The 144,179-nt window shown below is 38.1% G+C and overlaps 6 protein-coding genes and 1 long non-coding RNA gene across 13 annotated transcripts in view; 4 read left to right on the top strand and 3 right to left on the bottom strand.

Moving 5' to 3' along the window:
- Positions 1-7,081, top strand: part of mtnr1al (melatonin receptor type 1A like) — a 13,678-nt gene extending 6,597 nt beyond the window's left edge. The window contains exon 2 of the mRNA XM_057349573.1: positions 6,130-7,081. Within this exon, the coding sequence (XP_057205556.1) occupies positions 6,130-6,899 (770 nt within the window). The 3' untranslated portion in view covers positions 6,900-7,081. The remainder of the gene's footprint in view (positions 1-6,129) is intronic.
- Positions 7,082-11,192: 4,111 nt separating this feature from the next.
- slc36a1 (solute carrier family 36 member 1) lies at positions 11,193-54,441 on the bottom strand. Its single transcript, XM_057349572.1, has 12 exons — positions 54,274-54,441; positions 51,262-51,370; positions 50,947-51,061; positions 50,770-50,860; positions 47,033-47,121; positions 46,829-46,918; positions 46,653-46,737; positions 43,346-43,564; positions 42,024-42,122; positions 41,775-41,941; positions 41,032-41,201; positions 11,193-12,676 (listed from the first exon to the last, which is right to left on the bottom strand). The coding sequence occupies exons 2-12, from the start codon at positions 51,287-51,289 to the stop codon at positions 12,408-12,410; spliced, it is 1,422 nt and encodes a 473-aa protein (XP_057205555.1). The 5' UTR covers positions 51,290-51,370; positions 54,274-54,441; the 3' UTR covers positions 11,193-12,407.
- A 556-nt stretch (positions 54,442-54,997) lies between these two features.
- Positions 54,998-56,995, top strand: atox1 (antioxidant 1 copper chaperone). The gene is made up of 4 exons (XM_057349748.1): positions 54,998-55,102; positions 55,283-55,355; positions 55,644-55,782; positions 56,280-56,995. Exons 1-3 carry the CDS (start codon positions 55,097-55,099, stop codon positions 55,766-55,768), a joined length of 204 nt encoding a protein of 67 aa, XP_057205731.1. The 5' UTR covers positions 54,998-55,096; the 3' UTR covers positions 55,769-55,782; positions 56,280-56,995.
- Positions 56,996-64,815: 7,820 nt separating this feature from the next.
- Positions 64,816-74,523, top strand: sparc (secreted protein, acidic, cysteine-rich (osteonectin)). 2 transcript variants are annotated; one of them, XM_057349891.1, is made up of 10 exons: positions 64,816-64,940; positions 69,663-69,732; positions 70,145-70,225; positions 70,626-70,713; positions 71,104-71,225; positions 71,396-71,516; positions 72,082-72,215; positions 73,437-73,585; positions 73,863-74,011; positions 74,106-74,523. In XM_057349891.1, exons 2-10 carry the CDS (start codon positions 69,676-69,678, stop codon positions 74,132-74,134), a joined length of 930 nt encoding a protein of 309 aa, XP_057205874.1. In that variant the 5' UTR covers positions 64,816-64,940; positions 69,663-69,675; the 3' UTR covers positions 74,135-74,523. The 2 variants fall into 2 exon arrangements, with proteins under 2 accessions (XP_057205874.1, XP_057205875.1); XM_057349892.1 differs by having other exon boundaries at positions 64,828-64,945.
- Positions 74,524-76,742: 2,219 nt separating this feature from the next.
- g3bp1 (GTPase activating protein (SH3 domain) binding protein 1) lies at positions 76,743-83,222 on the top strand. Of its 4 annotated transcripts, none has more exons than XM_057350085.1 (13): positions 76,743-76,863; positions 77,779-77,895; positions 78,018-78,099; positions 78,182-78,355; positions 78,837-78,905; positions 79,289-79,379; positions 79,479-79,569; positions 80,547-80,760; positions 81,390-81,491; positions 81,681-81,798; positions 82,132-82,257; positions 82,337-82,446; positions 82,531-83,222. In XM_057350085.1, the coding sequence occupies exons 2-13, from the start codon at positions 77,801-77,803 to the stop codon at positions 82,759-82,761; spliced, it is 1,503 nt and encodes a 500-aa protein (XP_057206068.1). In that variant the 5' UTR covers positions 76,743-76,863; positions 77,779-77,800; the 3' UTR covers positions 82,762-83,222. The 4 variants fall into 4 exon arrangements, with proteins under 4 accessions (XP_057206068.1, XP_057206067.1, XP_057206070.1 ...); XM_057350084.1 differs by having other exon boundaries at positions 82,129-82,257; XM_057350087.1 differs by lacking the exon at positions 78,837-78,905.
- Positions 83,223-85,682: 2,460 nt separating this feature from the next.
- glra1 (glycine receptor, alpha 1) lies at positions 85,683-140,750 on the bottom strand. Of its 3 annotated transcripts, XM_057349713.1 has the most exons (10): positions 139,953-140,750; positions 134,670-134,794; positions 129,205-129,243; positions 120,014-120,081; positions 111,797-112,020; positions 109,758-109,840; positions 108,138-108,275; positions 102,633-102,847; positions 98,939-99,085; positions 85,683-89,556 (listed from the first exon to the last, which is right to left on the bottom strand). In XM_057349713.1, exons 1-10 carry the CDS (start codon positions 139,997-139,999, stop codon positions 89,269-89,271), a joined length of 1,374 nt encoding a protein of 457 aa, XP_057205696.1. In that variant the 5' UTR covers positions 140,000-140,750; the 3' UTR covers positions 85,683-89,268. The 3 variants fall into 3 exon arrangements, with proteins under 3 accessions (XP_057205696.1, XP_057205697.1, XP_057205698.1); XM_057349714.1 differs by lacking the exon at positions 129,205-129,243; XM_057349715.1 differs by lacking the exons at positions 120,014-120,081; positions 129,205-129,243; positions 134,670-134,794; positions 139,953-140,750 and adding an exon at positions 118,179-118,220.
- LOC130563912 (uncharacterized) lies at positions 104,814-107,555 on the bottom strand. Its single transcript, XR_008964176.1, has 3 exons — positions 107,331-107,555; positions 106,931-106,962; positions 104,814-105,194 (listed from the first exon to the last, which is right to left on the bottom strand). It is a non-coding gene; the product is annotated as an uncharacterized LOC130563912 (long non-coding RNA).
- Positions 140,751-144,179: the final 3,429 nt, after the last annotated feature.

Here is a 144,179-nt window from a genome sequence, read left to right as displayed (position 1 = left end):
AACTTTTATTGTTAGTTACCAAAGTTACCAAAATAAACACTGCAGTCATAAAACTATGTTGATCACAATGCTGGGAGATGAGTAGAGCCCATAGGTATTATTATCTGTCACCTGTGCGACACTAAGATCTGTGAATTAACAGTGCCACCTGTGCAACGAATATAAAAATACATGAACAACATCAGAGAACAATCATTCCTCATTGTTTCGACATTGCGGGTCCTGTCTGCAGCATGGACAACATTTGTTTGAGCATTTTGTTCCTCAAAACACTTTTCCACATCATTAGATCTATATAGCTGTTCATTCAAAGTAAATCAGGCCAACCACCTGCTCATTTTTACACCATGATGACTGTGAAGAGAAGCTCCATTAAAATGTTCCTTAACTCGCTCTGTGAACATCTGATAGGGCTCTAACAAAAAAAAAACATTTTGATTCAGAGTTGATCAACTTTAGCAGTACTGTCTCTTACATTTACCCCATGAGACGAATAGAGTAACATCTACATTTCTTTCATTTGTCTTGTGAGTCCACATCTGTTGATTCATTGCTAATGGTTTGATTTAAATAGGTAGAATTGTGACCGGTACCATGCAGGAGCCTCATAAAATCAATTGTTCATGTACCCAACAGACCAGTAAAGGGATAAACACGCTTGGATGTGAAGCATGTGCTTAGAAATTTAAAGAATTCATTACCTCCACAGAGGTCAGTACAGCACTTGTTCTAATGAAGCTTCTGGAATGATAGCTGGAGTGTTGAGGAGTGCATTTAAATTGAGGAAATTTAAAACAGACATTTTAAAACAATGAAACGTGTATACTCAACATGCCACTCAAAGTTGTGTGTTATAGTGATTTACTTAGTGGTCAAACAATATGTTTTTTTTAATGGTCGATAAAAAAGTACTGTGGCCAATTGGCGAAAAGCAGCCAATATAAAACAAATACACTTACAGTAAATAAGACACACAGAAAATGGATGAAACTAAATGAAAAATTGTTGTGTATTGCATGGCTAGTTGCTAGCATGTAGCTTAGCATTCAAACAGACTTGAAACCATGAAAAGGTCACACATGACATTATGTTAATCTCGGGCAGGTAAATGCGTCTAAAATGAATAAAATATATAAGAATTTAAAAGTATTATAAGTACTTGCCATACAATATTTCTATCACATCCACCACATGACACATTTTACGATCATTTAACTATGTGTCATATTCTAGATTTACATTTACTCATTTGGCAGACGCTTTTATCCAAAGTATGTAAATATAAACATTTTGTCAACACGCTAAACAGTACCATTAGTTTACAAGGCCATGCAACTAGGAGGATTAAAGCTGGAGTAAGAAAAGGAGAGAATGAACAACAAGAACTTTTTTTTTGACAGACAGACATTAAGAGTTATTGATAGTCAAATAAATGCGGAACAGGTATGTTTCGAGCTGTTTTTTGAAAGTTGTGAAGGATGCTGCAGTTCGGATGGAGGCTGGCAGTTCATTCCACCACAGGGGGACCGAATGAGTAAAGGTTTTTGCAAGCGATTTGGTGCCTCGCTGTGATGGAACAACCAGGCGTTGCTCATTTTCAGAACAAAGATGACCTTGGGAGGGTATGTAGACCTGGAGCAGTGAGTTAAGGTAAATGGCCGAATTTGCCGTTATCGTTCTGTCAGAGATATAAACATGATGCGGGCGGCAACTGGCAACCAGTGAAGTGAAATCAGGAGGGGTGTTACATGGGTTCTTTTAGGCTGATTGAAAACTAGACGTGCAGCTGCATTCTGGATCATTTGCAAGGGCTTGACTGCATTGGTTGGAAGGCTGGCCAGTAGAGAATTGCAGTAGTCCAGTCTTGATATGACCAGAGCTTGGACTAGCAACTGAGAGGCATGCTCCAACAGGAACGGCCTGATTTTCCTGATGCTGTAGTGCACATACCTGCAAGTTCGAGAGGTTGCTGCGATGTGGGAGGTGAATTTCAGCTGGTCGACGAACATCACCCCCAGGTTCCTCGCAGACTTGGTGGGTGTTGTAGTTGAGGATCCGAGCTGAATGGTAAGGTGGTGTTCAATTGATGGCTGGGCCGGTATAACCAGGAGAGGTTGAGTTTACATCTGAATGGCCTTTATTAAAGCAACACTTTGTAGTTTTTCGACCTTAAAATAATGTCTCTAAAATTATTTCAGTGGTAGAACAACTCTTAACTGGACGAATTCTACTCCCGCTGCTACCTGAGCAGCCTCATAGCGGCTACAACCACACTCTGTAAGTTCTGTGTTCGGGTCGGTACACACATCCCCGCCCATCCCCTGCATGCAGAAGAGTGCCACATGGTTTCTAAACTACGTTTCTGCATTCGGCGGTTCCATCAGCTTAGTAAACAAATTCACATGTATTACGCTGCCCACGGGGAAGCTTTTACAGGGAAGCGACATTATTTACCGCACTTGTAACAGACAATTGCGCTTATCAACCACATGGGGAGCCATGAACAAAAGTTGTATAGTGCTGCTTTAAAGGTTCAGTGTGTAATTTTTCAGATGATCTATTGATAGAAATGCAATATAATATACATAGCTGTCTTCAGAGGTGTATTAAGAGCTTAGACAATGAACGTTGTTTTTATTACCTTAGAATGAGCTATTTCTATCTACATACACCGTAGGTCCCCTTGCATGTAATTCGCCATGTTCTGTCAGCCATCGTAGTGTTTCGAAAGGGAGGGGTGGAGTGAGCGGTTGGTTGCAATTCGCAACCTTGCTGCTAGATTTCACTGACTGGACCTTTAAGAAAACTATATACAATAGTGGCCGGACGGAACAAAATATCGGCCACTGTGATATATCGGTCTGTCACTAAATAGAAAAATATCTGAATGCACTGTATTAAGTGACTTACCGCTTAAATCAAAGGTAGCAACACACAATATTATAAAAGTTCAATAACTAATGTTCAATAAACATTTCTTTTGCTGATTTATTGTCTTGCAGTTTGGCATATTGATGTAGAATGTGAAGTCACATTGTGTGTTGGTAGTCATCAGACAACCTTCAGAATTTTTAAATGAAAATGATGTTATTGTTTACTCACCCTCATGTCATTTCAAACCTGTATGAGTTTATTTCTTTTGCAGAACAAAAAAGAAGATATTTAAAAAACATTGGTAACATAACAACATTGGTCCCCATTGACTTCCACTGTATGGATACAAAACCACTGAGACATTTCTCATAATATCTTCTTTTGTGTTCCACAGAAGAAAGAGTCATATACAGGTTGTAAACAACATGAGGTTGAATAAATGATGACAAATGACAATGATTATTTGATATCACACAAGCAGTAAACGCAACCGTAGAAAAGTTCTCCATAGGGGTGATTTACAGTAATAGTTTTGTCACAACTCTTTAAGCTCATCAATCTACTCACGTAGTAAATCCTTTCTTTGGGATTTTCTGAAAGGTAAATTATTGGTCTTAATATGTGTACCATCTTACTAATTCAATAAGCTATATTAGCTACATGAATAATATACATGTAATAATTAATAATAACATGGTAATGGAGTATGAAGGCATTGCTCAAACATTACAAGATCCAATTATACCGTGTAGGTCATTGCTCTGAACTCCTGGGATTTGTGTACACATAATTTGGAATTCATATTTACAGCCCATGAGAGTCGTTTGTGAGTCATATCAAGCATGTTTTTTTGTTTTGGGCTTATCAGGCACAGATTGAGTTTGTCTGGCATTTATGTGAAAGTAGACAATGTTTATCTGCAATAATCATTATCTGCAATAATCTGGTAACACGGATATTAATTTAAAAAACATCACAGAGGGCAATAAGTGATGCCAATCGAAAACCTTCAACTGCTAATGGAGGTGATATGTGTCATAATAAGCTGTTATCAGATGTTTCAGTCATTCAGTCTTTATTGCATTACACTGAATTAAAGGGACAGTTTACCCCCAAAATGAAAATGTTGTCTATATTTATTCATTTATTCAAAACCTGTATTACTCTTTGATCTGTGGAACACAAAAAAGATATTTTGAGAAATGTCTCAATGGTTTTGTGTCAATACAATGGAAGTGAAAGTGGTCCAATGTTTTTGGGGCACCAACATTTTTTTCAAAATATCTTCTTTTGTGTTCTGCAGAAGAAAGAAAGTCATACAGGTTTGAAATGACATGAGGGTGAATAAACGATGACAGAACTTTCATTTTTGGGTGATCCCCGAAATATATTCTATGAAAGTATGTAAATGCAAACGCTTTAAACCATGCAATCTGAATTTGATATGTTGTTGGGTTTTTAAATGTATCAGAGTGCAATTCATGACATAACGACACAATGTAAATGTTTCGCAGGATTGTTATAAGGGTGTTGGCATAACTTTTAAAGAGAAAGTCAGCAAAAGTTAGTTAACCCGTCAACACTTTCATAATGTTAATGGAACAGGCATTTAAAGATAATGTTCAGCCCCTTTAGTACTGAAGTTTGTTAAGCATATTAACTGTGTATAGCGCTCCGCTGGCCATTAGCTTTTGCATTTACATACTTGCTTGTGAAGTATTACTGGTCCAAGTTGAAACCCTTACAAAATAAGTTTATTCAAGTGTACTATTAGTATACTTGTTTTAAAATAAAATAAGAAAGTATACTTTCAGTGAAGTTTTTATGTACTTCTCAGAAATATAATGGTTGCACTTAATTTTACAGTACACGTACCTATAGTGTACTTACAGTGTACTTACCTAAAAAAGTACTATTTAAAGTAACTACATGGGATAAGGTTAGGTTTAGGGGTAGGTTCAGGTTTAGTACCTCTTATTACCCAGTTATAATATTTACTATATTATACGTACACAGTATGTACATGGGAAACAGGACTGCAAAATAAAGTGCTACCAAATGTAAAATTACACTTAAGTACACTCTGATAGAAAAGTGTAAGTATATCTGGCCCACTTATACTTAATTAGACTTTAAATTTCAATATGTAAATCAAAAGATTAAGTATTCTAAGTACAGTTTACTCATACAGTAGTTGTGTTTACACTTTTGAGTGAGTAGCCTGCGCTTGTAGCTGTGCTACAAGTATTGAACTTGTAAATATCAATATACCTAAAAGTACTTTGTTCTTTAAAAAACAAAAGCTGTAAACCAGTTGTGCACTAAAATGTACAGTATACGTCTGTGAAGCATAAAGTATACCTACACTGTAAAAAGCTGTTGACTTAGTAACCACACTTGATTGTATGTGTAATTGCAATTTATTTAAAATTGGAAATTGCAGGCTACTTATACAATTCTTAAAATTACAAAATTGTTCAAAACAGACTGCACAAAAAATTCTATGAAGAATTGTCAAATCAAGTCAACTCGCCCCTATTTATATAGCACATTATACAATACAAATTGTGTCAAAGGAGCTTTACACTGTTGAACAGGAAAATACATTTACATTTAGTCATTTAGCAGACGCTTTTATCCAAGGCAACTTACAGATTAGGTAAACAATTATAGTGTGTCGATAATGCAAACAAAATTCAGTTATGCTGTAAAGCAGCTCTAAAAAGAGGACAGTCAAAGTAAACAGTCAATATTTCACTTAAAGGGATAGTTCACCCAAATATCAACTTTGTGTGATTTTTTTACTCACCCACATGATGTTAAACATGTTTAGAGAACTTCCGGCGTCTTCGGAGCACAAATAAAGATATATAGGTGACATCCGAGAGCTTCCCAGGCCTCCTCAATTGAAACCATGGTGTCAGTTTTTGCCAAGGTCCAGAAAAGTACTAAAGGTCCATCCGTGCATAGTGGCTCAGTTGAATTTTTTTGAAGCGACGAGAATGCTTTATGTGCGAAAAACAAACCAAAATACCGACTTGAATTGATATATTCTCCTCTGTCTTGTCAGTGTATGGCGCGCATTCACGAGAGCACTTCTTCTTCGTCTTCTTCTTGGACTGGAGACAAAATGTGTTGTACCAGAAATAACAGAGAGATGTGTTCAGTTTAGGACAACACATTTTGTGTGTTTTGCTTAACTGAACACAAAATGCGTTGTTTTTAACACAATTGATAATCTTCCTTTGCTTACAGGCAATGCCTTTGTGGTGAGTTTGGCGATAGCAGATCTGGTAGTGGCCATCTACCCGTACCCACTGGTCTTAACTGCAATCTTCCATGACCGCTGGATCGCCGGTGATATTCACTGTCAAATCAGTGGCTTCCTAATGGGTCTCAGTGTCATCGGCTCCATTTTCAACATCACAGGTATTGCCATCAACCGCTACTGTTACATCTGCCACAGCCTTAAATACGACAAGCTCTTCTCCAACAAAAACACAGTATTTTACGTCATCTTGGTCTGGATGCTGACCATCCTGGCAATCGTCCCGAACTGGTTCGTGGAGTCCCTGCAGTACGACCCACGGGTCTATTCTTGCACCTTCGCCCAATCTGTGAGCTCGCTCTACACCATCACAGTGGTGGTGGTCCACTTTATTCTGCCCATCAGTATCGTCACATACTGCTACCTGCGCATCTGGATCCTTGTCATACAGGTGCGCAAACGGGTCAAGCCAGACAGCCGGACCAAGATCAAGCCTCATGATGTCCGAAACTTTCTCACCATGTTTGTGGTGTTTGTGCTGTTTGCCGTCTGCTGGGCTCCTCTGAACTTCATAGGCTTGGCGGTGGCAATCCACCCCAGACTGGGCCAGTCGATACCAGAGTGGCTCTTTACAGCCAGTTATTTCATGGCGTACTTCAACAGCTGCCTAAATGGTGTTGTATATGGAGTGTTAAACAATAACTTTCGAAAAGAGTATAAACGGATTGTACTTGCTATTTTCAAGTTTCATTGTTAGAAGTTTTTACGAAGAGACAACCACTGTGTCTTTCATAAATTCTTTGTTTCATTATCATTGAGTTATGGCGTGAGGTGTAACAGTGCATGTATTGTCATGTTGTTCTTTTTATTGTTTGAATTTTGTAATACCAAAAATAGTACATACATGTATGTACTGTATTTTAAGTCACTGTCGCTGTATGTACTGTACATGGCTAAATTTGCACAGAACTGTATGAATCTACATTTCTTGTTTAAAATTTTTTTTTTTAAATAATTAAATATAATCTTTAAATGAAAAATTTTAATTGGTGTCAAAATGTATAAAACAGTTTTCCGAAACAAAACATACTTTAAGACTCAGTTTTTATTAAATCAGGGTTTGCATTAGATTTTCTGCTTATTCAAATGACAAAAAATGTAATGTGAAAATAATGAAGAAACTTTTTGCAAAGTTGTTTTAAAAGGTCATTGTCAATGTGATTGTCATTTTCAATTGTATTTTTATATCCACTGCAGTGTTTCGTTAATTCAAATATTTCAATATCTGATTCTATTACTGAAAGATCTGTCACAATAATTACTGAATATTTGAAGCATTCAACTTTTAATGGAGCACATCAGATCTGTTTCTGGGAGGCACTTGAGAGGATATTCATGATTATAATTAACATTATAATTAAACGTGCATATCATTAAATCCAAATCCAGCACATACTTTTAAATCAATTTTATCAGAGTGACAGATGTCATATTACTTACTGTATATAATTAAAGGTCCAGTGTGTAATTTTTTGGAGGATCTATTGACAGAAATGCAATATAATATACATCACAATGTCTTCAAAGGTGTATAAAGACCTTACATAATGAAATGTTATGTTTTTATTATCTTAGAATGAGCTATTTCTGTCTACATACACCACGGGTCCCCTTACATGGAATTCGCCATGTTGTTTCTACAGTAGCCCTAAACAGACAAACTCTACAGGGCGCATTTCGTAAATATGTTATTTCCTTCGGCAAAGAAGTGAAAACGTGATGACATCTTAGTTCTGTATCAGCCACTGTAGTGCTCTGAAAAGGAGGCGGAGGGGTGGAGTGAGTCCATGGTTGCAGTTTGCAACCTCACCACTAGATGCTGCTAAATTTCATACACTGGACCTTTAATTCATATTTATTCCTGAGTAAGAAAATATGTTATGAATTACAATTAGAAAATATTATTGAGAATATATGATGATTTAAAAATATTTCTTTGTTAGCCTAATTTTGCTAAATGTATTAACTGTATTATCTGATACCTCAAGTCCATAAAAGAATGTAGAAATTACTTTAAAAAATATTTTTAAACATTTTCATACATTGCTACTGTACAAAACAACTGATGAAAATTCATGCCTGTTTTTTTATCAAAGTGGGTTTATAATGATTTATCCATATAACTTGAATGTTACAAAATGCACAAGAAATATTGTGTTTTCCTGTATATTTTGTATGTGCGCTCTACTTCCATGCCTCATGCATATGTTTGTGAGTTTTTATGTGTACTGCACTTTTCTCCCCCAAATGATGAAATATTTATGAAACAATCATATTTTTTCAATATAGACATCAATACCGCACTGGCAATATGACTGCTGCCTTCATTCTCAATATCATGTTTATAGTAAAATTTGATCACTGTGTTTAACTTTTAACTGTGCAACATGTCAGAAAAAATATTCACTGTGGGAGAAAGAAATAAAGACATTTTTGACATGGGCTTGTTTGACAAACACCAGAAGTACATGTTTGACGAGACCCGTGTTGTTTTCCGAACCTCAAATGTTTAAAAAATACACAATAAATACAAGTCAACACACATTACCGAGAAACTTTGCTCGGGCCAGTTTTCTTCATGGTCTGCTGGCCATCATTATCCATTCAGAGCAGGTTCAGCAGGAGAAAATGCAGATCTCTGACAGAAAGCTTTGTGGGTCACTGAGGACAAATAGCTTGTAGATGGTAGATTTATGCCTCGGGGTTTGAGAGTAAAATAAAGATACACCACACAGATGCTGAGGATCGCAGTAAGTCCAATTCACAGTAAAAAGATTTATTCCTAGAAAAACATCTATAGAAGATATGTTTCATCTTTTCTCAGAAGCAGAGAAGATAGGCTTATAGGAATGTTCCGGGTTTGATACAAGCTAAGCTTTGTTGACAACATCAGGGCATGCTGTTGATTATCGCACAAAACACGTTCTACTTATCCCTGAAAGAAAATCAGATTTTCTGTAAACCACATCTCAGAAGAGTCTGAGAAAAGTATTGTATGCAATAATTCACACTATGTAAAACAGACAAAAGATTAAAAGAACTAGTTCAACAAAAATGAAAAATCATAATTTATTCAGCTTCATGTCGTTGAAAACATGTACTGTATATGACTTTTTCTTCTGTGGAACACAAAAGAAGATACTTTGAGAAATGTCTGAGTGGTTTTGTGTCCATACAATGAAAGTCAATGGGGACCAATGTTGTTTGGTTACTTTTATGTTCTGCAGAAGAAATAAAGTCATACAGGTTTGAAATGACATTAGAATGAGTAAATCATGAAAGGATTTTCATCTTTGGGTGAACGATCCCTTTAAACATATAAAAAAATCTTTAAGTCATTAAAAGATATGCACTTTTGTCCATCAGGTAAATCTGGTAAGCCCTTGACTATTTGCATTGTTGCATAACATGTTTAAGAATACAAGAAAATTTCGGTAATACAGAGAAAATTTCAAAACAAGAATGAGATTTATACGAAATAACTAGAAAACTAAACCCAACTATATATGATATAGATAATGTTACAGTCTAAATAATACACATTTATTTATAAAAGTTGTTTAATAAAATTACAAACTGCTCATTTTTCGTCTTTACTTCGAAACACCTGCCTTTCACACTTTCATTGCAGATATTTATTGTTTGTTTTGAAAGTCACTGTCGTCATACAAGTCAGTTATTACTGAACTTGCTCACATTGTCAAACAGGAACACTGGGGAGTTTTTGTTGTGGTTGTTTAAAAACGTGAAATTGAATTAAAGTTAAGATCCTTTGAGAGCCACTTGATAGAATGCGGTAATAAAAAACGTTTCTTGACTTCACACCATATTTTTACTTAAACATAATGACAGTGTGCCACAGCAATTTCCTTTTGAGTTGTTCCAGTACAAAACACTGTTATTACAGTTTCTCACAATATTCTGCAGCTGTCAACCCTGGAACGTGTCAGCTCAAAGGCCAATCAAAGGCATACAACTAAAAAAACCCACACATTCGACTTCACAGCTCATTCACCTGTGTGAAAATCTTATGAGAAGAAAGCTAATTCCAAAAACAATAAAACACAATCGGAACTAAAATTCACACAAACCATGAATATGTACATACTGTAACCATGGCTGCGGTAAGCAAAGCCATTAAAAGTCCCCATGAACCAGAAGTTGCGATCGTTTTTACTTCCGTATTCTAACACATTTTCCGAGTGAAAAATAATTTCAAAGAAGAAAATGAGTGGGTGTGGCTTGCATTTTTCACGGTGTATTGATTGGACGTGTAAAAACAGCTGTTACATTGATTTTGAAATGAAACTGGCAGCAGACGGACAGTTGAAAGGGAGGAGTTAACAGATGCTCCGCCAAGCCGTCTGATTTACGTCATTGGCGATGGATAGTCGTTTCAGGGTGGACGTGCATTTTCAGATTTGAACTGAAGATTATGAGGGTACATGAATTTTAATAAGAAAATGACCCACATTGATAAGCTATTTACCATAAACGCTGCAATATTTCATGAAAAAATAAGAATTGTCATTTTTGATTTCACTGGGACTTTAACATGAGGTTATGATCCTGTTTAAAGTTAAATCAAAATGTGCCTTTTATTTCTCTTGTTAATAAGAATAAATACTAAAGTAATTTTCGTTTTCATAACAAGCTTTGTTACGATTTCTTTTGTGACTTACATAACACAGACACACACGTCTATTCAAAGCACCGATAGAAGCCTAAGTCTATGTATGCAATTCATCCGAGCTCGACACACCTGCTCTGTGTGACTTTCTAACCTGCAGAAACTGACAGCCAAGCACCATTACAAATTCACCTCCTGAATTGTTGCCCTCAACTCTTAAAAACGAACACAACTAGAGCCAAATTTACCATCCAGACTGCACGACAGCAACACTGTTACTGTGTAAAGCGTCATAAAGCAAAACCTCAGCAATGAAATGCCCTTCATGAGAAAAAAAATATGCATGAATAACTTTATAACACAGTGACAAGATACTTTCAAACATCATGGCAGGATATCCACTCTTTAATTCTTCCAAAGAGCACATATTGTACTAAATTAGAAAGACATAATACAGGACATGTCAACTGATAAACAACATTCTTTAAAATATATTCTTTTGTGTTCTGCGGAAAAAAGAAAGTCATAAAGGTTTGAAACGAGGCTGGATTTTCATTTTTGGGTGAACTATCCCTTAGAGAAATACATCAATTCGGAACAATGTAAGCATGGACAAACTACGTCCAGTACATACATAAAATCCATTAAACCGCAATGACAAAAAATAACACTGTAGTTACAATCTGAAAATACAGTAAATTAACAAAAAATATTCAAAAACACTTCAACAAATGTGGCACCGCTATCAATATATACAACAGATTTATACAAATTAAATGAAAAAGAAATTCAAGTAGCCCAGCAATAAGTGTGTTTAACAACAGCATCGGTGTTGAATTCAAAGTCTACTTAAAATACATACAGCTTGAAACATTCACACTGTTGTTTCTGTCATGTTAAAGTGTCTGTTTTGTGTGCTAAAGATCATGACATCTGGAGTCTTCCTAAGAGGTGACAATTTTATACTGCACATTTGAAATGAGATCCAATCAAATATAGAGTTTTATTTGGGACTACTGCCCCTTTCTGCATGAATAACTACTCTTTTCATTTCTTAAGATGGAGAACTATTGTACAATTGCACAACCATAAAACATTCTGTATTTTAAATGCATTTGCACTTAATAAAACAAAATTAATAGAAGTTACGTCTGTGTGTAATAGGCAGAGGTCAAGAACATCTTTTTCGCTCTGCAAACTACAACCCTAACACTATTAAACAATTACAAGCAAAGTTTACCGTCCACGTACTGTAGCTTTTCTTTTTAACTTAAGAAAATGAATGAGTACTAAAAACATATCAACAAGAACCAGCTGAGACTATGTAAACAATAAACAAACAATAAGGGGACTGTTCTGTTAACATCTTAAAATTAGCATAAAAGCAAGGATTTCATATAAATGAGACGTACTGTTAAAACCAAAGTGTAAAACCTGAACTGCTAAACTCATTACAACGAGATGCAGTGCTGTAAAAAGGACAAAATCACGTAAAAAATCCATCTACAGACGTTAAGTAAAAATAAACCACACAAAAATAACCATCTAAAGAGTAAATAGCCCTTAATCTGTCATTCACATGAGCTGAATGTGTGTGCTGTTGTGTCTGGCACTGTTGCGTGCGATAATCTCCTGGATGGAGATGTAGGTCCCCGCCACGAAGCCCACCAGACCGACGAGACTGATTGCGACGTCCTTGATCATCACCCACCGCTTCATGCCTTCATTATGGAAGGTGATGATCTGAAGCAGAGGTGGAAAGATGAGGGCCAGAGCGCTGCTGCTTACAGAACCCACCAGCGAGATCACCAGGTCAAGCTCTGGAATCAATACGGCGAGGGCACCTGAGGAGAAAACAGCAAAAGGACATCACGTTTGACCACGGCATCGCTTCCTACTGGTCATGACAAGAGACTGAGGAGGTTAAAAATGTAAAAACTAAAAGCGTTTTATGTGACGTGGCCATGTCAGGCTGTTGATCTATTGCTAAGGGGGGACTACTTCCCCCAAACAAGTCACTTCTGATGAATATCGCTCCCCACCAAATGTTCCTCTGTTTGGAAAACACAGGAGCTTTTAAACGTTCTTGAATTCCTGTCCGTCACACATCCGTGCTCCCGCTCACTTCTTGTCACTTATTATCGCCATTGTAGGGGTTGTAAAACACGTTGGCTGTTCATTCTATTCTCATCTGACACATAAGACTCTTTGAAGCGTAATCTGTCGCCAGGGTATCCGGCAAATGAACGTCCAAGGAGAAAGGAAGGTTGATCTTTTGGACAAACTATGCTCCTGCGAGAGAACGATCCGTGTTACAAGATGCTGTTTTGAAAGGCCTTGCTTCCAAATTTTAAGTCCAAAGGAGACAGTCCGAGGGGACTGTGATGTAGGTCACTTTGAAGATTTGAGCGGCGCACGCCAAACAGATTACAAAGCAGGCACGGGAGACACATTCCCCTTGGGAACAGGAAGAGGGACGAGGGTTTAAAAGGTATCGCAGATCAATTGATGGAACCACTAAGCTAAGGCACCTCCGGAAATTATAAAGGTGTCCATTTGTCCGTGTGACACATTTGTTCCACACCGTGATGGCCGGGGACACAAGTTTGCACAGTAGCTACACATGTACTTTTAGGGACTTATTACTAGCATAAAGACAATGCATTTGAAGAGCTTTGAAATCCAACAGTGAGCATTTTGCCACCCGGTCTAGCAGCTTTTCCTACTTTTAACAATGGAATATCATTCAGTCACCAAGATTTCACATGCCGTGTGTTAGACAACAGCTGGAGTTCTGCTACCACATCCTCACGTCCCTTCTCAGGGATTATGTAATTTGTGTCCTTTTCCAGATTTTAAAGATCAAGGCCAGCGCTGTATCAGGGACAGCTGCCATCTGGGTTTTCCCTATTCAGCTTGCCAAACATAACTGGTTATATTCCTACTGCTGTGCCATTGGCTCCACATCCTTCGCTAGACTAACTAAACCAGTTTTTTATCAAAACCAACTAAATGAATTCAGAGAATGTTGGTATTTGATTATTATTTGGATATCAAGCACGTCCGGTCAAAGTGTCTCTTATCCATTTAGTAGCTCACCTCTGGCTCACCTTGTCACGGCACTGAAAGAACGTTCGGAGTCAGCGCATTTCTGTACTTGGAAAGGGAATGGACTATACCCTGCCAATTGTGGAGCTTCTAGATTGATGAGGTCTGCCACTCTGTTTAAGCTGTTTTTATAAGGTGGTTGTAGAAAGGCAAGCATTTGATCCACACGCATGGCAACTTTGACAGCTGTGCTTTAAGGCAAATTGATTTACGCAGGAAAGAACCCCATCTCCAGACCTACAGAGGAACTCCAGGGGTGTCAAGCAAGAAAGGTGTCGAGCAACAGAGCATATAAAAGCTCCAGTCCATTAAGTTTAACCCCGGAGCACAAATGTATAGTCTGGACATAAGTATTAAATTCATCAGATAAAGTGAATTACTACACTATATAGTGCATAAATATAATATTTTTTTACATTTAATGAATGCTGCATGCATGTGCAAAACTTTCACACTTGCTAGGGTTTGTGAATAGTTGTTAATGTGTTGCAAGTAAACTTGTGCCAGTATTGAATAATACAGTTTATCATGATAATGTGCACAATATTGTTATCGCTGGAAATTCAAAATACTGTGAATAATACTAGAAAACATATTCATTGTTTCAGTCATTTTGAATAATAACTCACATTCTGTGCCACAAGTAACTAAGAAAAACCTACGATGAGCAGCATGTACAGTGCTTAACAAATTTATTAGACCACCTATCATAAAAAAGAGAAAACACAAATATTATAGGAATCTTGTCAAAAACCTGTATAGATAACAAACTGAAAACAACTAAATAGTCTTTATTCACACATAGTAACTAAAAAAAACATAATATCTTGTATTGCCTCCTTTGACCTTGACAACTTGCATTCTTGCTGCTATTGTTGTTGTCATTGTTGTCTCTGTTGTTACTGAGTGTAATTGGGAATCTGAATAACAATAATAAAGTGCTTTCCTATTTTTTCTGCCTTTCTTGTAAAATAATCAATTTTAAAATTCATGGATAACAACAATACTTATATTTTTGAATTAGAAATACTGCTGTGACTAAAGAGATTTCACATATTGTTAGTTTATGCAGGCACAAACACTTCAAATTGTTCTCCCAACAAAGGTAATAAAGTAACTTGAACAAAGATTTTTTTGTAAAAGTAGAAAAAATTTATTATTTTATGTATACTGAACAAAATGTGGTTCTAACAAAGATTCTTTTGTTGACTTTTGTTTGCGGGCTATAGTTTTGTTGTGCATTTGTAGGAGTTTCCTCTTCAGACGCAAACTTTATGGGAGGAGAGTATTTAAACGAACCACACAATGTGATTTACTAAGGTTTGCGCTTGTCATTGTAGTGCTATTTGCGTCTTTATTTAACGGCCGAAAAAAGCATGTCATCTCGCGCTATTTTGCCCTGTTTAGTAAATCTGGCCCTTGGTCTTTCTTAAGTAGAGTGTGTATATAATAAAAGAACAATTATACATTAAAGTTACATAAAAATTTTATCTTTTGAGTTGGGTCAACCAAGTCCGTAGTTCAGTGAACTCAGAAATTTGATTGTTGCTTATATATTGTACAGTAAGTTGGTTCAACATTTTTTTTCAGTTGCGAGTCATCTGACCTTACTCAGTTAATTGAGTTAGGTTAACTACTTGACCCAAATCTGAGTAAAGTCAAAAAAGCCGTGCAGCAAGTTGCCTTGAAATTTTACGTCAACTTTTCTTTTTTTTTACAGTGAACCTTACATTGGGTGTAGGCATGGGCCGGTATGAGATGTTGATGCTATGATAGCCATAAGCAAAATACCACAGTTGTACAGTATCACAGTATTGAGATTACAGCTCTGAAATATGTATTTTTTAAATGTCTGGATAAAAAACTATATATTTTATTTTTAAAGCAACAACAAGCAGTTTTGGTGTATGGTTACCCCGTGTGGTTGATAAGCGCAATTGTCTGATACGTGTGTCGTAAATACTGTCGCAAAGTTTCCCCGTTGTCAGCTCAATACATGTGAATTTGTTTACAAAGCTGATGTAACCGGCGTACCCAGATACGGTGGTTTGGTAGTCGTCGTTTACATGCATTACACAAATTCGTGACGAGAAACAACATGCTAGCTATCCACACCGGGGCAACAAAATATTATCTCTCAGCTACCTTAAAATTTAGTGGTTTTGAAACTGTGACTTTTTCAAACCACGGTAAACTTTGAAACTGGTAACTGGCCTTTGCCTAATTGGGTAGTGGTCTAATAAATTTGTTAAGCACTGTATATATCTTTTTAAGCATGCTGGTATATTTTTCAATCCAGGGACAAATTAAACATACCGTGTTAAAAGCATTGGCAGTAATTGTGATACGAAATTTTAATTTAGTCACATTAGTTGTATGTGGATGGTAATATATTGGTAGGGGGGTTCTAGGCATTCTAGGACCTTCTCTGTGGTTGCTCACTGACCTGAGTCAAAAGAGGTCACTCCCAAGAGGTTAAGATAATTTGGTCCCAAGACATGGCCCTCCTTCCTTAAATACAGGATGTGGGATTCAAGGCCAAACGCTTATATAACTAATAGCAGACATCCCCTCAACAAACTGCCTAGCATTTTAGGCAACTACATTTAAACACATATTTATTTGAAGCCATTAATTATTCTGATGACCACGTTTAGAAGAGATAATGAACAACCAGCAGTCTTCATGGGCAATTATTAAGTATAATTATGAGATCCGTGGGACCAAAAATGTGCTAAAAGCAGTCTCAAAGCCAATAGAGTCAGGGTAAACAGGCTAAACAGGCATAACACAGAAGACGTATGGGCATATCTGCACAACCCAGCACTCAACAGCAAGTCAGGAGCAATGTCAGCTTTGGGTCAGAGCCCGACTGTGTCCACATTACGTGTGAAATTTCTTCTCTTTAAAACGTTCACATTTCTGATTTCTAGAAAATGTGTCGGCTGGAGCATGGCTGGTCTAATTTGTGTGTCTGAGGCTTTGAAGGTTTCGGTGGAAGTCGGGCCACACTGGTGAGATAATTCAATAACACTTCACAGCTGTGCCATGTGAAGATTTGTACGGGCGGACTGTAAGGTTTGAGATAAATTACCCATTATAATGCGCTAAACCGTTGTTGACTAGACAAGGGCTGTTTGAATGAAAACAGAGGACGTGTTTACTGTCAGAAGACAGATGCAGTGGTCTGTATTTTTGAAAAGCCAAATGAACATATAATGAATCTGCATCTGTGGAAATTCTCAAATTAACCCTTAAGCGTCCCTCTAAAGGAGATTTGCTCCACACAAAGTATGACAAAAGCACACAGTGAGCACAACACAGGCCTGCATCTCTTTAATGAAAGGTGGATTGCGCTCAATGCCGGCAATGTGATCGATACGGCCATGTGACTCACTGGCCATATCAGAAGACTGATGTTATGATCATGCTGATGCACTTCGAAAACGTGAGCAGTTGTTTATATAAATTATGCCGTTTCCCTGACATGCGACATTCTCGACGGTGTATTACGCATCAACAGCAAAGAGAACGTTCCCTAATAAGTCACTTACTGTATCAGCCGTAGCCTATTTGCGCAGAGAGAACATCCTAGTGTGGAGTAACTGTATGTCAAGGCCTAAATAAGTAGAGAAAGAAATAAAATCATACGTATTGTAAGTAACAAGTCCATTGAGACATTCTCAATGGATCCTTCCAAGCCCATTACGAAGGCCTGTTGTGGCCAAAATATTAACAATGAGCTCATCTTAGCCGTATCAATCATGCAAAAGCCATTCATTTCCCAGCAGCCTTCAAAATGAGCAACTATTAAAACGTCAGAGGGAGGAAAAAAGAAAAGCTTTCAAAAGACGCTCAGAAAATGCGACATTACGCATCATTACGATGTCTAGTTTGTGTCGTAGTTTTAAAAACAGCGTGTTTCTGTCTCGCTCGGGGCGAAGAAGAGAGCATTGTGGTAAAAAATGAAGTAATGAAGCAGATTATTAATGTCATGAATTGAATTGTGAGTCAGACCACCAAAATGATGGTTCCTGGAAAATACCAGCGATACTGGCAGGCCTGGCTGCAACATCTCATCACCGTAGATGAGAAACAGATCGAGAAAAGGGCCTCTTATAATTAAGAAAGCACATGTTTATTGATTCAATTACGTACTGACCATCATTGTCAATGGTAGCTTGATACACTAAACAGCCTCTTTCATGCTGATGCTCGTGAACGTCGCTCAGTTCGATCGCATCAAAACAGAATTATCACGACTCTCTATATTGAAATGCAAGATCATTTTCGAGTCCTTTTTCTTGCTGCAAAATGCCTAACAGCACTGTGGAGTCAATTGCTTAAATCACTTAGCTGGAGAACATCAAGGCTCCTTTTCACTAATCATTGGACAGAGTTTCACAACCTTTCCTAGCTTTTAATATTTTAACTTTTTGGGCCTTTTCGACCCTTAATAATGAGAGAGAACTACAAAAGAGGAGAGAATTGAGAGAAAGAGGATCAGGCAATGAAGCATGCCAGACATCTGCAATGATGTCACAGCTCAACGTGGAGCATGTGGAAGAATGTCAGAGAGAAATGTAATCAACAACTGAAATACTTTTACATGTCTGCAAAACTCAAAAATACATAGAATAAACAGCCAACCCAAACCACCTAGTATCATGAGCACCTTAGCAACCACATAGCAATGCCCTAGCAACCACCTGCAACACTCAAGCATCGTGTTGGCGAGTTCTGCGCAGAGCTCCACTCATATCTTATTCCAAAGACGTATAATAAATCTTATGTAATGCCACTCTGGCTGTGCTACAGCTCCATTCATGATGTAAGGTAACTACCTCTCTCACAAAATGTAATCTCAGTTACTGCTGCTTCATTGCACAGTTCAAAGCCTTGACTCAAGAGACTGTGTGGACTCACAGTTCACACTTCGAATAAGAGCGATGCAGAGAAAACCTCAGAGCAACAAAATCAAGCTAGAAATGCTAATCCGAGAGCACCGAGACCAAGGCAGGTCTTAAACTGATTGATTGGCTCTGATGTTCCCTTACCTACAGTCCCAAACCAGGAAATTGCTCAGAACCAAATGAAATTACCTGAGATTAAAATATTCATCTCTGGGGCATTGGCTCAAGTGATCTTCCAGAGTCCATTAACATCTGCAAAGACCAAATCTAGCACGTGCAGAGTACAATTCACTTATTGCTGGTGGCTTAATGGATTCGCAGTGGAGAATGAGGTATTTGAGAATATTTGAATAAAAAATACATTTTACAGCTTGTGGAGTTAAGTATTCCCATTATTACACCGTTCTCTGGATTACTACATTCTGATTGGACAATCGCAGACATGTACAAGCACATTATTTTACAACAAAACTACTGGTTTTCCATAACAAATTCTAACGTGCAATTTCAAAAAGATTATAGAAAAGATAAACAAACATTATTACTTGGTGGTTTTTTTCTGATGATTATTAATAATTATTCATAATTAGGGCTGCCTAACAATTAACAATAGTTAATATGTTTAAATATTAAATATAATTAAAGTTTAAATAAATTACAATGTAATTTAATTTAAATGATTATAATAAATACATTGAACTAAAACATATATATATATATACACATTAAATTATTAATTAATAACTTATTATTAATAAATTATTATTAATTATTAACAGATAAATTATTAATGCATACATTTAAATATATAATATAAAAATAATGAATTAAATTAATTGACATCAAAATAAATTAGATCAAATATGTTGTGCACTGCCACAGCCTACTAAAAACTTCTAAACATACATTCAACATATTTAGGAATTACATTCAACATATCTGACTGAACATGACACAGCTTTGCAGAAAGTTTGTTTGGGGTGCACTGTGGATTTATAATACAAGGATAAATTATACAATCCTTGTGAAGTGAAAAGTGTGGCACAATAATAATTTTTCCTCAATAATTTTGTTTTCGTAATTGTTATAAAATAAAAAATTGAAAATCACTTACGATTAATTGCACAGCCCTATTAGTAATAATAGTTTCCATAATAAAAAAAATCATTACATCATAAAGCTGTTGTTTACGTTAATATGAGACAATAAGCATTACAGTGATTTTACCAAAGTTATTGATGTTTTAGGTGTGACAAAAACAGCTCAACCAAGATAAAAACATGTGGTTTTAGTATACAGCATACAGTGAAGGTAAAAATTATGGAACTGTAGGAAGGTCTCTTAAACGGGTAAAAGGTCAAAACGCCACGTGAACAGCGAGTGGCATCACACGACGCATAAAAGCGGGTTTCCAACCCTTCACTATTTGATGCGTGGCATTTTCAGAGACCTTTGGAGCCGCGCGATTCAAGCTTCTTCTTTTGTCTTGGGCAGAACAGAAAGAAACAGGTTTGCAGCTTCCCTGGGGCTAAGGGAGGTCAGTATCTGCAGCTCCAAAGGTAAAGCAGATGAGCGCGGCGCAGTCAGAATGCCCCAGTGCTCGTGTGTCAGCGTGCTGTCGGTGATAGCAGCGCACTCAAAGAAAAAGTAAAGGACCAGAGGGGGCTTACGCACTGTCCATTCCACTTTCCATTAAGAGTGCACAAGCTTACGCCGCTGGAAACTAGTCATGCTGCCCTCTTCTCTTCCCAGCTTTGATGCACTCGTCTGTGAAGCTGATTTCAAGTAGGTACTCCACTGTGAGAATGTAGCCTTTATAGAAGCCGAAATGCTTTGATTTTGAGTGTTAACTTCTAGGTTTTACTCATCACATGCCCCCCCACACACACACGAATTCATACGGCTTTCTTCAGGGATAACTGATTTCTGATTCCTAAATGAAGCTTACAGATGGAGGGAAGCTTTTGTATTTGTGAATCATCCAAACATGAACCAGCTGTAGGGGATTGGTTGCAAAGTCTTGAACAAAGGAAAGACAGACAGTAACAAAAACACACAATATAAATTAAAGGGGTCATATGGCACGAATACGTGTTTTTAAGTGTCTTTGGTGTGTTGCCCATGCATGTATTATGGCCTCTTTACACAGCAAAGGCGGCACAGAAAACGAATCTGAAGCGGCATAAATGTGTATTTACACAGACCGTTAATGCGGCTCTAAAGCGACATAAATGCATTTACACACGAATTCAAATTATGCGAAATAATGCTGAACATAACCACAAAAGCACTGTTCTAACAATATGCTATAAAATAATGCCTTAAATTAAACGATATAAACTAAAAAAAAGACTGACACTAATAATAGCAATGCATACTTTAGGATAAAACAATATAAAGCTATAAATGCAACATTTTAAATGAATTTCCTAGCTAACAAACACTCCATAGAAATTTGTTATTATCGGGCACCTCACCGCATATTGAAAGATGCCAAAATTTGTTTTAAAGAGCCAGAAAGTCACTGTCGACCAGGTAAATGAACAGTTCCGGTGTTACAGTAAATGTTAGATCGTTGTCGTGTATGAAATATTGTCCTCAATGAGATGCTTTTGGATATATAACGACAAAATCATTTGTTGTTATATTTGTCGTATTGCATTTCAATCCTAGCCCGATGAGACCCAAATAATTTACGCTCCTAGGGCCGGGCATCTGTGCACAAGCGCTACTGTCCCCACTCATACTGTCCTCACTTTACGATCTGGACTGAAGTACACTTACATTATTATGATGCGACTGTTTTGAGGTAAACGGTAAGAGAAGCACACACTCTCTCATCACAATATAGAGTAATGTTAAGTTTGTGATTTATTATGTGTTCGATGCACGTGTTGCATCCGCTTAAGTAACACGAGAGCTATTTGAATAACTCCTGCGGTGTGCAGCACTGCATAATGTCCGACAAACCTAATATTTGAAGCCGTTTGAGACGCGGTAACACAGGTCTGCATGTGATCATGTCCCACGTATCAGAAGGTTTTTTCCTTAAGAAGAAGAGGAGCTAAAGGAGGAATTTAAATAATATCATGTAGTTTAAATAATCATGAGTTGTCAAACATTTTTCTAAATTAACTTTGAAAAGAAACAAAACGAAATAAATGTAATTTGCCATTAAAAACTAATCTAAACTATTTTAATGGCTAAAAACAGTCTCAAAATTTACATCATGCATTCAAACTGTGCCACAGCCTGTCTGAGTAAACAGCCACAGCACAAACAAAAATACTCCAAACATTTAAATCATTTAAATCAAGAAATGAAACGAAAAATTTATATTAGAATTATTTAAAATATGTCGCTGTGTGTTTTTGGCTTCATCTTCACTCTCTCGCTTTCTGCTGACATGACAATGACGTAGTTTAGAGCGGCTTTAAAGGTGCCATGAATTAAAATCACAATTTTAACCCGAGCTTTTGTTATATAAGAGGGAATCGTATTCACGCGAACATCATGTAAGTGTCAGAACTGAAAACGCCCTTGTTACTGAGATTACATCTATTATTGACACCAGGCCCAGCAAACGGCAGGTTCTGGAATGCACCTATCTATGACGACACTGATAGGTTGAACACCGCCTCCACAGAAAGAATATCAAGACTACTTCTCCAGCCCCGCCCACTGGTTTGCGCATGACAGAACCAGTGGCGCGGAACCAGATAGAGCCAGCAAGCAATAAACAAACATGTCGTTAAAGATAGCTAAATATTGTGCCATCCCAGGTTGTGGAAGAATACAGTCGCTGCATAACCTTCCTTCGGATTCTGATATTACGAATGCGGGGTCAAAGTATTTTTAAAGACGTTCCAGCTCATGTGGGAAAAACATGGAGCGTTTGTTCGTTTCATTTCTCCGAGGATTCCTTCGTGAACAAGGCACTGGATTTGTGGAGAGACTAAAATTAAAAAGCAGTGCTGTGCTGTCCATATTGGATCCGATAGGAATCACCATATGATCTGCATATGGTATCAAACATCTCATTTTAGGAAGAGCATTACTGGAAACAGTGAATCTCTGGCCACTGTCTGAGTCACAAATCTTATTTATACAAAACCAGATATCTGTTTATTTTTTCAGATCATGACATTTTGATTTGATGTGCTCTAACAGTTAAATATGTACATTCTTAATGCCAGTATTCTTATGTGAGCAGCAATCTTATGTGAGTAAAACATATTTGTACTATGCGTCACTATTGCTTTGTTATTGATCGCTTGATCTATGCAGAGGTTGTCTGTGATCTTAAGCCCGTGCGAATCGGGATCTCTGTGATTTGGCGAGCTCATATATCATTTTTCAAGGTTTTATCCACCGTTTGCGAATAATGGAGGCTGTTTGAAGTGTTTTGGTATTATTTCGGGTGCTGGGTCATATCCATAAGTTACCGGGAGTCTCCCGTTTGTTTATTTATTATGGAAACTCGTAACATTTGAGACCCGCGATCGCAGTGATCTTTTGTCCAGTTCGCGATCACGGGTGTTCAAACTATACGCAAGTTAATGTAAACAGATAAGGCTGAAATTCATTCAGAATAATTTATCAACTTGACTATACGCAAAGCCTTGCCATCACATCCGCGAATGCGTCACATGAAATACTGATGTGGGGAGGTAATTTATAAATCACAGGAGGTCTCCAGATAATACTAATGCCCTGCGAAAACTGTGAATGGTGCTAATGTGTAACCTAACGTTACGTCTCGAACCAAATTCACAGAAGGCTCCAACTACGCAAACTGCTATCCAATCAAAGCGGTGGGTGTTTACTTATAAAGTCTTCAATGCGGCACGCCCATTAAAACCGAGCGATTCCAGAGCTGGCCTCAAAACCTGGGTAGAAAATAGCCCATTACTTTTTGATTTTGAATGTAAAAACCACACGAACATCATAATTAGACCTCGTACAACAGTATAAAACAATAAACAACACCACGTCATCGCACCTTTAATGCACCTTCATTTACACTAATCCTGAGCCGCATCAGAGTCGCCTTTGATACTAGGCTCTGAGGAGGGTCAGAGCCGGCATATTTTAGATCGGCTTTCATGCGGCATTGCGTCTTTACACAGAAATTTAATCCACCACAGAGACGCCTTAACTCGCCTGTGTAAAGACCCCATTAGACACGTAAAAATGCAAAACTGAAAGTGTGGGAACAAAATATGCATTCTATCTAAAAGCGAATGCTCATCCAGACCTGCCTGAAACACCTCGTATAACCACACCCCCACATATCTACATCATTTCGTGGTATGACTTTACTAAGACCGCCCAAATGTATACGCAAGTAAGGTGGGCGTACTTGTAAATCTCATTGTATAGTCGCCACCGCAGCCATGTCGTGTGTTTGGCTGTGTGTTTCGTTGCGAAAAGAAAGCCTCTTTGTTTGCCCTTCCAAAAGATGAGACAACTAAAAACGAATGGTTACATTTGCTTTACAATACTGTTCCAGAACAGTACAATCCGAATATTCAAGTGTGTGCAGCGCATTTCACAGATGATTGCTTCATGAACCTGAGAGAGATCAAGGCCGGCTGTGCATGAAAGCTTTTGTTAAAAAGTGGGGCAATTCCAACCATTACAACTTCGCAAGGACAGTCTGGTGCTTCAGATTCGCAGCCTGTAAGTATATTTTCATTGTAAAAGACTTACGAACTAACGCGAGTTGAGTTTGTCATGTGTTTGTAGCGCATGTTATTTCTTTGTGTGATCTGCAAATGCAGACAAACGCAACGTGAAAAAAGACAAGCTAAGTCCTAATAATCAGTAAATAAGTTCCAACTAGAGGCAACAAATGTCGTGCTTATGATGGGGTTTATTGTCTTTGTTGAGTAGCGACGTGACATGGCATAACACTGGTTGAACACTTTGAACACTAACGGCAAATCTTTATAACGTAGTATATAAAAGGTAAAACAGTTAGTTATAGTTTTTAACTATTTAACATAATATATTTTTAAAAACCTTACCAATCCTCTACATCCTGCTCAAGTCGCGCTGGCAAAGTTGATGTATCGGCTTGATCATCTTCATTTTCCGGATCAGATTCGGTCTCGAATTGATAAGGAAAGTACCGATGACATTTTATCACCTGTCAGTACAATTGCTTTGGAACCTGATGTTCCGAATATGGTAAGAGGCGTTACATTTCTGTCACACGCTTGCAGTATTCGACCAACCACTACGCACTGGTTAACTGGCCAATCATAGCACACCTCGCTTTTCAGAGAGAAGAGCTTTGTAAAAAAACTGCACGTTTCAGAGAGGCGGGGCAAAGAGGAGATACAAACATGCACGGTATGTGAAAAAGACAGCGTTTTTGAACCTTAAATCATGTATACACATTACAATACATCTAAAACAAACGATAATATTAGTATTAGCCCTGTCATTTGACCCCTTTAAAGCAAGATGGCGGATGGCTGCCTCGGTGTGGAGCTCACCAGTTGTTTTACTTCTTTTGTTAGCTTGTCCTGTTCTATGCTTGTCAAATACAATCAGTTTCACCAGGGATGAACTGGTGAACATTCGGCAGTACACACCACACAATCTTCTACTGGTTTTTGAATATTCAGATGTTTTGCTGGACATTATTTTCGGCAGAGCAGCAGTGGCGCTATTCAAACGCTCTAAGACCAAAAACGTGGGAAGCGAGCCCGCACGCTCGTCAAGCTCTGACAGCGCAGTTTTAGAACTGCACTGCCAAGCATCAATCTAGCGAACCTACGCTCTCTACTTAACAAAATGGACGAACTCCTCCTGCCCTCTCGGAAAAATAAGGACTTTTCAAACTCTGCTGCTCTTTGTTTCACAGAAACCTGGCTGAATTAAGCCATCCCGGACAACACGTTACATCTGCCGGACTTCCAGTTGTTTAGAGCGGATCGTGATACTAAGTCTACAGGAAAATCGCGTGGTGGTGGGACTTGCTTATACATCAACAAAAGGTGGTGTACAGATATAACATCGTTAAAGAAGATGTGCTGTCTTGATGTAGAAGTCCTCTTCATTAACTGTAAGCCGTAAGGAGTTTTCCTCGTTAATTTCGTAAGTGTTTACTGTCCTCCGCAAGCGCACATGAGCACGGCGCTACAACAGCTGGCTGATCAGATCGCAGACACAGAACGACAACACCCAGACTCTGTTATAATCATTCCCGGAGACTTTAATAAAGCAAAACTCACACGTGAACTGCCAAAATTCGAACAACATATTACATGCCCTACCAGAGACAATAACATTCTAGACACTGCTACACTGCAATAAAATATGCATATCGCTCCATCCCCATAGTAGCTCTAGGACTCTCTGACCACTGCCTGGTTCATCTTCTCACAACATACAGGCAAAAACTTAAAGCTGCTAAGCCAGTAGTAAGGACTGTAAAGCGATTGACCAACGAAACAAAGTGGGCCCTTAAAAGCCTGTTTCGAGTGCCCTGATTGGAGTATATTTGATACAACTGCCACCATACATCAGTTTCTGTGAGGACATGTGCATCCCTACCAGGACTTATTTAACATACAACAATGACAAACCATGGTTCACACCAAAACTCAGACAGCTTCGCCAGGCCAAAGAGGATGCCTACAGGAGTGGGGATAGAATCTTGTACAATCATGCCAAGAACACACTGACAAAGGAGATTAGAGTGGCTAAGAAGAGCTACGCTAAAAAGCTGGAAAGCCAGTTCTCTGCCAACGACCCTGCTTCAGTGTGGAAAGGCTTGAAAGACAACACAAACTACAAGACACCAACCCCCAGCACAGAGGCAAATCAACAGCTTGTTGATGACCTGAATGAGTTTTACTGTAGATTTGAGACCCCCGATCTTACACCCCACACCCCACACCTGCACTGACCATCTCTCTACACAGCGATCAACACCTCCAGGAATCCCCCTATCCTCCCCCCCTGCACTTCAGATCAGTGAAGCAAATGTGCGTAAGGTCTTTAGGAAACAAAAGAGAAAGAAAGCACCAGGCCCAGACGGTGTTTTACCAGCCTGTCTGAAACCCTGTGCTGACCAGCTGGCTTCCATTTTTTTCACAGATCTTCAACAGATCACTGGAGCACTGCAAAGTCCCTTCCTGCTTTGAACGCACCACCATCATCCCCATCCCAAAGAAACCCAAAATTACAGGACTTAATGATTACAGACCTGTTGCCCTAACATCTGTGGCCATGAAGTCATTTGAAAGACTGGTGTTGGCTTATTTGAAGGACATAACTGGACCCTTACTGGACCCCCTACGGTTTGCCTACAGAGCAAACTGGTCTGTGGATGATGCAGTCAACATGGGACTGCATTATACCCTACAACATCTGGACAGACCAGGGACTTATGAGAGGATCCTGTTTGTGAACTTCAGTTCAGCCTTAAACACAATCGTCCCAACACTCCTCCAGACCAAACTAACTCAGCTCTCTGTTCCTAGCTCTATCTGTCATTGGATCACCAGCTTTCTGACAGACAGACAACAGCTAGTTAGAATTGGTCAAATTACATCCAACAGCCGTACCATCAGCACTGGTGCCCCCCAGGGATGTGTGCTCTCCCCACTGCTCTTCTCCCTGTACACCAACGACTGCACCTCTACTGACTCCTCTGTCAAGTTCCTGAAGTTTGCAGACGACACTACTGTTATCGGCCTCATCCGGGATGGTGACGAGTCTGCGTACAGACAGGAGGTTGAGCAGCTGGCTGTCTGGTGCAGTCATAACAACCTGGAACTGAACACGCTCAAAACAGTGGAGATGATAGTGGACTTTAGGAGAAACCCCCCAGCACTCCCCCCACTCACCATCATGAACAGCACTGTTATACACAAACACACACATATATATAAATATATATATATATATATATAAACCACATAACCATATAGATAACCATATAAATGGCCTCAAGGTTACCAACAGACAACATGATTTGTACAGAATTAAGGGCGATTTATGGTTCTGTGTCAGACCTACGCCATAGCCTATGCAGAGCCGCATACCTTACGCCGTATACGTGTCAACTTGACGCAGACCCTACACGGAACCACAAGCACTGTGATTGGTCTGCTCAAACCACTACCTCAGGTCAAAAAACTGCAATAGCGTCACGTTTTACTCATATGCATTTCGGAAAGAATGCTCTAAATAAAGGATTTGTTCTATATTTAACAATTCAAGCTGCAACGAAAGGCACCGTCTATTCACTGCTAAATGATTATTCAAGAGCGTATGCAACAAGCAGCGTTTTCTTTGGCGCTTGCCTTGATACTGCCAGCAACATGCCCGTGGACACTGCCTACTAGTGGTCAGCATGTGTAATTGCACATTGGCGTGGACAACAACACTTACATTTACATTTATTCATTATGCAGACACTTTTATCAAAGCGACTCACAGAGAGTTCAGGAAGCAATAAGCGATATGTCATACAGGAGCAACAATACAATAGGTGCTAATAGAAAATTATTAGTTTCAACAAAAGCCAATACCTGTTGAGAGAATGAGAGAATGTTTTTTTTTATTTGTCCGTCAGGTATTCACAGAAGTGATGAGTTTTAAGTTGTTTTTTGAATGTTGTGAGAGATGTGGTTGACCGGACTGAGTTAGGAAGAATGTTCCACCAGGAAGGAGTTGCGCATTAAATCGCGATTTAATGCCCTATTGAGAAGGCAGTACAAGACGCCGCTCGTTTGCTGAACGCAGTGTTCTTGATGGGGTGTAGGAGGGTGTGAAAGTATGCCGGTGCAGATCCAGTGATAGTCCTGTAGGCAAGCATTAGTGACTTGAATCTGATACGGGCTTCAACCGGTAGCCAGTGGAGAGAGATGAAAAGGGGTGTCACATGAGCTCTTTTGGGCTGTAGGAAGACGAGGCGTGCTGCTGCGTTCTGAAGAGGCTGGAGTGGTTTGATAGCCTTTGCAGGAAGACCAGCAAGGAGAGCATTGCAGTAGTCCAACCTTGAGATTACCAGGGCCTGGATAAGGAGTTGTGCCGCATGCTCAGTGAGATAGGGTCTAACCTTTCTAATGTTGAATAAGGCATATCTGCATAACCGCGTTGTCTTTGCAATGTGATCATTGAAGGACAGCTGTTCATCAAATATGACTACGAGGTTCCTGGCTGTTTTGGAAGGAGTGATTGTGGTATTGCCAAGTTGGATGGCGAGATCGTGTTGCACCGTGGGGTGTGCCGGAAATACGAGTAGTTCTGTCTTGGTGGGGTTCAGCTGGAGGTGATGCTCTTTCATCCTAGCTGAGATGTCTTCTAGGCAGGCTGTAATGCGAGCTGCTACAGTGGTATCGTCTGGGTGAAATGAGATGTAAATCTGGGTGACTTCAGCATAACAGGGATAGGAGAAGCCGTGTGCCCATATGATGGGTTCCAAGAATGTCGTGTAGATGGAAAAGAGCAGCGGTCCAAGCACTGATCCCTGAGGGACCCCAGTGATCATATGGTGAGCAGTGGACAGCGAACCCCTCCATGACACCCTGAAGGATCTGCCAGAGCGGTAGGATTTGAACCAGCGGAGAGGAGTGCCTGAGATTCCTAGAGATGACAGGGTTGCTAGCAGTATCTGGTGATTGACAGTGTTGAACGCTGCAGATAAGTCTAGCAGAATCAGGACCGAGGATTTAGATTTCACCTTGCTAGCCGCAGTGCTTCTGTGACCGATAGCAGTGCAGTCTCAGTGGAGTGGTTTGTTTTGAAGCCAGACTGCTTGTCATCCAGTAGTTTATTCTGGGATAGGTAGGAAGACACCTGGTTGAAAACTGCCGTTTCAAGTGTTTTTGCAATAAATGGGAGGAGAGAGACAGGTCTGTAACTGTTGGTCGTAGAGGGGTCCAATGTGGGTTTCTTAAGTGGGGGCGTGACCTGGGCCTGTTTGAATGTGGAAGGAAACGTGCCGGTGAGCAGGGAGTTCATGATGTGTGTGAGTGTGCTGGATATGGACTGGAGGAGATGGGAGGGGATTGGGTCAAGGGGACAGGTGGTGGGGTGGCTGGAGAGAAGTCTGCTGACTTCAGTGTCAGTCAGTGGGGTGAAAGAGGATAGTTCAGTGTTTGAAGTGAGGGTAGTGTGTACCGAGGTCTGAGGTGCTGAGAATTGTTTGCTGATGGATGTTTTTTCAGTGAAAAATACAGCGAAGTCCTCCGCAGTCAAAGATGAAGTGGGTGGGAGAGGAGGGGGGCAAATAAAAATCCAAGCGTTGCCTGTCTGACGCAGAACCATAAATCGCCCTTTACAGGTACAGGATGCTTTTGTTCTGAGATTTACAGCTGTCATATGAATGATGTGTTCTAATCTCTTGCTAGCAGGAAAAGTTGTTTAAAGTAATTGTTATAATAACAGTCATTCATCAACAGAGCACATATTTTACACTATATAACTTGTGTATGCCTGCCACAGGCTTTTAAAGACTATAAGAGAATGATAGATTTACGTAAGTTTGCATGTGCATGCATGGACATACACACACCCCAACATCTAAACAGCGACATAACAAAGACCTCTACTACATAAAGATCATACCTTAAACCAATACCACAAGATTTTTACATTAACTTAATTTTCAATTATTTTAGATCAAATGTCTTTGTTTTACTCCAATGTAACAAATGGTGGTTTTAGATTTAGTGTCCTTTTGCAACAATTTTGTCCTCATTTGTGGTTCATCTAGATTACATTGCTTTTGACAGTATCACAACAGTGTGTTAAAAACAGAAAGATGTACAGTAGTCTAGTCTTCAGTCATGTTCAGCTATGCGTATCCATGATTCATCGTTTAGTTTTCATCTCTGTTTTTTACAGTCCATTTCACTGACACACTTGGCATCCATAGGACAACACCTTACATTTCTTGGAGATTTAAAGTTTCCGATATTAAGCTTCATGTGAGACAGGTTTTATGGTTTAGCTTTCTGTTGTGCCTTTGGATATCTTTGGATATCTAAAACACTGCCTGTTCCAACAAAACCAATCATAAGATATTTATTATGACAATACCATACATCACCTTAGCTTATATTTATAGAGCTAAGGTGAGATAAGATATATTTCCAAGACCTGCAACTGTGCTTCACAAAGGCAGATTTTACAACATCATGGCAGCGCTTGGAGGTAGGCATCATGGCAGGGTGCACAGTCTCACCCTTGGCTTTCACGATGGCCATGGAAGTCATCATTAGGGCCACAAAATGGGTGGTGGGCGGTGAACGAACCACGACTGGGCTACGTCTTCCACCTATTAGGGCATATATGGACGACATGACAACACTGACCACCACTGCAGCATGCACAAAGCGGCTACTTGAAAAGCTGCAGAAAAACATCAAGTGGGCCTGAATGAAAATCAAACCAAGTAAATCTCGAAGCATATCCTTAGTTAAGGGGTTGCTGAGTGACACAAGGTTCTTCATCGACAACGACCCAATTCCAACAGTGTCGAGTTCTTACACGTACAAAAAAGTATGAACATATTAGCCCGGTTCTGTCAACCTTGCACTGGTTACCTATAAAGCATCGCATTAACTTTACAATTTTGCTTATTACCTATAAAGTCTTACATGGTTTAGCTCATCAGTACTTGAGTGAACTCCTCTTGTATTACAGTCCTTCACATGCATTACGCTCTCAGATGTCCTGTCAGTTGGTAATACCTAGAATTTCAAAATCAAGTGCAGGTGGTAGATCCTTTTCCTATCTAGCGCCTAAACTTTGGAATAGTCTTCCCTGCACTGTCCGGGAGGCAGACACACTCTGTCAGTTTAAATCTAGACTAAAGAAGCATATTTTTAATCTTGCATACACTACACTTCCATAATATAAATCTTCTGAGGGTTTAGGCTGCATTAGTTAGATCAACCAGAACCAGGAACACAACTGATGTACTTGTTGCATCAAAGAGTGCAGAACAGTACTCTACTCTCAGCCAGTCTTGTCTCATTGTTCCAAGGTTACCACAGCGAGCAGGATGCAGTTCATGGCCTGACCTGATGGTAGAGCGGAGAATGGGAATCGGCAACCTGACAAGAGCGGCGATGATATAGCTGGATAAAGAAGGATGCGGCGACTTGACACGTCTTCACTACAAAAGATATTAAATTATTAATGATAATCTTAAATCTATAATTTACCTTATAATTTATTTTTATTTAGCCTTCTTGTGCAAGCACTGCTGAGCTTGTGCAGAGGGAAACTGGAATCCCCTGGTTGGGCCTGGGTTCTCCTGAGGTTTTTTTTCTGGATTAGAGTTTTGGGTTCCTCGCCACCATTTGCATACTGTTTTGTGATATTTGCAACAGTGGAGAAGATGGAACGAACCATCACTTCATACGCTAAAAGATGGCTTGGCGTCCCACGATGCCTTAGTAACATCGGCCTCTATGGCAAGGGAGTCCTGGAGTTACCTCTTACTAGCCTAATTGAGGAATACAAGTGCTCTAAAGTCAGACTCCAGATGACACTGAAGGATACTCTAGAGATAAGATCATCAGTTCTGCTGCACTGCCCCTAGTAACTGAGCGGAAGTGGACACCATCCTACATCAGCCCTGAAGCACAGAGATATTGTGGGGTAAATCCAGCAGGGAAGAGGAGGCTTTGGCCTGAAAGCATGTGAACCAACCTGGCGAAGGGCTACAACATCAGAGCAGAGGAAGCTAGTGGTTGAGGAGGTACGTCGTCAAGAAGAGGTTTTCAGAAGTGCAAAGGCTGTTTTTGCTAAACAGGGGCAATGGAAAGGTGTGGAGATAAGAAAGATCAGCTGGAGGGAACTATGGGAGATGTAAGCAAGCAAGATCAGTTTTATCATTAGAGTGACATATGACATACTCCCATCACCAAAGAATATCCATCAATGGTATGGCGAGGATCCAACATGTGCCCTCTGCCCAACTCCAGCAACCCTCAAACACATCATGACAGGCTGCAATACCTGCCTGAAGCAAGGGAGATATACCTGGCAACACAACCAGGTCCTCAAGAGCTTGGCAGCAGCTCTGGAAAGCAAGCGGAGCGAGACCAACTCCTTGCCGCCAAGTTGTCTCTGACAACGTTTGTCAGAGAAGGACAGAAAATACCAACACATCCTACCACCAGGTTGGGAACAGGACACCTAAGCACGGCCCGGGACTGGAAGACGCTGGCAGACATCGGCCAGAGGCTAATTTTCCCACCTGAGATCGCCTCCACCAACCTCAGGCCAGACTTGGTACTCTGGTCCCCTTCAATAAAGGCTACTTACCTTATAGAGCTCACAGTTCCATGGGAGAACTCAATTGAAGAGGCCTATGAGCGTAAGAAGCTGCGTTATGCAGAGCTAGTGGCAGAGGCGAAGCAGCGTGGCTGGAACATTAAGGTCTATCCAGTTGAGTTGGTTGCAGAGGATTTGTGGCATCATCTACCATCAGAATGATGAAAGACTTCAGAAGCCACGGTCAGGCCTTGCGGAAAACCATCAGAGCCATGTCAGAGATGGCTGAAAGAAGCAGCCAGTGGATTTGGCTCAAGCGGAACGACCCATGCTGGGCCCCAAGTACCTCTTGAGGGTGAAACTCGAAGGTGGTTGAGCAAAGGACATAAGCGGAGGGCTGATCATCCTGCAGTGGGCCACCCCTGCGGAGGGTGTATAGTGTTTAAAAGGCTGAAATACCCAGTGATGCAAGGGCACACTACTGAAGAAGTGTCCTCTGCCCAACTGCCCTGGAGTGTTAACTTGGCCAAGATTCACCTCCCTCCACCCCCACCCCTGCATCACTTTGATTTACCACTCACAACAAGTCTAATCGAGCAAGTGCTCACCAACTATTGGCACAAGGGACAGTGTAACATCTTGTCCTGTCGTATGATTCTGATTTATAAATTATAGACAATAGACAGAGTTTGGGACCAAGTTTTTATTCAGGTTTTTAGTGATCTCAGAGGACAACATTTCTCGTACACCCTTCCAAAATCTTACAGGGGTCATATGACACTGCTAAAACAAATATTATCATTTGTTTTATATGTAATGCAATGTGTACACACAATTTAAGGTTCAAAAACGCTGTATTTTCCACATACCGTGCATGTTTGTATCTCCTCTTTGCCCGCACGGATTTTTTACAAAGCTTATCTCTCTGAAAAGCGAGGTGTGCTATGATTGGCCAGTTAACCAGTGCGTAGTGATTGGACGAATACTGCAAGTGTGTGCCGGAAATGTAACGCCTCTTACCATATTTGTAACATCAGGTTCCAAAGCAATTGTACTGACAGGTACGCCCACCTTACTTGTGTATACATTTGGGCGGTCTTGTTCAAATCAAACCACGAACTGATGTAGATTTGTGGGGGTGTGGTTACACAAGGCATTTCAGGCAGGTCTGGGTGAGCATTCGCTTTAAGATAGAATGCATCTTTTGTTCCGACTAAGTTTTTGCAATTTTACGTGTCTAATACATGCATGGGCAACTAATAACACACCAAAGACACAGAAAAACACGTATTCGCGCCATATGACCCCTTTAGAATTAGACAGTTTAAAGCAAAAGTGCATGCATCTTTTGTAGAGACAGCAATCCCAGAATGCATTGCAATAAGATGCTTGAAATAATCTTGATTTTGAATCTTGATCATTTTTAGAGGGCTGCTAAACTATTGGACAAAGTTATTTTTGTGGTCATGTTCACATTATAATAATGTGTGTAAATATTGCAATACCTTAGTTTGAAATAATATCATCAATGTTTTCAAAATAGCTGGAAAGTTATTTTTGTCAAGTCACAAGTAGGGCTGTCACGATATCAAAGTTTCCCAAAATGATTATCATGACCAAAAGAGTTCACAATAGTGGTAGTATCGCGATATATGTCACAATATCTTTCTTTAAATGATGCTATCAGTAAAGTTCATCTTTAATTTTGTGTTTTGTCATTTATTTGGGCAATGAATCATACTCGAAACACAAATGTACAAAGGCAGAGAAAGAGTTTGAAATCATTGTGACAAATTTTTAAATAAGGCAAATTTTAAAATGGATGCTGAACAGTTTACGATATAACGATATATGTGGAATTATCATGATATTAATTAGAGGTGGGTGAAAAAATCGATTCACATATGAATCGCGATTCAGTCCTCTAGCGATTCTTATCGATTCACAGATTTTCACAGAAATCTAAATTTCATAAGTCAAAGTTGGTCAAGTTTGGTCTTGATACATCAAATTTTGATGTGTCTGAGTTTTTTAGCTGCAATATTGCAAAAATCCACTAGGGGGCCATATTCTTTCCATTGGTTTTAACACTTGATCTGAAATTTGACCACAACAGACATTGAGATGCTTTTTTTTACTTTTCCAATTAACAGACACAATGAAAAAACACAAGCACTAGGGCTGCACGATAATTAATACAAAAATGTAAAAATCGAAAAACCGTGAATCGATTTTTAATCGTAATTTATGACAGACAACTACTGCAACACATCATAAATTAATAAGAACTCAGAAAGCAATATTAAATTAGCTTTACCAGTGTTTGACAGATGATTTTTGTTGTGTTTTGGGATTAGTCTACATATGATACGCCTAATAGAGAGAATATTTAAACTGTTTGTTTAAAAGCAATGTGCAATCTTACTAATTGGTGCTATGCTAAAACAAGTCAGGACAAACAGATTCTCCATACTTTGCAATGCATACAAAATATTTAAGCAAATATTTTAGAAAAGTCATTTTTTGTAAAAGTACTTCCATAAACAAATTCTATAATGTCAGCTATATGTCAGTGTGCCGCTAAACCGCAAAAAAGCGCAAAGGATCCCTTCTCCAGCCAAACGGAGCATTTTTCTTTTATGACGTTATTCACAGCGACACGTGCTTATTGCATCCACAGTATCAGCGCAGCCCAGCCACTGTTGGCCTTTGATGGATTCTGCATACTCTCGTGATCATAAGAGGTGCAAGGAGAATCTCAGCTCTGTGTGCTACAGATGAAGTCCTCTATAGCTTCTCTCTGGAGATCTAACAATCATTCTCTCTTCATCTCTGAGACAAAGGCATTCTCAATATCGTCTGTTCTGCCTTCAGTGACCCCATGCAGAATCTTCAGTGTCTGATTTAACACTGAAAATGAATCAACAGAAGCATGAACTTGTGATGGTAAAGATACACAGTGAATATTAATGCACGTTGCTTTACTCGGTGTTCTACTGCAATACGTCAAGACCATCCCAACGGGCCAAAAATTCTCAGAGACGTTGCAAATGAGAACGAAAGTAGGAAATGCATGACACTCGCTGTTTTGATGGGTTTCACAGCAAAAGGATATCGTTTTCAATAAGAATCCATAAAATAAAATTAGGGCTGACAAACGAATAATCGTTGACAGGCCTACATACAATGTATATATACTAATATACTGTATAAATACTAATTTAATATGAGTTTTATTGTAATCCATTTACACTGGTGTACTCCTAAATGTTGACAATTTTCACTTTAGAAAATATATTAAAATAATAGAGTAAAATATCCTAAAACAGACTTAAAACAAACTCTGATGTAAATTGATTTGAATCATAATGAAGTTTAGAAGTTTTTGTATTTTCATCGTAAAACAAACAAAACTACTGATGAAGACAATACTACAAGATTTTGGCATTGATAAAAAACAGACAGCAAAACATATTATGAGAACTATGTGACAGCACTATACTTTAAGTGAATTAAGTTAACTGCACAATGCTGACCTGAAATCAGTGACATTCAAATATCGGGTGTGATGAATGACTGGGAAGTGAATACCGCCTGGACTAAATGGTTAGTGGAGCGTCCAGTAGGCTGTCAAAAGTATCATTCTGAGGAAATGACAACAGATTGCGGTCGGCACAAGCTTTGATGAGGTACTTCTGGACATACCCATCTGTAACTGCCCAGCTCAAAGCCTGATAAACTGTGAAGGTGCTTTGACACAATCTTCACCTCGGAGACTCAATATTCAAACAGCTGACTGACAAATAATGACAGGCCTTACACCCAGCAATTCATCCTCTGCTATAGAATATAATTTCCTTGGCTGCTATAGAAATTGATTGGTTGGTTTGATCCATATTCGGAAAAAACCTCAAGACAACTTGAGACATTAACAAAGCTAGATAACTTCCTAAAATGTCATTTTTTAATGTGTTTAACAGCCCAATAATAATCTAATACAAAGCTTTTTTTTTAAAGATATTTTATGCTTGTTTTGCAGTGCAATGTGTTCGAGAAAAATATTTCATATGCCTTGGATTGTTATTTACTCTCAGTTTTGAGCTATAGGCAATGGATGATAGAAAAATTTTCTGCATTCACAATTTCATTTACGACAATGCAAGCATCTAGAGTAACTCAACTTTTTCTGCGTTTAGCTCTATTAATCAAATATTTTTACAAAGACAAAAATCGACGTGTCTTTTCATAAAACTGAATATTACTTTTGTTTCGTTTACACAACTCTACAATAGGCACAGGTGAGAAGTCACTTTTTTTTCTGATGAATATAATTCAACTGACCCAAGGTAGCTGATGTTATTTACACATATAACATGTATGGCGTGTTCTGGGTCAGGGTTGAAAAACATGCAGGCGAGGAGATAAACAATCACAACGTCACGACTAATGCGTCATATGACTTTTTCATTCACTTCTACGTACAAAAAACCATAATGAATTATCAAGCACAATGCCCCAGTCGATTTAAACTAGAAAGGCTCATCACTCACGAGCCCCTGATGCCCATGTCGCCGATGACATTATCAAACAGTGTTTGCAAAAAAGACAATGTTTCCAATGCTCAGTTTAACTAATAACCAAATATAATTCCGCAGCTGCACATCCGACTCCTTGCCAACACCACAGTGCTGACAATGTTTCCTCTACACATGAGAGCCATTAACATGACCACTGAAATGGTCCCTGTCAATACTGCTTTAATGTTTCTGCTTTAAACCAGTTCAAAGTAAATAGGTCACACACACCCCACCCCCCAAAAATCCAGGGGGAACATTGATTTGTGCAATTCTTTATATGTTATTATTCAGACCTTTTCATTATTAACATTTTCCTATGCATCCTAGACGTTATGACATACAGTACTTATATGTAACACATCTACAGATATACAGTATTAAGCCAAAAACTGCCATTTAGCATTAACCATGTTACTCCCAACCAATATGGCTGTTATTCTTTCTACTGAACACAAAACTACACATTTAAAAAATGTTCATAGAGTGACCACCACAGCTGTCAACTTAAAGGACCCATTGTATGAAAGTCAATTTTTTCTGTGCTTAAGTGCTATAATCGGGTCCCCGTACATCTAGCAACCCAGAAAACGTGAAAAATAAGATCCCAGTAACTTTGTTTTGGTAAGCCTTTCTCTGCAAGCATGTGAGAAATCAAGCCGTTCATATTTCGCTCCTGATGCGACGTAGACGCAGGCTCTTATTATAATATTACCACCCCTTAATGTACACAATTCCACCCACGGCGCTGCCGCCATTGTTGTTTTCACAAAGCGACAGCGGTGTACGTGACGCCATGGCTAAAGTTCGTGGACAACATGCAACATAGACGCTGCACTGAGTCCAAACCTTGGAAGAGACAGGAGTGGATTTATTTTATTTTTAGTGGAAATCCCTCAGAAACCAAGTAAAGTAAAAACCTGCTTGTTTGCGCAAATCACTTCAAGCCGGAGTGCTTTATCAACCTGGGACAGTACAAGCAGGATTAGCTTCAAAGTTGTTCCTCAAGAGGGATCGAAACCGACTGAACGAGACAAAGCTGCCGATGTAAGTAATATTTATCAACAGTCTGAATTGACGTAAATGTACCGTATATATAGGAGGAAAACATTAGCATACGATAGCGAAAGGAGCTAAGTCAGTCACGGGCTAAATAGAACATTCAAAGCCAGTGTTAAACTAACTGTATATAAGTGCAGATGGACACTTGGAGTTTAGCTGTATGAATGTTAATACATTATGTGCGTTAATATGTTTAGCTGCGGCAAGCTGTTTGTTTTGCTAATGAACAGGGGAGAACACTGGGGTTAGTTTCGTTTTAAACGTCTCAAATCATTCGTGTTTAGGCTGAAAAATCTGTCACAGCAAACTAGCTAAAATCTATGTAATTCCGCTGAGATCTGCAGTGGATGCGGTGGATTTTAGGTAAGCATACATGCACAACGTAAGCGCATTAGCTGTTTGCTGTGACTTATTTTTTTTGTCTCCGGACGAATGATTTGAGACGTTTAAGACGAAACTAACCGCAGAGGAGTTCAGGAAACATAATTTAGCTAAACCATTGCAATGGCAGCACTACACGTGTGTTGTGTTGACAAGCCGGACAGAAAGGGGGTGGGGTTTGCTGTAACTCATTATCAGTTAAAGAGACATGCACCAAAACAGGTTGCTGTGAGCATAGAGCTGTTTTTGACGAGGCAAGAAGGGTTTTGTTTACACAGCCATTGAGGGTTTTAAAGCAAAATATGTTCCAGACATTTCATGAAGACCCTAATAAATCATACCAACTTGTTGAAAGTGCTCGTCTGAGGAGACCTTTAACAATCTCAGCTCTGAAGGAAAATCAAAATCAAATATAACCGCTTAAAGAAAACACCTCAGATGCTTCAAAAAATATTTTGCTCTTGTGGTTTGGGATGTGGGTGTTGTGCAGAAAGCACATAGGGCAGGGGTCGGCAAGTAAGTTTGGCACCGGGCCAAAAAAAACAAATTCGCCGCTAGATGGCAGGCCAGAACATAGTCAAAGGATAATTTAACAAATTAATTGACGAAAAATGCAACTACATAAGCCTACTTTTAAAAATATAGTTATTATATAATTATATAGTTATATAATTATTTAACGTGGCCTATTTTTACACTCCTCGTGTACTAAACTGCATTTTTTTTTTGCCTGCTGGGGTACAATATTATGTCGTGTGCAGAGTGATGTCAAAATTTAAGCTAGCTAGATGAGAGAAAATGGCACTATCAAAGAGTCTAAAGAGGAAAGTTGACAGAGAAAATAGGGCATACAAAGAGGAATGGAACCACAACTATGCATTCATCCTACATAGTTTTGTGAACGCAAAGCCGGTGTGTCTTATCTGCAACAAAGTTGTCACTGTTTACAAAGAATATAATATTAGACGGCACCACGAGACGAAGCGTGGCACCTTCAAAAAAAAAAAAGGAAAGCTGAATTTGCTTTGTTATTGTTCACATGTTGGTGCTGAGGCCCCACGTTATAAGCAAACGTTTCAATGCTTCACTGTTAGTTTTTTCATACCCCATATTTCATGACGGCTATTTTAGAAGTGTGTCTAGCGATCGACAGACTCCTTAGAATATCTTTCAGAACATTTCAAATTAAAAGCTCTCAATTCATTTCAAAATAAAACATTGCTGCACAAACGTTCTCATACTTTTATTTTGAAGGCAAATTCATTAAAGACGTTATTGTGACAGATCTATTTCAGAACCACCTGCGGGCGAAATAATCAAAATAATGCTGCTGGCGCAGACCAGATATTATTGCTGGCGGGCCAGTCTTGGGCCACGGGCCGCCTGTTGCCGACCACTGACATAGGGAGCTTTTAAGTGCACGTGGATTTTAATTTACATGTCCAAACAACATGACCTCCATCTACAGCAAAAGAGGAACACGTTTATCATAATTCCACGACCTGACCACCTTCTGCTGCGGCCACCCTCTCGGGTCAACCGAAATATGGAACGCGTTTCATTTCAACGCCCCATCCAAACTGAGTCATGAGCTGAAAATGTTTTGATATGTTCAAGGTCCAGCCTATTTCAGAAAACAGGGTTACAAAAGATAAAAATAGCCTTCATCTAACAATGACAAATGCTTCAAGAATTGTGATTGAGAGCAACCTTGCTGTTTTAAAAGGGGAAGCGGTTTGACACTCTCGCAAACGAGTGCCCAGGCAAATGAACCATTGAGAACACTTCTGACGTGAAAGCAGCCGTGGCGCTCTAGTGCTGATGGATTTTGCTGAAAGACAAAGTTTAGTTTGGGAAAAGGGTGTGATGCTTGTCAAGGTGTTGTTTTTTGTTGTTGTGGCAACTTACAAGTAAGGCCAACGAGAGCCACACGGATGCTGAGGTCCACCACCAGAGCCCACCTGGGGCTGCACCGCGCCTGAGCCGGCGGGATCAGGATTTCTGCTGAGACGTAAAACTGTAAAGCGTAGGTGATGTAGATTCCAAAAGAGTAAAGCAGCTTCACGGCCTGATATGACCTGATGAAAGATCCAGAGATGAAATTGAGAAGCACGTTGTATACATCAATTAAAACCACACACAAAAACGTCATCATTAAACGTTATCTCATTCAAATATGAGAAGTCGAACATGTTAAACCGATCACGAATGCTCCTGAAAGAGGATTTGTCTCATACTGACACATCAATCACTGAAGTGTCTCTAATAGCATCGACTGACATCATTATTCCCTGCAGATTCATCCTGTTGACAGATTCAGGTGCGTTGGATGTTTTTGGGTCTGTGCCCGGTTTCTAAGTAGCTTGACTATCAGCCTTTTTCCACTTGGGCCCGATGACCAATTCAAACTGCGTCCTCCATATTCACACGTCATGTGAATGTGTCTCAAACACTAGTTTCCTTTTTGAAATACCCATTTGAATATACGAATGTAGCAATTGAAAAGCACCGTACCTTCTGGAAAAATGTATGTACAAACTAATGTACAGTAAGAAAATAGACCACAGATGATGCTGATATAGCTTATCGTGCATTTACCCAAAATAACTCTTTATTTCTCATTGTAAATATGGGGAATGACGAATACTCACCAACACAACGGCAAGTTCAAGGTGATGCTGCCCCGAATATGCTCCCCGAAGCCGATGTAACCGATGGTGCCCATGGAGATGTAGAGGGCTGTGACGATACCCATGCCAAGATACAGAACCATGGTGAAATCTTTAGGATTCTGCATCTTGTTCTCAAGTGGTAACACCTGACAATGACACAATATTTTTAGTGAATTTAGATCATTGGAATATTTTTATGGTGTATTTAAACATAATAAGAAAACTTACAACTCCAATCCCCTCAAAAGCAAATATGGCCGTCCCAAAGAAGAGGGGATAATCAACTCCTCTGCCAGCCAATGGAAGGTTAACAGGGTACGGAATATTCTGGCAATGCAAACAATGACACAAGAAATGTTTGACAATAAAAAAAATAAAGTATAAAACACATCAAACACAGAAAAACACCAACTTTCCAAATTTTAACAGATTTTAATTAAAGGAGAGGGAGTTTTAAATCATTATATATAAAGTTTTCAAAGCAGTAAGCAGCACTGGCAGTCTGCCCGCACATACTCTGTTGGGTTGAGAGGCATTTCAGGAAAAACATCTTTGTGTCCTTTGGCAGCTTTGAAAACATTCTTGAAACCCTTGACTCTTCGCAAAAAAATGTCTTGCGAACAACAAACCAATCTACCAACTGCAGCCAACTTCCTGTTTCTATTCCACCATGACAACTTTTCTTGCCTCTCTGAAAAATTGCATTACCCACTTGCTCATTTCTGCCTGCCTGCAGTAGTTGCTTGCTGATTACAGGCAGAGAGTCTGATTTAAAGGATTTTTAAAGCTGTTCAATGAGAAACGGGCTATGAAAACAACTTGGAAACCTGTCATTTACACTTAACCTTTCATCCATAACGTTTGAGACTCAATCAGGAGGCTGGGGGAGAGATAAGAGTCTGACGGATTGCTTTGAACGTGGATGAGAATGATAAATTCTTCGTATTTTTTGAAGAATTGTATGGTGGCTCCAAAAAGTATCTGAATGGTAATGTTGTATGATTTTCATTAAATAAATAAATAAAAAAGTTCTCATATCTAACTTTTCTGCGACTTTAATATGATGGCAATCCAGGTTATTGGATGAATGAAGTCTCACAGGTTCAAACAGGTGTAGATTATTATATTAATTATGGACATCTTTTGACTGCACCCAAAATTGTTATTGTTCAACTTTGGGCCACACCTTAAAATCCATCAAAATATTGCTTACTGTGCTTGTTAGATATAATGATTCATAATAATGGTGACCAAGAACTGTTTTGGGTGAACTATCCCATTAATTCTGGGGCCCTAAACTCTATATTGCTCAGAGCCAGGGGCGGACTCAGAAGCAAAACGGCCCTGGAGTTTTCGGCCCACATCAGCCCTCCTCCATTTCTGTCCGGCCCCATACATTAGCGGCTCACCGGGAAAAGTTCTGATACACCAGATGGCCGGACCACCCCTGGTCATGGCCATTCTGGACTTTGACAGAATGTCCTACTGGTCAGTCCGCCCCTGCTCAGAGCGTTTGGATGAGTGTGTAGTATAAGTTAATGCTTTCTTACCGTTAGACAGTAGTAGTATATGAAGACCAGGCTGACACACATGGTAATGTTTGCAAAAAAGGACAGAGGAGCCAGGTACTTGAGGTTGCGGATGAACACCAACACGATGATAAAAGGCAGGAAGAAAAGCATGTAGAAACGAGAGTTATAGCTAGGGACAATCACTCCGGTCTCATTTGTGTGACAGTTCACGGTCGTACCATTTGCAGTCTCAACCACCTACAATGTACAAAAAATGAATTAAATAATTCACGGCAATAAGAATGATTCTTTCACAATACAACAGTTGTATAGACAGATGTTTCTCGTAATTAAAAAAATCGTTGAACCTGAAAGTGTATGCTTAAATGTTTTGGGGGGGTTTTTTGCAGAGAAAAATGTATGAAAATATTAATTTAGAAAACTAAAATTTAATTTAAAATGTTTTTGCTAAAATATAACAGTTATTTTGAATTTACTTTAGTCACAAGATTTACAACATAATTGCCATTTTAAATGTTTGTTATTTTTAGTTGTATTTGACTATTTTGTCTAAAACAAAAAAAATAATGATTAAAGAGTTAATTGACCATAAACTTTTAAACCTGGGCCCGTATTCATGAAAAATCTTAGCGCAAAGAGTTGCTCCTAGTGACAAAATTCTAAGAAAATTCTTAGAAATGTGGGCGTTTCCCCTTAAAATGACAGAAAAGATCCTAGAAAAGAAAAAAGTAATTCATAAAGCATCTTAACCCTTAAAAGAGCTCTTAAGGTCCACAATTTTAGGAGTTGCGAGGAGGACTTTTATGAGACTTAAGAGTTTCTTTAGCAGCAGAGAAAATGGACGAAACACAAAAAGTAAGAAGATATGTGTTGCAATGCATGACAATTTCCATATTACTTTTAAGGTTTATCAGAATTTTTTTATTGTTTTTGTGTGTGTTCAACTTTTGTTTATCTTGGTTTTGGTTTCCTTGTATAGCCGCTTTGATGCAATGCAAATTGTAAAAGCACTATAAAATTAAATTAAATTGAATGACAGTGAGTTAATAAGACACAACACATTAGATCGTGCAGGGTTCATGTTTGTGACCGATCCTAGTAGAGACACGCTAACATCTCCAAGACAGCGCAGAAAATACCATAGCTCCAGAAATAGAAGAAATAACCACATTAACATATTTAGCAACTGGAGAAATGCAACTATGTAGCAGAGATGATTTGGTTCAGTCACAACGGTCACAATCTAATCACACAAACAGCCCTTACAGAAACTTATTGTGTCACTGCTAATTTTCTATTAAATACGTTGACATTAACAGCATGGTAAATGAAAAAAAAAATATATATGAAGAGTTTGGTTCCAAAATGAGATACTCTGTTTTTAAAACAATTCAATAAAAAATGTTTTTTATTATGTTATCGTGTTTTATTGTCTTTTATTGTGTTAGTTAGCTGTATTTTTTAGTTATAATCGCATGTTTATTATCAAAACAAACCAACTGCAGTTTGAATGATATTAACTGGAATGCACAATAAAAAAACATGATTTTTGATTTTTTTTAAAACAGAGTTATCTCATTTTGGAACCAAACTCTTCACAATATATATATATATATATATATATATATATATGTGTGTGTGTGTGTGTGCGTGTGTGCCTGCGTGTGTGTGAGTACGGTAAAACAGTAAAAAATGTGCAATTTCAAACTAATGACCCTATACTTAAAAGTGCTCTTTTTTCCTTCTTGGCCAACAAACCAATCACAGTCTTCAATAGACATAGCAACGGGGTCAGCCCCGCCTCCTCACTAAGATAAAAGTTTTTGTCTTTTCCTTGCTCAGAGTTGCTCTCAGATTGGTCCTGAATCACTTTTAAACTACGACTACTACGTAGAAGTTTTTAAGCTAAATTAAGAGTTTTCTTAGAGGATTCTTGGAAGCTTTAAGAATACGGGCCCTGTAGTTTAATTCAAAGTTTAGAAATTGGGTAGTTTGTAACTAAAAGGCAATACTGCCCTCTAGCGGTGAGACAAATAAATGTACTCATCACAATATGACTGCGTTACATTGTTAAAATTTTATGAATTTAGCGGATATTTTTGTACCATGGGACTTCACATTTCATGCATTCCTTGGGATTCAACCCAATGACCTTAAAGTGATAGTTCACCCAAAATGAAAATTCTGTCATCATTTACCCGCTTTCTTGTTATTTCAAACTTTAATGACTTTCTTTCTTCCGCAGAACACAAAAGAAGATATTTTGAAGAAAGTTGGTAAGCAAACAGCACTGGCCCCCATTCACTTCTATTGTATGGACACAAAACCAATGCAAGTGAATGGGGGCCAGTTAACAACATTCTTCAAAATATCTTCTTGATATACATCTAAAAACTCTGAATAATAAAACAAACAGAAAACTTCTCGCAAGGGGGACAAAACAAACAAAGTCAAAAATCCAAAGAATAAATCCAAAACACGGATAAGGGAAAGTCCAAACAGGAATACGTTATTGACAAGCAACATGAACAAGAAGGTAACCAGGTAAACACACGCACGCACGCACACACGCACGCACGCACGCACGCACGCACGCACGCACGCACGCACGCACACACACACACACACACACACACACACACAGGAGGTACAGGGAACAATGCAAAGACAAGGGACAAAGGGAACTGAGACATTAAATAAGGAAACATAACGAGGGGGGATTGCACAGGGACGGAGAAGGGCAGGTGACAAGACTTAACATTAACGGGAACTGGCGGGAAGAAGATTGGGACAGGTGAGGGAGATGAAACACTAACGGAGAAACAAGGGGGCGGAGCTAAACGGAAGACAGGAGGACACGCGGTGAAATGTCAAAACAAACCGCCACGTGTCTCCACACAAGACGAAACACACACACAAGACATGGTACTGTCACGACCCTGTCCACAAGGCATGAAAACTCAGGACAGGAAGGACAGGATCCTGACAAAGAGGGTGAGTAAATGATGACAGAATTATAATTTTTGGGTGAACTATCGCTTAAACATTGCTATCAAGCCATACACTTTCCGAAAAACGGCACAAAAGATATCACTGGTCTGGGAGTGTACCATTTAAAAACGTCCTCATACATAGCATTTAGGTACCAATATGTATGCAAGAGTACTTCCCCAGTGACAGCTTTTTAAACCTTTTTAAACCTTTTTTTACTGAGATTGTACTAGCTACTAGGAAAGCAAATGGAATACTATTGCCCAGCTTCTTATATGGACAGAATAAATTGTGCTCTTCTATTAGATGAATGTAGCATTTAAAGGTCTCTTACCTGTTTGACATTATCACTGAGGAATACAAAGTACACACAGCAGAATCCCAGCTGGGTTATGTTGAGGAACAGATTCACCACACGTCTGAAAGATAAAACAAACAAATTCCATAAATGTGTGGTTCTAAAAAAAAGCACTGGTGAAACATTGAATAATCGTCAATCCGTTTAGTTACCTTCCCCACAAAGAATGTCTATTCAACCACGATACATTCTCCATCCCATGCTCTACTGCATCTCCGTAAGACAGAAAGGGTTTTCCCAGCCTGGAAAAAAATAATTGCATGATTGCAATACATTTAATGAGTTAATCAATAAACTTAAAGAAATTGACTGAGCAATAGAACTGCTAGGTGCTGTATCATATAAGCATAACTTACTTTGCACTTAGATGATGTACACATTTCACAAGTAGGTTCATACAATGTACTGCCACTATGCCCATGGCCAGAAGACTGAATGGTCCCAACTGAAGCACAGAAAGAGACCATTAAAGCATTAAAACATTGATAAAACATTGCTTATTACCCCAGACACGTGTTATATGCATTTAATATAGCATTCTATAGCAGTGCTTCTCATATTTGACTCACCCCATTGATGCTAGTTAATGAGCCGATAGAGCAAATGTATTTTATTTTGTTTGAAATGCTCACAAACAATATGTCCGCAATATGTATGACAGACTCAAATACAGTATATCCTTTCAACCTGCTGCGAGGAAAAATACTGAGTAGATTTCCCTTACATCATACTGAAAGGTGGCGCACAAGGCCATTAAAGGAACAACCTTCCCTCATACTGAAGGTCAACTGTGTAAATTTAATTAAAGGGCAAGCTGCCACTGTCTCATGAGTTACACACAGTTCTTTACAACACGGAATACAGTGTTGCTTGAGTAGGCAAGTGTACTAAAATCTAATTTCAAGATCATCTTCAAGCCTGAAAAGAGTTCCTGTCAATAATGTGTGTATATATATATATATATATATACTGTATATATAGAACTCTGAAAAAATAACAAATGTCAAAGTTCAAAAGTAAAGCATATTGCATGCCTTTACAAGTCTGTGGCATCTTTGAACAGATTAAATAGCTTCAGATTTCTTCTTGTGGTTTCTGTGTCCACAGTTGAAGCTGCATGTGTTCAGTACTTTACTTATCACTCCTTTGAATTACAACAGAGAGTCGAGCATGTTGTGGTGTGCCATACACACAGAGAAATGCTTTGAGTGAAAAAAAGATCTTTGGAAATTATTATTCACATGTACCTATTCAATTTATACAGATTTTATCACTTGATAAGATTGCATTTGTCCCATACACAGTTATATACATATATTCTTTATAAAATAATCCCTATAGACTGTGTAAAACAAGACTTTTTTGTAAATAAATTTTTTGTTTGAAAATCCATATATAATACACATTTAAATAAACTAAAACTAAAATATATAATTAAACCTACTATTAAAAATCTAAAACTGAAAGATGTGCAGGTAACAAAACAAAATAATACAACAACCTATTTTTTTGTAATTCCTGAAACAAACGAACAGGCCAATAGCTGCATTTTTATACCGCCTTTTTGTACTTGTACTTGGCATGCATTTAAAGGCCTTGACTGTAGTTCTCACGTGATTTACAAATGCATGTACTGTATGTTGTACCCTGACTCATATGAACAGACAACATGTGAAACTAAAGCACATCCCCTGAACAATCAAGCTGATCTCTACACACTACACTGTTGCTGTTTGTGTTTTGGGTAACACTTTAAATTAAGGTACCCTTTATAAAGCAATTGTAAATGTGTTCATTAAAGTCCGGGTAAAGAGAATTCTGAGTTTCTATTTTGTTACTAAATGCATTATAGATGTTAGAAATGTATTGCTGAAACACATTACAAGACTCAGAAGTATGTAGTACTGAACTGTGGAGTTAAACCGTTAAACAGTTTTTCACCGATACTGTTCAGGATTTTTTGGGCGGGGCTAAAACAGGGGATCGATGATGCAATGGATTGTCCGAGCATGCATGGCCCCTCCCTCATAACTAGAGCGCCTAGCATCAGGTGTCTGCTCAATCAGGAGCTCAGGGTTGTAAGCTTTTCGCAAATGGTTTCAGGCTCTCACTCTGCCCAACTAAACAAATCTCACGCCAAATAACAAGCAAATGGTAACGCAGACGCGAACAGAAGGAGGATCACAGCGCGTTATCGCGACGTACTTCAGTGAATGATGTTTAATTAACAAATTTCGAGATGAGCACGAGCAGATAATCCACCCGGCTGGTTCGCTATCAGTAATCCCAGCATCTACCTTATCAGCTCAAGAGAGAACCACTACAAATAGACAAAGCTGTCTGTGTTCACACTTGACTTCTTTTTTGAAGCTGCTAGCGTCTGTTTTAAATTATAATCCTATGGAGTAAACCGTGTTTTCAAAAAAGTCATGATCGCTTTTTAAAACGCAAGCGCCAGCGTCTTTTTCTGCAGCTCAAAGCGTCCTTTGAGGTTGAAAAAAGTTTAACTTTTCTGAAAAAACGTCCTGTCAAGCAACTTTTCACAGCTAACCAGTGACGGAGACCTGTCGTTTCCAACATGCGAGGAACGTGATTGGTCGAGAAGGCTCAAGCTCGAAAAAATAAAATGTTGGCCGAAACGCCCGTTGGAGCATAGTTTTGTATAAATGTAATTTTAATGTTCACTTTCAATAACTTTTGATTGCATTTCTAGCAAGAAATTAGTATTGTAGTTTTTAAATATGTGAGTGGTTATAGCAAAGACGCTCTCTGTTTATAATTCAAATAGACTTCCGTTACGCTGCCTATAAGCCTGTCTCTCTAAGCTGCCTCCGCGCACAAATGCTATCTTTGAACATTGCCGGCTGCTATTTGTAACCACAACGCGCTCTGGGTTCGGGCTAATACCGGGCCTGGAGCCTTCTCCCCGGACATGGGGAGAGTACTCCGAGTTTGGAAGAAATTGCCGGTCTCGGAGCCCTCTCCCCGGACAGCACGGCAAATACGCATACCTTTTAACCTGCTCGTGAATTATCTATTGATGAATATCGCGCGTGTTTGAATTCAAACCCTCCCATAAAACGTATTCACATAATTCACATATAGCCTACTGGGCTGGGGACTCAGGTTGAGCGATTCGAGTGGGCGTGGCTTCAGCGCCAACAGCGGACACGCCCCCATCGTTTGAGAGCAGAGAGTACTGCTTATTTTTCCAAGATTTTGATGACTTATTTTATTTACTTGGATGGTTTTTTTCTCCATTCAAATTTGGCTGGGTGGTTAATAACACACTTTTCTGTTGTGTGACAAACTCAGAACACATATTTCAATGTCACTTTACTCTGAGTTTAATGATTAATAAGTCATTTACAAATGCATTATGAAGCAGCTATAACTGCATGAATAAAAAGAGGGATTCTAACGAAATACCTGCCAAATAGTGAGCCATTTTTAACTCACATGTTATAAATGCTTAATAAATGTATTTATTCATTATTTATTTGACTCGAAAGCAGATTCATTATTATCTTGATGTTGTTTGCAATAGGCTGTCAGACTGGACACTGTAGGGTGTTATGTTGTTTTTCTTATACCTGCTCACTATTTGGAAGGTATTTCGTTAGAATTTCTTTTTTATTAATGCAGTTATAAAGGCTTTATAATGCATTTGTTAATTACCTATTAATCATTAATGAAAACACATTTATAAAAGCTTCATTAAAGGTACCTTAATGTAAAGTGTTACAGTGTTTTGTTGCTGTTTGTGTTTAGTGTGTAGTGTTCTCTACACACTACACTGTTGCTGTTTTGTATTTTGTGTTTAAGTGCGGTTAGGTCAAATGAGTAATTCAATATCTCAACACTCATAAAGAGCATAATAATGTAGACCCAAAATGATGCTGACATACTGCAAGTTCATAATAATGACAAATCCTGCCACAATAAAACAAACCCACTACATCACTCACAGACAAGTGCACATAAAACTATACATCTTTTAGATTTAAAGCAGGAAAACAACAATTCAAAAAAGGCAACAACATGACCATCTATCCCCAAATGCAATTAAACTAAATGAATTTTGGGGTCGTACCAGAAGTCCTGCATTCTTGACAGCCAAAGGCAAGCCGAGCAGTCCAGTGCCAATATTTCCTTTCAGTAAATGAATTAGTGTCTGAAAAAAACTGTCAAGCAAAAATGAATATTGTAACAAAACATATGATATATAGAAGTTTATAAACAGTAAGTATGAATAGATTATATCACATACGAGGATCCTGTTCTTCCTCCTCCGATTCGTTCGTATTCTGTCTGTCGAGCAGAACCAGGTGAAAGAATAGGCTCATCCTCAGCAGGGCACTCATCTCTTCTAGAAAAATCTGGGCCTGTGATCAACACACAATAGAGCTTTAGCATTGTACCAAAGAATAAAAACGGACTTGCTTAGAGACATTAAAACCAGAGACAGAGACATCTTCATTTTTATTTCACTTATACATCGCTTATTACATTTCTCATGTTAAGCTTAGCCCAAAAGAGTCAGAGGAGATAAGATTGTTCCTGAATGCAAAGGAAATTGGTTTACCATCCTGATAGGTGATATCAGAGGCCATGGTTGCTTTGGTGGGTGTAATTTACCACTGATAGATTCACTGATCAAAAGCTTCCCTGCGGAGACGCTGCATCTACAGGTCCTGTGATTGCAGACAAATGAACAGAGTTATTAACCCTCCCAGGACACATGTGTGACGCACAATGTGCCCTTTCTGTGCCATAATATTTTTTATTATCTCTCAAGGCTAAAAAGCAAGACCGAATGAGCTGACACGAGAGTATGCAAATACACATTAGTTCTGACAGTTTCATACAGCAGCAACAATTTCATAGATTAACTACTGTAGCACATAATGTACAGCCGTCATTTGCATTATTATGTATGTAGGCAAAAACAATAATTTGAATAAGAAGGAACAAGGGAATATGAATGCTACATCATTTAGTACCATATTATACATATTTCAAATTGTATGAGAAATGAAGAGAGAAAATTAAAGGGAATTACCTTGCAATAACATGACTTTAACATAATATAGCCATTATGGTTATACGGGTCAGGACCAATAACATTGTTCATTCATTTACATTTACAGTACTTAGCTGTTGTTGTAGGCTCAGCTGTACTAGACATTATAGACACACAAATAGCAGCAGATTAATTCAGCTTACACAAATGTAACTGTATCATCACACAATATGATGAACCCAATCTACATGTTTACAATCAAAATTGTAATCTCCAATCCATGAAGTCACTTTTAAAATCAATGTTTGACTTTGGAGTGGCCATTGTTTTGCCATGACCGCAATTCCCATTGACTCCCTGTCTTGGTATGTAAAAATCAATATAACAACAGATCAATGAACCTCACAATAAAATGACAGAAGAACAGAAAGTGTGGATGGCCATGGACTTTACATATATAATAGAGCCTACATAGCCAGACATGCAAACCATCAAGAATATAAAACTGAGAGAAAGCAATTTCCCCATTTTAAAGCAATGCAGCAAGAAACCCAACACGAGTACACATATCCCCTAATGCTGTCAGTACAATTATTTTATTTCCAACTAGGCCTACTTAGTAAGCACATTTAAGTTAATGTGCTACACCAGACTGTATTCTACATGTGAGGTAACGTTAACGTCCCCATAAAATCTGTGAAGTACTCTCTTTACTGTCGATTTGGAAGGGCAAACTAATGCAATGACCCTTGGCAACATGTCTAAGGGCCTGATCCGACAGAACGAGTCTTTTGCTGTGAGACGCGCCTCTTTTGAATTGTTTTCAGTTGGCAGGGAGCGTTTTGAGAGCTGCTTATGCACGCCTCGCGTTAGGCCCGATTCACATTTCGTGTCTAAAACCGCACGGAAAACTTGAGCTGCACTGCGCTTTCTTTTTTTTCCAAAGCACCTGGACTTTGTGCTCTCCTGGTGTCTGTCGTCGCTAAGCAACCATGAGCCACGATAGCCGTTGAGACGAGGAGGTATTAACAAAGGATATATGGACTATATGCACTGAAAATACCTTGCAATAACTCTGCTACTAGATTTAGTTATGCTGTGATCATCTGTATCTCCATCTTCATTGTGCTTGTCTATATAGAGGGTATGCATTGACGTCACTTTCCCACGTGAACACGCCGGGACACGCTCCCTTGAGTGGCAAAAGCAAAACTAAGGCAAAGTGGCTACATTCAATAGGAGGAACAAATAAACGGGACTAAAACGCAATTATTTGCTGAAACTACAAGCAGCTGGACTCGACGGTGATCCTTACGATTACCTTATGAATTACAAAGGAATCGTGTGTTCTTAGACACTGAAATGTTGCGCGGAATTGAGTTTCCTGATATTGTAACCATTCATTTTGCCCAGTGTTTTACCACTCAAGCAGGCGCGTTCCGGTGTTCTGTCAATTTATGCTACCCATAGAATTTTGCTACCCTCGTGTTGTGATTGGGTTGGGGGACGGGTAACTTAGGTGTAAGGGTTGGGGTTAGTCCTGTTTTGAATGGCGGTAGCAACATTTGACAGGGTAGCATACACCGGCGTGCTCATTGGCTGGTTGGTTCTTGTCACATGACCTGCGGCTTTCTGAAAAGTTAGATTTTTTCATCTAGATGCGGCGCCGACGCGCTCGCACAACATGCCGCACGTCTACATTTAAAATAACGAATATGAGCACGGAAAAGACGCGAAATGTGAATCGGGCCATAACAGAAACTAGAGCGCTCGCGCTATAATCCTTGACTGACAGGACAGCTGTTTCGGTGGTTACCTAGCAACATGGTTACTAGGGATGTAACGATTCACCGTGAGCCGGTTGAAAATCGGTTATAATGAGCGACGATTCAAATCGGTTGAGGCTTGAACTGAATCGCAATACATTTTGTGGACAGCAGGGGCCGCTATTTTCACTGCAAACCTAAACGTGGATGCTGATATTTCTTAAATGCAAAAAAATCCAAGAAAAGCACAGACAGTATTAGTTTGTTTATATTAAAGAGACTTTTTCTATTATTAATTTGTTATAAAATTGCAGTTTAGTTTTGTTATTTGAAATAAAACATTATTTTATCATACAAAGAAACGTGAAGCATTTAAGAAATAATGCAAGGGACGTTGTTCATTTCTAATTGGTTTCAACTCATTTTTTCAAAATAAATCGTGAGTAAATCGTGAATAAATCGCATCGTGAGATCAGAATCGTGAATCGCATCGTGAGCTGAGTGAATCGTTACATCCCTAATGGTTACCTAGCAACATAAAAAAACCGCTGCGGGCTGCTCTTTTCGGAGTCAACCAAAAGAACAGAGCGGCGTGCCTCGCGTTTTCGAACATGAAAAGCGTGTTCTGTCTGATCGAGCCCTAATGCTTGCTATCTAACGTTAGAATAACACAGAATATAATTTTAGTTACCCACAGACTTTGTTGCAGTTAATGCTACGTCATAACTGTCGATACGCAAGATCCTGTATGCACCATGTAAGTTAGCCATCAGCTATCATGCTGCAATTCACAGATGACACGACTTACCGTAAACACGACAACAGCCGCTGAAAGGCCGACACGAACTATATAACGATCATAAATCCCATATCCGAAACTGGACATGAATGAGTCCAGCTATGACAGAACAGCAGATTTCATGTGGAATGACAGCTCTGATGTGAAACTGCACCGTTCGTGTGACTGTCCCTGAACTCCTCCTCATGTCACATGATCTGTGCCGGTCAGCTGATTTCACTTCTGCCGCTGCAGTTGCCTGCACAACAAAACTGTTTGTGTTTTCAAAACCAAAAGTTATTTTTTTAGCAACACAACATTTTTTTGCTATTAAGTTTTGCGATTAAAATGAGCTTTTAATTAAGTGAGAACCCTGTTGCTATAATACAAATCTGTAACGCTAGGTGAAATAAAAAAGAATGTTTTTTTTATAAAATGTTTATTTCTTTAATATCCTAAAATATAAAAAATATTTAAAAAAATCTAAAACATATAAACATTTTTGTTTAAGGACAGGGGGAGCCCTAAACAAATAACTGAGATCGAAGGGACCATGTAAAAATATACCTCATCTTGGTAAAACGTGTGTTGCAAATCCTTTTAAAAGAAACCCGTTAACACATAACACACACAAAATAACAACAAACATTGTATACAACTTTACAAAAGTAGACATTTAAATTACATTTGCGAACTATTCAGTCAGTTGTCAAATTGACCGGTGTCAGAAAATAGTGGTAATTTAGTAATGAGCCCTAAACCCAACAGCGTCATTTGACTGTAGAAAATAGTGCGGCTACAGTCTGTGGATCGAGTCTGTAGAGTCTAATTTGTGGGAACTTTCTGACACATCATGACGGTAATTTCACATTTAATCTACACATTTATTAACAAATATATGTATATATTTAATCACCAGCTTTTTGTAGAGCATCGCTTTTTATTTATCAGGACTATCCAGCTGTTTAGCTTTGCAGCTAACGTTAGCGTTTATGATATTTCACAGTTAAATAAAAGAGATGTTTTGTTTTTCTGACAGACTCACGAGTTTTTTGTTGACATGACATGTGAGGGATGCTCTGGTGCTGTAACCCGAGTCCTTAAAAAACTGGGTAAATTTTTATTTTTTATTCTGAAGAGTCTCCTACTGAAAGACCTTTGAACTGTGTATATGAACTTAATAAAACTAGTGGAATTTATGAAAGTGAATAGACATAAGCTTTTTACTTAAATAACTTTACATTAATCCATTAATTTAGTTTGACTCTTCATTTCTGTCTAAATTTATATTAGATTTTTACCAAGCAAAAGGAATATGGGATTATTCCTTTTGCTTGGTACTAGGAAGGAGCAGAGTTCAGTTTTGACCTAGTGTTTGCTTTAAATGTGTTTCTCAACAGATGTCAAATTTGACATTGATCTTCCCAACAAGAAGGTTTTTATCGACTCCGACAAAGACACAGATGTTCTTCTAGAAACACTGAAAAAGACTGGCAAAACAGTTACATACATCGGTCCAAAGTGAAAAATTACAGCAAGGTGAGAGAAAATCAATACAAAACAAATGAATACAGTCATAAGTCTTTGAATCTCATTGATCCCTTGCACAAATCCCAGACTGCTCCTCAAATAACTTATAAAGTTACAGTATTATTTTACAGTAAATGTAAGACTACGTCATTAGACAGCAGTGGAATGGAAATTTCTTATGATTAAATAGTGATGTGACACTGTGTATGACACGTGAGTTACTACAGTATACATGTCTTCTGTCTTGTGATCAAACAGGATTTACTTGTCAGTCCAAAGTGTCTTTACAGCGTAAAAAGCTTTACAGCCTTCCTGTGATTTCAAATCCACCATCTTTCTTTAGCTAGTGGAGGTCTAGTACTTATCCTTTAATTGTGTCCATTTTATTTGTATCTATTGTCTCACAATGATTTTTTGAATAACACAAGTGCACAAAATTGCAATATTTATACTACCTTATGTATATGTTTGGTCTTTAACCATTTTTTTAAAACTTGTTTCAACAGATCACAAATGCTGCTTTGAAGAACACGCAGTGGGACAGCCCATTGGACAAATCAACATACGAACATCCAATAGCTTACTTTTTTGGGGGACCATCAAGATGTTTTGAAGAAACACTACTAGACTTTTTTCAATCATGGTTGTTTTCCTACCCTATCCAAACACTTCTAGAGTCTGAATGTGATTGTATAGACGCACACATGTCAAAATAAAGATTCCTGTGTTTTCTTTAGTTTGTCTGTTTATCAAGGTTATCATGCATGGCACAGAAAAGGTATCTAAAAAAGCTTCATGTTTAGAGGAAATAAACTTTCTGTAACTGTTTACTTTTCAGATAAATATATTTACTAGTTTAACAAGTTCTGTTGACACACCTGTCTTTAAACATGCTTGGAGTACATGCTTTGTGATTTAATGTCAATCCAAAACTTAATTCGAATTCGAAACAATGTGAGTGACAAAGCCTTAAACAGTGTTGTTGTACTTTGTTTTTATAATTCCACATTGAACCTGATATAACTTGGCAATATTACACAGTTATATGTTTTGTTTTAGGTTTGTGATGCAAATGATTTATAAAGACAAACAAGATGAATACTGTTTTTTCTTGCTTTATTTTTTGCTACTCTACACCAGTGGGGGGCAATGTTACTCTTTCAACAAATTAAAAAAAATTCTAGGCAGTGGTTTCTAAATAAAAGCCTTAATCTACAATACATTCATGATTTGAATGATTTGTTTTTTTTAAGATGTGCAGACAGGGATACTGGTTTAAATCAAACAAAACATTTCCAGTATCGTGTGTATGAAGGAAACAAACTCTATAGGACAATTAATGGAAATTGATCTGTAATGACTAATAGACCAGCAATGAAATTAAATGAATTCATCATGCATTTTTTTTAATCATTCTTTACAAAGAAAAACGTAAAAAAAATACATTTCAATATTTTATTGGTCAAATTCTGTTTATTTATTCAGTTAATTGAATATCTTTGACTCCGATATAGATGTGCCTCAAACACAGAAAAGAGCAAAAATAAGCCCTGTTCTTCAAGCTGCAACTGTTAAGCAGAATCATCAAGTCGCTGCCTTGCTTTGAATTTCAGAATGTGTTACATGGAGCAGCTCAGGGACGAAGTTTCATTATAAAACACATGACCGTGCAAACCTCATCTCTTTGCTGAATCTGTTCAACTTGTACCAGAATTTGGAACTGGGTGTTGCTGCATTTCAATACGTGCGTGGCACTTGTACTGTGATTTTAGTCGAGTGTGTTGAATACAGATCCACAAAATCTGAATGTAGAACTGTTCCCACCGATACAGTTATTTATAACAGGTTTATGAATAAAAATATCATTAAAAAGCATTAAAAGTGTCTAATTGGGAGTAGCCTATACAAAATATATAACAGTCTTGATAGATTGCAGTGTTTTTAAACTGGCACTAAGATGCTTGAAATTCATCCAGAAACTCATCATACTTCTGTGGGAGCAACACAAGTGCTTCTTTGTCATCCGGAATGTCTAGTTTGAAAAGAGAATATGTAAGAAATGACCCCCCATTCAGGCCATGCAGCGACTCCAGAGGCACTCATAACTGTAACAAGTGGAAAGAGACTTTTGCTGGTTCCCTCTGTCTGAACAAGCAGGTGATGGAAACTCAGTGTACACAAGAACTCAGTGGACACATGCATCACTGACTAAAACAGAGAGCCGATCTTTAGTTCTTTTCCACACTTGACAAATGAAGTATCCCAGTCTAAATCTGTTGTACAGAGTATACCTAGATTCGTATCTGAAACCTTGCCTCTAGTCCATTCATTTCTTTTAAATTAGTCTTTTAAAGAGAATGTCTGTCTTTTATCAGTAATCCCACATGAAAAGTTAACTGTAGTAAAACTCCTAGATGCCCTAAAAATGCTGGGTTACCTTAATCCCAGCATTGGGTCAAAAAAGGACAAACCCAACTGTTGGGTTGTAAATTAAACTTTGTTGGGTTGTTTCAACCCAGAATGCTGAGTTGTTTTAACCCATTGTATGGGTCAAATATAAACATTTTCTGGGTTAATTTAACCCAATGGCTGGGTTTGGCTCTTTTTTTGACTCGTTTTGACCCAATGCTAGGTTGAAATAACTGAACATTTTTTTAAAATGCTGTATTATTGTAAATGATATAGTATAACAGTATTTACTAAGTTTTTCCATTTAGGCAATACTGAGGAATACTAGTATTCTATAGTAATTATATGATACTGGTATATTTACTATAATATGGTATGCTGCAGTTTACTACAGTTTACTGTAGTACTTTAACATTTTATTCTTGTGAAATACTGCAGACATTCAAAAATAAAGGTTAATGGTTCATGTTCGGGTGTTTGGTGATGTGATACCATAAAGTTGCCATGTAGACATGATAACCTTCTCAGATAGTAAGATGGTGGAGAGGTGTTGTATATTAAGTGGGCCAACTATAGTTACTTTAGGTAACCTTAGGAAACTTCAACACGTTTAACAGATAGAAACCACCAGATTTCATAATATGTAAAGTGCAAACAGTTTGATATATACTGTAATGCCTCAAAGTTGACTGTAAACATCTTTGTTAATTCTTACAGGCTGAGGAATGACTCAGAAGTGTTGTCATAATATTGAATTGTCAAAGTTTAAATTATTGTGGTAACTGACAGCATGTCACAGCTGTTTATACACTGTAAGAACAATATGGTAATATTCAGCCAGCTGTGGCACGCCAGAAAATGTAAAATAATTTTTTGTAAAGTAAATTGTTATTTCACACCCAACTTGTACATTTTTAGTGCTGTCCACTTAACAACAAAAAATGCTGGGTTCTTTTCAAGAACCGTTGGGTTCAATAAACCCAGAAAATGTTTGGATTTGACCCAGCTCTGGGTTGAAAATAACCCAGCGTTTTTTAGTATACATATGTGTCATCTTGAGAGCTCTGGTTAATCTTGCACAGTGTTGCCCAATAAAAAAATAATTTGAATACAGAACCTTCCTGTGATCTTTAATTCTAATACAGCACTGAAACTTCGATGATGCTAACTAGATGAGATGTCAAAAATATCCTCCTAAATATTCTGCCTGAAGCATTTTAAAAACACAGTTTGTTATGTTTTTTTTTCTTTCTTTCATGATCAATGAGATTTTGTTTGTGATTTTGTTTATTCAACATCTAAGAACTAAAAGTGTCAGTATTGCAGGGATGGTCTGTTAATTAATGCCAGAGACATAAATGATAAAAGATGCAATAGTATGAATCAATAGTATCATGTTCGGACAGAGTCGCTGGGTGACAGGCTGAAACAGGGCTTTCCCTGTTCACACCAACCCCTTCACAATTTAACTGCTATCACAGGATCGCACACACCCTCTTAACTGAGTCATGGCACTTGAGAATTCAGGCAAAATTCAAGCTCATGTAAAGTGCTTTGGCAGAACTTGGTCATGTACTTTAAGACCAGACAGTTAGAAGAGCCAAAATGAGAAGAAAGATTAAACAGTTGAATTTGTTATTACTTCATAAAGAAGAAAAATATGTGCAGAGGATAACATCTACTGAGGGCGACTGAAAAGAATCTTTTGCTCTTTTCAAAAGATCGAGAGAGCGGGACATGACTGTAGTCTAAGTTGAGACAAGTGTAAACGCTCAAGCTGATCAAGGAAAAAGTACTGTAACCCAAGCACAGTACAGTCTGTATCTGATGACTGGACGTGATTCTCAAGAGACCCACAGTTTACAGCATCACCATAGGCACTAAAATATGGTCTGCTGTATAGACCATTTTGCAAGACGTAAACAATGCTTTACTGTAAAATCCCGTAAAAAAGTGGTAAATTTATGTCAGCTGGGGCGCCAGTTAAATACATAAACAGTTTTGTCACATTCATGTTTTTCTTGTAAATGTTTGAAAAACCTGTAAAAAAACAATAATATTCTGTAAAATTACAGTTTGATTATTACATTAGATGTGAAAAATCTGTAAAAAAAGAAAGAAAACAATGTGGTCCAGAGTACTTTTTGTTTAATTTTTTTAACACAAGTGTTGGAACAAAATACAACCAACAAAATATTTAGAACTGAATTGAAATAAAAAATTACAATTAAACAGGAGGGGCTTCTAGACCAGCGTTGTTTATTTTTTTGAGAAATGGCCAATACTTCATTTCAAACTATTTATCTTTCTTATAAAATAACAGTATAATTGTTTTAACAAATATTATGCATGCAGCTTTATGATTTCATTATACTGTAATTGAGACATTGCTTTATAAATGAACTAGATGAACCGGAAATGGGAATGTCTTGCATGAAAGAATTGGAGACAGTTACAGTATAAATGTAAATGAGCTACATGTTCAATTGCAGCATTTGAAGCATTGAAACAACACTATATAAAGGATACATTCCCCAGTCTTGATACTTAATGGAAATGTCACTTTCAAGTGAATTTATCTTGTTTTAGGCGTGTTTTGTTAATTTAACTGTAAAACACAAAGAATCAGAACAAGGATTTTGAAGTGCGCAAATGGTAGGAAAGGCTGAAACTATAGGCTTACAGTCCATTAGTAAATGAGAATAGGTTTGCAGTCATTGCTTATGTGCTAAATTAGCTGCTTAACAGATGGGGCCAAAACTGAAGGTAATTATGAAGACTATGGGGGTTGATTAAACGCTGCTTTCGTTTGTATCTCTAAATGTCATTTAATCAAAAGACTCTATGGATTATTCATTCACTTCAGATTTCACCAGAAAGCTGCTGATGTGGCAACACAAGGACGTTTTTATGAGACCATAATTCTGCTCTTAATCTTGTCATCAGCATTGTCACGTTTTAAATGTCATCGATATCAAATGCCCATTGTGGGAATTATTAAGAAATAATTGCGTCATGATAAAAAATGAATAAAAAACAGTAAAAAACATTTGTTCGCACATTTACAGAGACCGAGAAGGGGTAGGGTTGAGATAAATATTTAAAAAAGATGAATAATAAAAACGTATTTATTATTTGAATTAAATTAAGATAATAATAGAACCATAAATATTTTGCAAATGTGTTTATTTAAACTTTAAAGAGCAATTCAGTTCCTGATAAACACAATGCTAAAAAGTCGGCTATCAGTCTACAGTGGTAAAGACCACACATGCTAAGAAAAGTTTTCGGTCTTCATCTGTCTTTGATGTACACGTCAGCAGGTCAACTCTTATTCAACAGCAGGTCTGAACCCAACACGTATAATCCATCCCACAGAAAACAGCCACTCCTGCATCACTGAAACGCCACGTTCAAATCCACTTAGCAACTAAAGAGGAAGTAGAGCACAGAATCATGACGTACTCACTATTCTGTCCATTTATTCCATCTGTCAGCTTATCATTATTGTCTTCCTGGATAGACGCCCAGATGTTTCTCTGTGCTCATATCTGTCCAAGTCATCTGTGGAGTAAAGGAAATTGGGGATTGAGAGGAAGAGCTATTGTATTTCTCAAAGTATAGAACAGCAGGTTACATACCCATCTGCTTCTTCAGTCAAACTCAGCATTATATATGTACATCAGAGTATGAAGTCTTTATGAAATCATTCATTTTTTGTAGCTCCAAAACAAAAGCAAAACAACACCGTAAAGTGTAATACTCAGATTTGTAAACCCTTCTAAGTATTAGTCACAGTAATGTGTTTATTTCAACAAGCACCACAGACTATTTTCACATGACAGGAAATCAAAATGGTTATCTTTAAACTGTGTATGTTTAACCTCAGTGACTGCAATGTGATATTATGCACCTGGTTACATAAATAGTGCGTTTATGTTCCAGTTTGCACAGTAGCTTCTATAGGCAAAGACGGGTCTATTTCCAAATTACAGACGAGTCTTTGACACAATGAGATGGTTCACTGTGAAAAGACACATTCACTATGTGTGGGCTTGCTTCAGTTGACACGATGACAAAGACTCAATGGATTTATGCCATTTTATGGCATCAAGTAAACACATTGTGCCAGTATTTGCTTAACACTATTTTATAGTGAATTTATGTTAATCCTAAACCATTGACTTTATCAGCAAAGTGCAAACCGAACCTTTTCTAACAAGTGGTAAATCATTCCAGTATACATGATTTATGCACACAACAGAAACAACTTAGTGTTTATATTTACTGTAAACTGATGTGTAATGATTTATTCCAGTCAAGTGTGGTAATTCTTCACAGGGACGGAGTTTACACAGATCTAAACAGGAAACAGAGTGAAAGGAGTTCTTGTTTTTGAGGGATGATGTCTTTGGTCAACCTGTGTAACTTTATTGCGGAAACGGTGGTCAAACTCCCACCGTCTGGTGTGCAAGTCTAAAACTAGCTATTTTCAGTTTGGTCCCTTGAGAGGTATTTCCCGTAAACTATAACCACAGAGGGACTCAAAATAAATTAAGGGCCAGGATTTATGATGTAATATTTTGATGCTTCAAAACAAATACAATTATTTTATTATTATTATATTGGTCAATAAATTGTCATCGTATACAGTTGTATATATTGGTAACACTTCACAATAAGGTGCTATTTGTCAACAATTAGTTTATGAATTAGCTAACAGAAACTAACAAGGAACAATATTTCTAAAGCATTTATTCATATTAATTAATGTTAATTTCAGCATTTACTTATACATTATTAAAATCAAACATTGTCACTGTTAACATTAGTTAATGCACCATGAATTAACATGAATAACTGCATTGAAATGCTGAAAAACTAAATTGTTCATTGTTAGCTAATGTTATGTATTTCCTAAAGTTAACTAATAGCACCTTATTGTAAAGTGTTACCTTTTTATATTGACTTTAACCAACATTAATAACAAATACAAACTCATACATGTTACCAATTATTTTATATAATTCATTTATAGGTCACATAAAAAATCCTCTAATGGCTAGAATACACTACAAGACTTTTAAAATCTGAACAGATTTTTTTTAACTAGACATCATACACTTGCAGACTTTTTGAAAGTTTCAGATAGAAACACACTAACTGAACAAATCTGCAGACTGGCACAGACTTTCTGCAACAAGTCCGGACTGAAAATCTGGGCAAAATCTGAGCAAAAGTCTTGTATTTTAGCCTTAAGAAATATTTGTGTGAAATCTCTTGAACACTTTGATATCTTGGCCAGTATGAGCACAGTTAAAAAGATTGTTGAGATCCTTTCAGAGGGAGATACTGTACATTTGAGATTCAAGGGCTCTCTTCCTAAGAGGAAAAATGTGAAAACCCAATACATAAGTCTAAATTTCCTCTCAACTTCAACTCATTGCTGTTTATAGAGGAGAAAACCTTAAGATATCTCAAGCGATCTCAAATGTAATATTTCCTATGGGTTTTTATTGTATTTGAAATTGACAAAATTCCTGGGAGTCTGTGACCCATTGAGCTCCCACAGACAGCGCCACGTCTGCAGTGCATACAATAATTACACCTCCTCCGCTCCTTCAGTGTCTGCAGAGGCCGGAATGGAAAATGCCACGTTGCAGAGAAGCTATATTTTCCAGCGTTGTCTCATCCAGATGTTTCTCTCTTTACCGCTCAGAAAGTACAGACATTAGCAATCTATAGCAGAGCGTAGCTCTTTCACCATGAATTTGAGGGTGATGTCCCATAGCTGGAATGAAACAGATTAGTTTAGTCTGGGGGTCAGGGGCACGCAAAACTTAGAGACTTTAGGACTTTTTTTCTTTTTTTCCAACAGGAATCAACAGTTTTTGACACGCTCTCTCCAAAAATCTGTTCTGCGCATCTGAAATACATGCTACATTTGGAGCCGGCTGTTATAAGATAGCTGCACACCAATAACAGATTATACAGTCACTTTTGAATAATAAATACATTTTGTTAATATGACTTAACAACTACATTTTATTTTTGATGAGACATCTAAAGATTCAATATAGTTATCATAGCTAATGTCAATATAAATGTACAAATCAATAACAAATGTATATTGATAACACTAATTTGAAAATAGTCTGGTAATATTTCATATATACAGAAAACCTACAACTGGTTTTGATGTATTTGTTTGTTTTGACCTTTGGTCTAAAAGAGGAAGTGACACTATTTGGATTGGCCAAAAGACTAAAGATGCATCCAAACAGCTAAGCTCAAATGTCCTTATGATGTTATACATGTCTGCATCAACAGGACCTACAAGATCGGAATGATTCATTCAGTAATATTTAGCTTGAAGGAACGGTCTTTGTGAGTATCACAACTATATGAACTGATCTGTCCATGTTTGCTCAAAACTAAGTTGAGAGTCACTAAAATTCTTATGCGGTTAGTGTTACAGAACAAAGGACACCATCAGACAAAGTATATAATCATGTACAAAAACAAAGCACAAACACAAAAACAAAGTTTGGGTGGAGAGTCTACATTTGAGTATAAAGGTCCACGTGAGTTGGATACACAGAGTTAACTGTGGGACGTCCCACCCAAACTGAGCGAAGGGGGTTGACCGGGCCTGCCCACAGCAAATGTCTTCGGTGTGGACTTGTGTTGCTGTTAGATAGTTTCAGACCCTTCCACAGCTGACTTCTCCTCTGGCTTCTTTGTTAGACGGACAGAAGGTAAGAACATTCCTTTGTCTACTCCTCTCTAACTGGCTGATTCCAAAAATCAAGTTTTGTCAATACCAAAATAATTATAGACACACCAATTGTCACTAATAGCTTACGTTTTTCCATTTTTGTTCCATACCAGCATGCTTGGAAGTACAGTATTTCCATGCAGAGATTTACAAAAAGATTTAAAAACAGCACAGACATTGTCAATGGAAACAAGTGTCTATCTGTTTGTGCAAGTTTTGTGTGTTACAAAATGATTCATTAAAAAAATCTTAACATAACATTTGACACTAACAGACTATTTATCAGACAGATGTACTGTGCTGTTTACTAAGTTTGCAGCACAAAACGTGTACTGGAAAGCTCGGAGAGGCACAATAGTGACATATTGTGTGCCACATAAGCAGCAGGAGGGGTGAACACAGAGCCAGAGACAGGGGGGAGGGGAGAACGTCACAGAGCCAGAGAGAGAGAGAGAGAGAGAGAGAGAGAGAGAGAGAGGAGAGGAAGAGAGAGAGAGAGAGCAGAGAGAGAGGAGAGAGAGAGAGAGAGAGAGAGAGAGAGGAGGAGAGGATGAGAGAGAGAGAGAGACAGAGAGAAGAGAGAGAGAGAGAGAGAGAGAGAGAGAGAGAGAGAGAGAGAGAGAGAGGAGAGAGAGAGAGAGAGAGAGAGAGAGAGAGAGAGAGAGAGAGAGAGAGAGAGAGAGAGCACTCCCTTTTCTATTACTCCCATCAAAAGGAATGCATGTTTCCATGGCAATTTTTCAGCAGCTGTTTGGGACCCTGTCGAGACAAGGCCGATGAAGCTGCTTTGGACAAACAAGACTGATGTGAGAACAAACTGTCACAGCTGCTTAGGGGCCGGTGCTATTATACAGGCAACATATTTACTTGAAGAAAAAAGTTAGATTTTAATAGTATGTTTTAATTCTAACGTGCTCAATTTTATGCCACCTGATACCAAATACAAATCAACAAATGAGGTTGACTGAGGTTGGGTTGGACGGTTAGTGTACTTTTTTGACAAATGTGTTATGACATGGATGTAATTTTCCACCTTCCAGTTTGTGTTTTTCCTTCTGGGCACTAAAACGATTTTCATGAGATGGTAAAAAAAGAAAAATGTTTTATTGGAACAAGAATTCTGATGTGCCTTTGGGTAAAACAGGAAAGGTTAAATCTGTTTTTCTATCAGAAGCAGATGGTGCGCAAGAGTTCTGCAGCGAAACAGAAAAAAAACCTACATATCAAACACTGATTTATCATTCTCCTGTTCAGACTTGTGTTTACAATGCATAGAATTCAACAATTCAATATAATATATAAAAAAGTATAAAAAATATATTATTGACTACCATAGCAGGACAAATTACTTTATAATTCTTTTGCTCTGTTGAACACAAGAAGATATTTTGAAGAATGTAGTTTTCGGGCACTTTTGACTACCATTGTCATTTTTCCATACTATGGTAGTCAATGGGGTCCAAGAACTGTTTGGTTACAAGCATTCTTCCAAATATCTTTCTCTGTGTTCAACCAAACAAAGAAATGTATACAGGTCTGGAACAACTAGAGAGTGAGTAATTAATTGCAGAACTTTCATTTTTGGGTGAACTATCCCTTTAATTTCTCAAAAGATGAATCTGATTTTAACCTCAGTTTAGTCCTGGACAGATTTTTTATTGTTATTTTTACAGGTTAAACCTGCTCTCCCATGCACAGCTGCTCTGTTCTTTGTACAGGATAAAACAGACAGTTCGGCAGTAAAAACCGAGAGGGATATCTTACAAACGGCTGTGGGGGGATGGAGGGGGAAGTTAAGAGGGTCAGGTGATTGTTCACTCAGGTTACAGATCTTTCTGCTCAGTCACTCAAGTCTAACTGTCTTTTGTCCACCTCGGAGGTCCCTGTACCTTGCATACCTCATCCGTATCCATAGCAAAGCTTTTCATCGGAGGATAAAATGTCCTGCTGTGTATACGTTCGCCCCCCACCTACCTTTCATGTTGCACAAAGTTTAGCTTTGTAGCAGCTATTCCACCAAAATAAGATAAAGTTACAGAGAGATGAGTTTTCATTTCCTGTGAAACAAAACCTCAGCGGTAAGACAAACGTTGCATGGTTTTGGCTTCATAGCCTCTGCTTTATTTTGCACAGTTTTTTGCCAAGTTGAATCATTTTTTACGTGTGACTGCTTTTGGCAGACACACAGTTTGGTACGGTGAAGCTTTCAGTCGGGCGATTAGTGAGGGTCTGTTTTTCTTCTCAGCACTGCACAGATGCAGGGAAGTAATAGACAGGTGGTTTGCGCAAGGGTTTAAATCTCATGCCAAGTGGCTTCCCGCTCTATAAATCAAGCGTATCCTACCATGCCAGATCCTTGATCCCTGTTGTGGGCATCGATGATAATGTGTTTGTACTGAAGAAGCTTAAACTACTTTGGAAGATATTACAGCTTGGAAAAGCATGTTTGTCTGCAGAATCGGACGTGCTGTTTAGTATTTAAGCAGAATTTATGAGTTTGTTTGTAGGAGATGCTTTGGCAGCAGGACAAAGTAGCATCACTAATGTGAATACAGTTTTCCAACTCATTTATCTTGTGATCGAACCACCTGTTATGCCAATCCAGAGAGGGGCGAGAATTTCGCCAGCCTGCAGAGCTTCTGGAAAATACCTCTTTAGGAAAAAGCAGAGCACTGAGATCGTGTTATCCTCCCCGCTACTGGATTACCTAACTCGACACTAAAGTAAATACAGAGTTAAAATGGCATCTTTATCCTACTGACTCCCCTCACTTCGGGGATGTTTGATTTCAATCGTGACCTTCCAAATAAAAAAAGTTGTTTTGCTCTAAACAGACTCCACCAAATGGATTTTCACCTAATACTATAAAGTCACTTACATGTGCCAAAACAACTTCTGAAAAGAGTGATGATATTGGGTCATTTCCTTCGTACTGTGACTCACAGCGCTCAAAGCCGTAGCCTGTTAAAATCCACAGTTTTCGGAGTGAAACGGCACATGTTTGTTGACGGATAAGCAAAAACATTCTTTGTTTGCCGTGTTCAGAGACGTCAGCGTTTGAAAGTGTGACAGAATGTCTGTAGTTTTCCATGTCTAAGTCTATTAGAGAAGTGTGGCGTCTCACCTCGGCTCAGGAACCTTCTTTTCCCCTGCCAACGAAAACTAAAGGGTTGACACCCTGGCTGACTCTGATTCATGTCCTCCAGCAGGAATACAAATCAGCTGCACACATGCACAAGAGATTTTTAAAAAATCAAATCGAATTAATACATCTTCATTACAAATTTTAATAAGGTTATTTGAAATCTCAGAGAACAGTCAGAAAGACTTCAAGGGATAGTTCACCCAAAAACAGGGATAGCTCACCCTCAGTCATTTTAAAACTGTTTGACTGAATTTTCCTTCTGCAGAACACAAAAGAAGATCATTTGAAGAATGTTTGTAACCGAACACTGCAGTATCCATTCACTTCTATCGTATGGACACAAACCGATGCAAGTCAATGGGTACCGTAGTTGTTTGGTTACCAACATTCTTTAAAATATCTTCTTGAGTTCTGCATAAGAAAGAAATGCATAGTTTATTAAATTCTGAATATGACATCGAACAACGCAGCCAACTAAATGTTTTTAATTGCCAGATGGAACCACAATGTTTCTCAAACTCATTTTTTTCTTTAAGTAATTCCTCATCGTAGCCGAGGATATTTGAGGATAGTATTGCTGGGCAAATGATTGTTGGGTCAGTGGTTTTAAGAAGTCCCATAGGAATTTTACAACTCGGCCAATTATGAATGTGCAGAAAAAATGCGGTAATCCCATCCTCTCTCTACTCATGCAGAAACATGCCCATCATAGCCTGAGGGGGAAATTAGCTTTAAATCACAGAAAAGATCAACTACAACATGAGTGAAAATATATTTTATAATCAAACTTCATATATATGTTCGTATATGAGAAATCAAAATAGCCACAACAGTAAGTATGCAAAATAAATATTTCGATCATGTCCCATAAAGATAAACGCACACCTTTCAAGTAAAGAAACAACAGGATGTCTTTTGTTTGAAACTACAGCGCACTCTACTATGCCCGTGTTTTAAAAAAACAAAACAATAGTGTCTGGCTTTGATCTCCTCTATCTAAAGTACACCAGTTGATACATTCACCCCAATGATGATACACCCATTGCTGCTTTGAAATTTTCAGCCATAAACAAAAAATATCTATACAGAAAGAGAGAAAGGCAGTCAATAAGATGAGGAAGTCAAACAACCCCTTTCGCCTCACCGGAAAGTGTATATCTCAAGGAGAACATTTCACATCAGTCCTTCTTCCAGGGTCTGTTTGAGAGGGAGAAAAGCATTTGAGCTAGCAGAACAAAGACAACCAAAGCTCTTATCTCAATCAGCTTCATGTCTGGAGAGACAGACTTCTGCTGCTTGGCTCTCTGCTACTCGGCATACAAAGCAGCTCTGATGGCAGAAGCAAGATGTAATATTGCTCAAAGCCTATGCCAGATCCCAACTCCAGCAGCTGCTACATGTGTGTGGTTCGGTGTTGAACTGGTGTGATATTGAACGCAAGTCACAGGTCGACTAATATGAAAGTGAACATGTAAGCCTGATTGACGTGATGCGTGCATGCTACCAAAATGTTTGATCCAATCCTTGGTGGTGATGCGAGTTGTTATTTTTCTTTAGGCTGAAACTCAAGATGAGGGTTTGGATCTTTTTCCTAATCTGCCTTGCTGGCACGACCTTGGCTGCCCCAGTAAGTCAATCTTTGTGTTTAATTAAAACCACATATAACTTAAAGAGATAGTTCACCCAAAAATGAAAATTCTGTCATCATTTACTCACCCTCTTGTCATTTCAAACCTGTATGACTTTCTTTCTTCCGCAGAACACTAAAGAAGATATTTTGAAGAATGTTGGTAACCGAACAACAGCGGTACCCATTCACTTCTATTGCATGGACACAAAACCAATGCAAGTCAATGGGTAGCGCCGTTGTTCGGTTACCAACATTTTTCAAAATATCTTCTTTTGTGTTCTGCAGAAGAAAGAAAGTCATTCGGGTTTAGAATGACAAGAGGGTGAGTAAATGATGACAGAATTTTCATTTATGGGTGAACTATCACTTCTATCACTTTAATGCATTTCATTTCTATGTAATTTTGCAGACTGAAGAGGAGCCAGTTGTGGAGGAGGAGACATTTGTTGAGGGAGAGCCAATTGTTGAAGAGGAGCCAGTTGTTGAAGAGGTATAATGCGTTTACCTCAAATAAATAAAAAGCAAAATCTCAGCTTTTAGAATTTTTACGACCCGTCAAGCCAGCTATTGGGCAAAAAATAGATAGACCCCCGTAATGATAACAGATGCGTTTCATACACACATGCCGAGTTTCCTCTTAAATTCCCCGGGGAATTGAAATCCGCAAAATATATATATATATATCAATTACTTTTCAATGCGTTCCTACAGCCCACACAGATGCTCTATTGGCCACAAAATCAAATCGCTACTGTGGCTGGCCAGTTATGTGGGTCATTCATAACCAGTTGATTCATTTGAAGCTCAGCCGCTTTAAAAAATAGCAAAGCTGGGTTTTAAAACTCAATTTGGTAATAATATCCACAATGCTTTGTTTTCTTATCATTTAGGAGCCGGAAGTGGGAGCCAACCCGGTCCAGGTGGAGACAGGAGAATTTGATGAGGCCATTGAGATTGTGGAGGATTTTATTGCCGAGAGTGAGTTAAATAACATTACCCAAAATAACCCGAGGCTTCTGTTCATCATTTAGAGTTCTCCATGCCTCAAATACCTTGCTGCAAAGTTTTATTGAAAAGAGATGAGAGCTGCAGCTTGCATCATGCAGCCCTCCTTCCCTGCGTATGAATCGAGATTACGTGAATCGATTGCACGGGCGAACATAAAGCCAAGCGTAATAACAGACTGCATATAAGTCAAAAGTAGACGGCTGTAATTATGGGATCCGACAGACTGTAGTTATTCAGCCACATGATGTGTTTGCGTAGGAAATAAAAAGCAAGGATGGAGACGTTTTACAACATAGTTAAAAGAAACAAAAAAGGAAATACATAAACTGTTTTTGTGTCTTAATTGCATTTTCTTTCCAGACCCCTGCCTGAACCATCACTGCAAGAAAGGCAAAGTGTGCGAGGTTGACGACAGCAACCAGCCAATGTGTGTGTGCCAGGACCCTCTGACATGCCCCGCCCCTGTGGGAGAATTTGAGCATGTGCGTTTTATTTCATTCCTTCATTTGACATATCTCATGTTTTCACATGTGCAGTGACAGAAATGCATTGAAATTTACATTTATATCCAATAACTCCGTTTGGGTACAAATCCAATCCTGTCAAGATGACAATCGTGGCATTTAAAGCTTCTCATGTTTACGACACGTAGATCTGTGGAACTGACAACAAAACATACGAGTCCTCTTGCCACTTCTTCGCCACCAAATGCGCCCTGGAGGGCACCAAGAAGGGCCACAAGCTGCACCTGGACTACATCGGACCCTGCAAACGTGAGTCCGCCCTATGGATAAAAAGCACATTTGAATGGACTTTCCAAAATGTTTGCCGCTGAGTATAATGTTTAGATAAGCCTCGTCTGTAAAATGAAATGGCGACGAGTGCTTTGGATTGATTGATGGCTTGTAGCTTTCAGGCGTTCCTTGAACCCTTTGCACAGACAGAGCACAGGGCAAGATCGAGCTTGCCAGTGCTGCTTCACAAAGCAGAATGATCCCCCTTAAATCTGTCTCATCCACAGCCTACGTATGCTTTATGAGATCAGTCGGGACTGAAGGGCTCAGATGGAGCTCCTGCTGTGGTGTGGTCTCATTTCTAGGCGGGGTGTCTCAGTCAGGGACGAACGAAGAAAAATAAGTTTCTGGCATACATGGATTAGACCGCAACAGCTATGGCACTATTAGCCAGAGGGCTGTAATTTGGCCCTTTTAACACTATCAGGCGTACACTACAGTGAATTTGAGAATACAGTATATGCAGAGATACGAGCTGGCATGCTGTTTTTGTTGATTATTTATTTTAAATCTATTGCTTTTTAATGTTTGATTTTTGCCCCAGTCATTGCCCCCTGCTTGAACAACGAGCTAAATGAGTTTCCCCTGCGCATGAGGGACTGGCTGAAGAACGTGCTGGTGGCCCTGTTTGAGCGTGATGAGGAAAACAACCTGCTCACAGAGAAGCAGAAACTGAGAGTCAGTTCAACCTTTAGAATTTCACAGTCTAAAGAAGTGTTTAAATGCGATTGTTTAACCTGCAGAACTTCCCATGGGTGGCTTAATGCATGCAAAATACACCACACTGTCAAGTGCTTTACAATAAGGTTTTATTTGTTAACATTTATAAATGCATTCACTAACATGAACTAACAATGAGCAATAAAGTTTTTTAGCATTTATTAATCTTTGTTAATGTTAGTTAATGTCAATACTCAATACTATTATTCATGCTAGTTCATTGCATTAAGTAATGTTAACAGTGTTAACTACTGACTTTAAAGGGATAGTTCACCCAAAAATAAAAATTCTGTCATTATTTACTCACCTTCCAGTTGCTCCAAATCTGTATAAATTTCTTTCTTATGATGAACACAGAGAAAGATTTTGGAGGAATGCTTATAACCAAACAGTTCTTGGACCCCATTGACTACCATAGTAGGAAAAAATACTTTATAATCTTTTTTGTTCTGTTGAACACAAAAGAAAATATTTTTGAAGAGTGTAAGACAGCAAACAGTTATGGGGCACTTTTGACTACCATTGTCATTTTTCCTACTATGATAGTCAATGGGGTCCAAGAACTGTTTGGTTACAAGCATTCTTCCAAATATCTTTAATGTGTTCAACCAAACAAAGAAATCCATACAGGTTTGGAAAAACTATAGAGTGAGTAATTAATGCCAGAATTTTCATTTTTGGGTGAACTATGTTTTTGTAAAAGCTGGATTTGACATGAACTAAGATGAATAAATTCTGTAGAAGTATTGTTCTGAGTTGGTTCATATTAGTTAAAGGAATAGTTCACCCAAAAAACATTTACTCAACCTCAAGGTGCTTCAAAACTGTATAAATTTTATTGTTCCACTGAACACAAAAGAAGGTATTTAGAAGAATGTTTGTAAACTAACAGTAATGGTCAATGGTGCCCCAGAACTGTTTGGTTTCCCACATTTGGAAGAATATCTTCTCTTGTGTTCAACAGAACAAATACATTTATACAGGTTTGAAACAACTTGAGGCCGTGTAAACAATGACAGTATTTTAATTTTTGGGTGAACTGTCCCGTTCATGCATTGACTAATGTTAACAAAATACAGCCTTATTGTAAAGTGTTACCTTTAAATCTAAGCCATTTTCAAGTACTTTTTTCCAAAAGTAACATGAAGTGAAATCTCACCAGCAAATGTCTGTTTCTAGGTGAAGAAGATCTATGAGAATGAGAAGAGACTGGAGGCTGGTGAGCACTCTCTGGACCTTCTGGCTCTGGACTTTGAGAAGAACTACAACATGTACATCTACCCTGTGCACTGGCAGTTTGGCCAGCTTGACCAGCACCCCATTGACGGGTATGTTTCCATACTAAATTCATATCATACTTAGGGCTAACACATTTCAATAAACTTGCATTTGTTAACAATACATTAGCCACATAAACTAACAATAAACAACACTTGCGCAACATTTATTTATCTTAGTTCATGTTAACTTATGGACAATAAATAACATTAAGATTAATAAATGTTAGGAAAACTCTATTGCTCATTGTTAGTTTATGATATCTAATGCATTTACTATTTTTAACAAATACAACCTTATTGTTTGCCTTTTCGTGTACTCTGCCAGGTTCCTGTCCCACACTGAACTGGCCCCTCTGCGTGCCCCTCTCATCCCTATGGAGCACTGCACCACCAGCTTCTTTGAGCATTGTGATGCTGACAAGGACAAGTACATCGCTCTTGAGGAATGGGCCAACTGCTTTGGAATCAAAGAGCGTGAGTTTCTTTGTATTTGTCAATGCCTTGTATTACTTTTTTCTAGTAGCTTAATTGAACATATTAACTAACTTTGATCATTTTCTGCTTTCAGAGGATATCGACAACGACCTTGTCATCTAAAGCATGTCTAAAATCGTCACTTCCTAGTTACTATTGGGACGAGGTGCTAACCCTTAAATTAAAATCAAAGTAAAGGTGCTAATCGCGATTGCTAACAACCTCCATACTGTATACCACTAAACATTCATAATGTTTAAAGAGTGCACAACTCACACTGCCCGTTTTAAGTCTCAAGTTAGCTGAAGTTCACAAAACAGATGTTGTACAGGCTGTATTCAAGAGAGTTGAACTACAGTATGATGAACTATGTACATGTATGTTGCCAGATAAATGTTTGTGTTCTGAAAATGGATCCACAAACGCAAAACTCAGAATCAGGGCTTTATTTTAATGTAAGTTTGGAATGGTGGAAATGTACAAAAACAAAATAAAGTTTCCAAATAAATGTCCTTTTTGCTTGCTTGATAAACTTTTTAGTTTTATTTGCTGCACAATTGGTGGTGGATTTTATTCTTTTGATTTCTTTCTAAGATCTAAAAAAACATCTTTAAATTTAGCCCTGAATATCTACAGGTTGTTGTTGTTTTTATTTGCGTGTTGCACCTTTCGGAAATCAGGGCGAAATGTTGAGTGTTTTAAAATTTGAATAATATACAAGAAAATATTATTTGAACTTCAAGAGGACATAATCTCGCAGGATGAGATTTTTTCTCCCTCTAACATGTTCGCATACATTTGCAGTATTTGCCACAATGTGAGCGCTATGCAACTCTTAAAAAAATAAAAGCTACTGAATTTTTCAAACTCAATCTTTGCATGCATTTCTCCATTGTTCTTTATCGTTCTCCTGCAGATATCTAATTTTTCGCATTATTACATGTTTTACTTAAAGGAAAAATAAAAAAAAACAACCCAGGGACACTAGTAGAACCATTGTGCAGTCTACCGTGGGGCTAGAAATGTGGAACACAAATGTTAGTATTTTCACCAAGGGAGGAGTGGATGTTTACGTAATTTTATTGCTTTTGCGTTTATAAAACTATATTTTAGGAACCTTGTATTTAAAAGATTATTTGAGGAATCTGCGCCAGTGTGGCTAGTAAACAGATGAATGTAGAAAAACCCCAAACTGTCAAACCCAAACATTAAATAAACACAAACCTATTTATATTTTGTTTTTAACATACTCTCATTTTGTATTTTATTGGCCTTGTTCATAAATTAACTTCAGAACGATTCGATTTTAGAGGACTACTTGCTTGTGGAGAGTTTTCTTAATTTCTTAAAAGCACATAATTTATTATGCTAAAATAATTATTCTCACTAGCCATCAAAAATGTGAGCACTATAGATGAAACTAAACGTCATGAGCAATGCACAACACGGTGGGAAAATAAGTTAATGGTCTCAGTGGGCATAGACAGTCATGGGAAAGCAGAGCTCCAGTAGAGAGAGAGCAGGATTTACCCAGTCACCATGCTTACCCTTCCAGCCAGACACTCACATCAGGAATCCTGAACAATGGCAGAGCTCCAGAACAGTAAGCTTGGACCAGCCCCTGCAATGGGAGGAGTAAACCACTCCTCTTCTCCTTAACCATCCACGCCTCCTTGACCATACAAACCAGAATGATGGTGCAGATCACAAAAACACAGTATAAACTAATAATGTGGATGAATGTTAGACATAATCTTGTTACATCCAGTGCACAGATCAGACATGTTTATCCAAAGCAACTTACAGTGCATTCCACATGCCCATTTGATCAGTTTGTATGTTTCCTGGGAAATCAACTCTTGATCTTGTGTTGATAGTGTCATGCTCTACCGGTTGAGCTCCGGCAACACAACCTGTTCTTCTTAAATCATAACTAATCTTATTTCCACAATCACATAGGAATAGTGCACAAACAGGCAGTGAAGCATCTCTGTCCGCTCTACCATCTTGAAACGAAGGCGTTCAGTAAAACACTCCGTTAATGAGAGCTGTTGAAAATGTTTGGTGGGATTTAATACTCATCACGGATTGTTGGAAGTTAGATTAATCCTTTTTAATTGCAAACAAATGATCTGTATCGTCTTCAAACGCCGATTGTTCATTATGTATGAGACATGTGTCGCCTCCTAGTGGACAATATGCGTTCAGTATATCTACTTTGTAGATATAATTGCTATATTAATTCGAAATATAGTTCTATAAAATTGTAGAGTTACGCTGCCGAATAAACTTGCTTAACACTCGAGTAAAATACACCCCATTACAAACAAAAGCATTTTGAGACACTTTACTAGTTGGGTTTCGTACCTTTCTTCGTTCACAGTACTTGGAATGGACGCTCAATGTTTGTTTGTGCCGTACAGTTTCAACTATGTGCACAACTATCACCTGGCAACTGAGTTTCGCAAAGACACCATGGCTGCTACGCAATTCATATTCTTCATTGTTCAGCACGTTCATGCCGGCCTAGCAACCTTGATTTAATCATTTCGGCGTCAATTTTAATAGGGTACAACTCTCATATAGTTAACGCTTATTGGTTACATTTCTAGGATTTTGGAGTGAGCGATTTTTGATTGGGTGCGTAAATTCTCCTCGATGATACTATTGGTTGCCGAGGTTTGCGTGCCAGCTCGGGTTGATTTGGACGCAGCTAATGTAAAACCGGCAATTCGCCACACGCGCTGCTGTTGCCAGTATCTGAGCTAAAGTCTCACAGCTACCGGCACGGGAGGTGGTTACTTCAAAATCACTTCAAACTCGACCTCAAACATATTATCGATTCCCTCCTGGTAAGTGTTTTAGCGAATTCACGATTTGTGTTTGAAAGCACGCGATGTGTTATTTTTATTTTAACATGTTTTGTGTTGTGTAGCTTATTGATTCTCGGTTAGCTCATGCGCAGCTAATAGCCATGTGCTTGACGCAAAGCCTAATTTTATAATACTTGCCTATTTCTTACATTCTCCTATTAATACATTACACACGAGTCACATTGCGGTTGCATGTTGTCGTGTGTTTGATAAAATACGTTGTTAGGCCACCGGCGTGGGATTTCGTTAGTCGACGCGTTGAGGATTAGCTTTAGCCACATTCAGCTCAATGCTAGCCGACATTTCCGTCAGAGAGAATCCATCTTTTCTTATTCTTTTATATTGTATTATATTCATTTTTCTTTTGTACATACACGGTGGAAGTCAACGACATAGAAGTGAACATTTATTGATCCACTAATATTTATATAGGCAGTGTTTAATACAGCAAACGCGAATCTGATCCAACATAATGCGGCGAAGGTCTGGACACGTGCCTTTATTCGTCGGTTATAATTGAACGGATTTGCTCAAATATTATATTTGAAGCCTGTCCTTAGCCTCGACGTGATCACAAAAGACCAGGCTCAGGATGGAAACTAGGTCATTGGAGATAAACGGGCCTGGTTATATGCCTTTCACAATGGTCTTTATAATACCACTCGGGTTTTTTCTCTCGCTTTAAAGTCAAACGGTACACGATACTGACCCAAGCACATAGGGTGTGACTTCATGCAGACATCTCGACGTTCGTCGATAATAAACCGCCCCATTGCGTCTCGATCTGGATTGGCTTAACAAAGGGTTTCAGTTTCACCAAAGGGTCTGTCGTTTAATTTTTTCAGCTTATGTGGTTTACGGATCGTAATGAGCTGTCGTGTTTTTTACTTTTAGTTGAAACCAGTTGACCAAAGAAATGGTGATGGAGAAGCCAAGTGCCCAGCTTGTGGGGCGAGAGTTTGTCCGACAGTACTACACCCTGCTGAACCAGGCGCCCGATTACCTGCACAGGTGACTGTTTGTTTTCTGAGATTTCTCTTTTACACACTTATGGTAACGTCATGTAAATGCCTAGTAGTGTATACATATTTAGATTTGTAGCTGCAAATGACACGGAAGTGTTTTTTTCTCAGGTTTTATGGCAAGAACTCGTCTTACGTTCATGGGGGTCTGGACAGTAATGGCAAACACGCTGAAGCTGTCTTCGGCCAGTCTGTGAGTTTCATAACCAGTGCTTGTCTCCCTTTGAATCCCAGTACTTGTTGTTTGATGTTAATGTTTTTGTGGTTTTTAATAGGAAATCCATAAGAAGGTAATGGCTCTGAGTTTCCGTGATTGCCACACTAAGATAAGGCATGTGGATGCCCATGCCACTCTGAATGAGGGAGTGGTGGTGCAAGTCATGGGCGAGCTGTCCAATAACATGCAGCCCATGAGGAAGTTCATGCAGACGTTTGTTCTGGCGCCTGAGGTATGAACGTTTCTTAATTCTTACCTATCAATTAATGTAGATCAATAACAGTGTGTTTACCTTAACTGCATGTTTTAGAACTGTGTTAATTTAAAGGGGTCATATGGCGCAAACGCATGTTTTTACGTGTCTTTGGTGTGTTATAAGTTGCCCATGCGTGTATTGGACATGTAAAATTGCACAAATGAAAGTGTTGGAACAAAAGATGCATTCTATCTAAAAGCGAATGCTCACCCAGACCTGCCTGAAACGCCTCGTGTAACCACACCCCCACAAATCTACATCAGTTCGTGGTATGATTTGACTAAGACCGCCCAAATGTATACGCAAGTAAGGTGGGCGTACCTGTCAGTACAATTGCTTTGGAACCTGATGTTCCAAATATGGTAAGAGGCGTTACATTTCCGTCACACGCTTGCAGTATTCGACCAATCACTACGCACTGGTTAACTGGCCAATCATAGCACACCTTGCTTTTCAGAGCGATGGCTTTGTAAAAAATCAACGTGTTTCAGAGAGGCGGGGCAAAGAGGAGATGCAAACATGCACGGTATGTGGAAAATACAGCGTTTTAGAACCTTAAATCGTCTATACACATTACATTGCATTACATCTAAAACATACGAAAATATTCATTTTAGCTGTGTCATATGACCCCTTTAATAGGTTTTTTGTAGCAGTACTTAGTATCTTGTAATGAATTAAATTTTATGACGTTATGTAGGCATGTCTTTTTTTTCCAATCTTCAGTATTTGACTGATACAAGTTTTATTAAAGGCAGCTTTCAAAATCCAATAAACATTCACAAGGCTGGAAATTTTATTTAAAGTGCCTCCATCAATTTGGTGAATTAACTTGGATTTGATTTTAGACCATTTTCAATTAATCTTATTACTCTTGTCTACATTTGTTTTGCCGTGTCATCTTCCTAGGGCACCGTTGCGAATAAGTTCTACGTGCACAATGATATTTTCCGGTACCAGGATGAAGTATTTGGCGACTCAGACTCCGATGCTCCTGAGGGTGAGCAGCTGATGTACTCTCTTGATGTATTTAGAGGCTCTTTAGAGCAATTTGTCTCACTGTGAGCAGATGATTTCATTCTTGTCCTGCTGTTGACAGAGTCTGAGGAGGATGTGGAGGAGCTGGAACGGGTCCACTCACCTGAGGTGGTCCAGGATGAGCCTGCCGGATACTATGAACACCCACCATGGTAATTATTCTTTAGTTTCCAGTTCACCTCAATTTTAATAATTATGTTTTGGTTATTGTAGTTATTAACATAAACAATTGTTTTAGTTTTTGAACATTTAAGTTCCATATTTACCAATTTTTGTAACTTTAATTTTTGTTATAAGATTTATTTTAGGTTTAGTTTATTGTTTTAGTGCTTAAAGGGATAGTTCATCCAAAAATAAAAAAATCTGTCATCTATTCACGCTCATGTAATTTCATAGCTGTATCAGTTACTTTGTTCCGATGAACACAAAAATGAAGAATGTTAGTCATTTTCAATTCCGTAACATCATTGACTACCATAGTAAGAATTAAATGGTAGTCAAAGGTGCCCGAGAACTGTTTGTTTTGCTAAATTCTTCAAAATATCTCATTATGTGTTCAACAGAACAAAAAAACGTTAATTTTTTCCTACTATGGTAGTGGATGATGTCCCAGAACTGAAAATTGCTAACATTCTTCCAAATATCTTTCTGTGTTAATTGGAATAAAGACATTTATACAGGTTTGTATAAACCTAAACAACCTGAGGGTGAGTAAATGATGACATATTTTTCATTTTTGGATGAACAATCCCTTTAAATTTATTTCAGGGGCTATTGAAATGTTTCGTCTAGTTTACGGTTTTCCTGTAACTTTCAGGCCAATATCGTTTTGATTTTTATCAACTATAACAGCCTTGTGTTGGACTCATCAACACAATATGCTTATTTACATTTATTGCTGAATAAGTTTTATTATTACTGCTGTCCTTCTGAAATGTTTATTAAAATAACATATATTGTGATTTAAATGTTTTGCCATAATACGTTATTAATCACAATTTATGTTTTTCACTGGGTTTTGCAAGTATCTAACCAGTAAAAAGTATTAAAAGTGCTTCTCAACTTTAATAAAGTGTTTATTCCATTTCCTGGAAAAAGCTAATTGGACATCCATTGGGTTGTTTTACAGTGTTGAGCCAGAGGGGCTGCAAGAGGAGGTAGCGGTGACCCCAGAGCCCCAGCCTGAGCCAGAAGAAGAGGTGGAGTGTGAGCCAACAGCTGTAGAGCTGAAACAGGAGCACGTCAGTCAACCCGAGACTCATGCCGAGGAAAAGACTCAAAGAGCTCCCCCTTCACCCACGCCTGCTGACACTGCACCCACCATGCCAGAGGACAGCCGCCGGGTAAGATGCTCATCACTCTCTGCTGCTGTTCTGGGGGGCCACTTTCCACAAACGGTTCAGATCCGACCAAAGTCAAACACACCTTTATGTGATCTAAAGGGTTACTTCACCCAAAAATGAAAATTGTCATTTACTCGCCTTCAAGTTGTTTCAAATCTGCAATTTCTTTGTTCTGATGAACACAGAGAAAGATACTTGGAAGAATGCCTATAACCAAACAGATCTTGCACCCCATTGAGTCCCATAGTAGGAATATCATTTTTTTTGTTCTGTTGAACACAAAAGACGACATTTTGAAGAATGTAGGACAGCAAACAGTTCTGGGGCACTTTTGACTACCATTGTATTTTTTCCTACTATGGGAGTCAATGGGGGGCCAAATCTGTCTGCTTATAGGCATTCTTCCAAATATCTTTCTCTGTGTTCATCAGAACAAATAAATGTATACAGATTTGGAACAACTCGAAGGTGAGTAAATGTCAGAATATTCATTTTTGAGTGAAGCAGTCCTGAAGACCCTAGTCCTGGTGGGCCACATCCAGAGTCTCATGTCAACTTAACTTCACAAAACTAAACTGATGTAACAGACTGGTTAAATGAGAGTGCTATAACTGCTTTCATTTTTTTAGCCGTCCTCGTGGGCTTCAGTCACAAGCAAGAATCTCCCACCTGGAGGAGTGGTCCCTGTGACAGGAGTCCCTCCGCATGTTGTCAGAGTTCCATCTGCTCAGGTAGACAAACATCTTTCATCATGTTTAAGATATGCCATACTTTAATATTACATTCGGTCTCATAATTTATTATTCATGTTAGGTTGTTATTGTAGTTTTAGATGTGATGTGATGATGTGACTTCTATCCATTATCAAAAATGTTAAACGTGAGCTATGGTCACTTTTAATAGTGATTGTTTGTTTATAGCCACGTGTAGAGGTGAAAGCAGAAACACAGACCACAGCACAGAGACCCCAGAGAGACCAGAGACCACGCGACCAAAGGCCAGGACCGTCTCCAGCTCACAGAACACCAAGACCGGGAGGTGTGCAAAATTTCTCCTCTGCCATGTGGCAAATTACTTTGTTAAATTGCTGCGATTTGTAATTTAGCTAGCGTTTGCCTGTACTTTTTCCATTCTTCATTAGCTGATTTTGCTACTTCTCTATAAACTTTAGTGGCTCTGGCAAAACTGCTTAAGGCAGCCTCAGCACAGTTTAATGAACGTCCTGTCTGTGTATAAATAGGATCTCACCCTGCAAAATAGAAAGTTCGATTAAAAGCACAAATCATGGCTGGTCCATTAGCAAACTGAGAGGACATGCATCATATGCAGATTGCAGTGTCATTCGTCTAATGCGTAATCTTTGGTTAGCAGTGCGAGAGGGGGAGAGCGGTGAGTCAGAGGTGAGGCGAGCAGTCCGGTACCCTGACAGCCACCAGCTCTTCGTTGGAAACGTGCCTCACGACGTGGACAAGACTGAACTCAAAGAATTCTTTGAACGTGAGTTTATGAAGCGATGCATTTACATATGTTCACGCTCTCATTGCATGTGCTCACCAGCTTAATTTGTCTTGTGTAGAATATGGTACAGTCCTAGAGTTGAGGATCAACAGCGGTGGCAAGCTGCCTAACTTTGGATTTGTGGTATTTGACGATTCTGAGCCAGTGCAGAAGATTCTCAGCAATCGGGTACGGTCAACCCTCTGATGTCATGTTTCCTCGATGTACTTGAACAAATGCAGGATGATCAGAATAACCTTCTTTACATTTCAGCCCATTAAGCTGCGAGGAGACGTCCGACTCAACGTGGAGGAGAAAAAGACCCGCTCTGCCCGTGAAGGTGACCGGCGAGACATCCGCCCCAGAGGCCCCGGTGGACCGCGAGACAGGATAGGCGGTTCAAGGGGGCCACCCACCCGCGGAGGCACGGCTCAGAAACCTAGTTTCGGAGCCGGTCGCGGCACAGGATCCAGCGAGGCCCGCTACACGGGACCACGTCAGTGAGGCAGCTCCAACGTCATTCGCTGCTGATGCAAGTCACCCTGGTTCACACAGATGGCTTCCCTTGTTCCCCATCTACATCCCCCACTCCAGGACCCGGAGTGTGAATTCTTTATCTGGACTCTTCCTTTTATTTCTGAGTTTGAACTTGAATTTGTTGTAAAAAAACAAAACTACTTGAATTGGGGAAGGAGAAACCTGGCTTTTCGTTCTCTCCCTGTTTCTTAAAGGAACGTGTTTTTACTGCTTGGGCAATCCTGTGTATTGCTAGCACCCGCTTTCAGGTCAAGTGCAAGTATGGTTTTATTTGGAATTGTTGCCAAGTCGAATCATGGTTGTGTGTGAGTGACTATCTAGCATGTAAAGAATCCTGTTTGCCTTCTACTGTTGCACTTCATCAAGAATGACAACATTTTAACAACTCCACTCATGAGAGAACAAAATAAACTATGTACTATTTTGAAGCATGGGTGTGTCGTGTCTGGGAGATGAGGTTAAGGGGGTTCTCGGGGTCATGAAGAAATATCAGGGATTTTAAGACTTTTTTTTAATGCCTCAGCACTGTTTATTTGGCGTATAATTGATGTGAATGCAGATTTAATTTACATGTGCTCTCCAGTAATACCCAATGCCTAACGTTCTGTCTGAGGATCCTCATACCATTGGTTCAATCTTTTATCCCCCACTGTTGCCAAGGTATTGTTGGTCATAATGGCAAAAGTCAATTTTGCAACTATCGGCATCTATCACCCAGCTGCCAAAGTGATGAGATTTTGCAATATTGTGCTGCCGCTCTCAAAAAATATCAATACTTTTTATTAGCCCAACAGTGTTCCTTCACAGATATATCCCGAGGCATACGGCAGCAAATCATCTTTCCATTTTCTCAGTCTGATTCTATAACCGATGTATCATGAGATTATTGACCCTAATTAAGAGTTCATGTGCTTGCATCAGACTGAAGGTTTACAGGCGAAGCACCTTAGAAAGTGCATTAACAGTAAACTGGATTGGTGGCCGCTGTGGTTTACAGGTGTGATGACCAGCAGGTGGCCCAGCATTCGTATTCATGAAAGAGAGAGTGCTGTATATATTTTCTCCTCTGCTTTCTTATTTGAGAACTACCCTATGGTCCATGTGAATGTGAAATGCCTTCATACAGCTGGCAACAATTCCCCTCCCAGATGGACCCATACAAACCTTTTTATCGCAAGTCACCATCCCAACTATTTAAAAACGATACAATACCGTCGTATTATCTACCCAGTTACCTCATTTGTGAGTCAAATTGATTCTCAATTGCATTTTGTTAATAAAGCAAAACGCATGCATGTTTAAGCTAAACTACAAAACAGACAAATGCTTTAAGGATATTAAAACAGGGATGTGTCAGTATTAAACCGGGTCTTTAAATTAAAATTTAAAATTCTTGTTTACAATTCTGGCTTTCTTGATGCAACCTACAAAACTTGCATTTGAAATGCCTAAAGCATGGCATAATGACAGTATGTAGACTAAATTCTAAAAATTTTTTAGAAACGAGTAATCTGTAAACTCATCTTAAAAATTGAGTCATGAAAATAAAATGTATAATATTTTTGAAATACGCAGGTTAAAACCATGTAAATTAAACCCTAGGGCACATGTTGCACGCACACACACACACACACTATAAATCGCTCCATTCCCTTTCTGTTTCTCTATCATTGTGTCACATAAACTCAGACACACACACACACTTAAAGTTGGTCCTGGAGAGATGGCTCTGGAAATTAGTCATTGACAAACATAAGGTGATGTGTACTCTAGAGTAATGCACAGGAGTAACAGTCAACAAAATGGATGGAAAGTCAGAGCATGGGTCTTCATAGAAACTGAATTTTGTATTAACATTTGTTTTAAAAAGCATTTGACGTAAAGGAATAGTTCATCTTCCAAATGAAAACTCATTATTTACAAGCCCTCTTGTCATTTTAAACCTTTATGACTTTCATTCTTCTGCAGAACACAAAAGATAGAAAACCGTTGGTCATATGGAGGAATTTCATGATATGTCTTTATGTTTTTGATCTGTCTTTATGTTTTTGATCATTATTCAATGTATTGCTCTTCGTTTTAAACACATTTGTATGAGATTCTGAAAAGCACCCTGCACAGCTGTGTTTTTGATGTCTGGCAGTGTTTATGAAATCTGGGGACTTTTTCCGGCCCCAACCCTACAGTATGACCAAATCTGGGCATGTTCCGCCCCGTTACTATGACTATAATCTACATTGAGCAAGGCCACAGTTTTACCACAGGAGGTGAAGAAGGGGAAACAGGTCATGATGACCATTACATAATTGTGGTGGGCGAGGATATATAAAAATATATTTTAAAAATTAGGTAATAGCCAGCCTACCACGAATAAATACGCACCTTGTTGCCTGGGATATATTGGTGGCAGAAAATAACAATTGGTTAATAAAAATAAGAGATAACGGGAATCTACCTGATTGGTTTTAGAAAGGACCACCTTTCAGACATTTTACTATAACTGTAGACTGAAAACACTTGGTTTTTAGATGACTTGGAACATCTCAATTTGTTTGACTCGAGCAAATAAAGTTAACTCCTTGACACCCGGACCTTCTTTGTCTGAGAGATTTTTTGAACTACAAGACATTTTTCCACAACAGTCACCATTGACTTTGCATTGGGTTTCAATGGGGATTTCAAAGAGGATGAGTAAATAATAAAATTTTCATTTTGAAGGTGAACTATTCCTATAATGTCTCTAAAATTATGTAACCAGAATTGCTAAATAAATATATAGAAAAATATGCATCACATCATTGATCAAGTCACAGTAACTGTTGAGAGAGTAAAGCTCAGCTCTCACACAATTCACAATTCTCACAAACAGTTCAGTTATTTTAGTTCTGAAAACCTTTAATAGTAGAATTAGATTTAGCATTAAGACATATTTCAATAAATATTGTGTTATATACAGATACAGCAGAAATGGTACATTCCTTTTTTTCTTCAAATTGCTCACATTTCTGTACAAGCCAAAAAATATCTGCCATTTTATTTCTATTCATGCAAAATTCCATGTTTTAGTATTGTAACATAAAAATAAGGATCTGCTGTTTATTTTTCACCCATTGGAAGTGCACTCGGATTATGTCAATAAGCAAATGAAGAGATGCACTTTGTGCCAATACACAATTTAAGCAAATCAACCAATAAAATTAAGGCCATACCAACTTGTGCAAAAATTAAAACTTTACCCACAGTTTGCATACATTGGTTACATCCGTTCACCATGCCCGCTGTCATTCTGAGATCACCGTTTCTTGGGCAATTGCAATGCAGGGTTATGCAGGGTGTCCTTATTTAAAACAAGGATCAAGAGAAAAAAGAAATGCGGAAGACGGAAACGATATCATGCCTCGATAATTTAGATCGACTGAAATCATATGGACATTAAATTGATATTTGCATGATTATTAAGCCAAAGAACAAACCTGTTTGCATATAGAACATATTTCACATCACACTGCCCTTGTATTCCTGCGGCAGGATTAATCTTCGATGTTCTTGTCTTTTATATCATTTACACAGAGATCAGTCCAGCAGAAATAGCCTTAAGCAGGGTTTGTCGATAAAGAAATCCGTCATCAACAGCAACATTAAGCTGAACAATACTTCTACAAATCTTCTTTAATGTGTTTTTGTCTACATATTTGAATTGTCCCATCTCAGTGCCTGCATCTCCAGTGAACACATCAAAAGTGACTCGATCATTTCTCACACTGATGTATATTATACATCGTATGCCTCCATCAGTCTCAGGGATGGAGCATAAACCAGTTTTGGACTAGTTTGGTGACTATGTGAACTCATCGTGATTAATCTGGAATTAAGTTTAAGATCCACACGAAAACGCTCCTGTCAACACAATTCATGTTTGTGAACGTTCAAATGATATGTGATATGCAACCTTGCTACATTGTGCTGCTGTTGAATTGCAATGTTTCAGCTTACATTTCCCAATTACTGAATTCAGGTTTTGTTTCAGCTTAATGGAATCCTAAATATAATTCTGAGATCCAGTGTTTTAATGGAGCTGAGGGGTAAACCAGTTTTACGAACACATATATCACAAGCCTATTGATACAAGAGAGAGGATTCATTAAAAATAGCCCTTTAAATTGAACATAATATCATGATGCCATATCATTGAAATAAATAAATATGTGAAAAATAAAATATGGGTAGTTGACAAAGAAACCGTACCATGTGTCCTATGGTGTGACAGCAAAAATGTTCAAAACACACTGATAGTAATATATTATTTTATGTTGTTTATATTTATAATTCATATAAATTTTATTCATAATATATAATACATTCATAAATGTGCTGTTTTTCAGGAAACCGGGAAAAAACTGTACTTTTTAAATGATTACGTACTGTATTGTCAGAGCTGACAAGCACTTTTTAATACTTTTTATTGGTAAGATATTTGCAAAACCCAGTGACACACATAAAGGGTACATGATAACGGTAATACAAATCACAAAATACGGACACACCATAGGACACGTGTGCGGTTTATTTGTCGACTACCCAACTATTTATTTTCATCTTCTGGCAAAAAAGTGTGTTAACATTTGAAAAGATCTCACATATTTTACAAGACCAAAACATTCGTATACCATAAATTTGACCTATTGTCATATTTTTTGGTAACGTTTTGCCCAGTCATGACTATCCTACAAATTTAATTATAAAGGGACATTTTTTTCATATTGTAAATCTTAAATACACATGAAAATAAAACTGCACAATTTTAAACCAGATTTTACAAATGAGCAAAACTGTCATTGTCAATGTTTCGACAACCAAATCACATCGAGGTGAGACAGGAAATGAAATGACAAAAGCATATTTGTTATAAAATGAAGCATTCAAAACTCAACCACTCTTTGGTTTGATAAACAAGCGGTTAACAGAAGATGTTACACGTGATACAAACTTGCATATCCTACAGAAAGCATCTATCATCTATCACAGCCTGTTGAGCACTAGACACCATGTACACGTTTTCAGTCGGTGGATGTCTTCAAATCAGCAGTCACAACAAAACGTTACAAAAGTGAAAATTGACATCGATATCATCTGTAGCACAAAAAAAGTCTTGCCATGCATAGACAAGTTTTTCCAATGCTCTTTTTTATAGCAATGATCGAGGATGACTACTGTAGAAGAGAGAAGATTTAAACGTACAGTAGTGTCTTTATGGGCCCTCAGAATAAAAAGTCCATATTGAACATGATAAACACTTAAAATAATTTGCATATATGATTATTGCATAGAGAAGCCGGATGAAAATGCGTTCTTAATTTCAGAAACTAAACCTTTGTGCACTTATTAACTATGCTGCACAACATAGTACTGTCTATGCATTTATACACATAGTTTGAAAAAATCACGTAATATACATTTGGTTGGAAATATAGTTGGTTTTATCATGGCACTGGCTGTACTGCTTATTTATCAAGCTTATAAAAATAATACTATCAGCTGTTTAGAACATGTATGAAATGTGAGTTATGAAAGATCCCGCTGTATCTTTTCTGACGCATATAGCATATAAAGGCTATACGGTTTCCCCTCACACCCCCTTGCAAAGTTGTTTTAGCTTTTACTATTTCAGAATCCTTCGAAAACGTGATCAGATGAAAAATAAGAAACAACCAAGTATACGTCTGTTTTTGGTCAACCTGGAAGTAACATGAAGTTCGGCGCATGAACAGAGAAGATAATCTAAAATTGAAATAAAAAAAGACAAATCTATGAGTACAGATAGAGGAACACATTAACCACAGCTTGAATAAATAATTGTTTTGACCGGCACTCATCAAGATTTCATTAGTTATTAATATCAGACTTGCACATCAGGGGACAGTTCCGACAAGTGCTTGTAAATCACATATCAAAGCGAAGGTGGGTCTACGGGACCCGCGGCATATTCACTGCGTATTCGTGGAAGCCCCAAACTGCCCTGCGATCTCAAAATACGTTTAATTTTCAAAGGCTTTCTCATGGAAGTATTATCATTTAAATATACGGTATATTACACATCGGTTCTCCATTATTCTCGCAATGCAGTACGTCTTCAAGTTGCAACAAAAAAACCGTTTTACAAGAGCACCTCCTCTTGGAATCCCAGTCATCGGTTCAGAAGTTCGTAGATGTGAAAAAGTTTAACGTTTACTTCAGTCATTTTCATTTTTTTAGTAAATATATTGCCACATTCATATATCATGCATTTTACTGCATTGCTATTGCACAGGTCCGGATTATTCGGGAGGGCAGGAGAGAAAGAGATGAAACAATATTCATAAATACCTCTGCCGGAGGGCTCATCATCACCAGAAGCACGTGAGCACTGTTGTGAGATAAAGGCGGGCGCAGGAAGATGAGGGAGGAGCGTGGAGGTGGGTATATTCGGATCGCCGTTTACTGCTTGTGAACATCCTCGCTGCGTATGATCTTGTAAATGATCCAGTAGAAAATGTTAAAAATGAGGAATACCAGCGGAAAGGCCACGCGCGACACCGTGTCGATCCGTTTGGCGCGGCCGATGAAGAGCTTGCGCATTTCCTCCACGGTCTTCTCAGGGGGGTTGGTGGAGGTGGGCGCGTTATTGTTGTTCCCCTTGATGGCCATGCCATCTTTGGCTTGCAGGCACGCCGGGCCCATGCCGTAGGCTGCGAAGCTGAATCGCCCATCTCCCGCCTCGTCCTCCTGCAACACAGATTGTCAATCTGTCAAGTGTCGAGAAGCCCATTATCCCAACACTCCACTTTAAACAATGCAGAGAGCCCGACCTATTGATTCCCTCAATCCTGTTGGGTTGATCTGTAGCCCATATCTTCTACGTGGCATAGCATGATATGGATTATATGTGCTTATGGGAATTAACTATTGACATATGACCGCTGGACAGGATAGGGTTGTGGTCAGAGGCCGCAATATTTCAGGTGATCTGATGGACTGACATTGCTTTGCCTCCCTTGCTTACATCAGTGCTTTTCCAAACTGCCAAACTATTTATCATAAATGTCATCACGAATTTGACTGGAAAATCATTCTTGAAGTGACTGCATTACACGTTTGATGTCAATTGTAAACAGAATGGAGTGATATGAATTACAAATATAATATGGTTATTATCATTTCACCTTCACCACAATGTGATGGCAAATTATTTTGTGCAGCCCACATGAAAAAATATTAACTGTAGATTTGTATGACTGTTGTAGTATTATACTTTTAGTTTAGTATTCTTTAGTATAAACTACAGATGCACCGATATAACGGCCAATAATCAGTATCGGACGATAAAAGCAATTTTTCACACTATCGGCCGATAGTTTGAAAACAGACGATGATCGAGAGAGGACAGGAAAATGGTACGGATTTGTGCTCTGTATATAGAAAATATTAAGAAACATCACTAGTTTGATGTTCAATATTAATGGTCAATATATGAATTAATAACATTCAGAAAGTTGGCAGATATCGGAGAAATTTAGCATCGGTGCATCTCAACTATAGTAAATGATAAAAGGTATATTTTGTATGTTCAAAAACATTATCTAACAATATCTAGAAAATGTACAGTATACTATAATATTAGGGTTGTCACAATATCACATTTTTACTACACGATTATTGTGGCCAAAATAATTCACAAAAACAATATTATCATAATATCTATTAAATGTTTTTTTTTATAAATAAATAAACAATACTATAAATCATACTCATATTTAACTTTGCTTATTTTGTGGTTTCCTTATTTTGGTCAACGATTCTAACTTGAGTGTAAGGCAGAGAGAGAGAGTTTGTAACCACTGTTGCTCTTAAGGGGTTAAGAGCAACACTGTTGCGTTTTTCCATTTTAAGAATATATCTAAACTACGTCATATGCTGTCAATCTCAGATGCAGAGAAGTTAATTCATGCATTCATGACATCAAGACTAGATTACTGTAATGCACTGTTAGGTGGTTGCCCTGCAGGCTTATTACAAAAACTCCAATTGGTCCAAAACGCGGCAGCTCGAGTTCTTACACGTACAAAAAAGTATGAACATATTAGCCCGGTTCTGTCAACCTTGCACTGGTTACCTATAAAGCATCGCGTTAACTTTAAAATCTTGCTTATTACCTATAAAGCCTTACATGGTTTAGCTCCTCAGTACTTGAATGAACTCCTTTTGTATTACAGTCCTTCACGTGCATTACGCTCTCAGGCGTCCTGTCAGTTGGTAATACCTAGAATTTCAAAATCAAGTGCAGGTGGTAGATCCTTTTCCTATCTAGCGCCTAAACTTTGGAATAGTCTTCCCTGCACTGTCCGGGAGGCAGACACACTCTGTCAGTTTAAATCTAGACTAAAGACGCATCTTTTTAATCTTGCATACACTACTCTTCCATAATATAAATCTTCAGAGGGTTTAGGCTGCATTAGTTAGATCAACCGGAACCAAAAACACAACTGATGTACTTGTTGCATCAAAGAGTACAGAACAGTACTCTACTCTCAGCCAGTCTTGTCTCATTGTTCCAAGGTTACCACAGCGAGCAGGATGCAGTTCATGGCCTGACCTGATGGTAGAGCGGAGAATGGGAAGTGGGGACCTGACAAGAGCTGAGATGATAGAGCTGGATAAAGAAGGACGCGGTCTCTTGACATGTTTCACCACAAAACTTCAAATGCTATTAGATTATTAATGATAATCTTAAACTATATTTATTTTATTATTAAGTTTATTTATTTTATTTAGCCTTGTTGTGCAAGTTCTCTGGAGCTTGTGCAGAGGCAGCAGCTTTTGCCAGAGGGGAACTGGAATCCCTGGTTGGGCCTGGGTTCTCCTGAGGTTTTTTTTCTCGATTAGAGTTTTGGGTTCCTCGCCACCGTTTGCATACTGTTTTTGCACTATTGCCTGCCGGGGGGGCTGCTTTAGAATTTTAAAGTTTTACTTAATTAATATTGCATATAGGAATTTATTATCTGTTATATTTGACCTGTGCTTCTCTCTCCTTTATCCTAATGTGTGCTCTCACTGAGCGTGTGTGTGTGTGCGTACTTGTCTGTGTACGTACGTGTGTGTGTGTGTGTGTGTGTGTGTGTGTGTGTGTGTTTGTGTGTGTGTGTGTGTGTGTGTGTGTGCGTCTTGTGTGTGTGTGTGTGTGTTGTGTGTGTGTGCATCCGTGTGTGTGTGTGTGTCTCTGTGTCTGTGTGTGTTGGTGCGTGTGCGTGTTGTGTGTGTGGAGTGTTTTGTGTGTGGGTGTGTCTGTCTTCTGTGTTTTCAACCTTTTCTTGTTTTTGCAGGTACAACTTTGATTGTTTTGCTTGTAGTCAATGTGTCTCATGTACAGCTGCTTTGTAACAATGAAAATTGTAAAAGCGCTATATAAATAAAGTTGAGTTGAGTTGAGTTGAGTTAAGGCAACATTTTATTTTCATTAAATGACAACATTTTATTTACGATATTATCATATTGTGTCAAATTAACATGGTATCGACGTGGTATGTTGTGACACCACTAGTATACTACTTTTTCATGTGGGAGTGCACATAATTCACTATATATATATATAAAACAAAAATAAGTTAACTTTTAGTTCACTTTATTACATATATTTAAGCAAAGTTCAGATATATTTTTATTATACTTCATGCAATAAGTAATACTAGTACTAGTATACTTGTAAGTGTAAGTGTATTGACAAATAAACCCATGGTCCCAAACATTTGTTAATAACATATTATTTCATGTTGTTCATATTTATAATATAAAACAGCATAAGAGAGACTTATCTTAATTGTTAGATTTTTTCTAAATTGCTTTATCTAATTGCTGTCACACCATGTGTGGTTTAGCCTATTTATCAGCTACCCATCTGTTAATACTACTTGGGACTAAGTTGGCTCACTTTTTAAATAAAGTTTGTTAAACAAAAAGAGTAAAATCCTGCACACTATCAATCCTCGCAAAAGATAAAAAATTATATTATATACCTGGTATATGCCTGATGAAGGTCACGAGACCAAAACCTTGCAACCTTTAATAAAAAAATGATATTTGGCAAGCATTGACAATGTGCAGGATTTTTTCTCTTTTTGTTTATTGTTTTGACCTGTTGGTCTTTTTTCCTACGCACCTATCTATTAACTGCAGGTGTGCGACGATGATTGTTAATTGACTTTAATCAAGTCTATAAAACTGTATTACTGCGTATGTGTAACAGTAAACTTTGAGTTTTGAGAAGTAGTCCTACATAAAGTACATTTCTTAAAAGTACATAAAAACCATACCTTCTGATAGAAAGACTTTAAAGTATACTAACGGCACACTTAAACTTCATTGTAAGAGCACGAAAAAAACCCGTATATCAGTGCCTCGAATCTTTTGGTATGTCTTTTTAACCTTCTGAAGTCCTACAAATTCATCGGACAAACCTGATTTGAAGGTGTCATTTTTTCAATGTCAGTGTACTATCCCCTATCAAAGTTAAATATAGTGAGACTATGTCTAGAATATACTCTAGCATCCTGACCAGAGCAACACCGACTCAGATGATCCCGCCCCAAACTCACTGCATCAATTTCTCAGCCCGATATCAGACAGCAGGATTTATTATTATCTTTGCAATTCCATTTGCTTATGGTTGGTGGTGCACGTTTCACCTATAATGAAAATAAACCCAAAATTACAAACACTTGTAATTACATTTCAGTGCGGGTAGATATTTCACATTGATTAGATTCATTTAAACACGAACCGGGGAAGCAAAACAGGATCATTATCATCATAATGCATGTGTTTAATTTGCAGGTGCAAACCGCCGGAGTCTGCTTGCTTCCCCTGAAAGATCAGCCATTTTCTTCTCAGGTCCCCATTTTTAGACGCTTTGTCCTCTTTCTGTCCTTGTCTTTCAGCTATCCCATTTATAACTGTTAATGTGTGCAGGGGTAAATGGAAGATCACACACCAGGATACGTGCGTGTATGTGTGCGTGATGTTATCCCACGGCCCCTCTGGTTTGTATACAACGCTGTCTGTGATGCCGGGGTGCTACGACCTTCCCTGTCCTTCAGCTGCACCGGCTTACCATTTGTAAGTATTACGGATGCTCGCCTTTATTTCTGCAGCCATATGATTAATGTGGTGGCTCCAAGACGTGACGTGGAGCCGTAAAGAGAACCAGGGCTGCGGCAAGAGCAGCGTCCTGCGTCACTTTCCCTCTAGCCCGGCCCTGCCAGATTCATTACCCTCCCTCTCTAATTAAAGCTCTGCCATTACTGCATCAGGCGAGTCGGCCGCGGTCCCAGTCCGACTGTTAGCGGAAAGAGAGAAAAAAACAACAAGCGGCATCCAGCTTTACCGCGGAGCGCATTATCGGCGGGCATCAAAATGCAGCTCACGGCGGCGTTTGCAAATCAGGGGTGTGGCGTCTGACGCTCCATACAGGACCTCTTGGCTCCTTCATCAATCAAAGCACTTGGATGGGATTGATGTTGTTCTGTCTTTTATCGGGATGCCGTGATAAATAACGGAGATTGAAACGGGCCGTAAAGTAGCGCCTACTTTACGGTTGTATCTTAAATATTCCAAATGTTTCTCATAGGACGCTCGGTGCCGTGATCGATATGGATGTAGTCGTGTGAAAGTCGTACACATTTACAACAGGACGATTTGTTACGTTTATCTGTGTACCCTTGCTGTGCGTACCATTGTAATGCATTACATTTACATAATGTCTGTTCTTTTATCACCTATGGGTGACATGGAATGAATATATTATGAGGAGCGTAAAACGAAAGATTTTGGCATTATGCGCATGTGCCCGGCGGTCTTGGATGAATGAATGCTTACGAAAATCTCATTTTGTCTCGCAAATAAACATCTGCGCCCTCGTAAATACAAATGAGGATTAAACAAATGTTTTAAGATTATACAAGCATATTATGCCTTTCGGGTCTCTCAAATGGACAGAATCATACCAGTCACTACATGCCATAATCTATACAAACAATATAAGCTGTTTTGACCACAGTTACTAGTTCAAGAGAGACAATTCAGAGCAAGCATCGATTCTAAACCAGCCTATTAAATAAATCACTTACATATTCAATAGATCAATAGGTCTACATCCTTACCCGGCTGGCTAGTAATTTCACTGTATGCACACGATACAATTTGTATAGCACTCTTGCAGTAGTAAGAATACAGAAAACATTTTCACATTTTGAAAGAAAGTATGAATGTAACGTAACCAGACATACCAGGATGAGCTCTAATATTTATAGGTTTATTCAAATCCCCAAAAGTGTGAGCAACAACAATAGCGATGCTTGCCTTAGCAGCCACTTCTAATGAGCAACACAGATGCCTATATAAGCAACTACAAAAGAACAAAACTGCAGTATTTCGCAGCCCGTACAGTCCAGTGCCAAGTCAATTCAAGACATCTGTCTCTATTAAACACTCCAGGAAACTGAGCTCCACTATAATTCCGACCGCACCACATCGAACACCACAAACACTCATTCTGTACTGTACCTTCATCTTTCTACCGGTGTTCAGCCGACCTGAGGACGGCCGGCCAGTTGAGCGAGACTGAGTGTTTTATCTAAATAGATAATTCCCTCTCGTATGTTACATGCTTACAGACGGCAGCTGCACCGCTCAGAGCTGAGAGGAGATAGAAGAGACAATATCCCATGAGTGACCCTCTCTGCATCACAATCTTCTCTAACAAGACGATTCTTCCCCATCAATTCACTGCTCGCTATGTGCTGTTGTCATTGTTAGGCAAAGCGAAGACATTTGCAGTTCAGAGATTGCACGGTTTCACCTACTTATTAACGAAATGGAATCCAGTAGTTGGCAAAGAGCTAGGGCCTACGATCTTGCTATTATATGCTATTAAAGTATATCACTAAAGACCACTTTAAAATTACACTGTAATTTTACTGTTTTTTTTTTTTTTTACAGATTTTTACGTATAATGTGAAAAGCTGTAATTTTGCAGAATTTTATTGTGTTTTTATAAACTGCAAAAAAACATCAAATTACAGAAAGAGACTGCAAATTTACAACAAAAAAAAAACGTACTGTAATTTTATTTTAATGTACTTTTCTGTTGCCCGAGCTGTAAAAACTGCAAAGAAACTGCCGTCGGATAAGAGCTCTTTTTTATGCAAATGCATCTCTTTAGACCACCCCTGGTCAAAACCCCGGGCATTTTGTGTCTTCTTTTTTTTCATAACTACCGTCTCTTTATTACATTAACTACTTCCTAAATGTATTTAAAGTTGCTTTGCAACAATGCAAAATTGTAAAAAGCACTTTACAATTGAAATGGAATTGAACTGACAGTCTGATGCATATCGTACAGAACTAGAAAGCATTTGCCTTTTGTGGCAGTTTGGGTGTTTTCATTATAATTTTGCCTGTAATAATGATTTATCAGTTAATCAGTCGGGTACAAAGAATGAGTCTCAAAAACATGCAAAGTAACCTGTAATTATATGTTTCAAACAAAGATGGCGACACAGAGGCAAAAGGTACGGACTGCAGCTGTAAACATTTACTTATTCGACGTGTATGACCACATATTAATGTAGGAATGTATTGCACCTGCTGAGAGCAAGTTGGATTTACACATGCCGTCCGGGTTGTTTTTGCACCCGATTCGCTAAAGGAATGACATTTCTTTATGTTGCATGATGCCAATTTCCTGCAGGCTGGTTCTGAATGCTGGAGGACTACTGCAATCTGGCAGACTGTACAGCATCACTCCATCACTGCGATCTAAGCACCTGAAGCGCCTCCTTAAAATGCTGAATGTGCGTCCATCTACACTGCATACCTGGATATACGCAACATTTAAAAGCTCTACTGCATCATTTGATCCTCAGTCGGATGTGAATTATAGCTGCCGTCTTTTGAATGAAATTCTTCACGGTCTGCTTTCAGTGAGTGCTTATACATGTTAATTGTGGCGGGCACATAGCGTTTGGGTTTTGCATACAAGGCACATACATCAATTTCGGTGCATTTAGTGTCTGGATTTTTTTTGGGGGAGGTTTTGCAGTGAAACACAGCACATGAAATTGATACAACAGCTTGAATCTTTCAGGACAGCTGTCTACACAATGTTAAAACAACCTTCCTGTGGGGTCAGTCGTGACACTGATATACACAGATCTCGGTCTGTCCAGCAGGGGGAATCCTCATTCTACACGCGGTCAACAGCTGCCTCTCAGAGACACGAGCTGGAGAAGGTCGATAAGCTCCCGTGGTAATGCTGGGGAGTTGTTTTATTGTGTAGTGCAGGGAGGTGACAGCTCTGAGCTGCAGTGCAGAGCTCAGGCACTGAATGATGGCCCCAGCGAGCCAGGATGGAGGGCCGAACCGCAGCCGTGGATCACGGCGGCCGGTAGTTTCATTAACCAAGGGATAATGATAATGCAGCAAACCTGCCGCGCCTTCTGAAATGAAGTGTACATCCCACATACGCCCTATTGTTTCCTCGTATACAGCGTTCATCAGGAATGTCACGGTTGGCGGTCATCGATTGGATGGGAATCTTGGGTGTTCATTTCAAACAGTTGGATTTGTGGTTTGTGCCGTGTGCCCTTGGGGCCCGAATGGTGACAGGTCTGATATCAGCCGGTATGTCTCTGTGGATTTACCTGTACTGGGCTGAAGGTAGCGAAGACTAATTTCACTGCACCTATATTACATGCAGCCCAGAGGCTGATTGAGGATTACAACGGGGGGCTTCAGGATTTATGTTGAGCTCTCTGAGGCACTTGACAGATTTGCCGTGCATGCTAACACTTCTAAGACTTAATATATTTCTATATAATCTCAGAGAAGATCAAAGCATCAATATGTCGTAATATTTATATAACTGCAGAAAACCACTCCAAGAGTCAAACAATATATTTTTGAAATTTAAATAATAATAATCGTTATTATTAGAAACAATTTAACCGAAATAGTAAATAATAACAATATATAATACTAATCATAATAACGAAAACAACAACAATATTAATAATAATATTATTATTTGTAAAAACAATGTATTTTTAATCTAAATAATAGTGATATTTATTATTATTATTGTAAAAACTATATTTTAATCTACATAATAATATTAGTAATAATAATAATAACTGCCTAAATAATAACTATTTAAGTGTGTGTTTAAGTACAATTATAATTTTGTTTCATTCTGTGAACAACTGACAACATTCCTTCCAAATTTCAAACAAAATTGTTGTTTGTTTATTTGCATTTATCTGCAGAAAATTGAAAAAGGAAAAACTGATCAAAAAACAGATGCAATGCATTTGGATCTTGAATACTAAGAAAACAAGTTCATATTCATTTTAAACGATCCAGGACTGATGTTTCATGCTTCTTGCTATGCGGCCAGTCTTTCACATGGTCTTTGGTGACTTTATGTCGCTCCTGAAGTTTGTCTCTGTTAAAATTCAATACACACTGGACTGGGATTGCCACAATACATGTAGAAATGCTGTTTAAAGGCTAAACTTGAGTGGATTGGTTATTGCTTGAATGACTGCTAGTTGGTACATTTGTACTAGTCGACTATTTTCCCAGAAAAGGAATGAAAGTAAGATCTCCACTGCCAGATTCACAAAAGTGAAAAAGGTTATGCTGTGTCAGCCTCTGGCTATTTGATCAGAGTAAAAATGACCAATCGGTGTCCACAGCACCGCTACTATGCTTCATTTTCCAGCAGGGTTGTTGTGAAATGTAGGTCGTGATGTAATGCCTTTGTGGGATTTCTAAATCTAAAACGCACATTCCAACAAATCAGCAATAACGCATTGCCAAAAGCCAGTTTTACAAAACCTGGAGTTTTGCTGATGAAATGTGGCACTGTGCCATTTATCCTCACACATTATTACTCACAGCCCAGATAAAAGATTAACTCTCTGCGAGTTTTGTAACTCTGAGCGCAAACATACCGTTTGAATCCTTAACAAAGTGAACATTTGGCACAATGAAATATAAAGCACACAGTCTGCTGGGCTTTCAGCCGGTCTGTGTTTAAAGATCGTGACTGGTTCACCTTAAGATGTCTTCTTCTTCTCTGGAAGCGCAGGAGCTCCTTGTGTTGGCGTGCGATAAAGTTGACAGCGGCGTACTCCAGCAGGGCAGAGAAGACGAAGAGTAGGCACACAGCCATCCAAATGTCAATGGCTTTCACATAGGACACCTGCAGCAGGGCAAAATCAACAGAGAAGTGTGAGTCACCGCCTGGCTTGACGTTCACGCGTTGAGTCATTCGCTTAGCTCAAGTGCTTAAAACTTTCCAGTCGAGAAAGTTGTAAAATATGCCCTATTATAAGGAAGAATACCCAAGAAACACTTTCATCTAAAACCCAATGAACTGGAAGGACTGTCGTACGCAGCCTGACATAAGGATCAAAGCTGTAATGAATAAAATATGTCAATTTTGAGAATTGAAGCTTTGCAGCAAAGCTAGTAAGTCTTTCCGCAACAACTTTTCAAGCAGAGGGTCGGTCTCGGCGCGCTTGAAGTGTTCTCGGGGACATGCATTCAGAGGTTCTTCTTTGGCCCTGAAAAGAGCACGGCTGTTGGCCCTAACGCTCAGATGAGACTCACTTTATTTGACAGGCCAGTGACCAAAGTGGTGGTGTGGAGTTTAGGTGGCATTACAGCAGCATGGTTCAGAAAGCACTGCTGAAATGATTGTAGAGCACTGGGGTGAGACAGTGGTGTCTATAGACTCTATTCTGAGCCAACCGTTCGTATATATACTGTATGTCTGGAGCATGTTCACCGACCACCAATACACAGTTACAACAAAAACATTGGTTATAATAAAAAAAATTGTGAATGTGGCTCAACAAAATGTTTAGGTCTTATTATTAACATTAAATGTGGGTACTTGTTCGTAACTAGCATGTGAGAACTTTCAGAGTGAAGTAACAGCACATTTTCATGATCATTATTGCGTCTGCTAAATATCTCCTATGTCAGAAGTGATATCCTGCTGTAATCTGAACATCTGTGTGTGTGTCTGTTGGCCAGCCATTATGCATGTAAATTATGATCAACAGGATTGTCAAACTCCAGCAATATCTTGTTTGCATAATACATGCGTATGCTGTATCTCATCATAACACAGCATGCAGGATCTCGAAATCCTCGTTCACAATGCACAGTGCACACAGGAGGCGGAATCAGCAAATACAAAGGTCAAGGTCATAGGAAGTAGGCACACAGAGATTAATAAATGATGGATACAATTTCGGTTCTGTTATGAAATACAGTGCTCAAAGTAATTATGTCAACAGCCACATACACACACACACACACACACACGCACGCACGCGCACGCACGCACACACGCAAGGCTTTGGTTGACTATCCCCGTGGGGACAGTCCATAGGCGTAATGTTTTTATACTGTACAAACTGTATATTCTATCCCCTATCCCTAACCCTATCCCTAAACCTAAAGATCATAGAACACTTTTTGCATTTTTAGATTAGTAAAAAACATTGTTCTGTACAATTTATTAGCTTTTTTGCCCCTGGGGACCTCAATTTTGGACACGCGCACACACACACACACACACACACACACACACACACACACACACACACACACAAAATGCACCATCATGCCATACAAAATAGATCTGTATATTAAATTACATTAATATACAATAGATAATTATTTTTTAAATCATAAAAAACACAAGTGTATTGCAGACAAGACTATAGAGTAGTTTCTGAGATTTCTTCATTTATTCTGCAATTTTTCTCATGACAAACTCACATCAAATTTGTTAAATAAACAATGGTAGTTTTTAAAAATGATATTAAAGTAAATATGTAATTTATTACAATAATTACACATTTCAATGCAATTATTATAATAAATAATAATAAATAAATTACTTTTTTTATTTTTGACAGTATCAACCCGTAACAGTTAATTTATTTGACATGTTTTATTTATCCCAGTATTTGTGTATTATCATGGAGCCATTATTTTGCTAGGACTGATATGCATGTATAAAGAACATTCCATAACAGTTAATGAGGTTTTATTTTAGTAATGACATCATTCATGTAGATGGCTGCCCACAGTGGTTGATGATAATATTTTTGATACAGTTTACATAGTCACGGCCCCTATATACTGTAGATTAACCTTCAATGACATAATAGGAGTTTTCCATTTTTATGAGGAATTACATTTTCCTTGATCTTTTCATACAAACGTGATTAAATATTTTTCTTTATGTCTAGAACGTTGTGGCAGAAACAACATGTTTCTTAATAAATAGTAGTTGTGACAACAAACTGTGTATTTTGTGTACTCTTAATGAAGAACAAAGCTTGCCAGTATACACTCATGAGCTGACAGGCTTGACTGATTAAACTACATCCCCATCATTCTCTGTGGCATCATGGGAATAATAAAAACCATAAATCATCAATTATACAGCCGATGCACATCCTTTGCTCTGTATTTTGTTGCAGTGGTGCTAAAAAGCTGAAATTGCCCAGTGCGTCATTTTAGCACTTGAACGCACATCATGGCGTAATAACCGCTTCCAAGCTCATAAATGCAAACTTCCCAGGAGGACTTGCACATTATTCAGTGTTCAGAAACTTGGCCCGCCCAGTCACACAGGAGATCCTATTCTTCCAAAACCTCAGAAGAGCTACAGAAAACAAACCTGCAGATATTTGGTCAAACCTGTGTGAAGTTTTTGACTGCGTTTAACACCTGCTGCTCTGCATACCCTTAAGGATCCAGCATTCACAAGCAGCTGAGGTTTTTTTTCCTGATCAGAGCCCCTGATCAGTCTGAATTCAACAGTTTGTGCTGTGCATTTCAGGGCAGATGTTTTGTAAATCTGTCACAATGCGATACGGGGCTTTGCAAAGGTGATGTTTTTGAGAGATAGTGCTGTTAAGAATCTGACAGCAATGACTTGACGTCAAACCAGAAGCCTGCAGCAAAGTGCTGTTACTCATCTCATGTTTACACATAAAAAGGGAGAGAAACTTCATATGAGTGGTTTAGGCAAAGTTCTGAAAAGACAGCATACACTTTTATTAGGGAAACTGTTTTATTTGCAACATAAAAAAGGATCACCATAAAAAGTGATTAGACGTCCCAATTAACCAGGACAGCCTTAGTTTCATGAGGTGTGTCCAGGTGTCCTGACAAACCTTTAAAATGTAAATATGTCCTGATTTTAGCTGTTGGGCTCATTGACTTTTATACAATTGACTTTTATACAAATCATTGAGATTTATACAAGTAGCAAACTTTATTGCTATAAATTCATTTCTGTAGAATGTAAATAGGATGTTTACGGTCAGAATCCTAATGCCGAATTAATCACAGCGAAGCTGTGGCTCCAAAAAATGTGGAGCCGGAAGAAAAGGCATTTATTTTGCACTAGGTGGGACACCAGAGTTAATATACTGTATAAGGATATATACACTGTAGTTACTTTCTGTCCATTTGTGTGTGTTGGCGAGCACCCTCGCGCATGGCTTTACCGTAGGGGTGATACATTATTTTTAAAAAGCCTGTTGAGATAAAGTTGGTGGCCACAAATTTCCAGGTTATAGTATTTCATAGGGGAGGAGGATGTTTGTGCAATGTGAAAGCAAGTAGGGTGCAGGCCAGCATGACCATACAGGTAAACAGCAAAAATGAAATTTTACACAAAATCAGCGTATTGTAATAAAAGATTAAAACCAACTGACCTTTGGAAGAGAAGCTCTAGATCCTGAACTCTGGGTGGTCATGGTCAGCACAGTAGTGATGCCCAAGCCAACGCGAGCAGGGGCGGCGTCCATGTTGATCCAGAAAGACACCCAAGACAAAATGACGATCAAGAGGCTGGGAATGTACATCTGGATCAGATAATAACCCATCTGTCTCTCCAGGTGGAAACGGGCCTCTATGCAGGTGAACTTCCCTGAAACAGAAAATGTACACGGTTTTCATTGTTGCCTGTCTGGGAAGTGACTGCACATCGGCACACACAAATGTCATGTTTTTTAGTGCTTTGCCATTGCAGATTTATTAACACAAGCCATAGTACTTGACTTTCGACACTGTAAATAGACAGCATTTGATTATTTGGTTATTTAAATTTGATTGTTTGGTTTTTAACAATACATAAGCGGAATAACCATATTTTAATATATAAAAGAGAATAAGAAACAACACCCAAAATGCATTATAAAAATCATGCTAAAACATTATATTAATATACATTGTATCCAAACACATGTGATACACAATGAGTAAGATGATGGCAATAGGAAAATAGCAAATGTCACATGTTGTGCTATATAAAGAGTACAGCTGAACTCAAAATGTCTGAGTCAAGGTCCATTTCTCTTTCTCTCTTTGTGCAACTAAACAGAGCTTTTATAGTTATACAGCATAAGCCTCTATGTTATTTCTCTATCCAACACAAAATTATGTATTGACTCTGATGATGGTGTTTATAAATATAAAGACATGAAAGGTAAATACTAGTTTTAACAACAAACAGAAGTATTGACTCAAAGCACAATTTAAACAAAGAGCAAGAGCATTCTTTGAATTACAATCCTTGCTGATTGCAAACAGCCAAGCGAAAAACAACACAGACGCCACTGACCGGCATTTAAATAGAAAATACATCCAGTGGCTGGTTTTTCCCAAGAGATATGGAGAGTGCAATTGGACGTGGAAGACAAACTTAAAAGGGGATGGACTGCAGAGCTTAGGCTACAAATCAAAATAGATTGCCGCTAATAAATCGGAGAAAACGACACTTTAATTTCCGGGTAATGCTTGACTGGAGAGCAGCAGAGCTGATGCATTCGGCGCGGGGCTGGACGTCCAGTGCTTGTGTTAGAAGAACATGTCTATGCCAAATAGAGCATAGAGCGAGAGAGAGAGAGAGAGAGAGAGAGAATGATTAGAGATTTACAGCATCCCAAGAGCCTTCAATGCATTTCGATATGCACAAAAGGGAGGTTAGAGGTGATGTGCAAAGTAAGCAGGGCAATGAAATAGCTGCAGTCATGTGAGATGCACCTCAGATAGAGGAAGAAAGAAAAAAAAGAGAGAGAATGTCAGATTAAATATTAGATTTTATTATGAAACACTATCTATTGTTTACTTCGAACGTTCTATTCTATTTACTTCTAATAAGTAAATAAGGACAAAATTAATGTTTAGATAAACCATTCTTAATATTTAGATAAACCATTCTTTTACTGTAACAATATCCTTGATGACAGCTATAACAGAAAAATATATTCAACAACACCATCTTTACAAACCATCCACATTATCCTAATAATTATTATTATTATTAAAGAAAAAATACAGAAAATCTGCCCCAACTGTCCCTTCTGCTTTGCCGTGCTTCCATTTTTGATCTGCACTGTAAAACTTTTCCCTGTAAATTTACAGTAAAATACTGGCAGCTGGGTTGCCAGCCACATTCTGTATTTTTACAGAACCACAACTGTAAACAATATTTACAGTATTGTACTGTAGTTGCCAGATACAGTATCATGCTGTACTTTTATTTTTTTACAGTGTGTACTGTAAATCTTTTCACTCTCAATTTACATTCTGGCAGCTGGGTTTCCAGCAAATTACTGTATTTTTACAGAACTATGACTGTATTAAGTACTGTATTATAATGTTATGCCACTTAATTTTACAATATTACAACGTGTTATATATTGCAATACATTTTATTTCTACACAGAATATCATTTTCCTTAAAACATGAAAAATGTTACTTTTATTTTCATATCAGTAGTCTCAAATGGAAATAGAAAACAATAGTCTTAGAATATAGAATGTTTATTTCTGATGCAAAGGCCAGAAAATTTCCTTATATAAACATTTTGGCTGAAATGTCAGCTGTTCGAAATAAATTTACTTAACAGTTAACAGAACCGTTAACAATTAACAGAACATTAACAATCAAGTGCTCTCAATGAGTTAAGGCATTGTATAAACATGTTGGTAGGAATGCCAGCTGTACTTTTGTATTGCAATTAACAGTTAACAGCACATCATTAACAATGCAGGAACCTTACTTCCTTCTATAGTCCAATTACAGTGGATAGTGGACGTGTCTAAACAAAATTCCATTTGAAGTCTGTAAGTTTTCTCAGAAGAGAGGAAACCTGTGGGTTCACAGTAGTGTTCTTTTTTTGCACAACTTGGCCAGTCTTCTTTGAAGTCACTTTCCCCTTCTTGGCTTTAGATCCACGCTCCGGGTTGATGTCGAGAAAGCGTCTACAAGGCTGAAAACAAACAAAAATTATTATTATGTTTATGCCTATTTCTATATAGCTCTCTCTCTCTCAACCAGATGTCTTTCAAGAATTTGTTTGGATATAGTTATCACACCAAAATTGCAATTTTATTTTATACTACACAGTCATCGCACTTCACTGACAAAATGTGGATCGAACAAAACTTTCCATTTTGTCTTTGTTAACTATATTCTGCTAGAAAAATAAATCACATACTTTGTGTACTCTCAGGTGCTCAACCAAGGCTGCATAACATGAATGCAAGTTATGCATAAAATCTTGTTATTTTACACAGTTATTTTGGAAAACAAAATGTTTATTAAGTAATAGTGCAATTGAATTGTAATATTTGGCATAAACAATTGTTAACTGGGGAAGATCAACATTCTGTAAAAAAAAGCTTTCTGTTCAAAATTGAAATTTGAAATACTAAAATGGTTTTGGTGTAATTTTTTATATTTCATGTCCTGAAAAATGTATTTTTAAATTTTCTGAAGGACATTACAAAATAAATGTTAACTAAAATAATAATAATATTTATATTATTATTAATGGCAATATCATTTAACAAAACAATAACAATTTACACCAGTTGTCATTTTCAGAGGTTTACACCCAACTGACTTTAAATGAATGGTGTTGCCTTACTAAACTGAATGTTTCTATCTATTGTAATAGTTGTGTATGAGTCTCTTGGTTGTCCTTAATGTATAAAGATGAATCTCAACAACATCATACTGTTAATACTGGACATGAATCAAATATCCAGAAATGCTGAAAAAGCAAAGATTCTGGACCTGGATGATTTTTCTGAAAGCCAGTGGACAGATAAATGACTCAGGACAAACAAGAAACCCTTAAACAACTATAACAAAACATAAAAACTGTCATTCATTGTTATTATACAGTATTAAGAATCAGGGGTGTGTAAACTTTTGCACTGGGCTATTTTTAGAAATTCTGTTATTATTTTTTGGTGTGAACTATATGTTAACATTTCTGAAATAACTTTCTCAGGGCAGGACTCCATTAAAATCCTGCAGCCCCTCAATTACCGACTGAATTACAGATGATGGGAGAATGTGCTTTGCCTGCAATTTGAGATAAAACAGTGCCATATTCTTCCAAAAAAGCGATTCATTTGCGTTATCTGGCAATAGTGCAATATCCAACTGCTCTTCACCATCACCACAATACATAAACGAATCAGACAGTGCATTTGAGTCTTCAGCCACATTGCATACCTCACTGTGTGGCCTCTGCACTGAAAAGTTCAAATTTAGTATATTATGAGTTGTGGTGATAGCTGGATATACTGTATGTGAGGTCAGTGTCGACTTGATGCAAAAGAAAAGCTTTTATTACACTTAAATGGGCAAGGCACTCTGGTGCCTTCTTTGATATGAGACTTCAGGTGTAAAATTAAGTTTTTCAAATCACTACATCTTTCCTGACAGACACCAATGTCACAGACTAATAGTAAGCATTACCTATTAATTGCTCAGCAGACGTATTTGTGTCCCTCTTTTTGTGATCCCTGAATATATGAGCCTTAAAAGCAGCAAACCTTTTTAATCTTCTAGGGCAACCAGGAATACCACATTTAAAATTAGCATTAGGAACATGGCTATGTATTTTCATGTGCTGGCAGTATGAGAACTGACACCACATCATTTTTGTGAACATGTGAATTATAACTGTAAGGCTATGTATGATGAACTTACGTTAGCACTCGATCTTCATCGGATGACTCAGCCTGAAATAAAAAATGAATCGAAAATCAAACGCAGGTCGTGCGAATGGCATGATAAATGTTTACCTTTCAAAAGATATATCAAAGTTAATTGGGGAACAGTTGAGAACAGACTGAACTATTCACTCGGGTTTTAACCTACGGGTAACGTTACAGGCTAAGCTAAGTTGAATCACAACGCGCCGACAGACAGCAACATACAGCACGTTTCGGGCATTATAATTTCGATTTCTTATGTTCAATCGTCAAAAACGACAGGATTAACACACCGATCCAAAAAATCTTGATTAACGTAACGCTATCGTTCCCAAAATCAGTCCACTCCTGCTAACAGTTGAGAAATGCAATCGAATAAAACAACAGTGTCTTACCGTGTCAATGCTCAGTCCAACAATTATCCATCTGCTACCAACTTCATTTCTCTTGAAAAATGTATTCTCCCCGTCTTCTTGCGGCATTATCCTCATTTTTTTGCCGCGTCGGTAGTGTCTCAAAGTTGTAATGTCAAAGGCAGATATGGATTAAAAACTTTACTCGCTGCTCAAACTTTAAAAAATTTAAATTCACGACGAAACGACTAGCATGTCTTCATACAGTATGTAACGTTGTGCTTATGTTGCTCATATGAATATCCCACTAACAAATTAAGTGCTTCAGTGGCACTAGCTCTGCTCACATTTTAAAGAAATTGAGCGCGAAGGAAATCAATCCCACAATGCAATGCATTTACAGCCTGATACTGTATTAGGAATTTTGCGTGCTGAAAACAGAAAAATACTGTACATTTACAGCCATTCTGTTAAATATACAGTCTGATACTGTTTTATAAAAATACAGTACAATACTGTTAGAAATTGCCTGTAAATTTACAGTAAAGTTTTACAGTGTGAACAAGTCTGGCCTTCAGCATTTTTCCAGTTTATCTGGAGTGTAACAAATTCCGACTGTTGACGTTGACAGAACAGGTGGTATTTAACTCAATCGAAAGTTCATGAAGAAGAATCAAAGCAGAGCTATAGTGTCTGTCCTTTAGCTGAACCTGTGTCAAACCAAGTCATTTGTAACAATGTATCCTCTCGAACAGTTTGTCAGTGTTTTGTGTGTGTGTACATTATCTGCTCAGCTGAACAGACAGTACAGCACAGGAAGAATACGACACAAGAGAAAACGGCTCTAACCTGTGTTATAGTGCTTGGTACAGTAACGTAGATCCTTCTCTTCTTTCATGATAAACTGAGGTAACGTCAGTCCATCTGCTACTTGCACAGCTCCCTTTTCATCCCACTCGAATATGAGATCGTTCATCGTGTAGCCGACTAGAGGAGGAGAGATAAAACATCTGAATTGAAGTGATGTTCTGGAGGAACACAAAGGGTTTAAAGGGATAGTTCAACAAAGAAATCATCCTCGAGTCATTCACAATGTGTATATGACTTGTTCTTCTGTGGAACACAAAAGAAGATATTTAGAGAAATGTCTCCGTTTTGTGTCCAGACAATGGAAGTCAATGGGTGCCAGTGTTTTTAAAGGCATTGAGTTTGGAATGACATGAGAGTGGGTAAATGACAGAATTTTACTTTTGGGTTGAACTATCCCTTTAATTTGTGCAGGAACAAGCCAGATCCTACAGAGCCCCGAAAGGACGTGGTGGTGAAAAAATATGAGACTGGAGAGAAAAAGCATTGCGTTCCCCCAAAACTGTTTTATGTTCCCTCACACAGATATTCATGTTCCCCAGAGAATATTTTGCGTTCTCTTGCAAACACGAGGGAACGCAGAACTTTTGTGATAGAACGCAAAATATTTATGGGGGAATAAAACTTTTTTGAGAGAGAACGCAGAAGTTTTGAAAGGGAACGCAAAAGCTTTGAAATAAATTTTTCGCTCCCTTCTCATAAATTTTCCAAAACCTTGTCCCTTTTGGGGCTCCATAAGATCCAGATACATTGAAAAATGTACATTTACAGTCAATATACTGTATATATAGAAAAAAGGGTCATTCTATGTTTATTTTACAATTTCACATTTAGACATGACATATTCTTATTAAATCATGTGTAATATTAATACAGTCGACAAAAAATGTGCAATGTCCAATAACAAAAAACAGTCTAAATTAAATGTTGACAACAGTAATGCAAAATTGTATTTACATGAAAACAGCTGTTGACACTAAAAGTGTGCTGACAACTTTGTACATTTTTTGTGGGAGTGTTGTAATATTACATTGGGCCATAGCACTCGCTAACAATATCGCCTGGGGTGGGGGGTTATTACCAGCTTCTGTCCCAGGACCTCATAACCCCAATTAAGCACCACATACACTGCTAAAAATAAAGGTTCTTAACAAAGTTGCCATAGAAGAACCTTTTTGGTTCCACAAAGTACCATTAAGTCAACGGTTCTTTAAAGAACCATCTTTTTCTCACCACAAAGAACCTTTTATGAAACAGAAAGGTTCTTCGGATATTAAAGGTTCTTTATGGAACCATTTAGACATAAAAGGGTTTTCTACGGCATTGTGAAGCACCTTTTATTTTTCTCACCAAACGCTTTAGTCAAACAAAAGTACCCCAGTTTTCCCGAAATATGTTTTCATTGGGCAAATATGAGAATTCAAGGGAACAACAGAGATGTATAATGGCGGCCTGCACTGGAAGCACCTCCCTGCTGACTGCTGAATCAACTCTCTTAAATCAGCATGCTCTTCATCTCCTCACGCTAGCCAGTACAACATCCATCTCTGCACCACTGAATAAATCCTCTCCATCTGCTTGAAAGGATCAGGGCATACTTACAACTCTCCAACTGCATTATACAGGTCTGCACATCCATAGGGAAATTCTTCAGGTCCATGGGGCAGGCCAGAATCAGTGTTATTCTAAAAAAAAAAACAAGATCCACAATCAGCATCAAATACACAATAAGACTTTTCTTGAATGTTCCTTATTTTTCAAGCAGTTAATATGTTAAAAACCAAGACATGCAATCGAGCTCTATTAAACCTATGACTATGAACTGAATTATTTTTCTCCCTTAACAGATCCTAAAACTAGATAAAGAAACTCGCTGTGAAGCCCCGGCCGAGCAGATCTCACTCAAGGCTATATTAACATCAGTATCAGAGGATAGTGGTTATTTACCCAAATTTTTCAATCTCACTGTGCACTCTTGCTGGTGCAATTTAAAGCGAGTTCAGGGCTGAGACCAAACTGATCTGAAGGGTTCATTTGATAGTGTCAAGTTAAGAGATGTGGCCTTCCTTACACACTCTCCACAAAGTAATTCACTAACTCCAGCCTTCTACCGCTAGAATCATAAAACAGCTTACTGTATATGATAAAGCCATTTGACGAAGGGTTATACAACATCCCCAGGTCATTGTGTATTGAGCATATTTACATTTTTTTTTGTAATAAGAGCCATGTTTTATGTTAAATGTATAAGATAATTATATAATTTTAGTAACACTCTATTTGTTGACAATTGTAAATGCGTACGCTAACATAAAATGACAAAAAATGACTTTTACAGCATTTATTAATCTTAGTTTATGTTAATTATCCTAATTATAATATTTGTATCATTGTTAATTATCCTAATGATAATCATTTTTAAAGAAAAAAATACTGAAAATCTGCCACATCTGTCACCTCTGTTTTGGCATCGATATTATAATCTTTTATATTTTTAAACAAGCTGCCACATAAATATAAGTATAGGTTTTAAGGCAAATGTCCAATTGCATATATGCTTTTATTTAAAATAAATATAAATTCTGTCACCATTTACTCACCCTCAAGTTGTGTTTTGTTTTTGTTTTGTTAAACACAAAAAAAGATATATTGAAGAATATGGGAAACTAAACCGTTCTGGGGCACCATTGAATACCATTGTAGTTTTTGTCCCAATGGAAGTCAATAGCACCCCAGAACTGTTTGGTTGCAAACATTCTTCTAAATATCTCCTTTTGTGTCCAAATTTAGACCGTCTTGGAACAACTAGGGGGTGAGTAAATGATGACAGAATATTTGGGTGAACTGTCCCTTTAAATGATAGGTAAACACATTAACATGCACCATTCAGGTACCATTTGTCACACCTTTGTTGGCGCCTGTCTTTTATATGTTGCAATATGATATTAGATTTTTTTATATTTATTATAAGACAACAACTATAAATTATAAATACACAAATTATGATTTGTCAGACAAAAAACAACGTTTTTCTATATTAGTAGTTCTCTAGTCTCTTGACTAATTGTTTTGTGTTTTTTAACTGTTGTACAGTTTTATTTAGCATGGAAGCCTATAAGAGGTTGTAGTAGGTTAGTGTAATAGGGGCATGTTGTCACAAAAGTTAAACAATGAAAATGTTTATTGTTTAAAAAAACAATTAAAAATACTAATTCTGTCAATAAGATCATAAGATATCCCTAAAGGCTGTGAAAACCCAGCGATTCAGTGATTTTCGACACAAAATCACATGCTACCTAATGTAAAGAACATGCTGTGAAATATATAAGCTTAAATATAAGCAATAAGTTACCTACAATAAACTTCATTTTTTTGTGAAAAATAATAAAACATATTAAAATATAATTTTATAAATGAAAATTTAAGTACTGTATCTCCAAATCGCATTCAAATCATGTAACACACATATCTCTTTTTGGTCACGTTTATGGTTATAACTTCTTTCCTGCTTCTAATTTCATAATTAGATTATTAATTATTATTAATTTCACAAACCTAGCCTAAGAAATATTCACTTGCAACAACTTGAACATATTGCATAAGGTATTCATCATATAAATAAACTTGATTTTTAATATCACCTTATACTGTACAAGACATTCCCATTTTTTGAAATCCTCAAAAGCTTGTTGTCAGTGGTGACCTCGTGGAAATTGGCGCCCTTTTCATTGGCAAAGAACAGATCCGGTTTCCAAATGGAGTCCAACATAGAGGGATCAAGGTCGAGGGAGTCATCGGGATATTCGCTGTAGGCCAGCCGAGGGTCATTCCACTGCTGTCTCAGGAAAATGTTCACTCTGTAATCCTGTGGCGCACAAAGACAGCCATGTCAATACATCAGAGCGGATCCGCCGCTAACATCAGAAGCCTGGACATGTGTTATCTATTTCATTCTTTGTTTATTTAGCCTGTGTCCTTAAACTCAGTCCAGGTAAATTAAGCTCCGTATCACCACATATTTTGCTGGAGGTAATTGTTACAGCATAGACAGAGCAGAAGCCATAAAGCGGCGGCATTTCGCACCAACACTTCACCATAATTGTCGATTTCTCTCCAAAACAGGCATGCAGTTATATCATTTCAGGGAGACCATTAAACTGTCTGGGCTGTAATGTACCTCGGTATGACTTGGGATGATCCGCACAGGAGAAAATATAGTGGATGACCTTTGCATTGGCAATCAGCTACAACATGCAAGGACATTTCAGGGCAATTATCTTAATGTAAGGTGACCGGACCGCCCCCAGAATTTTAAAACATTTTGATGGAGGTGAATCATGCGCATCGGGTTATTGGATTTGCCTCTCGGAGAGCCCAGCCACCACGGCACGAAAAAGAACAAGTCCCATCGATTTTGCTATGTCAATATTTCACTCTTATGATAAACAACCCACGGTCATTTTGGAAGGAAAATGAACCCTGCAAAGACAACAGAGCAATAAATTGCGGCTTCATTAGCGATGGTGTTATCTCACCATTACTCAGGTTATGTAAACGCTTCCATTCTCATCAGCGAATGTAGGTTTAAATGCCGCACAAATCATGAATATTGCAAAATTAGTAAACCGTCTTTTGTCTAATGCTATTATCTCACATCCATCATTACAAGCAAACTTGTATCCCAAACAGAACCCTGAAGTCAAATGGCACCCTTCAAAAATACAGCTAGTTTCCGACAGAACGATTTTGCAAACAAGCAAGGAGTGGGCACACATTCATCAGCGCACACACTCGTGTTTTTTTCTGATTTGATTTCTCTAGGCTAAGGAGAGTGATTTATGGCAACAACCCACTCATAATGCGATTCAAGCCCAAGGCCAGATTCTTTCCTGGCGGTGACATATTAGAAAAAGTTTGGAGTCTCGCACGACTCTAGCGCGCCCAACTCTGCTAACAAATGACGGACTCCTGAATTTACACGATGGCTCTCTTACCTCCTGAAGAAAATGAAAGAGCCAGCGAGCTAATTAAATAGCCACTCGCATTTCCCTCGGGCCTTATACCTTTGAAAAAGGGTAAACAATTAGGACAGCGAACCGCCGGGGGAACCGCCGGTCCAAGCGGTGGCCGGAGCCGGTCACATCATTACTGGATTAAACATGGTTCTCGGCTGTCCTATAAGCACTAAAGATTTATCGATATTGCTGGCTTTACCTGCTCCTTCCCTGCATCTGGACGGAGCCTGCTCAGTGTGAACAAGAGCACAAAACTCAGATCAATTCCACTGGTTATGGAGGAAAGAAAAAGTGCATTTGTTCTGCTTGAGGGAGTTCTGAATGCTGCTGAAGTTTGGGACCTGCTCTGGAAATGTTGGTGGCTTTGCCAGTGTTCAAACATTTTTTAGTGTGCCTGAAGGCTCGGAAATGCATGATTTACAACAGAGTGTGGCAGGGATGACTTATTTTTGTATGTAGACCCCTTTTCTGTTTTTTTTGTGGGCGGAGCTTAGGTGGAGGCAGAAATATCCCCCTGACCACATTACTAGGTAGCACGTTTTGTTTGCTTGCTTTTTGACAATGACTAGAAAAAAATCGGATTAAATTTTAACATGTAAGGTCACTCACTGTCTAGCACCATGATTGTTTTTGAAAAAGTTAACTTTAACGCAAGGAACCTGGCCGACCTGTATACACACACCAGGGAGAGCTGACAGGATTACATTTACATTTATCAGACGCTTTTATCCAAAGCGACGTACAAAGGGGGAAACAATACAAGCAATTTGTGCAACAAAAGAACAACAATGCATAGGTGCAGTAAAAACTGGTCTCAGTCACCCTATCACAGTATACGCTGGTATACCTCCAGTTAAGTGGCGACATCTACACTTACCAGACAGAGAAACCAAGCGTGTACAGTAAAGATAAACTGAGATCGTATACGTCTATAGATGCCTGCGTGTACTAACAGTGGCAAACATTAGCAAATGCATTTACGAACACAAACCTGTCACATAACATGAGCGTTCTCACTGTTCCCTCTCCCTTTATACTAATGCACTTGCGACAACTAAAGAGAAAGAGATGACAAACAGTTTCCTTTATGTTTAGTTTCTGGCCGATTGTTAACAGCTGTATAGCTAACAAAGTTAGCTAGCATACCCTATGCGTTCAAAAGTTAATGCTGTGTGAAAAATAACCTTTTTTTTGGATTGCCACAGATACAATACAACAGTGCTACATCACATTGCCAGTGATAAAGAAAGAAAAGAAAGAAAGAGAAACAATACAGAAAAACATCACTAAATAAAGTTAAAGGCGGGGTAACCGATTTCCGAATTACGCTTTAGACAACTGAGTCGGGCCGAGTACCAAAACAACCCTGTAGCCAATCAGCAGTAAGGTGCACAGTACACAGGAAGGACATTAGCCGAGCCAAGCGCTGACGAAAGCGAAAGATGGGGTAGGGGTGTGTTTGTTTTGGTGATTTGAACATCGACAACGGCTAAGAGAAATCGGACACCCCGCCTTTAAGTGCTTTAAAACTATTGCATGTTTTCAGAGCTTTTTGTTATCCATTTGTTCCAATGTCATGACATATATTTTAAAATCATTGATAAAATGTGAAATGTTTGGTTTACATAAGGCCCACGTCGTTTTACGTATATGATATTTACCTAATATAATAAATAACTGTATAATGTATTGTTCATTACTTTGTAGATTATAATTTTCAAAATAACAAAATACACCAAAAACACTCATTTCCACTAGAACTAGAATTTCTTAAAAGAAACACCACTGTCTTCGGAATTGCATCAAGAAAAATTGCAAAGTCTCTTGGCTTAACTGGTCATTTAAAATTTTCAAGAAATTCGGCATATGACAACAAGTACCCATTGGAATTTATCAACTGTTTCACAAAAAAAATCCTTCATTGAACCAAGTATGGTAGAATAGCGATTTGTTTTTAAATAATATGTCTTTGTTATTCCAAATACAATAACTGTTGTGGTGAGAAATTGTGCTTATATATTAAATTCCATGCTAACAGGGCCTGTCTGTGGAAACAGCCAACTTCACAGGAATTTTATCAACAGAAAATTTACATTTCAACAAAAAATAAATGCCACCAATAGTATTAAATATATAATTAGGAAATACGTTCCAATTGCTTTTTCTATTCTTCATATATTCTATTAACCATTTTTCTTTGAAAGTATCATTAAGTGTACTATAGTCTAACACATAGTCCGCCTTGTTTTCTAGTGCTACATATAACCTCTTTTTTAAGATAGTGTGGCTTTTTCCTCCATATAAAGTCATATAATATCTTGTCTAAATCCTTGATTACCTTAGGGAGCACCTCTAATGATAAAAAAATATATACAGATCAGGAAATCCGGAGCAGTCTTTAAGGGGAAACAACACAGATTTTTCTACATTCATTTTTAGTCCTGAAACAGCAGTAAATTCCTCAATATAGCTAATTATAACAGGTACCTCAAACTTGTCTTTTAAAAAGATAACAGTGTCATCAGCTAACTGGCTTAGTTTAAATTCTGTACCAAAAGCACTGATACCATTAAATGGATTTTTCTTTATATGTAGGCCCTACTGCCAAAACGTGAATGACTAACAAAAATAAAAAAGGAGACAGAGGACATCCTTGCCTAATGCCTTGATTGATATCAAACCTTTTCGAAGTACCGTGAGCAAGCTTGACAGAGCTATTACATCCGTTATATAATGTTTTAACTGCATTCAAGAACAAATCACCAAAACCAAACAACTTAATAACATTGAAAATAAAAGCATGATTTACTGTATCAAAAGCTTTATAAAAATCAATAAACAAAATAAAACTATCATCATCTATAAAGTGATTATAGTCAATTATATCCAAGACCTGTCTAATATTGTTCCTAATATGCCGGCCTTGCATAAAACCAGACTATTCTTCGTCTATGATTTTATCTAAACCTTTTTTCAATCTTCTAGCAAAAATCATTGCAAACAGCTTACTGTCGTTATTAAGCAAACTAATTGGCCTCCAATTTTCAATGAATAACTTATCCTTGTTAGGTTTGGGAATCAACGTTATAACGGTTTGTTTAAATGAAGAGGGAAATTCACCTTTATCTATTGCTTCTACAAAAACTAAAACTAAAAATGGTGCAAGTTCCTTGGAAAAAGTTTTGTAAAATTCCCCTGTTAGCCAGTCATTGCATGGAGATTTATTGTTTTTTAACAAGTTAATACACTCTATGAACTCTTCAATATTAATTTCTTTATCACATATATTCAAAATATTTTTGTCTATTTCTTTATGTCACTCTCCAAATTATTTAAAAAGGTATTAATGCTGGATGTGTCATGGCTCTGCCTCACTTAGTCATGTTTTTCTTGGTCCTGTGGCAGAGTCATGGCAAAGCCTTTGGTTATGTGTGGAGAGAAACATATTATTGTCCTTTTGACAATAATATGCTTTCTCTCCAGTGTCTCGTCATTGGCCCCGCCCCTCTCGTTTCCTGTATTGTTTCCCGGCCGTGTCTGATTACCCTCACCTGCCCTGTGTCGTTATCCTTTGTTTGTCTTCCCTATTTAATGCCCTCATGTTTCTTTGTCCTGTGCTCGTGGATTGTGTATATGTACTGTATTCCTGTGCGTGTCCCGTGTGCTACGTTCCTTGTACCTGTGCTACCGAGTATTCTGATGTTCCTCGTTTTCTCCCATGTCTCTTGTTCCTGTTATCATCTGTCGTAGTAGTGTTAGTTTAGTTTTATCCTTTTCAAAGTTTATGTGAGTGTAGTGTTTAGTCAGTATGGGGGAGCGGGGGCTGGCTGGTTGGTTGTGCAGCCCTCTGTTTAAATAGTTTTATATATTTGAATTACTTTAAATCTAACATAACATAATTTTCATGTCAAATTCTTAAATGTAAATCTATATGCAGCTCACAGGGCCATGAATCCATGAATGGTATAACTGCATGGTATCATCTTAATTTAGCATTTAAATTTTGCCAGAGATCTCAACGTCAGACCTGAAATAACTTGCATCTAAACGCGGTTTGAAAAAGCACGAGCAGTTTGTCCCTTCACGCGTCCTGTAATTCGGTTGTTTTAACTTTATTTTTTATTTACATGGATGGATTTAACAGTGTTTGAATATTATTTACAAGAACCGCTTATGGTCACAGAACGGGAAATATTATAAATAGACTCTATATTACCTGTTTTCTATTCAGAGTTGTCTGCAGAACACAACACTTTTCATAACACGGCTTTTTGTAAAAGCAAAGAAAGTGTAACAACAACAACAGCTAGTAGACTGTACTGCATCTACTTGTCGATGAAACGATCTGTCGTCTTCAGTGAGCGGACACAGACTGTGAGGAGCAAGCGTTAAATAGAAAACGTGGAGTGGAATAAGCAGACCTTTCGCGGGGATGTGAATCCTCTCTACTCACCATCTCTACTCACCAGTGGTGGAAAGAGTACTGGAAATCTGTACTTGAGTACAAGTACTGTTACATTGCTGAAATTGTACTCAATTACAAGTAAAGGTTCTGGTGTTCAACTGGTGTTCTTTTTAGGCGGTGTTATTTAATGAATTAAGAATAATTATTAATAATCAAATTTGGAGATTTATATAGAAAATAGCTACTTTTAACAAAACACATCTTTACCTTACTGATAAAGCATATAACTGGATACAACTCAGACAAAATAACCATTCAATGTGTTGTTCTGTCTGTCTGTCATGAGCTCAGATTTCCAGTTAAAACCATTTATGCAATTCCAACACTGTTCAATCATGTGTACTAGGCCTCACAATGCAGAAATTAATAAATAAGAGCCCCAAATACTGCATGCAAAAAATGCAAAACATTTGTAACCTAAATTGCATTGGATTAGCATTAACAGTCATATCTGTAGAGGAGCTGGCTGATCAATTACTCAACCTCAAGCCATCGAAGATGTATGTGACATTATTTCTTAGGTAGAACAATAAAGATTTTTACCTGGAGTTGTGGTCCATGGTTTTTCATAAAATGCAAGTCCACAGGTTCATGTCTTTAAAAGTTAAAAATACAGATAGAGACAACATAAAAGTAATCCCTACGGCTTCTTTCGATGTATTAATGACATCTTATTTAAGTGAATCGATCGATCTGTGCAAGAAACTGAACGTTATTTACAACATTATAACTGGTAATGCTCAGTTTGCGAAACTGCTTCGCATGCGTCCAATCGCATATGTTCCCTACTCACTTATAAGGGCAGAACACTTGAGGTAGAGACTTTGGAGACAGATGGACAATTTTATCTCATGATACAGCCATTTGGATGAAACTTCTCGGACGAGCCTTCGTATTGTGTCCCTTTCACACAGTGACTTTCAAGTGCGCAAAACCGCCGTCCTCCTCCATGATTAAACTAAATTGGTGGCAGATGTCTTGAAATCTGTGTGACGAAGTTTTCTATGCGCGATTTGAGTGGACGGGGTCACATGACGGGACTGATTATTCTCCTTAGCCAATCACATGAAAATTAAACATATAAAGTAGCGACGACAATGTGAGGAAAAATAGCGCAGTAAAAGTACCGATACAGCACTAAAAATGTACTCAAGTAAAAGTAAAAGTACACTGCTTTTAAACTACTTGAAAAAGTACATTTCCTGAAAAAAACTACTCAATTACATTAATTTGAGTATTTGTAATTCGTTACTTTACACCACTGCTACTCACTTCGGCTACAGTTCTATTTCGCCTAAAGGGCGCCAGCCTGTGAAGGCAATGGGCAGTGGCTCAAGCCACAGAGCCACCCCGTGAACACGTTCCGGTTCCCGTCGGTCTGGGAGTTTCAAAGGAGAAATAACTGAAATATGGGAGTTTCACGGGAGAAATAACAAAACGGGAGGGTGGCGGGTAATGGGTGTGAAAAATGGGAGACTCCCATGAAAAATGGGAGTGTTGATAGGTATGTATTAAATGCAACTACAGACATTGTCGGGGACGTTAAAGTGATACTCCACCCAAAAACTAAAATTCTGTCATGAATTACTCACCCTCTAGTTTTTCCAAATCTGTATACATTTTTCTTTGTTCTGTTGGACAGAAAGATATTTGGAAAAATGTCAGGAACTGGCATTTCTGGGACATCATTGACTACCATAGTAGGAAAAATTTAAATTGTTAAAGGTGCCCCAGAACTGTTTGCTTTCCTACATTCTTCAAAAGATCTAATTTTGTGTTAACAGAACAGAACAGAACAAAAAAAAATGGATCAAATAATTTTTCCTAATATGGTAGTCAATGATGTCCCAGAAGTGGTAGTTGCTAACATACTTCCAAATACGTTTCTTTGTGTTCATCAGAACAAAGACATGTACTGTATACAGGTTTGTAACAACTTGTGGGTGAGTAAATGAAGACAGAATTTTCATTTTTGTGGGGAGTATAAAGTATAAAATCTCACAAATAATGCAACATGGGAACAAATCTCTGAAAACATGGGGATTCATTTATGGAGTAATTACGGGAAGTACTTGATATATCATCAATAAATCAATAGTGTCAAAAACTGATGATGACAAATATCAAAGATAATAATTAACAAGATGCGCTAATGCAAATGAAAGGGGGAGGAATGCAATGCTCAATACGGCCCCTTGAAAAAGGTGATTTTGTGCAATTTAAGTTTAGGAGGCATGGCAAACATGTCCACTCAGTGGCACGACTTCCATAAACAGCAAATATTTAAATCATAGTCTTTATATCATGAATGGTTCATGAATTGGATGACTTATCTAATACGCCGAGATTTTAACATGATGAACAATCTGTGCACTCACCATTGTCGTTTCAGCAATGGATCCAAAACTGTTAATAAAAATGTTGCATGTTACGTTGACAGGTGGACCTGTGGAAAGAAAAAAAACATGTTAATTGTTGACAGGTAAGTTAATTGGTCCTGACAAAAACCGCCATGAAATCCTGTATAAGCCTATATAAAAGAAAGCTATTACTAACCTAAACTTACCTGTGTAAATACTCTCAATGACATTACAAATATTATGTTTTAGATATATGTATCATCTTGGTTACTACAAAATAAAGATTCTGTTACAGTAACCAAACTAAAATAACAAATATACATTTGAAGCCAATGAAGGACACTCTGTACAAGAGCACCAGAACCCCAAGTTCTCCCCATCTCTGTTCAAGGAAATATCATAAGTAAATCACTTTGCTGGTGTATAATGGCACGCATAAATGAAAAACTCCAGTATAAGAGACAGATGCATACGACTGGACAGAAACCATAAACCAAAAAAAGCGATCCATCACATATGGCTGTGTGAACACAGGGAGTGGAGATATTCTGAATGACACGCTGCTCATGGCCTCGTAAAGACCCTGTCAGACTGCTCCACACTTCTGATGCACTTAGATACAGAGCTGCTGAACAGCAGGGAGAAAAAGCTTGCAGCCCATTTCTACAGCTGCACACCGCATGTTACGCTGCTGAATGTGGAGATTGTTGCAGAGGGACATATTGCAGTTTGCAAAGCCTTGGAGAATTATTGTGAGGTGTATGAAGCATAACCCTCACCAAAAAAAATCTTAATTCACAGCATTTGTATGATTTGCTCCATCAGCAGAGTTTTCAGCTGAAAAAGATGTTAATGTGTTCAACAAAACAGGATGAATTTCATTCCACACATTTGAAATGGGCTTCCTTGACGTGTACTATGAAAAATCATTTTCAATTTGACAATGTAATTCTCATATCTGAAAGTGAAAAGAATGTGGCACATTTACACAGTAATTGTTTCTTAAATGGACAGTTCACACACACAACAAATCTTTCATCATTTAATCACCCTCATGTGAGTGAAAACCTGTATATGACTCTTTGTTCTGCAGAACACAAAACAAGATGTTTTGAAGAACGTTGGTAACCAAACAACATGGGCCCCTATTGACTTCCATTGCATGGACACAAAACCACTGAGAGATTTCTCAAAATATCTTCTTTGTTTTCCACAGATGAAAGAATCATATACAGGTTTTCAATCACACGAGGGGGAATAAACCTCCTTTTCCTTATGTTTAAAACACACTACTTGAATTTGACATTTACTTTCCCCATTCAGTCCCCTGCAAAGCATGCTGGGAACTACAATTTGTCGTAGCATTAATTCATTATTCATTTAGTTCTGACTCAAACATATTAAGTGACGTTCTGTTGTGCAAAATTATAAATCACACACAATGGAATTAATGTGTGACAGAATATTCGAGAATATGTTGCATTGTGAAGATGCGATCGTTATTACGTCCGTATTCTGACACATTTCCAAGTGAAAAGGAATTTCAAAGGAGAAAATGAGTGGGCGTGGCTTGCGTTTTTCACTGCGAATTGATTGGATGTGTAAAAACAGCTGTTGCATTGATTTTGAAATGAAACTGGCAGCAGACTGACAGTTGAAGGGGAGGAGTTAACGGATGATCCGGCCAAGCCGTCTAGTTTACGTCATTTGAGATGGATAGTCATTTCAGGGCGGAAGTGCATTTTCAGATTTTTGATGCAATATTTCATGAAAAAATAAGAATTGTCATTTTTTATTTCACCGGGACTTTAAAGTAAATTAGGCATGCAGCAAAATCCATTTATTTCAGCTTGTTCACAATATTCTGGCATGTTTTTGGGCAGTTCTTGTTGGAGTCTCCACACAGAGGCCCGACGGTTCATTGCTCTTGGCACATTTCTTCCACTGGGTTTTATATTGGCTGTAATCATTTGTCTGTTTTTGGCTTTCCTTGCAGTATGTGACGCAGCGCAGAGGAAATCTAATGTCCTCACCCCCACTGCAGTTCATTTGTGAGCTTGGCCTCCAATAAGCAGCGAGAGAGCGAGAAAGACAGAGCTCATTATCTGTCAGGAGCGATGACTCATCGGCAACAATGATTTGCCTTGCCATGTTTACGCCAAACAATCTGCGCTCCTCTCTGCATTCTGCAGAGGGATGCAACAGCCAGCTTAGGGATGTTCTGGTTATTTATATATATATTTTTTTAACTCAGCTGTTCCTTGTCAGTGAATCAGATCTTAATTTTCGAGCTCCACCTCCAGCCCCATCTTGTAGTTTAGAAGCCTCACACGTTTCACTGCGCTGCCATTTATTACGCCGACGTAAACAGGACGCGCAACTCTGCTAGAGACGAGATGAGACAAGCCAATCGAAAACCAGGACGGAAAATGTCGAACCCGTTGGCACGCTGCCTATACTTCCATATTTACAAAGAAAAATCAAGAGACTCATTATCGTGATTAATTTCTCATATAAACAGAGCAATCGTTAATCAAATATCCCCCGGGTTAAAAAAAACAGAATAACCTTTATAGAAGCATAAATTACACGCTCGCCTACAAACAGATCAAACATCGCTTTGTGTCGAGAGACCAATTAGTTCTTCATAAACCAACGGCCACAACTCATCTTTACTGTTAACCCGTTTATAGACGTTCATTATCAAGGTCTGTGTCTAAACTGATCAATACCGCAGTCCGTCTCACTGGCGATAGCAGAAACTAGAGAATGATACCGTCCAATAGCCATTAGTCAGTTTTACGCTGGTCAGCTCGGGAGAAAATGGCGCACGAGATGTTGCACCCTGAGGACACCCGCGATGCAGGAGGCGAACCGATTTATTGCAAACAGCAGGCACTCGAAATGCCTCTCAGGTAAGTGGAGCACCACAAATGAAAGCGTCTGATATAAATAAAGAAAGCTTAATGATATTGCTCATGTTAAAAATCGAGCTGCTCTCAGCAGAAAAACAATGGCATTGAGGCATTAAATATTTATAGGGCTTCGGTTGTACCTATAAGGTCTTGGCGAGGGGGTTCTCACAAAAAGTGATAGAGTGATAGCGATTCAATACAAAGGAACGGCACGAGTGCCCGACCAGTTTCTCCCTGTTAGCACACCATTTTCATCACACTTCAATTAATCAGCATTGGTCCAAATGTCAAGGGCATCCTCTTTTTCCTCGTGCATTGACATAAGGGCAGATGCTGAGTAAATCTATTGGCATGGGGAAATTTTCAATTTACTACACTGCAGTGATACCAAGAGGGTGAAAATAAAGGCGATTTTCAGCTTAATTTAAAGCAACACTGGAGAGTTTTTCGACCTTAAAATGATCTCTCTAAAATTATTTTAGTGGTAGGACAACTCTTAACTGGACGTATTTTCCTGGCGCTGCTACCTAAGCAGCCCTCAATTGGCTGAAATCACACGTTCACAAGCCCCGCCCATCACCTGCTTTACTGCATACGTCACGTTTTACACGTAGCCTGGGTGATCTAGTTCAGCGCAAGTCGCCAAACCATCACCATGGCAAAGCGAGCAAAAAAAAACAAAGAGGAAAAGAGAGAGAGCGTGATCGGACACGAGCCCGAACACGAATCAATATCTGACGGACTTACACTCGGTGGCGCGAGCTGCAAGAGGCAACGGTTACAAAACGGATGGAGACCTAGCCTTCCTGCTAGTGGATTTGAAAGTCTTATATGTACATTTTTCGTTCCTGTCCTGTACTTTTGAGCTTATTAGTTATTAGGCTGTGCTCAGGTTGTTTATTGGCGCACTAACGTTACTGGTTCACAATTTATAGCCGTAAGGCATATTAGACTAATGTTATCGGCAGTGTTGGGTAAGTTACTATGAAAAAGTAATTAATTACTAGTTACTAATTACATATTCAATAGTGTAATTCGATTACTGTACAAATTACTCTCTCCAAAAAGTATTTAGTTACTTATTACTAATTACTTTCTATATCCTACATCAACCATGATTGGTTAAGTGATTCAAGGATAGACATGAAACGGCTCTTTTAATTCATTCAAATAAATAATATAAACTACATAAAGTACTCTTATTTACTGACCAAAGTATCTCAAATGTGAGAATTATACATTAAAGCATTCATTTTAAAGTTAGACTTTGAATTTTGATGTTAATTCTACTATTGCACACACATATATTACACAAAGTATTTAGTTTAATTACATAAAAAGTAACTGTAATTAAATTACAGGAAAAATAAGAGTAATCCCTTACTTTACTTTTTCAAGTGAAAAGTAATTAAATTACAGTAACTAATTACTTAGTAACTAGTTACACCCAACACTGGTTATTGGTATCTATAGATACTATGCAAGGCCCGATTCCCATAGCGAGTTGAGTGTAAGTTAGTGATTGCACCTATTACACAAAGCACAACGCCTGGTCGCGAGTGTGTTTACGAAATATAACTACAGAAAATTATTTTCGTTGGTTACTAAACACATTGACTAAACATGCATTGTGTTTCGGGGGACTGCAAATGTACTATGTAGCTAACGTTAGCACATTAGCTGCTATGTAGCTAGCACGATATACGCTAACTGCTAACAACCAGCTGCTACCTCAGAATCTAGTTTGAGCTATTAGTATAGCCCAGTAGTATACCCCGCGGGAACCAAAAGAGTGTTTTAGTACATGGACAGTTTATGAAGTGACATGATGTAACAGCGGTTTCTGCTTAGTCAACAAATTCACGTGTATTGCCCTGCCCACGGGGAAGCTAAATACAGTCAGCGACAGTATTTACTACACTGATAACAGGCAATTGCGCTTATCAACCACATGGGGGAACCATAAGTAAAAGTTATCTAATGTTGCTTTAATGTAGAACGGGAAGACAAACAAACAAAAAATGCATCACGGAGCTACATAATCCAAAATCACTTTACACTGAGATTTTGATGTTTGTGATGATAACAGTTGAAGTATATGGATTGGTTTTTTTGTGTGAGTATGTCCTGCTCCAATGAATCCAAATGATCACGCTATACCACACAAGACCGTAATGGTCATAATACAACCTCACAATTCCTATGCATCAAACCCAATTGCACCAAAATGATGATGGACTTCCACAAAACAGCAACTCGTACATAAAATCCAGGCTTTTCTCTTTATATTCTGTGTGTTTTCTACTTTAAACAGCCTACTCTGACAAACAAAATCCAGATTGAGCAGGAGCCACAGCCATCCATCACTCCAGGTTCGGTTCAGCTGGAGACGACCCTGACCATTAAGGGGATTGTATTAAAATTCATAAGAGCCAGACAGCCGCGGCTCGGGCGGGAAGAGCTGCCCGTGCAGTGACAGCTAGTTTCAGTGAGAGAGTCTGAGTTAGCATTGTCACATGCCTATAAGTAATGACACACTGCTAAATTACCAGGATCTCTTCCTGCCCCTGAGGCTAGCATCACTGATAGGAGAAACATGACAGCCTCTGAGGAGAGAGAGAGAGAGAGGCTGGAGAGAGAGACATAAATCAATAGGCGGGCCATAGCGCCGAGTCCTGAATAGAGAATGAGTAGACTGCCGTTTGATTAAACTGGATTACCCGGCTAGCTTCGGCTGCAAAAGTCATGAGATAAAATGGTCAATATCCCGTGAAAATTGATTCACGCTGCCGTAATATTGATGGCTTTAATGATATGTGGGAAAAACCAACTGTGTCATAATATTGCACATTTACGCCGAATTCACGAACGAATTCACATTTAAGAGAATTCACATGAGATTTTTGCATTTACTGAAAGAAGTGTAAAGTAAAAAGTAAGTGCCATGTTGTGTGTGATTGTTGGGGCATTGCTAGATGGTTGCAAAGGTGTTACTAAGCATTTAATTACACAAGTCACTAAATATCTAGGCCAAAACAAGTAAGCCGATCGAGTTGCTATGCAATTCTGCTGCAAGATGTGGTAAATATTGTCACTGCGAATGCTTATAAGCAGGACATTATACAGTTAAGTTTATAGGTTGGATTTTGCTTAAAAGACTAGTGTGTAGTTTTTGGAGGATCTATTGACAGAAATGCAATGTAATATAGCCTACATGAGCCCAGTCTCATGAATTGCGTATAAATAACACACAGGTTGCATTATCGTGAAATACGTACACCAAAGTTCAATTTTGCGTGCATATGATACGCCAATTTAGCGTGCGTGCATATTAACCGGCAATTTGTCTTTTTAACCTGTCCCCTAACCCAAACCCTAAACCTAGTGTTAGCGTGCGTGCATAATATAACCTCTACCCTAACCCAAACCCTAAACCTAACAGTATTATTTTAATTATTTCAGTGTTTCCTCTTCATGTACGTTTCAAAATGGCTGCTCTCCAAGCGAGGTGCACGCAAACATTGGCGTATCATATGCACGCAAAATCAAACTTTGGCGTACGTATTTCACGATAATGCAACAGCGTGTTATTTATACGCAATTCATGAGACCGGGTTGCCTACATAACTGTGTCTTAAGAGGTGTATAAAGACCTTACATAATGAAGTGTTACTAGTATTATCTTAGAATGAGCTATTTCTATCTATATACACCGTGGGTACCCTTACATGGAAGTCACCTGACAAACTGCTCTACAGAGCATGTTTCATAAATACGTGATCTCCTTCGGCAAAGAAACGAAACTGTGATGACATCTTAGTCTTGTGTCAGCAGGACGTAATTCTTGGAAAGGGGGGGAAGGTGTAGTGAGCTGTTGGTTGCAATTCGCAACCTCACCGCTAGATGCTGCTAAAATTTCCACATTGCTCCTTTAAATCCTAGTAAATAGTATTGTGATTACGTAATGCATTAAACTACAGCAAGAACTGGGTTAGAAATGCTATTTTTATATATACTGTAAATGCTATTTAAAATAATCCAATTACATTGGTTATATGTTGGTTAGTACAGAAAGCAGGTTTTTATTTATTTTACATATATTAAATCTATATATAATTAATATATTAGATATATTAAATAAAATATTCTATAATTAATGATTTCTAAAGCCTATTAATATATATTATTTATAAAATAATGGTGGGTGGCATTGTTATATGGTAATATAATTACAGTGATGTCAATAGCTAACATGAACTGTATATATGTTTCACATTCATTCATCTTGGTTATTGTTCATTTCTACTCGTACAAATATATTTTAAATGTCATTGAAAGCTTCTGTTATTGTGGGAGACTCTTCTCATCCCATGTACGGTTCTTTCCAGTTATATTTCCATCTGGCAGACGATATAAAGTACCTTTAGTAAAAAAGGGCCAAGTATAAAAAGACCTTTAGCCCAACTGCAATTGGTATTTTAAATAGGATCTTTAAATTATTTTGTATGTAATGTAAAGTTGGTTGTGATGATTATTTGTATTGTTTGTGTGTTTACGCCTTTGTCTAAAGTTCTGTCTGGTTCTACCCTACTTGGGATAGACAATAAAGCTTTTTGAAATGAATTGAATTGAATATCACTGTCCTTCTGAATCCATGTACCTGCATATTTCATGATTTTTTTTGTTATAAATCAATATTATTGGTGACTCTTTATGTTTGTCACTGGGTTTTTGCAAATATCTAACCAATAAAGAGTATTAAAAAGTGCTTGTCAACTTTGACAACACAGTATTTTTATGTTTTTCCTTTTAAAAGCAACGGTATGTAGTTAATGCATGAATTACATGAACAAAAATATATTTATAAATTAAGATTCATTTAGATTAATAGTTGTTGTGAAAATGTTTATTAATGGTATCTAATTCCTAATATTAAGATTTTTATTTTATATTAATGTTTAAGGTTCTGATTGAGTGGAAATAACTACAAAAGGTGACTGCACGTTTATTACTTTTTTTTAGAGTTTACATCTACACGTCACAACAACAAAAATCCTATACTTGTATTAATGGTATTACAACTTTTAAGAATTAAGAATATTTATTTTTAAGCTATTGAATAGAAACAGAACAAACCATAAACAATTACTAACCACTAGAAGCATGATACATAACACACACTAATGTATGCATAATCCATACACACAAACATATTTCATTGCAAACCAATAGCACACGATACTCTGAGCTGGGATAAATGATGATTAAACACTGCGTGATGAATGCAGAATAATACACTGTAATGTGATTTGTGGATACTACTGCTAGGATTGTTCATCTGAGAACGCTGTAGCCGTGACAAACATCCAAAAGGCTCTGCATTAGTCTGCATGGAGAGAGCGAGCTTGCTATGTAATATCCTTAATAAAGCTAAATAACAGGATCTAATAACTGCCGGCAAGCGACCCATAGGACAAAACCCTCTACAGTCTTAATACACAGCATTACACACACTAAAGCATCAACATACTGATCAGAATCAGTCAAACGTGATTCTATGTAAATGCAAAATCTGAATGCACATAATAAATAGCTTGTTACATTAAGCACCAGAAATATGTTAGATTGGAGGAATAATTGAAATGCTTGAAACGCTTTTTTTCCTGTTCAGTCAGGTGTAGAAATTCATTTGTTTTCTCAATTTAATTAAATTTAAGCCAAGAGTGGAGAGAAATCAATGGCACCGAGATAAAAACCGTGGCCAGCTACACAAAGCTCAGCTCAGGGATGAGCCGATGCTAAACGGCGACAGTCACAAAGCTCCGATTTTAAACCTAAAAACAACTGGAGGCTATGTACGGAATTAAATACAAAATGTCTTTTTTCAAAGAGAGAGCAAAAGGAAGGAAATTAATCATAAAATGTACAATGTTTTGTTTTGCAAACGCCTGAAACTAAAATACAGTTAACCTTGCATCAGGTGAATACACCATGCAATAATATCAAATTATCCAATAAACGATTAACTAATGCCATCATGCAAAGTGTTATCAATTAGCATTTATAAATAGATCAGACACACATCAGACGGTCGTTGAATTTCACTTTACGAGAATACAGTACACTTTAATAATTGACATCAAAAATGACATCACTTACAACAACACTAATAACACACACAGACATTTTTAACTCGTTATCATTTAGCCAAGAAATGCTAGCTGCTTTGCGTCATTTCTCAGACGGAACATCGCCCGAATGAATCAATAAGCTTGTGTAAACCTGGATAAGTACCTTTCTTGTGAGTACCATCCGATTTGGAGCCTTGTGGGTCTAATGAAAAAAAGATCAAGATTAATCACATGATATTCTAACAGCAAGACGGGCAGCTTTTTTCTTTGCGGAACCAACTAAAGAAAAAAAACATAAGCAGCAAGGCTCACTTATTCTACGTTACACTTGCCAACACGCTGAGCGTTGAAGTGTGTGGCAGGGAGTATTGGGTGCTAAAGGCATACTAAGGGCAAGAGCGGGTAAGGAGGGATGCACTTATTCGTCCAAAACATCAGAGCGGGCAAAAGGCAAAGCACTGAAATGAAAGAAAGGATGGGGGTTGCAATGCATTTCTGGTCACGGGAGGCAGAGGTTAGCAAAATGCACTTATAGATGCAATACACTAGAGAGAGGGAAAATGCAAAGACTACATGTCAAACTGGCTTCACTTAAATTTGCACAAAGTGTAAAATAGATTGTTTTCATGTGACTGACAGATTCAATTGATTGGGTTGCAGGACTGTGCAATACAAATGGAATGGGAACTTACTTTGGGACCAGCTCCCCATATAGCTTTATTTATTTTATATTTATTATTTTTGAGATAATTTGGGCATTTTCCCTAAATGTTTAAAAGTGTCTTTATTAAAACCATGCAAACCACATTGTATCTCCTGTAGAGTTCTGTGTCATTTCACAAGGTTAAACATGAAAACTATGAACACGTAACCACAGAAAATACAATACAACTTATTCTGACGGGGCAGTGGCACTGACGGTGGCCGACATTTGCAATTCACAGTAAACAGAAATCACTCATCCAATGGATTGCAATTAACCTACACAAACAAGAAAGTAAATGCGTGATTTAAGGACTTCAAAGAACTGTTCATGTTCACTAATAATGCCAGTGTCGGCTAATCCAGGACTTCCCTAAGGCTTATCCAGTGTGTGAAGGATTTGTGTTAACCCTTAAATCCTGGTCTCCATGAGCCTGCATTGATATTCTGTGTTAAATACTAAGATTAAAACAAAACAAAACTTAGAGAAGTCGACATCTGTCTTATAAAAAGAACCTAATACCTGTGCATATCATTGACTAGCCATCAGGCTACAAGAGAGTTAATAGTGAAAGACGCTACAGAAAATACAAAGAATATTAAAAATATTGAAAATTTTGAAATGTTTTGTTTGTATGTTATACAGAAATCGTTTTTTAGTTTTTTACTGTCAGAAAAATTGTAAGGACCTATTGTGTACCTTTAAAGTTGAATGTTATGTACCCCTTACTGTACCTTTAAAGGTACACAACAGGTCCTATGGTACAATTACGTACCAAAAAGGTACAACATTTTATGTTTTGTATTCCTTTAGAGGTGCAAAAAGGAATCCTTAAAGGGATAGTTCGCGCAAAAATGAAAATTCTTTCATCATTTACTCACCTGAACAATGGTGATATCCATTCACTTGTGTTGTGACACCAGTTTTGTGTCCACACAACAGAAGTGAATGGGTACCCCCCTTGTTCGATTACAAAAATTCTTCTTGTTCTGCAGGAGAAAGTCATACAGATTTGAATTGAAAAAAACCATGACAGAATTTTCATTTTTGGGTGAACTATCCTTTTAAGGTTACCACCCCAGTAACGGTAAAAGATACAGTTTTGTGCTTTTTTCTGACGGTGTAACACTAAAATTAATAACAGGTGCACCTAATTTTTATGGTTTTTTTAATGTTTTTTGTGTGCATAACTATAGATCAGACATTCTGGCACATTCTAAAGCAAAACCTCAATCTGAAACAGTCGGTGATAAATTGCAGTGGAAGTGAAATAAGTCTCACCCTCGACTACGAATGCGTGTGTACCACACTTTAAAAAATGACATTTCAATGGATGATAGTGTCTGGAGCCTTGTTAGAATTGAAACAATTTGTAGAAGATAAGCTAAAACATGTAGGCAAAATGTAAATCAGATCTAACCTCTCTCTGTCTTAGATGTATCGCCTGGATGAGACCAAAACATGATTCTCTAGTGTCATCATGAGGCAATTCATTTCCGCCATTGTAAAAATACACCTCACACCACCTCTGAAAAACTCAGGAAGAAACATGACTTGATATAACAAAAGCAGAGGCCTTATGAAGCAGGAATGTGTCTTGTGTTCTTGTAGACCACAGGGACTCAAACATTTGGTTCTAGAGAAGTTGCAGCAGATGACTTATAAAACATGACATAATAACCACCCAAAAGAGTCTTCCTCGCTCAGACCTTCAGTCATTCTTCGTCATCTGAAGCCCTTGAAAAGCATCAGTAGGTTCGCCATTGCCGTTTGTATGTGAGCACCCCCGCTCATTGGAGGATACCCATTAATCCTATTACAGTCCCATTAAGCATGTGCTGATAGCACCGAATGAACATCAAGCTCCACCAGCAAATAATGCATCAGGTCTGCCCTTCATAACATGAGTAAGGAGATGCAAAAAGGCAGAGACATACAAGTCATCCAAAAAGAAAAGCAATAAGCAAGTAAATATACCGCAGCAAACTGTATATTTACAAATGTACACTCGTCTCATAGAAAACCTATTCAGAAGCAAAGTGACATAGTAATCAGAAAGCATTACACGGATCATGACTGTAATGCAACATGGCGCTTAATTTGAAACGGGGGAAAGAAAGTGGGGGGGGGGTCCGACTGCGGCGTGGAGGAGCAGCCCATGATTGTGCTATTTGGGAGGAATCTGTAGCACCTCGTGGCTGTTGGGCTCCGTGGCTCTTCACTTTGACTGATGAGAAGGGACAAGGTTAACGCGGGTACCGGAGACACATCTGCACTCGGCACCATTCATCACCAGCGGCCGCAGATCACGGCACCAACAGCCCCTGCTCCACTGCCTCACTCACCGTCTCAGGTTCACACATCCCCAATTTGTTTCTTTGATCTGTCAGCGAGCGCTAAGAAATAGTCTTTTTAAGGGAAAATGATTTCAATCATCGAGGCCGAGGCGAGGTGTGTAATTTCTGCCTCACTCCTGTAATGAAATTGTGATTTGTTTTTAAACAGTTTTTTTTAACATTCTCCCTCTGTTTTGGTTTGATACATCCACGTTCCCATAGTAACATCATTGGTTGATGTGTTGGCCGGGTTGGGATGGGATGCTCGAATAAACAGAGTACCATACGCTGCAAAGTTAAAGGAAAGTGTCTTGCCTTTAAGTCGTCTCTGTGGGATTGGAGAAAGCACTTTAACACTAAAAAAATCACACACTTCAGCTTTACTGTAATGAGAAAAAGTGCCAACTAATACCATTCATTGATAGAACGTAAAAGTCGAAGATCTGAAAATATATCAATCTAGCAGCATGGGGTGCCCCAAATCTGCCAGAGTTTGAGATTTTCATTTCAATTGGATCTCAGCTAAATCATTTGGAAGGATTTCCCACAGTGAGTCCCAGTCATGATCAGTGTAATTTCTTCTCATGCCAGAACATCCGTTGCTTCAGGCAAGTCTCATCATTTTCACTTCTTATTTATTTCACTGTTGCTATACGACCACATTTGCCGGAGAGGCAATAATCAGAGGAGGTGTGCTCCTCCTCACCATGAGCTGGAAAAAATGCCTTCTTACATTAGATGCCGTTTGTGTAGGAGCCCCGAAGTGTCCTCTCTCGGCTTTGGTTGAGGACTTCCTCAGAAATGTACGGAGAAACGCTGTCAGGATTCTTACACTACGTGAATTTATTTGAAGTGTGCTACGGTGGAGCGGAGAATACTGGCTATGAACTCATGAGCTTCCTGCTTAGCGCGAACTTACGCGGTTGACTGGACAGCCGTGACTAACCCTTGTATTTCATAATGTCCGGTCTGGTCATGTGACCACGTGTGTCCTTAAAATAGTGAATGGGTTACATAATGAGATGCTTATATAGAAAGGCCAATTTACCACAAATATTATTTTGCATTACATTTTTTATATTAGTGAGTCAATTCTGTCAGAGTTCAAGAGCATATAATAAACTTGGATCTCAAGGTCAATTTCAGTGAGAAAACAATCAACCAACTCTGATGCAGTTCACCGTAAAGAAAATTGCAGCACAACTCAGCAAAACTCAGCAAACAGCAAAAATGTAAGATGTCAGAATTCATTCACCATATCACAGCACTAAATGTCAACAAAAATAAAGAAATAAATCATTTGCCACAAGCAAGGTTAAGATGCAAGGCCTCTCGAAATCAGACAGAACCGTTTGCCATTTAAGCGTTCAAGCGGGTTTAACAGCCTTTGGATACATTGCTCCAATGTTCCTTTTATTCACTGATGCTTTAAACTTATTTTAAAAGGTGTACATGTACAATACATTTCATCATCTGGTAATATTTTTTTTGTAATTTTTAAAACATTGTTATATTGCACGAATGTCTAAGTTATTTACTTAAAACAATTCTTAGTCACACACCTTATAATTACTTCCATTATTGTGTATTTAACAAACATGATATAATGCTTAATAGATTCGTAGTTTATTGTAATGATTTATAAAGCATTATATAATATCATGATGTTTGATACATTTATTATAAAGTGTTACCAGTAAATAAACATGCAAAATCAGACAAATCTGACAATCAGAGATTTCATTTGTTATACCAAACAATATGCATTTAAACATCATCTTCAAAACTTAAGTACACTATATGTTCAGTTTATATTAAATATGTAAGTATTTCAAATATATAAAATTCACCCTGTCATATAGTGCAGCAAAAGATAATAGATTTTTTTCTTGACCTTTAAACCTCAAATTGATCTATATTTTTGTGTACACTTGGTACACAAAACATTTTTTTAGTTACTGCAATTGTTAAAAATAATACAATACTTTTCCTGATATACCTTTGGAAAAAAATTGTATTTCCAGGAATAGCCAGAGGAACAGCCAAAGGCACACTATAATTTGTAGTACTTGACATTGTTGAATATAAGGAAACCTCTGACATGTATCTTGCAGTGGCTATTTCTAGCATTGCCAGCACTTATCACACTATATGTTCCCAAGTACCACCATAGACACTCAGGATAATGATAAAGATCATGGACCTTAAACATGAATGTAGCCAGCTTGGAGTTTCTTAATTTAATTAATGCAGAAGTTGGAAATTAAATCATTCATTGCATATTGAGGACAACAGGCAAATTTTCTGTGATGGTTCACTTTTGAAATGTAGCATTGCATTTTGGGAATTAGCTTTAAATTTGAAATAAACAACATTATCTTGTCTTGTGCAAGCATAATGTGTGTTACATTTGGTAGAAACATTTTGAATCATTATCATAATGGATCGACCAATGCACTTGCTTCTATGCATACATTTTCTTCCAATATGTTGCTAATTCCTGTAATTCTTTTCCTTTGAAAAATAATTGCAATAGCTGCTTGGCTACATTCCTGTGATATCCAACAGTGTATTGGTGTACACACCTACCTTTAAAATTAGGTCTGATTCTTGCATCGTAACCAGACACTTTTCCCATCAGCTTGTCCAGGAAGTCTGACGGGGCCATGGGAGAGGCAGCTTTCCGTGCTGCTGCCTGTTGGGACGCCGCCAAGCTGGGAAATGCGGAAAGAAAGACAGTTTCATTACAGAACTATTCACCTGCTGGATCAAGCCGTCTCCTCAACAAAAGCACCAACAATGCAGGACAAGTGCATTATGAGACTTTTTTAATTATTATATTTTCTGCCCCGATAAATCTCTGACACGAGTCGTGTTTTTCATTTCGAGTTGAAATGTTACATCACCTGCTGGAATTTTCAACACCGACATAAAACAAACGCAGAAACCAACAAAGAAAATGGTAACACTGAGCAACATACTTTTCCATCTTTGTTAATGTCAATACAATTATGTAACTTTATGGTGCATTAACTAAACAGTTACAACGTTTGACTTAAAATGTTTTAATAAATGCGAAAATTAACATATGGATTAATAAATGCAGTAGAAGTATTGATCATTGTTACTTCATGTTAGCTAATGCATTGACTATTGTTAAGAAATCCAACCTTATTGTAAAGTGTTACCAAGAAAATTTACTCATTCAATGCCAAATGGATAATCTTTGGTAAACTGAATAAATGTGTAAATTAATTCGGAGACCATGTCATACATAAGTATCCATGTCTTTATTAGCATTACAGGCCATTAGAATTGAATTAGAGGTAATATGGTGCATATCTGTTCCACTGTCACCTCGGTGTAACCTGGCTGTTATTTAATGGTAGGTCACTCACACGGAGTCACACGATAACTCATCCCTTGGGCTTTTAGCCTCTATGACCACTCTGTGCTTATTATCCATTGCTTTTAACCGCTTCTGTTGGGCTCTTTAGTTGGCCTGCATTTAATCGTCAAATCTCACTTAACCGTAATGGATTTTAATATGTAGAAACGTTTTTCAAGTTGTCCCACATACCTGAATTGATTGTATAAAAGAACATTCTTAAAACTCAACAGCATCAGTGTGTTTGACAAAAATGGAGGATAACAATCATAAAACAGCTTGTGGTATATTGATCTCGCCTAGGTCCTTGAGACATGCTTCCTTTGCTTGCCAATTTCATGGCTCTTTCTTGGGGGGGAATTGCTTTATTTTCTTAACCAGCCATTGAATCCTGTCTAACCGTTTCGGCAGCATATCCATTATTCTTTCACGTCTATTGACTTCCTGCGCGTCCAGTCCCACTTTCAGTTCGGACTAACAAAGAGATAGTCTTTTTCTGTTCTGCGCGTCGTTTTTCTTTTTTTTTCATTAACATTTACCGGAGTCTGCACGAGGAACTATTAAATTGAAGGAGACGTTGGCATTTAAATTCGGATACATTATAGAGCGAAATTTTCTTGGATGTGCAGATCCACATTTCAGGAGTACAATAAATCTCTCTCATGCTTAAAGTCTGCGATTTTGTCTGAAGAAAACCTGGAGAGGATTATGCTCGAAATGTCAAATATGTGATGTGATGTGATGTTCACTACACGATAATCGCAACCAAAAGAATGAATGATAATGATATTACCGCGGTATCTCTTAAAATATTTTGAAGACTAACAATGCTACCAGTCAAATTGATCTTTATTTTGTTTATAATGTGCTTGTCTTTTTGTCAAGAGTGCTTTATAAACATTATTGCCCTTAAGATAAAATTATATGCAAAACCGTCACCTACTATGTTGGAGTGTCAACCAAATCCTGGTGCTGAATTAGCCCATTTACAATATCATCAAATGCTTATTTTTAACATATCAATAATCACGATATTAATATCAGTTATTGACCATTCCTGTATATTGCGACACACCTAGGGGAAAGTAAAAATTGATAATATTGTGAATTGTTTCTCACATTGACTCCATTCAAATGTGAACACAAATCAAACTCCATTGTATTGAACGTACGATTTTGCAATTTAACATAACAGGATTAGTCACGCCAGATTACGGCGTCTCCTTCAGAACAACTCTGTGTCACTATAGTCTCTTTTCCGGAATCCGTCCTGTTCTTTTGTGACAGTGTGAAATCTGAGGATACTGTCTTTGTTAGTTTTGGTCCCCTCATCACACGGAAGCAGCAGCTGGCACGGCACACTGTAAAAAGTATGTGATGCTGGATGTGTAGTGTGGGTTCTAGACTACCTCTAAACCATGTCTCTAGTAATGAATGGTTTCACCGATCAAAGCAGCACTGCTGGACAATTGAACTTTAATCAACACTGACCATGGTGGTGGAGAGGACTTGATCCTTCTGCTGATGTTGCAGGACCCAAACCTGTGCACGCTGCCAAACATTATATGCAAATAACCCAGAGACCTGCATACTTTAATGTGAGGATCCAATCATTAGCCCTAAGTGTAGCTCATTGTGTCCTTAAGACCACTGATGAACAGAATCCGTATTGATCTTGCATTTTGTAAGACTCAAGGAATCAAAGGGCCTCTCTGGCACCAACACGCCATTTCTTCAATCGCTCTTCATTTCTCAGTGTGCTTTCTGAACTGACAGAAGGGAAGATGTGAGGCCAGCAAAGAGCTTGATGTATATACAGAATTAAGCATAAAGATCTATCTACACATATAGATATAGCTAGTTAGACATCGGTATGTAAATATTTCATATATCTGATCATCTTTTAGAAAGGAGAAGAAAGAAGAAAGGTGATGATCCAAAAAACAAAACAACTATTGCTTTTACACTAGTGATTCATCATTATTTGTGCTGTGATCTGCTTCGATCTTTGCTGATAAGTGATGTATTTTAATGCATCAGCAACTGCGAAAGTAATTCTCTAATAACAATGGATAGAAATACAGCTCTCTTTGGGCAGGATGCTTTTTATGTCAAACCTGCTGTTTTCCCTTACGCACCTCTGCTTTAAATGAGAAAATTAGGTTTGAATAGCACTACAATAAAATACAAAATTGACACCATATACGCACGCACTTATGCTTTATTGCTGTTACTGCCTGTGTATGTACAATTACCAAAGAGGGTCTCCTATGAGCCAAGCACAATACAAAACTCCACTCTTAGCAGATATCAACCCTTGGGGATACTGTGCAATTTCATGCTTTTCATAGATGAGATTTGCAAAGCCATTTCAGAGAAACAATCATGCAAAATGCCACACAGCAATAAACTGTACACTGTAAGAGCCAAAGCAGGGGAACAGTTCGATCTTCAGGCAAACCAACATTAGAGACATACTGTATGAGAGGAAATATAGAGGGAACAGAACATGGCACTGGGGATGCCAAAATGTTTTTTAAAGGTTTATGTATATATTTATTGTGGTATATTTGAAGAGTTTGGTTCCAAAATGAGATAACTCCGTTTTTAAGAATGTTTAAAAAATCACGTTTTTTATTGTGCATTCCAATTAATATCAATCAAACTGCAGTTGGTTTGTTTGGATTTAAACCATAATAGCTAAAAAGATACAGCTAACCAACACAATAAAACACAATGATTATGAAAACATGATTATCTCATTTTGGGACCAAACTCTTCATTTTCATTCATCTCAAAATGTTCAATGAAATGGTCACAGCACTAACAGGGCCTTTGCTTTGTTTCCTTTATTTTGCCTGAAAAAAACAACAACGTTTTTTAAAATGTAATTTTTTTACATTTAATGTTACATTATTGTGCAATTAATGAAAATCTACAAGTTACCAGCAGATAAAGCACTTTTTCCTTCAGTATATTATCATATTTTCTTAAAAGTTTGGCAAATGGCTAAGCCAAATCCTCCTATATTTGCTTGCTGCACCTGCCATTTCTCTGTGTGGTGACATAACATAATGGCTGTTTTATGCATGAGCGGTATAATAATAGCTACGCATCAGTTACTCGAATGGCATTTACACAGCGTCTCACGTGACGACCCCTGCGTGGAAAATGCGCAAGATATCAGTCAAATCTATTAGGGTGACGCAAGATTCATAGAGAAATGATGCTTGGGTAGGATGCGTGTCCGTCGGTGATATTGGCATTGACAGAGTGATCAATGTTTAGTAATAAGTCTGCATGTGAAATGAGCCTGTGGTGTAGGCTGGGAAAGAGATATCAATTAACAGGAGCTGCAAAGTTCAGCAGTAGAGCTGAGACTGCAATATCCTGATTCTACTTCATTAACTAAACAGTGTCCACAGAATGCAAAAAGAATTACTGCAAACTACCAGCCAGATATGCAGAAGCCTTCCGTGATACATTTTTAAATTATAGGCTACATTTATGATGATCAAGAGAATGTTTATATTTTTAATAAGGAGAAGGATAAGTCTATAAATCGTCTAAATCTGAAAAGTGTGTTGCTTTTTTAATTCAGAAAATTAAAAAAGAAACAAGTACAATGTATACATGTGTATGAAAATGGTGGCATAATTCAATTTTATGCAGTTTTTTCTCATCTCAATGCAATATAGGCCTACATCGCGAGGCCTGTGACAAACTGGTAATTTTATTCAATCTTGTAAGTAATTTGAGAAAAGTGAATTAACTGTGTCACATGCATGAATGTATGTATGGATGTATGTATGTATGAATGAATGAATGAATGATGAATGAATGAATGAATGAATGAATGAATGAATGCATGCATGAATGAATGAAGGAAGGAATGAATGAAGGAAGGAAGGAAGGAAGGAAGGAAGGAAGGAAGGAAGGAAGGAAGGAAGGTATACTGAGAAACAACGAACATGACAGCAGGCACTGACAATAAATTGAAATAGGCTAAGGGTTGACACCAAGGTTGACTTTCTTTTTAATTTTGGTTTTGTTTTAATTTGTAATAGTTATATATATATATAATATCCATAATTTAAAACATAGACTAATTCATTTTTCGAAGACAGTTGCCGTCACTTGCCTGTTGATAACGTCCTATTCGTCAAATGGCCACTAGTACTCGCTGTTTGACCGATGAAACGGGAATCCTTTGCAGTTAATGACTCGGATGGCTGAACGTCACGCAATTACGATTTAGTTTATTATCCTTTTCCTAATCAGCAGACATACCTTTACACACAGACATTATTCAAAATAAATAGCAAACTAGCAAATCAAGCATGTGCACGTGTCGATCGTTACTTAAAACCATTCCGCCTGTTTTCTTACATGCAGTCATCTCAGCAGAAGTAAAGTAACCGCAAGAACGTAAAATAAGCTTCTGGTTAATGTACCAACACATCCAAAACAACCGTGATACGTACCTGAAAAACACAATAGTTTCCCACAAATAAATCCCGAGTGCGAACATCGTGTCGGGTTTGAGATGAGTGGATGTAGTTCGCTACAGCTCAGCGCGCCCTACAATTCCTTCTTCTGTCACTTGTGAGGTAAACGATTCGTCCTTTGCTCGTTTCAGATTCCCCAAAAGGCCATACAGATCATACAGCTGATCATGTTCCCCGACAGAGGCTGTTGAGGTGAAGCGCAGCTCCGGTTCAGGACCGCGGACAGAGGCTCGAGCGGGCTGCGGAATTTCAGGTGCTCTGAAGGAACTCGATGAAATAAATTACTGCTGTTCATCCAGTGCGATCCATAGCAGCGTCAGATGTTCAAACGCGATCCATCCCAGCACACATCTGGCGACACGCGGGAGTGATTTGAGAAAAACGAAACTATATGCACGATCTCCTCACACCGTCGGAATGCCGCCAAAGTCATAGGAAATACATGCGTACGCGTCTTCTCTCTTCCTCCGCGCCTCTTCAGACATGCATCCCAATGGGAAAATGTGTCGCTTTGGAGCCACACGTTTTAGTTTTAGCTTCCTGTGACCGATCCGCTTCTGCAGGTAGTCTTATTCAGTACGTACTCGTTTCCCAGGGGTGAATTGTTACTGCTGCATGGAGCTACTTCCATTGTCTGGTCCAGTTACGAGACGATGCTCATTTTCGCTTTCAATGTTTTTCTACAATCCTGATGAACAGCAAAACACAGATATTTTAGCGCACGGACTCATTGCTCAACAACGCTACCAGCCCCACGGTATTTCTTGCTGCAGTCATTTACTAAACTCAAAAAGCACCTCACACACTCTCAACACACGCCCACATGGCGCTGTCATTGGTCTGAGTGGCACTCCAGACAAATGCCTCTCTCTCGGATTGGAGACGGGCATTGCCATATGTTGGGCTTGGAGGGCTGCTCTGAATTTAGCTTTGGGCAAATATTTACTTTGAGAGGCTTATTGAGAAAGACACTAGAACGCGACAGTTGGATGATGGAGTGAGGATATCAGGTTCAAACCAGTTTATGTGAGAGGCTCACTTGAAGGTAAATGTGCGATTTTTCTAGTCAAAAAGTGCAAGCTTTAAAATGTACTTCGATGGGTATTGATAGAACAAGACAAGTTGTGTGAAAACAGCAGAGTGCACAATGTTTTTTTTTTTTTACAGAAAACCCATTTCGTTGCACACCCATACTTCTCTCCTCGCATTTTCGTCCTCTACCAGTCTAGTAGTTTCTGGTGGCATTCATAAACAAAGGTGAATAAATAAATAAATATATGAATGAATAGATAAACAAATAAGGGTGCTTCTGCAACTACGGGCACTTTTGTCTCTCCAAAATATAAAAAAGCAACCCCTGTGAGTCTGAAATGCACTCAAAAAAATGAACTGTCGCTGCTGTTAGTTTTATTTAACCCATCCTTGGTCACAGTACATAAAGAATGCAAGTAACTGAATTAACGTAAGTTAACTATGTTATTTATACTAAAATTTAGATCTGTCAGCTTTACTTAAAGGCGGGGTAACCGATTTCCAAATTACGCTTTAGACAACTGAGTCAGGCCGAGTACCAAAGCAACCTTGTAGCCAATCAGCAGTAAGGTGCAAAGTGCACATGCAGGACGGACATTAGCCGAGCCGAGCACTGACGAAAGCGAAAGATGGGGGTAGGGGTGTGTTTGTTTTGGTGATTTGAACATCAACAACGGCTAAGAGAAATCGGACACCCCGCCTTTAACAAGTGTTTGACTGGTCAACTTAACATTGTTGAGTTGAACGCAAAATTGTTGAGTTTACTTAATATAAACAAGTTAATTCAACATGACTGGTTGAGGGGGATTTTCAGTTCCCAGCATGCTTTGCGTAAGACTGCATTTAGGCAGTAAAATTCGAAATTTAGTGTTATTTTAAGAGTTTTTCAGTAAAGAAAAAAGACTTGTTTGTGCTTAATGTTCATTTATCTTTGAGGTTTAAAAGAGTTTGTTGTATTTTTGAGTTTTAGGGTTGCCATTGTTTAGAAGAGTGGTACATATGCTTAGGCTGTGAGAAGTCAAACACACCCATGAAGTCTATCACATTATTCAATGAGCTTTAACTGTGCTAATGCCAGTATTGAGATGCCTCTCATCTGATTTGCTCATTGTGTTTTGACTTACATGCAGTCTGTATATAATATATGTATGACAAAAGTACCATTGAGAAGGATAAATATTGAGTTCAATTAACTTAAAATTACTGGTACAATTGTAATGGTTTGGATTTACTCAAAAAAAGTTTTGTCAACATTACTTACATTTATTTTGTTCATACAACTTAAGTGTTATTTGTTAAAATTACTTAATATTGTTGCGTGGAACCACTTGACGCAGCTTTTATAAGTAAATTCAACAAATACATTTTTTGAGTGTACATATTATAATTCAACAAAATTGCATGGAATCATTAAGATTTTAATCTGGAACATGTTTATTTATATTTGTAATTTAATATACAGGAAACCTTGAAAATGCGCTGCATTGTGTAAAGACATGTTGCGTTAATGACATTTTTGCTAATATTGCAGTTAATTGGCAGCTAGTAAGGTCTACTAGATTAGTTTCGATTCTTGGCATCCTAATTGTCACGATCTCAGTTGGTGTTCCCCTGTTATTTTGGACTTTTAGGTTATTTCTTGTTTGCGTACCATGTTTGTAGTCTTTTGCAAAGGTGGACGAAGTACACAACTTCCTTACTTGAGTGAAAGTACAGATACTACTGGTCAAATATTACTCCACTACAAGTAAAAGTTGTAAAGACAGATTCTTACTTGAGTAAAAGTACAGAAGTACATGCTTTTAAAAGTACTCAAATATTAAAAGTAAATTTCCTTTATGTCAGATGTGCATTGTTTTATTGTCGTATACCTTGTGCCTCTGAAGCAACCTACTGAATACACAGAGTAGCTCACAGAATCAGTGGTATTAAAGGAGTAGTTTTTATTCCTACTATGGAAAGTCAATGGGGGCAAATTTTGCAGTGAGCAACTCCTTTAAGAGCTTTATATTTTTAGCACATATACTGTATGTTTAGTTTAGATATAATCCTGTATGATCATTTAGCCTAATTATCATCATTAGCCCCCTAGGCCTATATGTGTTTATGAGCAGTGTTCTTTTATTTTGTATATTCCCTTTACCAGTTTTAGCAGCAATTTACCAGTAAGTAGTAAGGTTCTTGTAAATAGTCAAGTGTAGAAGCCATGTGTTTGTTGGATTTATTACCATAATTTAACTACAAACATAAACTATAGCTAGTATAATGAAACTATGGTATTTTTAGTTGCTGTGGTTTTACTAAAGATTATTAATTGGAGTATGGTTCCTATATATAGACAATGGTGAATTTGTGGATACTGTGGTTTTAATGCAAATACCATCCCTGCTGAAAAAACAATGAATTTTTGAATTAGAATGAGATTTTTAATTAAATTCCTGTTTGTAGTGTGTTTGGGGTTTTATTCCAATAGGATTTACAATCCCATCAATAGAATCCATCACATACAAGTAGACAACAAGTATCCATAGTACACTTCCCATTATTCCCATTAAATCCATTACATTTTCTGTTGTATTTTTGGGCAGGGTTCTATTGTTTTTATTTCAACAGGAATACTTCAACTATAGTTACTTCAGTAAAAACATCATTCATTTTCCAAATCGCTTTAAATGATATAGCAGCAGATCAGAAGTTAACACGCAGGCGTAGCTCAAGGTGTATGTGATGCTTATTTACCGTTTAGCCGTTATGCAGATCATTTTCATGACAATGTTTCTATGATCTTTGACTGATCGTAACCCACAGATGATTACACCACACTTTAACATGTGCCTTTTTCGTCTTTTATTGTTCTATTTGCCTTTTTAGAGCGCTATAAACGGTGTAGCAGCGCCTACGTTTACATTAGTTTAGCGGGGAAGATCCCAGAGTTGCCAGATTTGCGTTAAAAAATCTGCCAAATGGCCATTCAAAGCTTGCCGGAAAACCGCGAGCTTAGAAAAACTGAAATACTTGGCAACAGTAAAAGGTCCTGGCAGATCGCAAGCCAGATAAATTGGCACACAGGAAACCCGCTGCATAGAAACCATTTTCTACTTTTGGACCTTTTTATAAATGTATGTTGGTGGGTAAATAGTAGCAGAGGTGGGTAGTAACGCGCTACATTTA

This window comes from Triplophysa rosa, linkage group LG13 (genome assembly GCF_024868665.1).
Source record: "Triplophysa rosa linkage group LG13, Trosa_1v2, whole genome shotgun sequence".
NCBI lineage: Eukaryota > Metazoa > Chordata > Actinopteri > Cypriniformes > Nemacheilidae > Triplophysa > Triplophysa rosa.
This window is presented reverse-complemented; position numbering and strand designations above follow the sequence as displayed.

What these genes read in the sequence shown, in the direction of transcription:
- slc36a1 (XM_057349572.1), bottom strand. Translation starts at nt 51,289, where the DNA reads ATGGCCTCTGATATCACCTATCAGGATG. An exon ending in GGAGGAAGAACAGGATCCTC is followed by an intron (nt 50,861 to 50,946) that starts GTATGTGATATA and finishes TTTGCTTGACAG; the next exon opens with TTTTTTTCAGACACTAATTC. An exon ending in TCAAGAATGCAGGACTTCTG is followed by an intron (nt 47,122 to 50,769) that starts GTACGACCCCAA and finishes TCTGTGCTTCAG; the next exon opens with TTGGGACCATTCAGTCTTCT.
- atox1 (XM_057349748.1), top strand. An exon ending in CCGAGTCCTTAAAAAACTGG is followed by an intron (nt 55,356 to 55,643) that starts GTAAATTTTTAT and finishes GTTTCTCAACAG; the next exon opens with ATGTCAAATTTGACATTGAT.
- sparc (XM_057349891.1), top strand. Translation starts at nt 69,676, where the DNA reads ATGAGGGTTTGGATCTTTTTCCTAATCTGCCTTGCTGGCACGACCTTG. An exon ending in GGAGGATTTTATTGCCGAGA is followed by an intron (nt 70,714 to 71,103) that starts GTGAGTTAAATA and finishes TTTTCTTTCCAG; the next exon opens with ACCCCTGCCTGAACCATCAC. An exon ending in CTGCTTTGGAATCAAAGAGC is followed by an intron (nt 74,012 to 74,105) that starts GTGAGTTTCTTT and finishes TTCTGCTTTCAG; the next exon opens with AGGATATCGACAACGACCTT.
- g3bp1 (XM_057350084.1), top strand. Translation starts at nt 77,801, where the DNA reads ATGGTGATGGAGAAGCCAAGTGCCCAGCTTGTGGGGCGAGAGTTTGTC. An exon ending in AAGCTGTCTTCGGCCAGTCT is followed by an intron (nt 78,100 to 78,181) that starts GTGAGTTTCATA and finishes GGTTTTTAATAG; the next exon opens with GAAATCCATAAGAAGGTAAT. An exon ending in TGCCAGAGGACAGCCGCCGG is followed by an intron (nt 80,761 to 81,389) that starts GTAAGATGCTCA and finishes TCATTTTTTTAG; the next exon opens with CCGTCCTCGTGGGCTTCAGT.
- glra1 (XM_057349713.1), bottom strand. Translation starts at nt 139,999, where the DNA reads ATGTTCGCACTCGGGATTTATTTGTGGGAAACTATTGTGTTTTTCAG. An exon ending in TACCAAGCACTATAACACAG is followed by an intron (nt 102,848 to 108,137) that starts GTTAGAGCCGTT and finishes TTTCTGTTTCAG; the next exon opens with GGAAGTTCACCTGCATAGAG. An exon ending in CTAGAGCTTCTCTTCCAAAG is followed by an intron (nt 99,086 to 102,632) that starts GTCAGTTGGTTT and finishes GCCCTGCTGCAG; the next exon opens with GTGTCCTATGTGAAAGCCAT.